Raw genomic sequence first — 115497 nt, 5'->3', positions numbered from 1 at the left:
TTTAGAAACTCACTTTGACTCCTGAGGGATGACTAAACCACAAAGTGTTTTAATGCTTTTGAGGCTGTCGACGTATTTGGGCTTATTTTGTTATGGGCAGATGATATGTGAAGGTGAAGCATTTGGGATGTACTGTCTTTTTAATAGAAGACATTTTGCTTTCATGTGAATTTTGTAATCAGTTCTGCAGAATTGCATCATGACTAAGTTTGTGTTTTGCATGAGCTTAAACTGAAATTTCCAAACAGCACTCATTTTGTAAGCTCTTGAATTTTGTATATCATCTTATCTGCTATGTCTATATATATATATATATATATATATATATATATATATATATATATCCATCCATCCATTTTCTTCCGCTTATCCGGGGCCGGGTCGCGGGGGCAGAAGCCTAAGCAGAGAAGCCCAGGCTTCCCTCTCCCCAGCCACCTCCTCCAGCTCATCCGGAGGGACCCCAAGGCGTTCCCAGGCCAGCCGAGATACATAATCTCTCCAGCGTGTCCTGGGTCTACCACGGGGCCTCTTCCCGGTGGGACATGCCCGGAACACCTCACCCAGGAGGCGGCCAGGAGGCATCCTAATCAGATGCCCGACCCACCTCAACTGGCTCCTTTCGATGTGGAGGAGCAGCGGCTCTACTCTGAGCCCCTCCCGGATGGCCGCACTCCTCACCTTATCTTTAAGGGAAAGGCCAGCCACCCTTCGAAGGAAACTCATTTCTGCCGCTTGTATTTGCGATCTTATTCTTTCGGTCACTACCCAAAGCTCGTGACCATAGGTGAGGGTAGGAACGTAGATCGACCGGTAAATCGAGAGCTTCGCTTTTACGCTAAGCTCCCTCTTCACCACGACGGACCGGTGCAGCGTCCGCATCACTGCAGAAGCAGCCCCGATCCGCCTGTCGATCTCCCGTTCCCTTCTCCCATCACTCGTGAACAAGACCCCGAGATACTTAAACTCCTCCACTTGAGGCAAGAACTCGTTCCTGAGCCGGAGATGGCACTCCACCCTTTTCCGGCTGAGGACCATGGCCTCAGACTTAGAGGTGCTGATTCTCATGCCAGCCGCTTCACACTCGGCTGCGAACCGTTCCACTGCGAGCTGGAGGCCCCCCCCTGATGAAGCCAACAGAACCGCATCATCTGCAAAAAGCAGAGATGAGACTCTGAGGCCACCAAGGAAGAAGCCTTCCGCCACCTGGCTACGCCTAGAAATTCTGTCCATAAAAATTATGAACAGAATCGGTGACAAAGGGCAGCCCTGACGGAGTCCAACACCCACAGGAAACAAATCCGACTTATTACCGGCTATACGGACCAAGCTCTCACTGTGGTTGTACAAGGACTGAATGGCCCGCAACAATGGGCCAGACACCCCATACTCCCGCAGAACCTCCCAAAGAACACCCCGAGGAACACGGTCGAATGCCTTCTCCAAGTCCACAAAGCACATGTAGACTGGTTGGGCAAACTCCCACGCACACTCGAATATCCTTGAGAGGATAAAGAGCTGGTCCAGCGTTCCACGACCAGGACGAAAACCGCATTGTTCCTCCTGAATCCGAGGTTCGACTAACGGACGCACCCTCCTTTCCAGCACCCTGGCATAGACCTTACCGGGGAGGCTGAGTAGTGTGATACCCCGAAAGTTGGAGCACACCCTCCGGTCTCCCTTCTTAAAGATGGGGCCCACCACCCCGGTCTGCCAATCCAATGGCACTGCCCCAGATCTCCACGCGATGTTGCAGAGGCGTGTCAACCAAGACAGTCCTACAACATCCAGAGCCTTCAGGAACTCAGGGTGAATCTCGTCCACCCCAGGGGCTCTGCCACCAAGGAGTTGTTTAACTACCTCAGTGACCTCACCCCCAGTGATGGTCAAGTCATCCCCCTCATCCCCAGACTCTGCTTCCACTACAGAAGGCGTGTCAGTGGGATTCAGAAGGTCCTCGAAGTATTCCTTCCACCGTCCGACTATAGCCTCAGTTGAAGTCAGCAGCACCCCCCCCCGCACTATAAACAGTGTGAGTGAAGCACTGCTTTCCCCTCCTGAGTCGCCTGACGGTTTGCCAGAATCGCTTCGATGCCGTCCGAAAGTCTTTTTCCATAGCCTCACCGAACTCCTCCCACACTCGAGTTTTTGCTTTGGCCACTACCCGAGCTGCATTCTGCTTGGCCTGTCGATACCTGTCAGCTGCCTCCGGAGTCCCACAGGCTAACCAAGCCCGATAAGACTCTTTCTTCAGCTTGATGGCTCCCTTCACCTCCGGTGACCACCATCTGGTTCGGGGGTTACCACCACGACAGGCACCAACCACCTTGCAGCCACAGCTCTGAGCAGCAGCCTCAACAATGGAGGTGCGGAACATGGTCCATTCGGACTCAATGTCCTCAGCCTCCCTCAGAATGCTGTCGAAGTTCTGCCGGAGGTGGGAGTTGAAGATCTCCCGGACTGGGGCTTCTGCCAGGCGTTCCCAGCGCACCCTCACAATACGTTTAGGTGTGCCAGGTCTGTCCAGCATCTTCCCCCGCCACCTGATCCAACTCACCACCAGGTGGTGATCAGTTGACAGCTCAGCTCCTCTCTTCACCCGAGTGTCCAGAACATACGGCCGCAGATCTGATGATACGATTACAAAATCGATCATCGACCTGCGACCTAGGGTGTCCTGGTGCCATGTGCACTTATGGACATCCTTGTGTTCGAACACGGTGTTTGTTATGGACAAACTGTGGTTTGCACAGAAGTCCAATAACAAAACACCATTCGGGTTCAGATCGGGCAGGCCGTTCCTCCCAATCACGCCCCTCCAGGTCTCACTGTCATTGCCCACGTGAGCGTTGAAGTCTCCCAGCAAGACTATGGAGTCACCAGATGGAGCACTCTCCAGCACCCCACCCAGCAACTCCAAAAACGGTGGGTACCCTGAACTGTCATTCGGCGCATAAGCGCAAACAACAGTCAGGACCCGTTCCCCAGCCCGAAGGCGCAGGGAAACTACCCTCTCGTCCACCGGTGAAAACTCCGACGTACAGGCAGCAAGCCGGGGGGATACAAGAATACCCACCCCAGCTCGCCGCCTCTCACCGAGGGCAACTCCAGACTGGAACAGAGTCCAGCCCTTCTCCAGGAGACTGGTTCCAGAGCCCAGGCCATGCGTTGAGGTGAGCCCAACTATATCTAGCTGGTATCTCTCAACCTCACGCACTAGCTCAGGCTCCTTCCCCACCAGAGAGGTGACATTCCATGTCCCAATAGCCAGTTTCGATAGCCGGGGATCGGTCCGCCAGGGCCTCCGCCCTCGGCCACCGCCCGACACACACTGCACCCGACCCCTACGACACCTCCTGCGGGTGGTGGGCCTGCAGGAGGGCGGGCCCATGTAACCTCTTCGGGCTGCGCCCGGCCAAGCACCACGGGCTAATGCCTGGCCACCAGACGCTCTCCCTCGAGCTCCCTCCCCAGGCCTGGCTCCAGGGTGTATAAATAAATTTAAATTTAAAAAAAAAAATATAAATATATATATATTTTTTTTTTTTTTAGCATGATTGCTTATAACTGATATCTGAATTTTTACAATTACAGTTTGTGTAGTTTATTTTTCATCCAGTAATTTTAATAGAAGCAAATAGACTAAAGAGTCAGTCAGCTAAATAAATTAATCTAATTGAAGGCTGCTGGTTCTTCGGAAAAAGTCAGTTAGTGTTTTTAATTCAGTGTGTAACCAATGGTAACAATCTTGCCAAAAATGTTTTCACTATTAACCTCAGTAACATGATGAGTTCACTCTTATCTTATCAGTGATCTTCAAGTGAACACTGGCTACTCTTTGGGTTTTCTTCAGTTTTGCCACTTCGGCTTGCGTGTGACGTTAGTTCGTGAGTGGGAATGGAGGCGTGCATTAATCATGCTGTCATCGCTTTCAGACCTGGTCCCTGATGGCCTCTACAGAATATGGACCTTGCATCATGGAAGAATTGTGAATGTATCATGCGCAGACAAAATCCAAGATTGCAAGTGTTTAGTGGTCTAACAGACTTCTGCCCAGACTGCTACCAAAGACTTACTATAATGATAATTGTTAGAAATGCTTGAAGACGCCTCACACATTTACTGCTGTGTTTCCAGCATGAGTCATACACAGAACATCATCTTGGGATATGATCTGATGTGAGACCTTGGCATGTAATACAATTGTAAAATGTCACCCTGTCATATGATAGTATTAAACATATCTCTTTCTGGATGAAGCACTTTTGCAAATGATTGCTATTATGTGTTGAACTAACACTGCCAAAACTGTGTTATGAATGGAAAAGACTTAGTTTAATGCTGTCTTTTCCACTAATGGCTTCAAAGAACTAAATATAAACTAGCAAACAGTTTTCAACAAAAAAAAAAGTCTCAAAGCAGAAAACCAAAATTTGACATGGCTAATTAAAATCTGACATTCACAGAAAAATATAGGTGTTATCGTATGGCTTTTACAATATTTTATAGTGAATAGGGAGGAAAAGTACCCTTTGGCACGTTGTTAAAAAAAGAAAACATGAAATGCAAGCAGGGGTCTTTTTAAAAGGAGGCTGAATAAAGCACACTCTGTGGAAAGCAGAGAGAGAGTGTAACTCGGGTGACATTTACAGCAGTGAAACAGAGTACGAACGGCCTGGGAGCGCAATGGGCCATGAGACGGCAGCTAGAGCTCAATGGGGGACAGAAAAGGAGTGGGGAGTACATCGGGACATAATGGATACTGGTGCTGAGGGATGCAGGGTGAGGAGGGCAGGGGTTGAGGAGTGTAGTTGTAAGAGTTTCCCTTGTGTGACACTGAAACTCAACACTCACCTCCTCTCCTGTAAAATGACTGTGTCCGCTTGGCCACCCCTGATGGGGATGGAAGGGAGACCCGTCCAGATCCATACAGCTCCACTGTGGGTCACACGCAGCTTGATCTGCCATACCTAGCTAACCCAGAAACTTTGAACTCATAACTGTCAAACAGGACTTTGGCTTAGACCAGCACATTAATCAGTACATTTGCTTTTAGACATGTTCATGAAAAACACCATCTTGAGACAACTCATTTGCAACTTTGTCCTGACAATGTGAAAATACAGCTCCAGTCAGTGCAATAAAGCATAAATGGATCAGGTTACTGTAACATCATTACTGGTACTGTGAGTGCACAGTATATTTCTAATGAATGTAAACAAGCAATTGCATGCATTAGGGATATATGTGACTGAAGACAGAATACTCTGAAGTGAAGATTTAAAGCAAACCAAATAGAATCTGATTTAAAGTTACAAAACTTGAACTGTATGAATTTCTCCCATGTTTTTTTTTTTTTTTTTTTTGGGGGGGGGGGGGGGGGGTATTATCAGTACAGTTTTTACAGTTTTATCATTCAAGGATGTAATTACAAAAGCTATTGTTTTCTTTAAACATAACTGAGTGGGAGATGATCAAATTCGGTCAGGTCATAACTTTTCAAAACGTTTCTGTTTCTATTAAAATCTGACCATAACAAAAATGTTGCAGTCTGTTCTACAATATGTTCTCTCAGTGGATCTTCAAGTCTCTGTCTTCACATGGAAGAACTACTACATTCATGCACTACACTATAGAACAGGAAAGCCTCCTGTTATTTTGACATAAAGACATATCATTAGCCACCTTTGCACAGAGATTAAAGATTCTCTGAGTATAATGCACATCCCCCAAAAATATTAGCGCCTGTTATCCGACGAAATAAAAGGGTTTCTGTGTAAATGATTTACATAAATATATTTTTGACAGCGGAGGAAAAGCGACAACTTCAACACCTCAGTAATTACTTCCACACAGAGAGAAGTTGAGCTCGAGTGCGGCTTTACTTTGGGTGTGTTTGTTTTGGCCTTCTGCTAATACAGGGTCACAGGTATCGCACCTGATTCATGACTGGCTCCTCTGTCCAAAGGGAACTTCATGTAGTCCTTGGCTGAACACTGAGTTCCCCTCACTATCTCACACTCTCTCACACACCAGCAGACATATTAATGCACACACACAAACCCCACCAACTTGTAAATACTATTTGGGGATTTTCTGTTCATGCCATCTTGGCTTTGGTTTATATAATCACATACACAGACATGCAAAAAGACAACACATGAGTGCTTTGGTTTAGCCACATATTAGGAATAATAAAAATACTTATGCATGCACACAAATCAATTCAAACATGTGCATACTATCTTTGGGCTTGGTCAACAAGATCACACACAGATGCAAAACACATGCACAGGCGTAAATATATAAATGGCTTTTATGAGTTTAGCGTCTGTCTCAGTCTCTCTCTGCACAGACAGGAAAACTACGCGCTTCTTAGTTTTGGTTGACACAAAGCATATCTGTGCGAGCATCACTGCCCTCCCTGTGTGCTTGCTGATCCTTAACTAAGTCAGCTTTAGGTCTCCTGTTTTATGGGTTAAATGGAGTCAGCTCCAGAGGGGGACTTAATGGGAGGTTCTCAAGACAACTTCAAAAAACGTCTTCTCCTGTTGCTTTGCTACACATCTTTGTCTCATCTTCTTTGCATCTCCTGCCAAGTCTCTCAGCTGGACCTCCATGCTCAACAAGGAAAAAACTCAGAGAAAGAGAATGAGAAAGACAGCATGGCGCATTTTATCTGGATCCTAATAACGGCATGGACCAAACTGGCTGGGGTTATGAAAAAGATTTAAGACAGTGAGTTCCTTCTGTACGCTAGACTTCAGTGCCAAGAAGATAGATGGTTTCATTATGCTTTCTCATTGTGTCCATGTGTTGGTTTACTACACAGTGTGCCAGAACTTTACACCCTGTGATCTGTTCAGGAAAACCATTTTTGCAATCGATGGATCACACTGAGAAAATTAAACCCTTCTTGTAACTGTTAGAACACGTTTTGATTGGTGGTGAACCTGCAATGATTTAGTTAAGTTTCTTGAGATAATCTGTCACTGTGTTTCAAAATACTGACATTCAGGTCTAAAGATAAAAATTAACAAACCAATCTCTGTCTCTCCATAACTGCCCTCTGTTGTTTAGTAGTTAGGGTAGGAACTTTTGGCTCTTTAAGTGCCAAGGCTAATGCTGCGACCCGAGGTCAGACATTGAGCGTAACAGTGCTTATATGGCTCTGATCCAAATCCGCTGCCGTTGTAGCAGCCACAGCATGGATCATTATAAGATTTGTTTTAAAGAGTGATGGTTAACCACAATGTGGCCCCGTTGTCTGAGAGCTGAATGGTCTCCTGGGTTTAGACAAACTTGGAAAGGTTTGTTGAGGCCTGGGAAGCCCCACCAGCAGAAGATCAGGGCTGGCTTGTTGATAAATCGCAGCCGCTGTAGCAGGAGCCCAAAAGGCCAGCTTCTAGTCAAACTTCAAACTGGTCTGCTATGAAAATCAATCTAAAACTTTGTGGGAACACAAACAGTACAAAGCACACTCACACAAACACAAATTCAACCCTGGAAATGCCACTAGGAGTCTATGGTAATATCATTAGCAGGTGTCCATTTTACAGCACCTCACCTTTAATAAGTTTGACTGAACATTAATTTCATTTGTGCCAAGACGAATTTAGTTTGCCCTGGTGGCAGATAAATTAACAGCTCACTCACAAACTTTGGGCTTGTGGAGACATTTTTGTAATTGTTAATCCCCCACAGTGCTTTCCGTGACACCTTGTTCCCACTAAACCCATTATGATGCAATCATAAGCCCTTGCCTGAACTCAGGCCTAACCAACAGCTATGTGTTGATGGAGCTGGGGTTACTCCTTTGCATAAAAATGATTTAGTGTGCAGTAATTTAAAACCACTGCATTGCTTTCATCAATAAAGATTACTTCTCTCTGAGGAAATACTGCAATCCAAAAAAATATCATGCTCTTAAAATGTAATATTTAATTCTTTTCAAATGCGTTCATTATTTACACAAAAATGTTGAAAATATTTAAACTAATGTAGTGACACAATTCATTCAAATTATTATTATTATTATTTTTTAAGGGAAACACTTCTTTAGGTATACAGGTATGTTTTCATGTTCTTTTCTGTTTTTTTTTTTAATCTTGATGAAAATTAAGATGAATATCTTCACAGAAAATGTTGGCTAACCTTTTCAACTGTATGACATCACAGAAGATGGACTAACTTGGCTGCTTTTTTTTTTTGTTTTGCAAAAATAGTGATTCCTTCCCTAAAAATTTGAAAGACACAAAAAAGGCCTTACCCTGTTGCTTTTTAACACCACATTTTCTTCCTTTCTTATATCAGAAACTGTCTCTGATCATCTCTCTCTCTCTCTCTCTCTCTCTCTGCCTTTTTTTTCCTTTCACATACTTCATAATCACATAGCAACCAACAAAGCCAAGACAAACAGGAACACAAGGATTATTCAGTCATTTTTATCAACATCTTCTTCACTTTCCTTCCCTGAATGATGTCTGGCTTTGTAAATATTTCCACTAAACAGTTGAGTCTCCATCAGGGCTTACGGTGGGATTACAGCTCAAATTACTGACTCTGTGGCTCATTTACTCTCCGAATCCACGGTTTTCAGAACAAAGTTGCATGTGGACATGTCCAGTGATATGATAATAGCATGAAATGAGAAACACATTTCTCTTTCCAGTGCTGCAGAAAGGCTTTTATGTGTAATGTTTGATGTTACAAGTTGCAACACATAGAGGATGTGAAAGGCAAGGGCAGAGACAAAAGTAAAGATTTTCAGTGGTATGAAACTGAGGATCTCAGGGGAAAAAAATCTACAAAAAACAAAAAGGATTCAAGTCAAAATTTGTAATTAGCAGTGTACAGTAGAAGTTGCAGTAGACCAGCTTGGCATACCTTTGTTTAATTATCCTTCGGTTATCATTACAGTTGTGACAGCACTCTTTACCCAACACTGACTCATCTTGCATCAGGTTCATATTTAGAAACCTGTCTTGTCAAAAACATGGTCAGTTTACTGTGGCAACAACATCAGTTTGACCCACAAACAACACCAGGCTTATTACATTTTTGGCAGTGTGAATGAGTTTCTAAAACCTGCATCATTCTATTATTGTTATCTTCCTATTCTCTCTGCAAAGAGGAATCAATGGCAACAAGCCATGCCTCATTTATCTTCTGACATGTTATCGCTGAATGCTGTTAGATAGGCACTGCTGGCTGACCTGCCTAACCGGCATTCAAACACAGTGTTTCACAATCTTACTCAGGAGTGAAGAACGAGTAGCAAAATTAATTGTGTGATCATGTGCTTGTTATGTGACATCTCAAACTTCCTTGTGGGCAGCCAAGCAGCATGAAATTAAACCAAACCACAAACAATATAAAATATGATTTAAAAGAAACCATTATTTCTGCCAGCATTTCTGCCAGTATAAGCAATAATGTCAAAAGGTTTACTGCCTCTCAGAAGTTTGTGGAGATTCTCATGTTTTATTTTTTTTTTTTAAATATAATGGCCTGGAATGGGAAAAGGCCATTTAGTAGGCTAGAAGTCATGATTTTGGCCTTTAACTTTGCTTTCTTTAAAGAATTATCAGTTCAATCAGTTCAACAATCACAGTTGGCTTGTAGCTGACAGTTTGTTGATGTGTGCGTAGAAATGTCATCTTATGCTTTCGGAAGCTCCTCCCACATGTTAGATTGGTTTGATGTGCACTTCTTGTGTACCATATGGTCAAGCTGTTCCCACAACGGCTCATTAAGATCCGGTGACGAGAATACCAGACAGCTGCTTTTTCTCCACAGTTCCTGTATAGTCTGGAGCTTTGCTGCTGAGCCTTCTCTGTAGGAGAAAATTAGCTCTAATTAAGATGTATCCAAAGCGAATGGCACAGCACTGCAAAAACACAGCAGTAGCCTTCAAGTTCAAGATCCCTGTGAGCTTGTACAAATCTCCCACTTTACCACCACCACCAAAGCACCTGCCAAACCATCACATTTCACAATGGTTGAAAGATGGAATCAAACGATCATAAAGCATTTCTGAATTTGCGTTACATCTCACAAATATTTAATTTAATTTTATTTAATTTTTGAACTGAGTATACAGTTTCTCTGTCCACAACCTATTAATGTTCTTTTTCCCCATCTAACCTTTTTTTCCCCTAATGGCCAGTCTCAGGTGTGACTTTTTTGTAATTCTGCTTAGCTTAGTCGTCAACATCCAGAAGTCCCCTCTTCACAGCTCACAGTGAGAACTTTAAGGCATCTGTTTCTCAAACTACAGATTTTGATATACTTGTCTTCGTGTTCAGGGGCTTCCCACTTCTGTTTCTGTTCAAGTTAGAGCCAGTTTGGCTGTTCTGTAGAGGAGATACAGAAGTGCATAGTAATATGAAATATTACTTTTTATTCCTTTTTTCCCCTCGGCAATTTCCTCCAAAGCTGCTAGCAGATTTGAACCCAGGTACTAACCACTGCACCACCATACCATATAATTCATTATCAGTTTTGTGTTCTTTTAAATAAATGTTTGAAATATGTGTTTCTTTAAAAAATGACCGCATTTCTCAGTGACCTCAAACTTTTGACCTGTAGTTTCCATCTACTGACCAGTCAAGACTTCTATCTTTAGACGATCATGCAAGAGGTAAACAAAATAAATACAGGCAGCTGGATTACCTCAATTTTTGTGCATCATTTGATTTTTTATGGCTGTAAAATTTCTAAGGAACAAATTCAATATGACATATGAATGGAGGGATATGACAATCACTGGATTGAGGGAGGAAAAGACACAATAGCAGCAAATAAAAGAAAGGAAGAGAAAGGGAGACTTACAAGCAACAGAATCCAAAAGCCTCTTCACCAGACCAGTGGACCACTGTTTCCTGTGTGCTCGAATTACTTTGTAAATGTTACCTTGTCAACTTCATTTTAAGAGCCTCCAATATCAAAACAGAACTCAGTCATATCTGGGCATGTGCAGTGTGGTGAGTGAGAGGGCAGGACATTGGCTTAGATGTGACTTTCAATCATGGTGATGTGCCTCGGCCCAGTAGACTATGCTAGGCTCAACTCTGGCTCATAAATCAACCGACTGTCTCGCTTCAACTGCAGAGCTCAGAACTCCCCAGAGTGTAATGCATGTTTTAACTCTCTGCAGTCAGACCAGGCTGCTATTGTCAGGCATCTCCTTATTCAGTGGTCAACAGGGTCATCACAGCAGTCTCCCTTTGTCATGAATCATACATGTTCACTGTACAGGACCGGTGTATTATACATGAATGATTTTCAAAGTTCATACTGCAAATTTTACTAGAAAGGGATCAAGTTCAATATCAAAGACAATGAGTGCACAAAATGCCCACAAAATGAATATTTTATAGCTCTAAAGATAGCAATGGTCTAGACTGAAATAGCTCAAATAACTGATCGAATTACCATGTAATTTTGAACAAATATTCATGGTGCACCAAGGATGAATCATACTTACTCTGTTGATCTGATTAGTTTTTCTAAGGACATGAACAGTGATGTCAGTAACGCGTTACTCTAATCTGACTACTTTTTTGGTAACGAGTAATCTAACACATTACTATTTACAATCCAGTAATCAGATTACAGTTACTTATCCAAGTCACTGTGCGTTACTATTTTTTTGCTTTCTTCTTGAGTCTCGGGGAGTGACGTCTGGCCGATGCGACAAGGTGAGGTTTGCTTTGCAGTTTTAAATGAAAAGCCTAAAATATCATGGAATGGATTGCCATGTTTGGTCTAGATCAAAAAACAGACGCTCTTCACCACTTCAAGGTTGAATTAGCAGCTAGCATATTAATGCATAACTACTTTCTCTTTTTAAATTTTGTAAATGTTACCAGTTAACATGCTAAGACGTTGGTGGTGATAATACCATCATGATACCAACCAAGCGTACGTATGATCGTATTAGGTTTGGACTCACTAGTCAATCACAACAAAGTTAGCTGATGCATCTAACATATGAGATCAACCTTCACTAACTCAGCCAAACCCAGCAGATGGCAGAGGCTGAATTTTTTTCGCAGTTCCCCCCGGCTGCTTTGCCTCACAAAAACAGAAAAAATACAGCATTTACATTTTTGTAGAGAGATTATGTAGCAAGTTCCTCCTACATTTTAAACTTAACAGTAGAATAGTAGAATTGAATACTGCAACAAAACACATCCACTGAATCGTATTCACATACAGGGAAAATACAAGTAAATGCTTATGTGTCTACTGATACAGTTTGCATTACACTTACTGTATTACTGACTTCCCTGTTGGGGCATTAAGGCTAGCGGTTTGCCCCCCACTGGGACCTAAGCATCAGAGCGCAGTCAGATTCAGAGTATAATTCATCTTCTGTGAGACCAGGTGGAGACTGGAAACTGTCATCACGATGTTATTGATGCGTTGCATTCAGGTTATATTCTCAGCTTGGACTGCTATATAAAAAAAGAACACATTCATGCCATAAAGAGTCTTTGCGCAATACAATGATCTTCCAAAAAACACGATGCTTGCCTGAAGTACAATTCTAGGACAATGTTTAATAATTATCTGCCTGACACACTGAAGTCATTTCTACAAAGGTAAGTGGTTAATGATATTATTATACACACCACAGGATAACAGACTCACATCCCCTGGAAGCCCAAACAGAGCTCCAGGCAAGACCATAAATAAATTTAGACATGAAAGTAGAGGCGAAGCTGGTGTATTTTCCTTTTTCAGTCTCATACAGTAGATTACAGTATAAACCATGACACATGTTCAGGATCAGCTGAAGAAGCAGAAAATTACCTCTCTGGGTTTTTCCTGAGAGAACTATTTGTGTATTTGCCTGTGCATGTGTCCATGTGTGTTTGTGTATTTAGCCATAAGGGTCATGCTGTTTAATGCGTTTCTGTTCTTTGTGTGTGTTCAGTTCAGTCATATGAGCAGCATTGCTTAATACGTTCCCTCTGACCTGGTGCATGTGTTTGTGTGTATTTTGTCATAGAAGCCGTGCTGTTTGACATATTTCAAAAGCATGTGCATGTATGGATCTGTGTTTATATCAGCGGCCGTGTGGGTGAATGTGTGCGTGTAGCTTAGTAGCGCAGCCTGCTTCTCAACAGGCTCTGGGCCTGTTGACAGCTCCACCGCTCCCTGTCAACCACAAGAACAGCTCTATGTGTGAGTGAAGAGTAGCAGTAGGAACATTGCCCAGAGAGCAGAAAGAAGTCTGGGGATTGTGTGAGCGTCTATGTGTGCGTACCTGCATCAGTGTCTATGCATGTCTGAGTCGGTGTATTTATCTGAGCCAGGTTGTTATTATGGAGACAGATCTTGAAAATGCCCTCCTACTTCTCATCCTCCACTGCTCTCTTTCCACAAACCATTAATTTTAGGCACTTGAAATATGGCCTTTAAGCAATAAATTATGTCTGTGTTGTATCAATACAGAGTCATCAGTCAGACCTAATCATCTCCCTCTGTAGCATTCCTGTGTCTCTTCACATCAATTGCTTTCCATCAACACCTTTTCTTTTTGTGTTTCTTTTCTTTTCTTCTTGCTCCTTGTGCACTAGCGCTCCCTCCTTCCTACATGTCTCATATTTAGATGAATGTGTATGCGTAGCCACACCGATACATGAACTTAAGTTTGGGGGCTAGCAGGACCCGATGAGCCAAGAGTTACAGAACCGTGCACCAATTTTGAAAATATACAGAGCTGAAATCCAAAGGATATGTCTGGGTGGGAAAAGCGGGGTTACAAAGATCCAGAAAAGAACAGATGACAGAGAGAAAGCATAAAATGTCATATTGTGTTACCAAAACAACAATGGAGGCTTTCACATTATTCAGCCCCTCTCTACCCCCAACCTTGCACTGGTTCTGAACTCATAGCTGAAGTCCAGTTTTATCAATCACAGCGGTCAAAGCACTTTTGTCTGTGATCACACGGTTCTTGAGGCAGCTGAGTCAAGATGTTATCATTCTATTTCTTCGCCTCTGACCCAAAGGAAGCCAAACTGTAGATCAGGCCACTGAAATGTTTTTATACTTTCAAACACATGTTCAAACCACATGTCTGTCCAAAGGAACCAGGTACACACTATGTAGTATTTTGGACACCTAGCTTCACAGATGTGGGTAAACAAAGCTCAAGACAGTCTATGACTAAGACTACCCCCTCAAGCACAGCAGCTGGCGTACAGTGCGACCACAGAGAGAGATGTGCAAGAGACCAAATAAACCTTGGATAAATACAGGATAAACACACAGAGTTTCACTGCCACCAAACTAAACTCCCTGCCAAAGGCTGACTCAGGCACAAGGCCATGCTTTGCTTTCTCTAGTCAGTGTAAACTCACAGAAGCTAGGAAAAGCTGTGTGTGGAAAAACAACATGAGCAGACAGTGTTTGAACCAATGCTTCCCCTTCTCTATTGAACTTTAAGCATAATATCTTCTTTTTTTTTTTTTTTTTAACCTTTAATGCCACAAACTTATTATACATGGGGCATTAAAGCACCTTTTGGACAATATGATAATCTTCAAAAGACCTTATTAGAGAAGATGACATCTTCAAAAGAAGGTCAAGTTCAAACTCAGATTCTTGTCGACTTAGAGAAGAGCTCATCTGATCCCTGCACACCAGTGTAGACCAGAGGCTTTGATTTAATGATATCATAACACATGCTGTTTGTGCTCTCCAGTCAATGAAAAATTCCTTATTTGGCATTGGTAGCCTGCTTTGAACCCTGCTTGAATAAACCATAAACAGGACACTGACAATGAACAACAACACTATAATGGAGATTAACACTGACAATATATAAATATCATATTACCATAATATTATGATATTAATGGTATCCATTGTTCAGTTCTGAGAGTTGTAGCAGTATGCATGTCTGTTGAAATGATAAGAGGGGAAATATCATTATTTGTCCATACTTTATTATTATTTTTTTACCATTCAAATACCCGAAACACAGATCTGCTTAACAGCAGGAGGAGCTTTTCACTCCTCCAACTCTTCAGCTTTGGCTTTCAGGGGTAAATGGGGGAGAAGAGGGAAGATAGCAGGAGGTGCTCCAGATATGGGTAATACAATTACTAACAATGCCAGTGATCAGTGGGAGAGAGTGCAGTGCATCATGGGGTGACTTTGCCAGCCAAGCCTTTGATGTGAGAGAATTATAGGCTTTAGAAAACAAATACAAGATATGGCTCTCTGTGAAAAGAGTCGGTGTATGTGCACGTATACAAAAGGAGCAAAAAATAAATATTATGATCAAAACTGCTGCTTTACCAAAACCTCAGCCTAGGAGCCATTTCCACAATGGCCTTAGAAGTACTTTGTTAATAATAAGATGGGCCTCCTTTATCCTTAAATGGAAAGTGATCAACAGGTGGCAGGTACATTAAAGAAAATTTCAACATGAAATAAGGTGTGTGGTCACCATCTGTTATCAAAACAGCTCTGGTTCGTGGAAATCTACTGAAAAGATCAACTCCATTCACCCAAAAATACTTCCTTATTTGGTGTTTTGATGATGACGGTGGAGAGTATGAGGATTCAGATCATTTTCAGGCAATCAAACTATTCAGTGACCCCAAGCAGAAATTGGAAGTATTTATTGTACATTTGCTTTGTTTTTCCACTCTTTCAGCGAGGCTCTTTCCTTTGAAGAAGCAGTTCAATATTTTGGGAAATGCACTAATCTGCCCATTCGATGAGAGCTTGATGGGGAGGTGGCTATAACTCTTATGTCTGCATAGTGAATGTGAAGCTAGAGCCAGCAACCAGTTAATTTAGTACAACTGGAAATAAGGAGTCTGTGTGCTTTTTTCGTTCCTCCAGTGTCGCAATAAACTGTCATTAATTTTTAGTAGTTTGTCTCTCTTTCTTTACTTCATCCCAAAATAATGCTACACGAGACACTACATCTGAAAAAACAACCCTGGCTGTGACCTCTGTCATTTTATCTTTTCCTCTCATCTTTCCCCTTCTGCTTTTGCTCATTCTGGATGAAGATAGACAGATAGCCATCCATTGCATGTGTTGACCTGCCACAGGAGACATCACTGTACTTACTAGGAAAAAACTATTTAACACAGACGTGCTGTCACCAAACAAATCACTGTGTGCATGACTCATCGATGGCAGCAGAAATTCTCAGAGACTAAACAAACATAGACACTAGATGTTAGACTTTGGTTAATGGTGGACTCCCTCTTATCTCTACCTGCCTCATCTGGATTAAACAGATACATTTTGGACCCCATCCCTGTCTTCTTTGATATATTCCACCCCATAACATTATCCTTCTTCTCTACCACCTCCTACTCTTTTTATTTTACCCCCACCACCCCTTCCCAGGACATCCGGAAAGCAAAACCACAATAACATTTCACCAGAGACTCCGTCAATATTATTCCTTGACTTCTTCAAAGGAGGACAGAGGATATTGGACCCTGAGCAAGAGATGGGCGGAGGTAGTGGAGGGAATGTGTGTGTAGTCCAGCTGAGACACCAGAAAGAGACAGAGAGAGAGTGTCCAGTGTGGCCTTCAAGTTTGACAGTGAGACTCTGAAGTATGGCAGCCTAAAGGTATAAGCCACTCCTTCATATCCATCACATGCACAATTTCTTTGAAGCACAAAGTTTCTGCCTCAGGGTACCCATCCCACCCTGTTCTTCTTGCCTTTGTCCACACTGTGCAGAAGCTTAATTCTTCTTCACACCACTAGGGGTCCCTGTGTACATAATAAACAAAATAGTTTGCATGCATTTCCAGACCCAGTTACAGTTACACTTCTCTGTACAGTTCACTCTGTACAGTTCACTATATATATATATATATATATATATATATATATATATATATATATATATATATATATATATAGATGTTCCCTTTTCATGTGGTGCAGAGCACTGGTGATATTTATGAAATAAGTAATACTTCTTGGATTATACCAAAAGGCAAATAATGAAGCTGAAGCAGAGGTGCAGAGTTAAAATTTGGGTTTTGTGACAGGACTTCTGCACAATATCAGACAGATGGGCAGCCACAAGGACAAGTAGACACAAGATCTTTAGAGCTGCAGGGCTACAGACACTAACAGGGTGCCTTCACTCTGATCTTTACTCCTTCACTCTCTGTATGCTTTTCCTCTGTATGTACTGGACACATTAAAGAAAAATATGCAAAGCCAGTAAAATTGCTAATAGCCCTATTGGCAGGGTTCAACTGCAGACTTGTTTAACATGTCAAAAATGCTTTTGCTCTGGAGTGGACTCTCTTTCTTTCCCTTTCCTGCCTCCTTTTCTCTCTAACACCTCCCCAGATGTGAGCTCTGTAAGTGGACGTTGCCGCGATCTGCTAACAGAACATTAACTTTTAAGTCTTCTTTCGTCCCCAGCTATATATGTGCACCATGCTGTAAGTGCTGGCCCCAGTCCAGGAATCTCCTGCAGTCTGCCGCTCATAAGCTCTCTTCTAACCAGCCAAGAATGTGGAAAGCACCTTCAAAGAGAAGCCCTCTACGAGGCGTGGTTAAAGCAAGTACCTGGGTCCACAGGTGTCCACATTAGACCAGATGAAACCGTTAACTGAAATCCCACACCTGTCTCAGCGCAAGAGCTGCAAAAGGGATAAAGAGTAGCAGGGATGCAGACATTAGAGTTGATCAGCATGGTTCTCTTGTGTTATTCCTTCTGCTTTAAGTATGTGAAAATATGAGGTGCCATTTTAGTGGACCATTGTGAAAATGCATAAAACAAAAACATGATCAATTTTCTACCTTTCAGATTCTCAAATCTTGATAAATGACTCCCAGTTAAAGCAGTCAGAGTCAAGAGTCAAAGGGCAGAAGTGTCACAGTTTTACAACGTGAAACTTGGTTAAAAGACAAGTTGATCAAAGACACTCAACACAAGCGACCAATCTGCTTCATCTGAATGGAAAATACAATAAGGGTGTAGACGGACTGAGCTGCCCAGTAACAGAAGTGAACATGGAGTGGTGAGAAGAGGAGTGGAGAGGAGGGGAGAACATGAAGGAGGACAAAGAGTTGCTTGTCCGAGGTCTGTCTGCCCGGCCTGCAGGGAGGGGCCCGGTGCCACTTGTTTGAGGGGTCCCCATGATAAATTTCCACTACTTGACTCTGTCACGCTGTCTGCCACTTGGACAATAACTGAGGTCACAGTAGAGTACTGGAGCGTTGACACTGGTGCCTGCACAGAGGGGCCACTATCTCTCAACACGAGCCTTGATTTCAAATCGCCTGCTCCTCATCATGACTTATACATCTTAAGAAGAGTGCTGGAATGAAGATAAATAAAACACTTCTCACAGTTGTCTTTACTTGGACCTGTTTATTTGCAACCATTAATCATGCATATTAGGTCCAAAATTATCCATACAGTTCAAATGCAGCCTATTGCTGCAGGCATGTCAAACAGAGAAGGACAGAGATAAATGTGGTCCTACAGAAGAGGAAGCACATTTACATCTTTGAAACGACTCTGCCGAAAAGCAAACCAAACAAACCTCTGGACTGCTAGTACTGAGCCCTTCAGGCTCTTGTATAGTGGCGACAGCTTCCCTCATAACAATGAGGTACATATACCCAATCATATTGTAGGGCTGTGGTATATAAACCACTATAGAAAAGCTTTATAATTTTATACAAGAAAATATAGTGAACATATAGACTCTGAAGATCTAGAATACCATGTGTAAATGAAGATGTGCTTTTCAATACCTTGAAGCTCCAAGAGATTAACAAATAATACCAGGGACACCTCTGCAGTAACAGAATATAAAATTTCACATCAAGCTCATCAGGATCACTAAAAATGAACTGACTTCGTTAGTTCGATTTCATTAAGATATGAGGAAGATCGAAGTATGATACCAACCTATCACAGTGATTGAATCTTTATAAGAACCTAATAAGAGGGGGTCTGCGTGCCTAGAGCTGCTTTACTCACGCAAACCTGTCACGTCTCTATGAACCTGCGCTCCCTCCTCTTGAACGAAGCTGGGTTGTGTGTATTTGGGTGGGATACTCACTCAGACCGTCCCACCTCCCTCTTTCCCAGTCAAGACGCTCCAAGTTCGTGGAGCGCAAAACTCTCCAAAGAGTTTATAGCTCCTGCTTCAGGACTCCGCTGGGTTGGAAGGAGCCAAGAAAAGTTTAGAATAGAAGCAGACACACTAAGAAGTGGAGTGCGTCAGGAATGGTGAAGAGGCGGAATGGTCCTCCCGCCGACCTGCACATGTGAGCCTAGAGGCCACCGGTAACTTATTTTTTTTTAAACTTCAGAAGAGACCGGGAACCGGGCACTAACGGGAGAACACAGGGTGGGAAAAAGAGAAAAGTCCACTGTGAAGTGACTTTTACAAGTGTCCTGTCACCTCTACACGATGGTCTTTCTCCCGGGAATGAGCTGGGTCTTTTTGAGCGCTCTGCTGCACGCTGTGGCACCCTGGGGCGCAGACCGACCGGGCAGACCGAGACAGTGCGACGCACCAAAATCGGTGAGTCGTTTTGGGACACTTTCTTAAGTCAGGTACTACTCATTTGACCAGGAATGAACGCGTATTCTAATATTAATAATAACTTAGGCTATACTAAGCAAAGATTTGACCCCGACAAACTGAATGGCACAATCACAGTTTTGTGACACTTGTCAGTTTATCCTAAACTGCCCCTTCTCTTTAGTAGCTCATTTTTGACTAATGTGGTGAAACTAAACGTAAGCATTTGGTAATTTTGGGGGCAGATGCTGTGACAGGAGGGCACAGTGAGTGTAGCCTAGTTTATCATTAGACTGTATTTCTGTCTTATACACTTGTCTACAATAAGCGCAAAGACTTTAACTGTTATGACTTTAAAGCAAACAGCCTACCATTTCTTATTATTTACAACATACTTGACGTTTTATTTAATAATAATAATAATAATAATAATAATAAGTCAACCAGCTTTGTGAAAATATCTTCTTGCGCGGTTTGTTTCTGTAAAAGTTCAGGTACATCTGAAATGCCTCACAAACCTTACACTGTAGTGTAGCTATGGATTGGGGACTTCAAATGAAGGAGACTGCCAAGAGAAACTGTTACTGTTTGCCAACTTTATGGCTGTTTATGTGACAAACGCAAGTGGGAACACCCACGGGTGACTTACTTCATTTAGGAAAGTTTCACTGACCTTTCAGAAGTGATCGTCTTTCAGCACTGTACACGGCTTATTAAAACACTTATCGGGCATATTGGTAAAATTATGGATGTGGCTTGAACTCGCAGACCATGAGGAAGCGCAGCGGTGCAGCCCAGACATACTCGAGCTCGGTTAATGTGCTTGTCCAGCCGGCTGTCTGGCTTCCACTTCTTGCTTTTTCGACATAAAAGGGGGAAAAAACTAAATGGCAATCATAACTTCAGGAATCACATCCAACACCCTTTCCTGTTGGAAAAAATACAGCACATGACAAAAAAAAAAAGAAAAAAAAAAGGCCCAAGTGCCCTGAAACAGACGGATTTTTAAAAGTTGTGACACTTCGCGGTTGGGTGCTTGAGTGTGCAAGTTGTTGTTGAGGATATCATTAAGTAGTAGTTTAGAGATCACAGACTTTGCTGTATTAGGCTATGTCCTATACGCGGATAAAAGTTCTGTTGTCAGATATGACTGAAGACTTGCTCCATGTGATTTCTAATGCATCAGTACAGTGGTCTCTGTTTTCTGTTAAGAGTAATTACCCCCATAAAAAAGGAACCCCGTGCGTAAAGGCTCGCCAGAAAAGTCAAAGCTGCCTTAGTAGACAGGCTCTCGCCTCTTTTCAGGAGTTAGACGAACACCACCTCACTTTCCGCGTCAAAAGGTCTTCGTTTACATGTAGGCCTAAGTGCACATCGTTAACGGTGGACAAACTCTGGACGTGCAAAAATGCTTTATTAGTTTCCGCCCTTCAAAAATATGATATTGAATGTACTAATGCATCTAATCCCTTCCAAACCTTTCCCGTTAGACTGCGGAGTCGGGTGGCCCTGGCCAAAGTGAAAATTAAGTTAGAAACCCAGAAACAAACTCAGTGTATCTGAGCTGAATGTTGCTCTGAAATTAAAAATGGCAATTTTGATTTATTTTTGTCTAGCGAGGTGGTGCCAGAAATTATGGTATGTTCATTGCAATTAATTATGATGATTAAAAAAAAGCATCCCACAAGAGGACTTCACACGCCTTTTGCTGCTATTTGAAAAGTTTAAATGACCAAGGCAGCGTTGGCAGTGTGCACTGGAGCACAGCTGAAGAAAATCTTGATTAAATTTTAGACGTAAACATTTTCTAAGAATAACTTTATTTTACAGTAATGGGTTTCATCCCTCAAATGCCTGATTACACCGTGTCTCAGAAGCCAGAAGTTTGATATTGTTTATAAAACCTATTTTTTGTCATATTTGAATAATGCCAACATCAAAGTCATAGCACATGCAAAGCACATTTCCAGATCCCCTAATAAGAAACATATTTTAAATGCAGTAGAGCCTTATACTCATTTAGAATGACTGTGATTATTTAATTTCAATTGTGCCGTTTTGTAAATAAAGATAACCACAGTAGTCAAACGCTGTAATGCAAACCACTGAAGACAAAAACAGTGCTATACTTAAGATTGTCAGCATTTCATCCCCCTGCCTGATGTAAAAAAAAAGAAAAAAAAAGAAAAAAAATCAGAAATGTAAGTATCACAGTGAGGTCACAATTGAGTGCAGGTTGCTTTCGTGACTTTTATGAGCTCCAGTGTAGTATATTTGCACCACAGCCCTGAAAATGCTTCCCAGGCCGAAAGAGGCTTTGGCAACCGAGGTATGCACCTCAACAATACACGGGGGTCTGTTTACAGCCCAGAAGGCCCCTCTATAAACTCCCTGACTGCAAGCCCTCTCAGCACAGTCCCAGACTGACTAGGCTTCATACTTCCCCTGTTGTCATTTTAAAATAGTATTTTAGTTTTTAACATGTTGACCTGAGTCCATGAGCCAGTAAACCACAACAGAGGAAAAACGTGTCAGCTTTAGTTTTAAGGCCAGCTCTAACATGATGGTTTTGGTATTTCTGTTTCTGTTTACTCTCAAAATCTTTGTCCTCTTCTTCTTCTTTGTGTGTTTTCTGTAGCAAAGTGACATGAACTCTTTCCTTTGGAGAGTAAAGCGGGCACCTCCTCACCCACCTTCTTACTTATTTGGTACCATCCACGTACCCTACACTCGAGTCTGGGACTTCATTCCCAACATCTCCAAGCAGGCTTTCCATAACAGCAATAACGTTTTCTTTGAGCTGGACCTGACTGATCCACTGACCATCTCCAAACTGACCAGCTGCCAGTTGCTCCCCCACGGAGAAAATCTGCAGACCCTGCTACCTCGAGACCTGTACCGCCGACTCAAACGGCATCTAGACTACGTCAAACACATGATGCCTTATTGGATGACAGCTGACCAGCGAGGCCGAGGCCTGTATGCTGATTACCTGTTCAATGCTATTGCAGGGAACTGGGAGAGGAAGAGGCCTGTGTGGGTAATGCTGATGGTAAACTCACTCACAGAATGGGACGTCCGGTCCAGGGGGACACCAGTGCTTGACCTGTTCTTAGCTCAAGAGGCAGAGCGGATGGGAAAGACCACAGGTGCAGTTGAGCAGGTGGAGGAGCAGTGTCACCCCCTCAATGGACTCAACTTTTCTCAGGTAGGAGGATGAAATTACTGGCTTTATAGTTGCTTTTTTTTTTTTTTTTTGTCTTTATTTCCTTGTGTGTGCACAGCTGGAATAGCTGAAGAAACTGCAAGAACAAGCCAGGCCAAGAGGGGGCATGTGCAAGCCCTAAGTGGGTGTATCTTTTATCCTCCTGCCTAGTCTGAATATACAAAAGTATAGATACATAGTTTGTACATTGCACCTTCTCTGAAAAGAAACAGAGAATGTGGGAGAAGACAATATACAGTAAGGAGAAAGACGCAACTAAAACCTGTCTGCTGTAGACAGTTTTATGGTTATGAACGTCCCTCCACCTCACTACACAAACATACTTAACAGCTGAATCTGGAAAAAGGGTGAGAGAGTGGGAGACTGTACAAAGACACATTAAAGAAGGTGAGAAGAGTGGAACGCTTGCTCTCATTTATTAATGCAGACTGTCTAGTTCTCTGTGGTAATCCCAGCCTCGTACTGCAATTTGAGAGGAGTGTAATGACATAATTACTTAATAAGCAAAACACAGGGAGTATATCCATTTTTAATTTATTGTATCATGTAAAAATGATGGAAATATACATCTATTTAAAGAATGAATCAGCTGGAGGTCACTTGAAATAGAGGCTGCAAACCATTTTTCAAGCTGTGTGAAATCCCAGACAAATCTTGCTTGAGTCTCAGAAGAAAGAGTAAGACGCTCTGATAACTTTTTACTCCCTAATGCAACCTTTTAACAACATTTAGAAAGAGAAATATGTATGTGTATTTGTGAAATACTCAGAACCAAACACATGTGCTTTGCACGCACAACACACCGCACACGAAGGCATGCTGCAGGCGTGCAAAGGTTCATACATGCACATTCACTGAGTAATGCAAGTTAATCTGTGAGGGCCTAAACCTCCATGTGAGAGGACAGAGGACTTGGGAGCTAATTTGAGACGCACTGGGCTTCTAGCCTCTCCTCTTTCATCAGCACCTCCTAACTACGCTGTCAAAGTCGCACTGCATGCCGTGCACATGCCTGAGAGCTTTACTAACCTAGAAATAAGTTTGGGAAGGCACACTATGTTTCTCAGTAATGAAGAGAATAATTGCTAAAGCTGTTGGGATTTGTTTTTTTTTTTTTTTTTTTTTTTTTGCAGTGTTTTTGTCTGTTATATGCTGTACAGATGACCCTTTCTCATTATCCTAAGGGGTCTATGTCTCCTGTCTTTAGTAACACAGTTTAATGTTGATCTGCATTTAGTGCGACAGTCACCGCCCCTAAAAACAACACTGGCTTAAGTTACATCCTAACATGGTTGAGAAGCAGCACAAGTCCAGTTTTAGAAAACAGCGTTTATGCTTCTAGAGAACTTTGACTTTACTTCAGTCTTCAACATTTGTTCTTCTGTGAAAAAGCAAAATGCAGCTAATTTAAAATTTACAAGACAGGTTTTCATTTTCAGAGTTTCAGCACTGCGAAAAATTCAATCAAAATTCAATCACGAATGATTTGATTTTCACCCAACCTGTACATAAGCACCACTGACTCCTGAGCTTCCAACCCCCTTACTTCCAGACATGTATGAGAACAATCCAGAGGTGAACTGAAACTGACATGGAAACCATTATTCTCAATTATAATAATTTGTGATTTAATCTGAACACTATGGTTGATTGGATCCCTCTACGCTTGACTATAACAGCGATGAGGTCAGAAGGCTGGATAGACCAACAGTTGAACAGAAAATGCGTGGGTGGGAATCAGAAGAAAGAGAAGTGAAACACCAGAGAGAGAGAGAAAGTCAGAGATATATGGAATAAGGTAGAAGAAATGGGGGAAAGACAGTGCAGAAGCTGCATGGAGAGTGGCCTGCATCTTTTTTGCTGCTAATGCTAATCTGCAACACAAGCAAAGGGAGAGCTAAAATGGGAAAGATTCTAAGCCTTCCTGGCCCACAGATTATTTGCTCCCAATAAAAGGTACCCTTTTTTTTTTTAAAGACTATCCCATAACTCTGACTTAACAGAGAAGCTTTTAAAAATGTGATCACTGATAATTTATAACCTGTCACACTGTAGGTTTCTTAGTGGGAGCCTGGTCCCACAGTTACCAATACAATGGAGCTCAGACTCCTGGGAGATGGGTGGTCTTGAGGCACTGGTTTGTGACTCATGAATTTAGAGGAAGCAGATTTTGGCTGAAAGGAGGTACAGCAAATATATCATCCTCTCTGGAATAGAAGGAGGACGAGGCATGTTTTAAAGCAGTAATCTTCTGTTTAGTGGTGGTGTTTGTGGTAGCGTGGGAGGGACAGAAAGATATCAAGTATAGCAGGGCTCTCTTTAGACAACTGTGGTCTAACAAGAGTGCAGCCTGTCTGAGACCACTCTCTGGTCTCTTTAGATGACAGAGAGGTGTGGATATCTCTGTGAGAGGCAGTTTAGAGGCCGTGGAAACAAAGGCAAGCAGGGTGCATGGTTCTTCTCCAGTTCTTTGAAGGCCAATGCAGGTTGACAGCTGGGCGGTACCAAATGTTTTCACCACAGATTGGAAAAGGCTGGAGACAGTTCAGTCAGCACGGAGAGTGTAGACTGCACAACCAAAACTCCTTGTATGTCTTCTGTTCCCTCAAAGGTGGATTAAATTTATTACATAATGACTTTTAAAGTAAATGTCACTCTCACCATGAAATAATAATGACTCAGAATGATAATAATAACTGTAGCATACATTACTAATGCACAACACCAAACTCTAATGGCTTATTTGCACCTAGATTCTGTTCATTTTTGGAGTTGGGACATGGAACAAAAATTGATTTAGTGCAACGTTTCTTTTGGCCACCTGATGGTGGCTCCAGCTTGTCAGCCTCTCTCATTTCTACCAAATAAACACCCATATTTATTTTACCTGGGTCACTTTGCAGCCATGGCCACTGGACCATGTCAAAGAGAAATTATATCATATCGGTGGCGCCTTTCTCATGGGCAGGGGTCATGGGTCATGGTGGGAGGTGGTAGTGGAGCCACAAGCAGCAGAGCAGTAAGGAGACTGGCAGTCTGCTGAGGTCAGCTTGGGCACTGCTGAACAGGCAGACAGCAACCAATCTGATGGAGTCCCTGGTTCAACCTCTGACCATGTTGAGTTTCCATCAGCTCAAGGTACTTACTGCAATGACTTGTGCAAATAGAGAGAGAGAGAGAGATGACTGATGGCAGATTCTGGTACTGTCACCTCAGGCCTGGAGAGGGGATAGAGTAATGCTATTACAAGATGTGAGGGTGGTTGGTGAATCCAGTTTCCTCTGAGTAAGAAGGCGTTCTTCTCCTGATTAGGAGGTGCCCTGTTTACAGATGCAGTGACAGTCTGATGTGTCTATTTCAATCAGTGCAACTCCTGCAGCATTCCTCTGCTCGAGCAGACATCAGCCTGAGGCTTTCTGCTGTGCTGACGCTGCAGCCTCACACATGCTGTGGTCACAGTGGGGCACTTTAAGGCCCGGAGAGATGGCCAAAGTATCACAACAATGTATTTCTTTATGGTAAAATAATGTGCAGTGTGATGACATTAAGATTTTCCAGCATGTGCTTGCAAATACATAATAAAAAAAATACACGATAGCAACCACTGAGTTTACACACAGTGACCATAAATTGAACACTTTTGTCTGTCTGGGAAAAAGACATTCCTTTTAACAGTGTTTAGATTTAGTCATTCTGCATTTTCCCATAAGTCACTTCTACTTTATATGATATTAAATTTGATTTGTGTTTGGTTTTTCTAGAATATATGGCCTTCAGATACAAAACAGCTATTTTGAAGATGATTTAAAAACAGTGAAATAGTAAAAATAAAATACAGCCTTTCTACAGGCAAAGTCTTTTTCTATGGAGAGCTTGAGGTTTTTGGCTGTGGATGGCAGTTACTTGATGAGCATTTATGGTAGGCAGTGAATATAATATTGAGAACCCAGGGTAATGAATGGCTCCAAAAGCTGTGCAAGGTTTGCAGAAGTAAAATCAAAATGAGATTCTCCTGCGTCATATCAAATGATGAATGATACTTTGCTTTGTGTTCCTTGGACTGTATTCACCTAAACAGGACATCTTTAAAGGGAGGAATTAACTAACATCCAACCTTAGCCATATCCAAATATTTACATTCACTGTGTAAGTTTGGGTTTAAAGGAATTGTGTTGGCCACAGAGGCTGACTGTCTATACTGTACTTTCAGATCTCCTTTCCCTTCTTCTTTGCTCCCTATCCTTCTCTCTGACATGTCCCGAGGCTCTGGCTGTCCCACTGTTAACCTATTGCTCATCCACACACACAAATCAAAACGCATACACCGAGTGGAAAAAGAGGTGGGAGAGGAGGAGGAGGAGAAGCAGAGATGGAGATTGTCTTTAAAGCGTGCTGGTGACGTGTATTCCCTCTTTAAACGTGACATCTGAGGGTGTTTCACATGTAAGCTATAATTACCTGCGCAAATATGTGGAAAACTGTAAGGCAACACATATCAGTCTGATCATCTGGTCTTGTCGGCAGGCAGACGGCAGTCCCTCTGCTGCACTAATGACTTAATAGGCCTCTAAATGACCAAATAGCCCACTGCCATCTAGAAGCACTTAGACAATTATGTGCTGGCCAGAACTCTGTAGGCTGACAGCGAGCTAGAGGGAGGTACAGAAGCAAGGATGTGGACATTGTGAAAACAGGAGCAGCACATTTGACAACAGAATAGATCACAATTCCTGTACTTGATTCATATTTTTACAGTCATTTTGTGAGAGAAAAATGTTTCTTCTGTGGTGTTCAGTAGCAGGCTGCAGTCAAGAATTAATGGGAGAATATTGTTACAAGTGTTTTTTGAAAAAGTTAAACCAACTTCTCTCTTTCTATTAATTAAATAAGAATACCTAAAAGTGCATGTGTTTTCAAGTTTGATTTTTTTCTTTGATCTGCAAAACTTGCACCTGAACAAGATTCATTAATAAACAGTGCACTATTAACTTCAGTCTAGCCAAAAAACCCTGTAAAACTGTACGCTCCTCTATTAACTCACAGCAGTGTCTCCATTCATTGAGTCCAAAAGAGTTCACGTCCCTTCTCGCTCTGAGTACCTGAGAGACCTGAGGTAATGATTCCACCACATTGTCACTAAGCTGAGGCAGTGAGTTAAGCACGGCAGGTTGGAGTGCTCTTCCATACTTTTGTGTTCATTGTGCCAAAGCTTTCCCTCCTTCCTTCGCCCACATTCTCCCTTTGGTGGAGAAATGAGGGTTTCTTTCAGCCTAAATTGCAAGGACCTCATGTCACATTGTGGATCCATCTTCACTCCACGCTCTATTTCTCTTTAAATAAAGAACAATGCAGCTGAGCACACGCCTACACACACACTATAGTCAGCTTCCGTATAATTATTTTGTCATCCTAATAGTGAAAATTGCAGTAAATCTCATGGTGGTTGAGAATATTTTCCTGCAGGCAGGTACTCTCAAATTCACATTCACACACACACACTATACTTTTATATTTTATGTTTGCTCATCACAACAAGGGAAAATTAAACTGCATAAGGCTGGAGGTTATTTTCTATGGGAAGGGCAGGTAGTTTCCAGGGTTGCTGAAGTTAATCTCAGGTCGTCTGGGCCAGAGGCTGATTGATCACAGACAGGAATGTGACCGACTGATTTCCTCAGAGACCCACATGGCCCCTCTGGAATGTTGTTGTCTTTTGGGACATTGTTGTTTTATAACCTTTGTTTAACCAGGTTAGCCCTTTCAGATCTTAGTATCAGGATGTGTGCGCTGAAAAAAGTTGTGTTTTTGCTGTAGCAATTTTTCTCATAATTACATTCTTTCCTAATACATATCCCTAAGTTTCAGACAGCATTTTATAATGATTTCTATGATAACTTAAGGGCTTGTGCACTCAATGTAAACACACAGACATATTAAAGAAAAAAAGTACAGTGTTGGGCAACCACCTGCTCCTGCTGCTTGAGTGTGCTACTCTGAGACTATGTGACAAATGGGACACTATTCTCTCAAAAGAGATTCCTTAGTTTGGTGTTTTGAAGATGGTGATACACAGCTATGTCTAACATCTTGGTCCAAAATCCCCCATAAATGTTTAACTGGACTGAGATCTGGGAACTGCAAAAGCAATAACACATGGCTCATATAATTTTTATATTCTTCAAACTGTTCAGTGACCCTCATGTGGCCTCAGATGTGAACAATGTCATCCTCAAAGAGGCCACCTCCTAATTTTAATGTCCATCTAGGACATTTATTGCTTAGGCAATAAATGTTGTGGTCTGTGGCATGGCAGATACATGCGTGTACAATACAGTATATACAAATAAAATAAAGTTTCAGTATAGCACAAAAGTAAAAAAACAAACAAACTGGATTCACCAACCCCACAAGAGAATCCCTCACAGAAGAAAAGGGGAGCTGCAAAGGACTTAAATCTAGTTGGATATTATTGAGTATAAAAATACCTTGCATGAGTGCATACACATGCAAAGCAAAACAGTAGCACCTGACACTAACTAACTAACCGGACATTGTGGCATATCAGTATCAGCCAGAGGAGGTGAACACGGAAAAAAAAGATTGCCAGTGTGCCGTGGCATGCAACTTTCCATGTCAGAAGCATGGTGGTCCAAGATGAATTCAGCTTCCCAGTCAGCCTGTGACATCAGACACACATACCTCACACACCTCTCACACACACCGGTGGCCAACAATCATAAATAAGTGCCAGTAGGGAGCAACTGTGTGTATGTATGTGTGTTGTGTGATCCAGGCTTGTCGGGATTAGGTAGCATTAGTGGAGCCCTCTCACTGAACTCAGTTTTAATGTGACCCATTCCTCCTTTCTACCCCCTATGCCCTGTCCCCATTATACACAACCCAGTGGAGCACTTCAGCTCTGCTTACACCCTGCACCTCTACCGCTCACCTTTCTATACCCCCTCTCAGAAAAACATGTTCAAGCTCATTTTCACTCTCACACCCTTTACCTGCATTATCCTACAAGTCAAATATTATTTTTGTAGTCCTAGTTTTTATGTGTTTATCCAGTCAGACTTGTGGGGCGCATGTACGTCATTTTTTGGCAATGCTGTGCGTCACACATGGCACGTATTCAAATTTGGGTCTGTAGAGTATGAGACATATTTCTTTCTACTAGAAGCAGTAAGTTGCATGCAGCAAAAATTCAATTTTCACAAGCAAACTATCCGGTTCAAGGGGAGTACATTACCTGTGAGAGTTAAGCTTGCCTCCATTCAACTACTATAAGCTAGAGGTTGAGCAGCGGCTTTCTGTGACAGCAGTATGTAGTGGCATTGTTGTAAGCTAAGCAGAGCAGCCTTCCAATGAATGTAAAAATAGGAAATAAGTCTTTTTGTAATAAATCAGCTGCTCAAAGGCACAGTCAGGCTCTCTAATTAGCATGAAGGAAGCAGGAGACATGACTACTACTTGCTTCTGTGAATTTAACAGATAGTTACCTGTGCTGGTCTTACATGAGACTTAAGAACAATGGGACATCTCATGGACTTTGTACTAGAGAGCTGGCAGGTTAAAGATTGTTCACTGTCTGATCTGACCGAGTCTGATCCATGTGTTATCATATGCAAATAATGTCTAGAAAAGTTTAGCTCTGCAGTGAGTTTTTGAAAATGGTGTTAGGTTTGTTGTTAATGAAACTCTAGTTGTGTGAATCAGTAACCATAATTGGTACACTGCATTTCCAAGGCAGAAATGCTCACATCCTGACATGTTAACAAGGTTGATCGCATGATTATCACTGATTTCACTGGCCTTTAAGACAGGTTCAGAAGAAATTTAAGTAGCCGGAGCTACATTAAGCTTCATCTTCATCGTGAAAATTGTAAGGTATCTAAGTGTTCTGTTTTTGTTAAGAAATATAGCAGAGCAATTTCATTCTAATGCTGCTTTTTTTTCCTGTCACAGACTGAGCATGTCTCTCAGCCAAGGTGAAATGACCAGCTGGATCTCTTGAAGCAAGGCTCCACTTATAAACTTTATTAGGTCGCACATAAATCTTGTAGTTCTATCTTCTCCTGAACAATTGGGTACAGTTACTCCCTTTGCACACCTCTGAAAGAGTACCTCTTAGCTGAAGCAGGAAACCAGAGAGAAAAGACATGCAAGAGGTAAGTTAGCACTGAGGACCACAGGGTAAATAAACAGACAAGACACAAAGCAGATAATCAGACACACAGGCGAGCAGGCAGGGGAAAAAGACAAGAGGAAGAGAAGCAGGAGAAAGGCTCCAGTGCCATTAACAAGACTGCAGATGCTCTGGTACTAGGACAAACAACATTTTGCAGGGATAGATTACTCTAGAGATAAGTGAAAGCACAAACACTGAGCTCCACAGGTCAAACTAAGCTTAGAGACTAATTTGAAAAATGTTACCTTCTGTCTAAACTTTCTTCTTCCCATTACAGATCTGTTCTCAGCCACTCACAGTACTGTGGCCAGTCTCCTTTCTGTAAGACATAACAGAAGGATCTAGACTGTGTATGTGAGTCTGTCTTGACTAAACACCCTTTTGTGTTTCATTGTTATTTGCAGTACACCTGGGTTGCGGGGTGTGAAGGTTGAGACACAGCTACAAACTTTATTTTACACACAGTCAGTTTGGAAACATGTAATTGTAAATGAACCTCTAAAATTGAGAGCTGTGTATAAAATATCCGTGATACCGCAACAGAATCAGGGGGCATTTTTGCACCCATAAATTAAACTGAGCGTCTGCGCTTTGCTTGCATCATTGCGGTGGTGTACAGATATAAAATTGTGTCACTATCCAAATAGTTTCCAGGCCAAACTGTATTCACCATGATGGATTCATTTCTGTTTTAAAACTCTGCATCTTCTTAGAATAGATTAAACCAGGAAAATACTGGGCTTCCATTTCAAAACTGATCCTAAATCAGCACCTGGATTAGCATAAGGGCTCATCTCATAGGAGGTTTCAACAAAGACCTTGAACACCTGATCACTACATTTATTTTATCCCAGTCTACTTATGAGAGTTCAGGCATTTGGGTCCCTGTTCCCCCTTTCCAGTTAGAGTTCCTGAGCCAGACTGACTGAAGGAGTCAGTTGCCCTTGCACTTGCTGTTGCCCTCTGGATGACCCCATTCCTTTGCCTTGGGCCCAGTAATCCCTTCTCTGTGCCCCTCACGCTGCAGTTGAACATGACATTTTCAGTTTCATGTAACGACACAGGCTGGAGTCAGTTAGCCTTTGCAAGTTTTTTTTTTAACAAGATAAGCTGTTTAATAAGTACACGAATGGATGAGGATTATTTCTCTTTTCTATCGGGTAAGTACAGCATCAGGACAATGATGAAAGTGAATGTAATCTCCAAATAATTTGTTGACCTCCTTGGCTCGCTTTCTATGAGCTTATAGAGAAATTCCTGTCCATATGGTGTGTAAAAAGTATATATATGTGTATATATATATGTGTGTGTGTGTGTGTGTGACCTGGTCAATCTTATCACGAGAGAAAGGGCAAAAAGAAAAAGAAAAGCAAGAAAAAGGTGATTATAAAGAAAGAGAAAGGGACACGCAGTTAGTGGGGAGACGAAGCAGTCCCTGTGCCACTCATGCAAAACTGGAGGGAGTGAAAAGGAAAATAAAATTATTCAATTTGGTGGTACTGGAGAGAGAAAAGAAACAGAAACACATAAAAAATTTCTACACTTAACAGTTTCTTCTGTGCCAAAATAAAAGACAACAATAGCAAAACTGGATGCTGCTGTGAACTAACTTTCTCTTCTCCACTTTTGGTTTTGATTTTTTTTTTTTCCTCAAGTATTCTCTCACATTACGGTTAATTTCACCTGTCATTCACTCGCACCGTTTTTTCCAGCAAAGTTCTTCTACCTTTCCCAAGGCACACACTTTCTTGGCGTCCACTGGAACAGTTTAAACATAATATCAAACATATGGCAGAGTTTATGGAACTTAAATGAGATGAGAAATCAAATTTACGTAGCAGGACTGTGGTCTCCAAGGGGTGCCCTTGTTTAGGGAGAGCCTAAATGATGGGCAGCTGTAATTACAGCCACAAACTGAGTGGGAGATCAGAGGATGGAGAGGATGGTATAAGTGATAGAACCAGGAGGACAGTGAGGATGGAGGCGAAAGCCCAGGAGAATATTTGGGGTGAGAGTGGGAAGGGGAATGAGTTGAGAAAGAGGGGCTCTTAGTGGGTGGCTCTTTTTCTCATTTTTCTTCCTCAGTCTCTCTTGTGGGTGTGCATCATGTGACGATGTGTAATTGGCCTGTGGTCACACTAGAGTTGTGCAAACAGATTAGCAGGGAAACATGTCAGCCTGAGGGGCTGCGGAGGTGAATGTGTGTTTTGTGTGAATCACAGATGTGGGATTGTGTGGGAAATGGTTTGATGGAGTAAAACCTATATTAATGGTGAACAGGTGGGGCAGTTGACTTTGTCACAGACAAATTTGTTGTCGTGGGCACTCGGGAACTGTCTAGAGCTCTCAGGCTGTCTGTATGCACAGTTACACACATATATTAATAGTGACACATGCATCCATACACAGACATTTAATGCTTCATTTGCATTCGCTAAATTGAATTATGTATGCACTGTACTCATATATTCCAGAGGTTCCGTGTGGTTTTAAGCACACTTGAGAATACAAGTCTTGCTCTCACTGCCATAAAGCCCACCACTGCAAAAACTCAACAGAAGTTCATTGTGTGATCAGCCGAGTATTTTTAAAAACTCTCATAGTAAGTCTGCAGCTCATGCACAATACCAGCTTATATCGCTTTGTATTATAAGGGATATTAGAGTTTTAAATCTAAACCCCATGCATCTTTGTACATGGAGCGAATTTTGTGTGGCCGTCCCATCAGAACCATTTCACAGCCAAATAAACTGTCATTCAAATGTGGTTGTAATAAAAATCAAAGACACATGCATCTGATTTCCTGCACTTCAATAATATGCTCAACATTTTCTGGTTCGTAAGAGAGGGTCTGATTGGACCAGTGTTAGTCACAGAAATAATGCCGTCTCTGGGATAACCACAGTGCAGTTTTTTGTCATCTGATCATAGTGATTTTTGGTAATGGCTCAGTCACACTACAGTAAAATTAGGATGGCAACCTCCTTACAACTAGTAAAAATCGATGTTTGCCCAGTGACTGCACTGAATTTGTTTTGTTGTTGGAGACAGATTGCAAGTAGTTGCGGCGATCAGCTAGTCGTTTGAGTTGAGCATGCAACACCCTCAACCTCTGGATGACCATATTTGATTGCAAGGCAGTTGCTCAGATCTCCTGGTTGGAGGCAACCTGTCTCCAAACAGTTGTGGCCTGACTTGGAGTGACTGCAGTCACTTTCAGACAGATTGGTGAAAGTTTGCAAATAACTACTGTCTAATTTATAAATGCAGGCAGATTGACAGCATGTTGCAACCTGTGCCTCCTGTTTAATCTTTATGCTATACTGAGCTGAGATTAAAGGTTGTTGGATGTAAATGATGTGGTGTTTAGTACTGCAGCCTCACAGCAAAAAGTACATGGGTTTGAATCCCCTGGCTGGGTGGGATCTTCCTATTTAGAGTTTGCACATTCTCCCTGTGATACGTGGGTTCTCTCCATGCAATCACTGATTTTTCATTGGCTGCAGGGGTGAATCTAAGTAAATACATATAGTATCAAAAAGGTCAACCTTTTTCTTCAAGGGAATTATAATTAACTTTGAAATACTGTATTGCCATCATCCATAGTAAAAGTTAATATGGAAAATAGCAACCATTCATTGTAAAAAAACGTAAAGAAACTACCCCATTAGACTGCAGCTCAGCACTGCTGTCAGCTAAAGTTGACTGTGGGAACAGAGAGATGATGCACAAGCAAGCATTCCTGGAGCTGAGCTGAGGAGACAGACAATCAAAGACTGTTGGGTAGAATAAGAGCGGCAAAGAAATCTCATGGACGCACTGTACAAACCCATTCAGATACACGAGTTTAACTTGGCTGAAGAAAGTCGGTATGTAAGCACATGCAGTTATTGGTTTCTGATGCCCCTGTCAACTCAATGCCAAACCACCTGCCTTCAGGTAGTAACAACATCACATAATGTACCACCAAATGTGGGTGGCCATAGTATTTTGCCCTTAAAAAAACAACCCCTTTGGATGTATATTCCCTTTCATAGCTAGAAAGAGTCTTTAATTTCCAGCAGGTGTCTAGTTCATGCAAATGCACATTTGTCTTATAGCATAGGATTGTGTTATTTTTTCTGAGACCACTTTATAATAAGCCAGTAGTTGCAGGCTGTAACTAATGGCTTTTTAACTTGTTCATGAATTATTTGCACATGCCCTAAATGTCTAATAAATTAACAGTGACTAGAATGAAAAATGTTCTACTTATTTCTTTTTTATTACAGTTCACCCAATTCCTCGTGATGCTTTATGTTGATATAAAACTTATTATTTTTATTATTAGAACTTGATGAACAAAGCATATAGTGATGATGTATTACAAATAAAATCTGCTAAACTGTCAGTTTATTAGAAAGTTCAGACTTTAATTTAACTGTTGTTAGTCAGTTAATAATTCAGCCATTTAAAGCTTTTTTATTTACATTTTTTTTAGATGAGTTTTTTTTTTTTTAATTAGTGCATATATCAAAAATCATTACAATTTTAAATATTTTTTGGAAATCTTTACAGAACCCTTACCCTCCAATAGAGATGACTGATGCAGAGCAGAGGTCTGTTTTTTGAAGTTTGGTTGACAGAGGTTTTCTGAGGTGCCCCTTCCTAGCAGTACACTGCTCAACATTTGTATCAGTGTTAAAAAGAGCATCAGTCAGTGATGTACAAATGGTTTTTGTTTTGTTTTGTTTTTCCTCTGGTTTTATCTGTTCGTATCCTCATAGTTCAAAGTGATGCTTTTTTTTTTTATGTGATGGTGTGTCTGCTGGTAAACCTTTTACTAGTGGAGGACACCCATCACAATAAATAATTTCTAAAGGATTAGGCCTTCATTGTCATGTTGCTATGAAACATAACAGACTCTGATAATGCAAAAAAATATGGTGTGAGCCAATTCTGGATTGACATGAACAAATCCCATGTTTTTGATAGGTTTTTCGGCTGTTGATTCTCGCAGGTAATAGTGTCAGTGCCTGGGGCAGCTGACAGAAAACTGACAGACATGGGGTGCAGGCATGCGTGCCATTGTTGACAGACAAATGCTCGATCTTTGTGAAAAACTCATGGAGAGCGAGTGAGTTTTGGAATGGAAACACAAGGCTATTTTATCAGCTTGCCAAAATGCAAAGGGGAGAGCACATGAGAAAGAGAGTTAGACAGAGACCGAGAGAGAGAGAGAGAGAGAGAGAGAGAGAGAGGCCAGGGCCCCTCAACGCCTCTGTAGTGAGTCGTGGTGACGGCCAACCCATGCACTTGAGAGCAGTGTGAATGACTTTTTAATGCCTGCTAACAGCCGGGGTATTTAGTGGGATGGGGGGATGGATGAAGGGATATGCTCAAGGATGGGAGGGATGGAGAAAGGATGAGTGACGACAATGTTTGGACAAGCGGTCCCAGCTGACCACTGCTGGAGCACTGCTGCCCAAACTACAGTCTCTGTACAGCTGCAGGACCAAGTTCACCCTGGGCTTTGTGTTATTAGTGATCACAGCTTTAATATCGAGTTCTTTTCTCTGACTCCAGACTCATTTATCTTGGTCATGTCTCAGTATTTTTCTTGAGGTCTTGGTATTTTGTTTGAGACTGACACAAATGACGTCTCAATTATCTGGAAAACACAGACATAATTGCCAGTGATGCTTTACTATCTATAGATCGACTGTACAGCTGCCTGGTTATGTACTCAGTCAAACTGAACTTGAGTCAATATACTGTTGAGAAGTGCTGTCCAATAAAAATATAACAGAAAGTCTGATGGTCAAAATGAGATCCACTGTCTTGCCTTTTTCTGAAGTTGAACTTAACTTTTGTTTGATCTGGTCTTTACCTTTTTGATCATGAGTCCACCATTGATTTTCCTACAGTAAGACAAAAATTATGTAATATTTGTCAAAGGGGACCTATTATACTAATTTCCAACTCCATGTTATTATAGGACTCCACTAAAGTAGTTTTTCATGATTCACATTTCAAAAGAATCCTTGTGTATTTAATACTAGGCCTTGGTACAGCCATTCACTGTCTAAAACATGTCGTATTAGGGCCCTTCCTCTCCCATTAAATCACCTTTTTTTCTGATTGGCTGCCCCTCATAAACAGAAGACGTTTGAACAGGAGGTCAGTGGGGCTTCTGTGCTCACAGCCATGTGCCTGAGATGACCATATTGGGAATATCCAACCTCAGTGGCCTCATACAGATCCAAGAGTACAAATAATTAAATCAGTAAATAAACCTTTTAAAACTGAGCACTTACAGCAGACTTAAGTCTGAGTTTTTGGCAAACATTAACTTCCTTGAGATCACTGATGTCATCTGGGTCAAAATGCCAACCCTAATCAATTTTCACTTTTTCCAACTGCCTCTCATGTGGAGATGGGAACCTCTATAAATATTATAAATTCCCATATTGGGAGCTCTTCCTTTTATAACAAAGAACCAACTATTTTTTATCCATTGAACTTCTCACAGTTTACAATTGCTAATACATCATTTTATAGCCTTCCCAAGTTCTCATATTAAGTTAATATTTAACAACAGACCAGACACTAACAACAAGACAGTAAGCAAACCTCGAAAACCTACTGCTCTTGTACACATTAAATCCACCCTGTCTCAATTGACTAATGCCATTATCACTCCCTGCACTTTAAAACTTGCACTTCTTAATGTTAGGTCTTTAGCAAATTATACTTTTATTATTAATGCCATCATTATTTGCAATAAACTGGATGTTATACTTCTAACTGAAACCTGGATTGATAATACTGGTAACACAGGTGATTGAAACATCACCCACTAATATTAGTTTTGAATAAAAACAGGAGGTTATACAGTTATACATAAAAACATTTTGAATTGTAAATCTGTGTCATTTGTCAATTATCTGAGCTTTGAATATTCAGGTTTAGTGATTAATTCCATATCTCCTGCTATATTTCTCCTTACCATATAGATCATCCTCCTAAAATGACACATGGTTGTCTGGAAGAACTTTTCTCTAAAATTTTAACAAAATTTGTCAGCATTACTATTTCTGGTCAATATTCACATTGACAACAGCAACAACTCTAACACACACACGCACACACACACACACACACCTCACACACACACACACACGCACACACACACACACACACACACACACACACACACACACACACACACACACACACACACACACACACACTTAAAATTCCCCACTCACCCTGTGGGCGGTCTTTGTCGGGTCCTCTACCAGAGGCCTGGGAGCTTGAGGATCCTGCAGGGTATCTTAACTGTTCCTAGGACTGCGCTCTTCTGGACACAGATCTTGGTCGCTGTTTCTGGAATCTGCTGGAGCCACTCTTCCAGTTTGGGGGTCACTGCCCCGAGTGTTCTGACTACTACGGGGACAACTGTTACCTTCACCTTCCACATCCTCTCTAGCTTTTTTTCTTAGCCGTAGGTATTTCTCAAGGTTCTCGTGCTCCTACTTCTTCTTTTTCTTTTTTTTTTTAACGTATATTTATTGAACATTTTTGCAAAGCAGGTAAGACAAAGTACAATACAGTACAAGTACAAGCAACAGTGTACAGAACACAGACAAACCTAGCAGCACAAAACAAAATAAAATATCATATATAAGTGAGTAAGCTGGCAGCTGCATTACCAAACAACAAAACAAAAAATAAACAAACAAAACAGACAAGAAAAACAAACAAAACAAAAAACCCAGCAGGGAGTGTAAAATAAATTATTTGGACAGAATAGCTCAGGGAGACTAGGAAAGAACAGCCATATATGCAAATATAGTAAAGTTTATATCAAACTATAGGTCTGCATATTTATCCCAGGCCAGGTCTATAAGACCTGAACTCATCCTGCGGGATGCAGTGGCACCTAGGTAAGGAATGGATCCCAGGTCCGATAAAAGAAAAAGGGCTTATCTTTCAATGCTGTAGAGAACGCTTCATATGGAATGATACCAACCACAGTCTGTTTCCACTGACTGAGGGTGGGGACTTTATTGCTGATCCAAACGGCCAGTATGCATTTCTGAGCACAGTGAAGTAGAATATATAAAAGCCTGTTGTTGTGAAGGTCAGCGGGAAGTTCCTCAGTTAGTCCCAACAAACAAGTCCTTGCGCTCAGAAGCAAATTGCGCTGAAAATTTTTTTCCAACTGTTGAGCTATTACACCCCAAAACTGTTGGATATCGGGGCAAGACTAGAAACAGTGAATAAATGATCCAACAGTAGACTGGCATTTAATACAGAGTTCCAACAGTGTTGGGTTCGTCCTGTGTCTGGCCTCAGGAGTAATATATAGCCTGTGCAAGATCTTAAATTGTCTCTCCCAAAAGGAATTAGAAACCAGAACCTTTGAGGGTCGGCTGCACAGGGCCTCCCAGTCCTCAGCCTCTATTATACCAACATCAGTTTCCCACTTGCCTTTTACTTTGACAGAATTATCTACATTGAGATCACTGAAGGCCCTATACACTTTCTGAGTGAAGGATTTAAGTTGCGTATTATTTGCTAGGAGAGATTCTATTGGAGAAATGGCCACACTGTCTATGAACTTTTTCAATTTACACTGAATAAAGTTTCTGACTTGCGGGAATTTAATGAAGTCTTTGTTGAGGATGCCATATTTAATTTTAATTTGTTGGAATGTGAGAATTGAGTCGTCCTGAATCATGTCTCCCACAACTTTTATACCTTTGCATTCCCAAGCCACAAACCACACCACCTATACATTTAATTTGTATAGATCATTCAAGTTTGGTGAAATTTTTATACCCAGATGTAAGAATCCTAATGGAGACCAATGGAAGGGGTGTGAAATGTTTGAATCCAGGGTTTGTGAACAGGAGAGAGGCATGGCCTCGTGTTCCTACTTCTTGATGTTACTTTCATTTCGTATTGCTACATCTATGACTGTGGCTTTCTTCCTCTGCTTGTGCACCACTACTATGTCCAGCTGGTTAACCATCACCAGTTTGTCCATCTCTATCTGGAAGTCCCACGGGATCTTAGCTCGGTCATTCTCGGCTATTGGTAGGATACCTCTTCAACCGGTTAGCCAAGGCTGTGAGACTTTGCTTAACAGCTTCCAAGGCCTCAGGTATGGACAGCTTGTTGTACTTCTTAGGCACCCCTTTCTTCATCACACTTGTCTGCAGTTCTGATAGCTGACTAACTTCCCTCTGTGCTTCCTTTACCTTAGCCTCTAGTCTAGTAACCAGCAAAAAGATGGTTATAAAGAGCAACTGAGTGCCTGGGCTACAAATAATACAGGACATAATTTGTGTATTTTCTGTCTGTAATGGGTTAATTTTGTGCTGCAGTGGCCAAGGAATAAAACTATCCAGGAGTCTGCTGTTGAAGTTTAATCAGTGAGTGCTCACTCTAAATGCACAACAAAGGATTTTGTAAACCATTTAATTGGCGTTTGTGTCATAAAATAGCAAATGTAAGAAACAGCATTTCACTATTTCATTCCAAATGTTAAAAAAAAAAAAAAAAAAAACTGACAGAGAGGCAGAATCCATTTTTATCATGTTTATCAGAAGAGGATTACTAATGAAAGAAACTGGTCAGGTCATATATACCGCATAAACCTCACTATCTTACCTCATCCCAGCTGGTGTTTACACAAAATGGCCCCTGACTCAAACAAAGGCTGGAAGGCTCCTTGGAAATCATGGGAAGAGAAGATGAGAATAATGAGGATGGGAAAGAAGATGGGAAAAAAAAATACACTGATAAATTTACAGAAGGCAGCCAACACGGAGAAAGAAAGCAAACTGAAAAAATTAAGAAGTTCTCTTTTTTGGTTTCTGATTTTGCACAGAGTAAAATAAAAACTTCTTAACTTTTTCTTAACTCCACTTCATTGCTTTTGATGTAATTCAGCTTTTATGTTTAGTTTCCAAAGACTTGTACACAGCCATTTCTAAAATATTTAGTTTCTGTAGTACTTGGGTATAGTAAGGAATGTTATCTAAAGCAGTTATTCTGGGAACTGATATGCACAGAGCTTTTTAAGAAAATTATCACTAATTTATCCTGATATTTTTTGGTAGGACTACACCACAAAATGGAATTAGTCCATTTTTTGAATGTTGCCAGTAGCCTTTTAATTCAATTTATATGGAAAAAAGAGACCAAATCCTGAATCCTCAAAGACCTTAAACACAGTGGCACCAAATGTGCCATTTAAGCTGCTTCTCTTTACACCTCACCTTATCCACAGAGAGATTCAGAAAGTGAGGTCTAATTTAAGTCTGCAAGTTGATTCAGGAATTCCAATTGTCTTCACTTGGTCTAACCTGTGATAGTGTATATTGTGGAAATGGGAGCTTTTTGTTTGGGAGGGTGCCAGGTTTTGGAAAGATTTTTGGGCGTGTCTGTGGGATGGTAGATGTTCCCTTCCCCTGAAACTGTTTTCTTGCAAATCAAATGCTTATCTTGGATCAGTTGCAGTCATCAGTGCACGAGGAATTGTGGATGAAATTATTTTGAAGAATGTCTGGTTTAGGTTCAGGTTTTTTAGGGTACCAATGCCCACCCAGGTGGACTTGCTGATCTGGCTCTTGTAAAAAGGAACTCTATTCCACTTTGTCTCCCAGAGAAACACAAATAAATTCTTTTTAATCAGCAGTGGATTCTTCAGGGGCTCATTTGGAAAGAATGTAATTGAAACTTAAGGTAACATTATTCATGAAGCAAATGTGCTTTGGTAAGCTTAATTTCTTTCTCCCAGAGCTGGCCTTTGATATACCCGAGGGTGAGCTTGCAGCAATTGAGGTGAAGACAGAACTATTTGAGCAGAAAATGGAGGTGGGCTTTGAGACTGTGACTGTACAACTCACGCAGAATGGAAGCTATTTCAACAAATGATTAAATACCAACTCTCCGATATCATGAGAGATCCTTGGCTCTCACTTCCTGTCTGTCCTCTTTCCTTCATGTTCGCTGCTTTTCTGCCAGCACTGGCGTCTAACGCTCTCTGGAAGTGGTGAGGGGAAAAGGTCCTGAGTTCAGCTCCTCTGAAAGGGGATCTAAACCGCGTGCTAACAAGAATGCCAAGCCTAACAGGGACTGACAGCTCATCGCACTGAGAACTGCTGTGTGCATGTGTGTGTGTGAGGGTTGGGGGTTGATGTCAGAGCGTGCCAAATATCTGTGTGCATTTATTATGAGAAGGCAAACATCCCTGGTGAAGCTTAATAACTCACTTATTTCTTCACACACATGCATGCAGGAATGCACCTACATAAACACACCCCAAGATGATGAGTAAATTGAACACACACAATCACACAGGCGTACTGTCTATAGGCATCAATCAGTCAGGAATAATAATATTTACGAATTTGATTGGAAATGCAAGGGATAAACCCCCCACTCCCTTCTATTTCCCTCCCTTACACACACACACACACACACACACACACACACACACACACACACCTACACACACACACACACACACACACACACACAAGTGTGTTTTGCTATCTTTGTGAGGAATTTCCATTGACTTCCATTCATTTCTACAGCCTAAACCTTACCTTTACCCTTTTCCTAACCCTAACCATCACATACCTAACCCTAACCCTAACCTAAACTCAATTCATACCTTAGCCCTAACTCTGACCCCTGACCCAAAAACAGGGTTTCCCCTTGTGGGGACAAGGTTCCAGTCCCCCCCAGGAGCAATTGGTCCCCACAAAGTAGTATATGTCAGGAAAATTGTCCCCACAAGGTATTATAAACATACGCACACACACACACACACACCTCCCACTTAACTGCATCATTGCCTTAACTATTAGCTTTCTCCTCTCACCACTCTGGCCCCCAGATAAAAAGCAGATGGATCAGAAGGTAGTGAAAGAGACACAAAATGAAATGAAATACATGAATAGGAATAAAACAGACGTAAAGTCAGATTTAGGTTAAAGGGTCAGAATTACACACAGGAGAGACAAAGAAAAAAATCAAAAAATAAGACCAAGTGAGAGAACGCTAAATAGAATGTAAGAAACAGAGAGCAGGAGAGCGCTAAAGAGAAAGTGAGAGAGAGACCCACAGACAGCAAGAGGAAGATAAAGGCAGCTGAGAGGTCAGGTCTGGAGCGAGGGAACAGGCAGCCATTTTCAGATGAAAGGAATCCAGCCAATCCCCTCAATGATAAACATGTGTCTGTGTCACCCATCCTGAGATCCCGTTCTATTTATGTATGTGTGTATTTAAGAGACAAAGTGAATTCTAACACTGATGGTGGCAGTGATCATATACACTTATAGTAGACACATACAGAAAAAAACACCCTCAAGGATACGTACTGTATGTGTGTTAATGGACAAAGGTTATTTTACCCTCAACACAATACCAGATAGCAAAGCATTACATTTTTTTTCTTCCCTCTACTCCTACTTAATCGTTTGGTCCTGTCCTCATCTACATATGAATTTGGTGGTCATGCAGTGCCTCGGGGATTAGATAACAATAATTTAAACATGTACTGAAAGCCTTGATGTATCTTACACTGGCACGAGCTCCATTGTGTTTAAAGGGCCCAGGCTTAGGCATTTTATCTGGATGCCTTCTTGGTGCTATCTGCCCAGTGGATTTCCAGTGGATGGATGGATGGATGGATGGATGGATATATGTCAGTTTTAAAATTCTGATTCCTGCAAATGCCAACAAAAATATATTTTTTTCCCCATCGATCAATTTTTCTTCCGTTTATCCACTTCAGGGTCACAGGGGGGCTAGCGCCTATCCCAGCTGCCATAGGGTGAGAGGCAGGGTACACCCTGGACAGGCTGCCAAACTGTCACAGGGCTAACATAGAGACGCAGACAACCATTCACACTCACATTCACAGCTATGCAATTTAGAATCGTCAATTAACCTAACTCCACTTACTGCATGTTTTTGAACCGTGGGAGGTACCCAGAGAGAACCCATGCAGACACGGGGAGAACATGCAAACTCTACAATGAAAGGCCATAGCTAGATTCAAACCAAGGACCTTATTGCTATGAGGCAACAGTGCTAATAAAAAAAATCTTTTATTTTCCCTCGACATGTTAAACATAGCTTGGGTCCTACAAAGTCTATTTGCGAGTAATGATAACTTGTGAAAAGGGAAACATCACAGTCTTGAGGTGAGCACTAACATGCACCACAAGCCACATTCTCTAATATGGAAATCCTAAATTTTTTGCCAGCAGCTTTAACCCTGATGATTTGGCGTTTTTGAGGTTGTTCAAATCACTTTAAAAGCAACATGAGCTAACGTTGCAAAAACAAAACATTTAGTTTTCCATATTTCTTTAAAATCTAACAAACACTTTCCCTGCTCTCACCCTTTCCTCTTGATTCATTCAGGGAGTTGAGGTTGCTTCACTCCACCATCTCACCCCCAAAGACTAAGGTTGAGAGAAGGGCCTCTGTGGCTCTCTGTTGACTCAGCCACCTTCTTGGAACGTTTCCATAGCCACTGCCAGCCTGGCCTGCAATGAACCAGGTGGGAGTGCTGATGAGAGTGGGGGAGGGTTTAGGGGGCAGAGAGGACAGAGAGTCCGGGGGTGAGTAGAAAAAAACATGGTGACCTGAAGTGGTGAGGGGGGAAAAAAAAAAGGGTGGGGGTGGGGGTGGAGGGTGTTATTTTGAAAGAGTACACGTTCTTCAATTTGTCCTTTTTGTTCTAAATGTAAACTTCAGTGTCTGTCAATGGGCTTTTTAAAAAGTCGTTGAGGTGCAACATGTGTTTGAATGTGCATGTATGTTTATACCAGTGTGTGCTGAATTGCCTGTTATGGTATTTTCACAACAATGGTGGCGGTGGGTAGGATACAATCATTCTTTTCTATTCTTCTGTTGTAACCCTGAACTGTGTAAAGTATCTGTCAACAAGCCCCTTGTGTGTATGTGTCTGTGTGGAGCCATTGAAACCACGGCTACTCACCCATAACCACACTAACGACTGGGTCACTGGCTCACACTCAGGCATGCAAGAGAACATATAAACACACACAGACTGTGCCACTGCTTGATGTGGCTCAGTTTCTATACAGCTGACCATGACAGATATTGCTTTCAGTTAACCTCGAGTCGATAACATCTTTTTTTTTTTAACACATTCTCATTTTAGTTAACACACTGGGGCCGCAGCCTCAGTTTCAACACTTAATTACTGTCAAAACCAGCGCATAGCTGGTACTAAACCAACAATTATCTAGTAAAATCCCAGTGTTAATTAAGATAGGCTTTGGCCCAGCAGGGTGTGCGGTAAGATGAGAGCTGAGAGCTTGGTGTGGAAAAAGAGACTTTTGTATGTTTAGACAATGCCAGTAATGCATATATACATATAAATAGATTATAATGCACAAAGATTAGGTTCAGATCAAACGTTTGGGAAAACACAGGGAGAGCAAATCATGTCTTATGATAAAATAAAGCAAATAAACAGTTCCAGAAAGTCACAGCAGCTTTGATAGGAAATTTAGCTTACTACCTGAAAGGTGTGTGTGTGGATACGAGGTTGTGGGAATGTGTTTGTGTATCTATGACTATAGTTCAGACAGTTGGCCCGAAGTCTGAGGTAGTGATCAGAGGTGAGATAGCACTAAGGCTAGGACAGGGTGGCATAGACGTAGTTTGTGTGTGTGTGTGTGTGTGCCTGTGTGTCATAATGCCTTTCTTACTGTGCAACACACAAGTTTCAGTTTAGAGATCAAATTGTGGACTTTACCTGTCCTCGTTTACATAGAGCACATCTAAAATGGCAACATCAGCATTTGTTTTCTTTGAATGTGGTGCTGTTAGTTGATTTACTTTTGAGAACTAAGTAAAACTGCGTTCACTTTCTACATCATATTAAATTTTTGTAAACTCTGATATGCTGATTAGCTTATTTCCACTCCCCTAAAAAGAAAAGGTCACCTTGATCCTTCACAGTTTACTGAAGAAAAACTAATTTTGTCATTTGAAAGAGATAACAATGCATCACACTGTTAACCCCATAAGAGTCCATGGTGTCACAGGTGTCACAAACCATTTAAATGCTTGGGAAAATGACTTTATCCTTTACTTTAAATCATTAAGTCCCTAAAGGTTATCTAGAGAACAACAAGACTTTATGCTCCCCTCACAGTGCTGTGGTGTGCATGAATATATAAAACAAATGCAAGCAAGACATAAAATGTTGTTGAAATTACTTAATTCATTATTAACAAAATACATTATTAAACAGTCTTCTCATAGACTGAAATGCACCTGGCTTTGGTAATTAAACTAAACAAGACTACTTTCTATTCTAATTTAGTGCAATTTTATTTATATACTCATTTATTCATGTGAAATGAGTTCAGTGATTTACTCAGCTGTGAATCACATGATTTAGATAAAGTACCACAACCAAATATAAACCCGTGGGCAGCATAATAAAACCTTCCAAAGAAAGAAAACAATTTTCTTGGAGAAGTAAATCTTTTGAGACCCGTAAGTGCATGTTCAGTGGACTGGGTGTCACACCTCCACCTGGTCTTCATACGCCCCTGGAATATTTCAAAAACTTCATAGCAGCAGACAGGCTTGAAGGAACAGACGGATTTATACACTGAATATGAAAGTCACAGTAGCAAATCTGAAAAATGATTTGTTATTAATTATGTCCAGCAAAGTTTTAACATTGATATATTTTACATAATACAGAAAGAGGCAAATCAGTCTTCTTATGCCAACCTGCCTTTTCAGTAACTTTAATGAATGTGTATGTATGGGTAAAAGGCACTAAAAAGGAAATTGAAGGATGGATGGATGGATGGATGGATGGATGGATGGATGGATGGATGGAATCTCCATTTGCTTTTGTGATTGACTAATATCAGCCCAATTGGCTTGTTAGCTTAGTGGTTTTAGTAGCTTGGCTTCCTGGTTTGAACAGACTTTAACACTGACAATAAACTTTTTTTTTTTACAGAATTTACAGAAATTGTTTTCTAAGCTAAACAATTAAACAATATTTAGTTGTTTTTCATTCATTACTACCAGAAAAAAGCAGCAAATATAATTGCGACATAATCCGTGGTTTCAACTCCACTCAAAGGTAGGGTTACAAATGATGTAGCACTATACATTGTACTAATCTCTGCTATGAGCCATTTCTTCCAAGAGTTTTATTATTTGCCTTTCAGTGAAGACAAAGTGCAGAAGTTGTAATCTTGTTTATCCAGTACTCCTCCCATCTGCTTTAACATTCCTCTCTATCGGTGTGGCCTCTTTGATGATTTGTGGCCCATTTAAAGCCACAGTCATGTGATCTGTTGGTTAAAGTGACCACAAACCCTCAGCATGGTTGACCAAGTCTGCTTTTAAGCCACTGTGGGCTTTGCAGATGCATACACCAACACGCACTCGCCGTTTCAAATACATGCAGAAAGTTGCAGGGGAGAGGGGGGAAGCACAGACACATGTAGACAGCTATATATGTGCCTACATATGTAGAACTCATACCTACTATATACACACACTGAATTATGGTTGCTTACCACAGACTGATCCTGTCTGTCAGAACCTTGTGCATGTCCAAACCCAATGTTTTCCTTAATAGAGGGTATGGGCGCTAAAACTATTAGAGGCAGCAATAATGGTCTTAATCATATTGGATTTCTTCATACCAAGCACTTTCCCTGGGAGGCCACAGGACTGAGAGCTCTAGGTGGTTGGATGAATACAGAAGTGTATGTAAGTATTTGTGCCTCACAATCACGCAAGACAGAAGGCAAGAAAAAATAAAGAAAAAATGTGATATATGTTGATTAACATTAAGTTTTTGCTTGTAAGGATGTGTAGCATTGTATAGTATAGTATATATATTTCATTTTTTTACACAAAAAACTGTATGCAGAGATTCTTTGTTTGGTATACTTTAGTATGTGTTTACATCTGTTTCTGATGTATATACATCCTTTTGACTATGATGATATTTTTAAGCAAAAGGGTGGTTTGCTTGTGGAGAGTCGGACGCTGATATATAACAAAGATAATTCTGAGATAAAGGGCCATCCAAGAATGTGACCTGGCAAAATTAAACTGGTAGTTGAAATATGTCTCAGTTTCATGAATGATTAATTTCATATGGGCAGCAGATGTGGTCATATTTAATTCCCTGTTGGCCCTGTGCAAGATTTATAATATTATAGCTCCTGTTTGATGGTGTGCACAAGTACACACAAGCAAAGCTGGTGAGATAAATCACTTTCACCTAGATCTCTCTCCATACACTATTAGTGTCTGATTTTTACACTCTCTCTCTCTCTCTTTCTCACACACACACACACACACACACACACACACACACACACACACACACACACACACACACACACACACACACACACACACACACACACACACACACAGAAAGAGAGAGAGAGAGAGAGAGAGAGAGAGAGAGAGAGAGAAACGAATCAAGGTTGTTAATAAATTAAGGAGATTGTAAAAACATACTCTAAGCCCTGGCTGAGGCTCAAATCAACAGCACTGAGTGCCTAAACATCAGATTTATGAAATAATGAGAGCCTCACGAGGGTAGTTAAATGCCCGGTCTCTGATGTGACAGCCAGCATCCCTCCAAGTCAAGGCCAGCTAGACGAGGAGCTACTAATCTATGGCCAGCATTACTGCAACCTCCTCCGCCACATGCTATCCAGACTCTGCCTTCCACCTCCAAACCACTGGCAGCATAGAGGAATTAATTCCCATATCCTATCACTGGGCTCTCTCCCCCCCTTTACCGCCTCCCACTTGGTGCTTCAGTAAGTTTTCCTGTCTGTTTGTTTGTCTGTTTTGCTCTGTCTCCATGCTGGCTCCCCTTTCTGATTTTCTGCCCTCCCTCTTCCACAAACACAAAATAAATTTTTTCTCCGTCCCTATTTTCTCTGTCCCACACAAACACACTTAAACACTCAATACAAATACATGCTTCCTCCAACACTGAATTGCTCTGACGATGCCGGCAGGAGCTTATTTATGGGCTGCTCGTAAACATGATTAATTCCTCTTCAGTCCAATTTTCAGCACAGGCCTTAAGTCTGATTTAGATGTCAGCATGAACAGACCCTGTTAATTAATTGTGGTGTGGAAAAGCTAAAGCTTCTTAAACTTAGCAATTAAAAGTAGCACTAGGAAAGACTGGCTAATGTACAAACTGCATAAATCACCCCCCCCCCCCCCCCCCCCCCCCCCCCCTCAAAATCCCAACTGTTAAACACATTCTGATCAAGGGAGAACAAAGAAAATGGACCTTTGCACCAAATACAAAAGCTGGAAGCCACATTACAAATTTGTTAAACTCCAATTTTTTTAATATCAGATCAAGGACCATTACAACAATACAGATTATCAAATACAGCTGTTTAATTCAAGTAACAATGAGACAAAATTGCTCAAGCGCAGTGAGAGCCATCTCTTTCTTTTCATTTTTTCTCATCAAGGCCATATTTTTAAAGCAGTAAGTAGGTGTTTTGAACTCTTTCAACAACAGACATTAAATGCTATATGTATTTTATATGTAAGTGAAAATGCTTTTGCAGCAACATCAGGAAATGTTGTTATACCACCTCATTTTCAGTTTAACACAACACGACCCCCCCTTCTTGTGTTGTGTTTCCTCATACTTTTTATTTGATCATCATCACCAGATTTTTCACTCCTCTGTGGAGGTTGCTGGCTGCCATTTAAAGGACTGTGTGAAGTTGGTTAAGGGCGTGTGTGGGTGTATATGTCTGTGTTTGTGCCATATCTTTCGTCATGTATTGTGGAAGTGGATTAAGTGGATTAGCTGTAACAAGATTTTCTCAGTCAACATGAAAAGTTACTGTTAGTCTGTGTTAGTCTGTTTTAAGTATATAACAACTATAAAGTTCCTTGAAGGCGCAGTCCTCTCAATGTGTCTTTATCCCAAAGTCACATAATGCTATTATGTGAGATTCTGCTGTAAAGTGTCCTTTCAAACTGGTGCCTTGATGCACCAGCTGGTTCGTATCACATTTGGATGTTTTTACACTTGGTTTAATTTTTTTAGGCACAACTGAAAAAAAAAAAAAAAACCTCCACACATTATCTTCTCGCTGAAAAATGACATGTTTGGAGTGACAGCCCCATCTAATGCTATAACCCACTGCCAAAGAACACCTTGTGCATAACTGGGACATTCCAGTGGCCTTGACAAAATGGTGTTATTCCCCTGGGAAGGAACACACACGCACACACAGACACACACACACCAAACACATAAAATTACAATGGACATAATGTGGTGGATAAGATGCAGCTAATACATTTTCCAACACTTTAAACACATGCTCTGTCTGTCAGACACATCAGAAATCTCTTTGGTGGTCCCACAGTTTTTAAGCACTGGCAAACCTTGGTTGGCAGTATTTGGGAAGGTTGTAAATATTTGTGTGTGTGTGTGTGTGTGTGTGTGTGTGTGTGTGTGTGTGTGTGTGTGTGTGTGTGTGTGTGTGTGTGTGTGACTGTCCATGCTTTATCTAAGTCAATTTTTTCTCATTGGAGAGATCATTTGAACTTCCTCCTGTATGGACTGACAGAAGTTTTGGAAATGATTGAGCACAAACTGACACACATACACCAGTTATTCACAGTCTGTGTCTCTTTTGGGCCTGTACGGTTCACATTACAGTCTCGCTCAGTCTCCCTCTGTTTTTCTGCAGAGTGAATACGCTTGCATGAAATTGAACATTTCTCCTGCTGATTTACCATGAAATGGTGTGCTTGTGTGGGATTATGCTGCGTTAGCTTCAGCAAGCCTAATAGAGGCGTGACTGAACGAAGGCGAGGGAGATGAAGTCTGGTCCACTTACTGCTGCTTCTGCTGCTCCAGTCTATTACACAGTCAGAGCATTGTGCAATTTGGACAAACTCTTTAGTGAAGACAGACGTTTATGGAAACACAAATACATAGCATCAATGCACACATCCACACACAAGCATCTAGTTACAAGTGCATGGTCCTTGAGAGAGAGCAAGTGTGTATGATGCGGAGCACAGGAAGGAAGAAGGACTTGAAAGCTAAATAAACATAGATCAGTGACAGTGGTGGAAGGAGAGCCAGCATCAAATGAAAGAAAAGAGAGAAAGAGTGTGAGTAGGATGTGTGGGGGAGAGATGAAGGATAGAACTATATAATCTAGAGATTTGTTGTTGCAAGCACATAACCTGAGTTGGGAAACAGAGGAAGGCTGGTGATTGAGGGTTTGAGAATTGATCCAAGATGAAGACACACGTGGAGGGCTGGAGGGACAGTTCTGAGGATGGAGGTGCTGTGGGAGGATTAAAAAAAGGTTGACAGCAGAGGACAACCAGCCATCTGTACTTCAAATATATCAGAAAAAGAGGAGGAGTTGAGGGGAAATAGGTCTGCTCCTTCCTTTCTTCTTTCTACCTCCCCTGGTTAACCGTAAACATCTGGCCTTTTGGCCTTTTTTTTTTTATCTTGCAGATTTTTTTACATTATACCTTATGCCATGTCTCCTGCTCTTTTTTCCTCTTTCTTACTGTTTTCTTCTCACTTTAATTCATCTCTTTGGCTTATTTTTTGCTCTCCTCCTCCATTCCCTCTTTCTTGTCTCTTGCAAGGCATCTAATCTGTCTGTGCACTAATGCAAATGAGGACAAGTAAGCCTAGAACGCCTGCTGACATGCACATACAAACCAAAACTGAACCAAAACTGTCATTTATTTCACAGAAAAAAAATCAAACAGACAAACCTGGCATGACATCATTTGAATATCATCAGAAAAGATTTGTGGCGATTGAGGGCTGCATGTGAGCACGCAACCACAGAAACCTCTGCAAGGATTCCTTTCTTGAAATGAATTCAGTCACATGCACCAGCTCTTGTGAGCTGTTCAGACACTTGCCATTTTTTTTAGTCTGGATGCATTGTTTCACCCAGTACACAATTTATGTTCATGCAGCAGATTATTTGCTGCTCTCGTGTTTCAGCCGGCCCTCAGATGTGGACTTTGCAAGGAACAAATCACTCTTAGAGAATTATACTGTCTAAAGCTATTAGTCCAACCAAAGCAGACTGGAGGAGATAAGAGAGAGTGGTCGGGTCCTGGTTTGGGGCCGGAGAGGCATGTTTTAAACATACACGGCTGTTTCTGTCTACTTTTTTCTCATGCTGTGGAGAAGACCCAGCTCATCTGGTTTGTATAGCATCACACATCATAATGGAGCCGGATAAATCCAATGGAATTCAATGAGAGTTTTTTCCCTTGGAAAAAATGTGAATGCAAAATGTGTTAGGATTAGAAAAGGCTGTGAAGTTTGAGGTGGACTATGAGTTTGAGACGAGATATGGTTACAGTGACTTGATCTAGTCTGTATCTTAGTAATACCGTATTTTTCGGACTATACGTCGCTCCGGAGTATAGGTCGCACCAGCCAAAAAATGCATAATAAAGAAGAAAAAAAACATATATAGGTCGCACTGGACTAGAATCCGAGACCCAGAGCAGAAATTCCATCTTGAACGGCAATTTAAAATAATAATGGATTAAAGAACAGGACGAACACGGTTACGCCTACGTTATGCTAACGTAGCACATTCAGCTACATGACGCACAACGAACACGTGTTCGGTATTGTTACGTTGTAAACACACTTCCAAAGTCGGCGATATTCACAACAAAGGTCGTCTTTATTAACAGAAAAACGGCTGCTGTAGGCCACAGCCACGCCAACCACAACTACAACAGCGGAACAGCAACACACACACAGGCAAGCTCTCGGTCTTTTTCTCTCTCTCCATGCTGCCTTCACGAACCTCCCGAACAGTCCGAAATCCCACAACATCAACACGCTCTCTAACTAAGAGAATCGCTACAGTATGTTAACGTAACATTAAGTTATTCAGATAACCATAGCATAAAGAACATACTAACAAGTTAACCAAACCATCAATCCATTGAATTCTTCATCCTCGGTGTCACTTCTAAACAATTCCGTACACTCCGTAGACGAAGCGCCGCTTCCTCTTCTGTGTCGCGTTAGTCAGACTCGTCGTCAGCTGCAGTTCCAATTATTCCAGCCTTTCTGAATCCCAACAGGATGGTTTGTCACTGAAGCCCATGTTTTCTTGATCCATCCAATGACTTCCAGGAAAGTTGGGTGGCGCATTCTCCCAGTTGCCGTTAAGCTGTGCTCTCCATCCATCATCCACTGCGCCCACAGGTTACGCAAGACTGCCTTAAAGCTGCAGTTCACGGAGATGTCAAGTGGCTGGAGTATTTTGGTTCATGTGTTATAAATGTCACATATACGTCGCTCCGGAGTATAGGTCGCACCCCCAGCCAAACTATGAAAAAAGTGCGACTTATACTCCGGAAAATACGGTACTTGTAATTTTATTTCTTTGCACCAAATGAAGAAATCTGATGTTGGGTGGATCATTTAATTTACTTGAGAAGGGAACTCTAGCAAGTTTAATTCTATCTGTCCATCCATTTTCCTGCCCAAATCAAGGCCACAGGGACAGGTTGTCCTATGACAGCTTATTCCAGCTGTCATTCCAGCTGATTCCAGCTATGACAGCTTATTCCTGCTGTCACAGGGTGAGGGCAGGGTACACTCTGGACAGATTGCCAGTCTATTGCAGGGCTAACACAGAGAAAAAGACAACCGTTCACACTCACATTTACACAAGTTTAAATACGGGACTTACAAGTTTTAAAATGAAAAAAAAAAAAGTGAATTAGTTAGTTAATTAATTTAGCTAGCTACCAGACCTCTTCAGCTCTCAGCTCATCCCTGATTGTACTAATAGCTTGAAGATAGCCTTAGCCACTATTAGCATGACCCTACATTCATGTGTTCCTTAGATAATCCAAAAGCCTGAGTTGGGAAGTTGTTCATTTGACTTCTAGGTCACTTTATATGAATCTGAACTAATTAATCAAAATGCTCTTACTATCATCTAAATAACTTTGATCCCTTATATTTTTGAATATCCCACCAACAACTCAGCAGCTGTACAAAAATGTTCTGACTTTTAGCATTGTTTATAGCATTGTTTATCCAATTTGAGTTTGTGTTCTTTTGATTATGCTGACACACCCAAAACACCAAACACACCCAAATTCAATGGTGGGTGGATCATTTAATTTGCTTCAAATATAGTTCATTTCCAAAATAAAATCAATTAGGTGACTTATGAAATTAGCAAATCCACTTGTCCCCTAATAAAGTTGGATTTAAAACATTTTTAAGGCCTTTTGTAGGCTTCATTAAAGTCACAGCTGTCAACACCTGTTTCTCCAGCACCTCATAAACACACAGAAGGTGTTTTTCTTCAGTACTCAGTGATTGTAAAGGGACTGGAATTCAAAGGAGATCATTTATGCACCCTAACAATTACAGAACAGCCCTCATTTTAGAAAGTTATGTAAGTTGCAATAAATATAACACCATTTTGAACACTTTTAATATACAAGAATATCAATTTTAATTTATTTTATTTACATAATAACAGCATGAACTGACTTTTAGCCACTTTGGTTGTAAGCACTGCCAAAACACTAACATTTAACCACCTTATAAAATTGTTTCACAAACAGGTGTTAATATTCAGTGCAGACAGAGCAGTTTGTTGCTTCTGACCCCCTGTAAATGGATGCATGCTGAGGCTTGGAATCCTACTATAATACACAAAATCTCTGTTTATTTAATTGGAAACTCCTTCTACAAGAGCAACCTTTGAGGAACCAAAAGTTGCACACAGGTACATGTTCGGCTCCTGAAGTTTCTTATCTATATCAAATATTATGATGTCATCATATTGCCTAGCAATCATCTCTGAACAGGCTAAAACGACCCATTTGTAATTTTTATGCACGTGTAACACATATAAAAGCATTACCGTATTTTCCGTAGTATAAGTCGCACTTTTTTTCATAGTTTGGCTGGGGGTGCGACCTATACTCCGGAGCGACGTATATGTGACATTTATAACACATGAACCAAAATTCTCCAGCCACTTGACATCTCCGTGAACTGCAGCTTTAAGGCAGTCTTGCGTAACCTGTGGGCGCAGTGGATGATGTATGGAGAGCACAGCTTAACGGCAACTGGGAGAATGCGCCACCCAACTTTCCTGGAAGTCATTGGATGGATCAAGAAAACATGGGCTTCAGTGACAAACCATCCTGTTGGGATTCAGAAAGGCTGGAATAATTGGAACTGCAGCTGACGACGAGTCTGACTAACGCGACACAGAAGAGGAAGCGGCGCTTCGTCTACGGAGTGTACGGAATTGTTTAGAAGTGACACCGAGGATGAAGACTTCAATGGATTGATGGTTTGGTTAACTTGTTAGTATGTTCTTTATGCTATGGTTATCTGAATAACTTAATGTTACATTACATACCGAACACGTGTTCGTTGTGCGTCATGTAGCTGAATGTGCTACGTTAGCATAACGTAGGCGTAACCGTGTTCGTCCTGTTCTTTAATCCATTATTATTTTAAATTGCCGTTCAAGATGGAATTTCTGCTCTGGGTCTCGGATTCTATCACCCCCCCCCCCCCCCCCCCCCCCCCCCCCAAAAAAAGTGCGACTTATAGTCCAGTGCGACCTATATATGTTTTTTTCTTCTTTATTATGCATTTTTTGGCTGGTGCGACCTATACTCCGGAGCGACGTATAGTCCGAAAAATACGGTATATCATTTTAATTTCACAGCAGTACACATAGCTTTACAGCAGTAATTTCACAGTGAAGAAAATAATTATTTCATCCCCTGCTGAGTTTGTGATTTTGCAGTCTCTAATTTGTATGGCGCATTCCTTTTAATGGTGAGAGACAGAATATCAATCAAAAATCAAGAAAAAAACAAATGACATACAATCTGTAAATTGATTTGCATGTCATTGAGAATAAGTATTTGAACCCCCAAGAAAAATATGACTTAATACTTGGTGGAGAAACCCTTGTTGGCAAGGGTTGGCAAGGCAATAATATGTTTCCTGGAGTTGGTCATCAGGTTTGCACACATCTCAGGAAGGATTCTGGCTCACTGCTCTTTACAGAAACTCTCTGTAAAATCCTTTAGGTTTCTTGGCTGCTGCTTGCCAACTCAAAATTTCAGCTTCCTCCACAGAGTTTCTATAAGACTGAGGTCTGGAGATTGGTTAGGCCACATGACCTTAATATGTTTCTTCTTTAGCCACTCTTTTGTTGTCTTGGCGGTAGTATGTCTTGGGCGATTTCATGCTGGAAGACCCATCCACAACCCATCTACAGTGAGATTTTGTGGCACATGACCCCGTCCATTGGACCATCATTGTGGTGAATTTGTCCTGAGCAGAAAAATGGCCCCAAAGCATAATGGTTTCCACCCCATGCTTGACTTTGGGGATGGTGTTCTTTGGGTCATTTCTCTTCCTCCAGACACGGTGGTTTGAGTTGTTGCCAAAGAGTTCAATTTTGGAATCATCTGACCACAGCACTTTCTCCCAAGCCTTCTCTGATCATGGACATTTAGATGTTCACTGGCAAACTTAAGACAGGCCTGTACATGTGCCTTTTTGAGCAAGGGGACCTTGTGGGCGCTGCAAGTTTCAATCCATTACGGTGTAGTGTGTTACTATTGGTGTTCTTGGTGACTGTCCCAGGTGCCTTCAGATCAAAGCTCTTCCCATGTAGTTTTGGGTTGATTCACCACCTTTCTCATGATTATCTTCACCACACGAGGCAAAATCTTGTAGCCCATTCCAGCCTTGTGCAGGTCTACAGTCTCATCCCTGACATCCTTTGACAGATCTTTGGTCTTACCAATGTGGTGGAGAGGTTGGTATGGAAGAAATTGATTCTGTGGACAGGTGTGCTTTATACACATAATAAGTTGAGATCAAGAGTATCTGTAATTGATTGACTGATTGATTGTAATCTGTGTGCCACATGGGTACACAGCCAATTTGTGGAAGCCAGAAATACTTATTTAAGTCAATGACATGCAAATCATGTTTTTTTTTTCTACATTCTTGGTTAATATTCTGCCTCTTCATTAAAATTATTCTACTATAAAGATTAGAGACTGTCCATTTCTTTGTAAATGAGCAAACTTCAGCAGGGCATCAAATAATTATTTCCCTCATATCCAAAAAAACTTTCATCATCCATTCACTTATCCAATTCAGGGTCACTGGAGCCTATTCCAGGTCGCCAATCTGTCGCAGGGCTTACAAACAAGCATTCAGACCTATGGCAAATTTAGAATCTCCAATTAACCTAACCCCATGCATGTCTTTGGTCTGTGGAAGGACGCCGGAGTGCCCAGAGAGAACCCACACAGACACGGAGAGAACATGCACTCCAAACAGAAATTCAAACCCAGGACATTCTTGCGCAAAACTTTCATTATGCATATTATGACACTATTACATTACTTGGAAACCACCTAAGAACAGACTAAAATCATAGACCAAACAATAATGTAGCATAGAGATGTTTTAGTGACATAAAAGAAAGTTGTGAGGGGTGAATATTTTAGAGTTCTGAGCTGCAAAACACAATTTGAACTAAAAGCAAAACGCTACTGAGTCACCAGTTCTCTTATTCATTTGATCCATTGCTAACATGTTGTATTATGTAATAGAGTAGCTTTTAACTTATAAGCATATTTCTACATGTATTAATTTCAGCCAGAAATCAGAAGGAAAGGGTGGACAGTTTTTCCCTTCTTCACCTGTCTTTAATTATTCTTGTAATGTTGTCGTGTGCTGTGCTCATATATTTGCACGCAAACTTATTCCTGTTCAACAGCACCTTGATGTTGATGGAAAACAAAAATTAACACAATTTTGCTCTGTAATTTTCCAACAGTCTTTGACACCCCGCATTACTTGCTAGTGGGCATTCACAGTGAGGGAACCAGCTGTCTGCTTTTTCAGTCAGGATCAAGTGATACTTTATTATTTTCTCTGTTTTCTGGGGAGGCAGGAAAGCTGGGATGACTGGTGCAGCTGCAGTGCTGCCAAGTCAAACAGCAGGGTTTATTTGTGGACAAGTGTAGGGGCGACACCCACCCCCCATTCACTGGAGACTCTTATTAAGAGGAGAGACAGGAGGTTCTGGAGACTGGAGGGGGGTATATACAATAAGTGCATGTATGGGTGGCTATAGGAAAAGATAAACAAGAGGAGAAGATCAAGCAAAGGAAGGACAGCAATGAAGTTGTAGAATGAACTTTAGAATTTGGAGGAAGGACAAGAAAAAGACAAGTTGTTAGTGGATGTCAAATACAGTTTTTTTTTTAACCAAACTTAAGAGACAGATATCTCCCATGAGTAAATCCCCACCCTCTGCCTCAGAAAGCAAATCAGATGGGATAGAATGAAGAAGGAGGGGAAAGCTGGGAAGCAGCAGGCCTCTGCCACTTGGATTGTCCCTCTGGTAATCCCTGGATTTCCTGGGCTGAGACAGGAGGTAGACCAGGCACGGTGAGAGACTTAGTGAGACAGAAAGAGAATGAGAGCAAAAGGAAGTGGGACTAGAAACGGAGACAAAGAAGAAGAAATATTCCTAACACTGGTGCTGTGTTGTGATTTCTGCAATGTGTGGTTTGTATACAGGTATTGCTCAAAGAGTAAAGTGGTGTGTATAATCATTAGCATCTGTGCTTATGGGTGGTTGTATATTTTTTTGGAGAGTTCATGCATGTGTCTCTGTTGTGGGTATTAACTGCAATAAAGATCTGGAAGAAAGCAGTGATCTGGCTTGCTGTAGCTCATGCCAGATGTGACAAGTTGAAAATACTGCTTACCTTCAAATATGCAAAAGATACATGCACAAAAAAAAGGTATTAAAATGATTTTGGTAATGCTCTGCCATTAGTGATTACATATGAGTTTTATGCTTGAATGTTGCCTTTACAGCGCCTGACAGGTTACATGATTCTCTAAGAATGAAAAAGAGGAAATCAGGTCTTGAGGCCCTCCTTGATAAAACTGTGAGAAACAACAATGAAGCTAACACACGAGACCATCCGGACAACTTTGATGTGGTCTTGTGTGACACTAGGTTTCTACCCTAATGTATTCAAGGTGCTTTTTGGATTTTGAGGGGAGTAACGATTCAGACAGCAGGAGGCTTTTGAAATAGCTTCACCACTTATACATGCACATTCAAGCATACAGTGCAGGCTAAAAGAAAATGGATGCAGGGTTGTTTTTATCTTTTTTGGGGGGCTTCTCTTTGGGGAACAGGGAAAAGATAGTGCACTTATCCTTGTTGGGATGTTATTTCAACTCACTTACTTTTTTTCTTCAGTCACCCTAGGGTGCTGTGAACCCAATCCCCTCTTGTATTCAGTAGCCAAAACCCATGGGGGAAACTGGCTCGGCCCAGAGGAACACAGCAGTGTGTGTCCTGAGTCAGGGGTCTAGCTCTTTTCTTTCAGGTAATGAAACACAAGCAGCTCTCAGGAAGATGAGAGCGGTCGAGGGGAACATACCACTCTGAAAGTATTGGAATTGTTTTCTCTTTAGGGGACTGTTTAAATGGCAGTAATAAAGGCAAGGCCAAAGAGCAGAATTTCTACCCTCTTTGGATGATTTGAGTTTACTACAAAAGTACAGCAAAGTTTTCAATTATTCACTAATAAATTAATCACAATGGAACTCCAGCAATTTTACAGAAGTTTAATTGCAGGAACTATGTGTAAAAAAATTGCAGCTCCACTGAGCTGTGTAAGATCTGATAGGCTCTATGTCCTAGAATAATGTGACTGATGTCAATTAACCAATAAAATCTTCTTATATTTCAGTTGATTGGTCATGTTTTTAATATGATGCCAAAAGCTTGTAAACCAAAATTTTCTGGCTTCTCAAGTTCATTTTTTTTCAACTTGAGATGGTTTTGATGCAGATTTTACATGACGGTTATACTGACATCACATCAATGTACAGTAATGCAGACGAACCTCAGACATAACTGCAAGCAGTGAAGTTGCACTGTGGGCACCATAGATATTTGATTTTGACAAGGAAGGATGTGTGATATAATAAACAATGAAGTATGCTACCATTTTAATTCAATTCAATTCAATTTTATTTATATAGCACCAAATCACAACAAACAGTCGCCTCAAGGCGCTTTGTATTGCGGGTAAAGACCCTACATTTTACTATTTCCCATTTTAATTGCCATACAGAAGTAACAGTTTTTTTTTATGTAATCTTTAACTCTGTTAGCTTCATACACAGAGATAATGTTGCAAGGATAATATTAAATCACATTATTTAACTTCAGATTGCCATAAACTGAAAAAAAGTTCTAAAAAAAGAACTCTTGAAATTCTGGTGTGGGTCCAGAATAAGGGGTGCATTAGCATCATTTTTTTCACTTGCATTGAGAGCTTTTCATCCATCAGAGAAAAAAACTTTTTACATTTTGGTGTTAATCAAAATGGTAACCTAAAGTATATACACTGTGGAGATATTTTTGCCTTTTCAGAGAGCTGATTTCCTAGTTCACAAGGCCAAAAACACAGAAATCTACATGAATGCGCAAAGTGAGAGAACTATAAGAGAAAAAAGGAGGAAAAGCGTGAAGGAACACATTATCTCAGATCTCTTTCTTGATGTTGGCAAACTTTTGCTACACTTTAATACACCTGACTGCCTGGTTATACCCAATATCGATGCCAGGCCTTACCCATGCATCTTAAACTCACTTGCCCAAACTCTCTGCTGCACAAATGGAAAAGAATCACCTCCATATGTGCAACACATGCACGTCACAGAGAACAAGGCTTTGTTTGTCTTATACAATTCTTTCACACTTTCAGCTCTCTCTAGCCTTTGTACTCTGCTCTCCTCTTGTCCTTTCTTCATTCTTTCACTGTCAGTTAGGAGGAACATGGAATACTGTGTCATTGCTTTACTGAAAGAAAATGGGAGGAGTTGAGGAGAATGGACAAGAAGGTGAAGGAAAGATTGAAGCAGATGAATGAACATGCGATTGTGTTGCTTGTTTTTAAACTGCTGCTCTGTGTTTTATTTGTTTTTAATGACTCCTGTGTACTTCTCAAGTAAATCATATTTTGCTTCTTTTCCAGTTTTTAGTGTTTGGCTTCCACACTTTAACACTTCCTTCTGCAGTCCTTTAGCTCTATGCATCACTCACATTCTTCAATTCAGATTAAAGGAAGGGTGTGATGTAGTTGACAAGACTGAGGTCTCTCGGTTCCAGTACCTTGTCATCGGCACCTACTCATTACGTGCTTCAGACCCGTAAAACCTTCAAACAAGCTAACAGTATTGCTAGCTAACAGCCAGGATTTAATAAACTTCAAGGTCAATTGCTGTAATGTATACACAAAATCTGATAAATGACATTTGCTTAAACTTAAAAAGATCTCTCTGATTTTTTTTTTTTCTTAAGCTTGTTCTCCTGCCCAACCCCTCCTCTCTGTTTTCCTTCCAAAGCTTACTAATGAATTTTTGGAGTGCTGTGCTCAGATTGCAGGTTCCAAGACCATCCATGTGCCCTTTTCCTTCCAGCTTTGTTCTTATAAAGCTTTTATTTAATTACAATTGGAGTTTCGCACGCATGTATTACTCAAGATTAGAAAAAAAATGAGAACTGAGACCTGCAGTAGTAGACTATGTTGTGAAAACGGTCAGTGTTGGTTACTTTGAAAAGGCCTGGCTGTAAAAAAGTTGGTCTGTCAGAGTGAGTCCATCACTTCAACGTAAGAACACCCACTCTGTCAGTCAACACATGGATGAATGCATGCACACATGCGCACGCACACACGTGCACGCACACACACACACACAGGGAATGTTTGCATTTTTCCTCTCACCGCCTCGTTCTCACTCTTTGCGTCTCCTGCAGTGATTGACGTGCTTTTTCATTCAGTCCAGCACAAACTAGAGCACCATGGTTACAGCTGCAGAGATGTTCCTTCGCCAGGGGACAATATTGAAATAACATCTCCTCTACCAACACAACCAGCCGTGGCCTCGACATCTTGCCAATCGTGTTCGGAGCAGTTTGCCATGTAAAGGAAAGTACTGAAGCTGGCTGCATTACAAAAATCCTGGCAGGTGTGCATGCTCTGCCAGCTTCTGACCATGAGTCTATCCAGGACCTACCCTTAAGACATGGCAAAGAGCCCTGTGGGTCAAGGGCCTGGGGCAGTGGCAACTCACTGGCACAGTCAGCTTCCACAGCAGCAAAATTAAGTCAGCCTTAGCTTCTCTGGGCCTGGCATCACACCTCAGCATTACCCAGAGTTTAGAACAATGAATCTGACTTCAGATGCCAACAGAAACTGAAATAAGGTAAAGAGTCGTTGCTACGGCAGCATGAGGGGGTGTCCGGGGGTGTGGGGTGGCTTTGAGAAGCCTGGTTTTGAAATGTAATCTCAAGAAAGGTCATATGTTTACAAAACTGAAATGGTCACAGGTTTGATCAAGACCCTTTTATGTGCCTCTGGCAGGGTGACAGCATGGTGTTGGATATAGCTGAAAAATATGCTGGATTAAACATGTCAAAAAGAATGTCTGACTCCTGTTATAAAGCAGGAAGAAAGGGGCAGAGATCAGGCTCTGGCAGAGGCATGAGACAAGGATGCAAAAAAGAAGAAAGCGTATATGAAGATAAAAGCAAAGACAAAAAAGAGTTATGTGTGCCGTTAGCCCATCAGTTGTCACTTTGCATTACGAAACAAAAGCAGATTAAAGTGGAAAGGAGCCCACAAAACCTGTTAGCAAACACAATGACCTCAGAGAGAGGGAGAGAAAGTCACAAGGTTGAGCTTAGAACTTGGTTGTGATTATCCCAACATAAAGGTTACTTGGAGTTTAAACATGCAGTATGCCCAATATGGGCATTTATGATTGCAAAAACATCTCTTAATTGCAGGAATTACGACCTAAAATTTTGACATGGGCCTCAATCAGTTGTGCAGCTGGATTGGCCTTAAGCTGCTCTACAAATCATCTGGGTCTGGATGCTGACGTTCTGCCTGCAGTATTTTCCAAAGCACTAGTCAGGTTTCTTGCCAATTAAGATCACAGGCATGGATCACTCTCGTTTGGGTTGAAGGTATGTTGATGCACGTCAGCTGAAATGTCTATCTTATTGGGTGCTATGTAGAACTATGTGAATTGCAGTACAATGCAGAAAATTTTCTCTTTCAAACACACCTCTTGTTCCTGTAGGAGAGATTAGCATTGACTGGCAGGTCGGTCTCGATTGCCTTGCCAGTCAGAAGTGGCGTGAGATTGTAGAAGGCGGGAGCAGGGAGATTAACCCCTGGTGTCTAGGACAGCTGTGGAGGTTTTGGGCTGGCTAGCGGCTGCACACTATAAATTCTCTCTAAAGAGGGTTTACTTTCGATTTTAATGGGTGCTATAAATTTTCTGCACCCTGGTCCTGGTGAAAGAAAAAGAAGGCTTATTTTTAAAGGGTCTCTCTCTCTCTCTCTCTTTCACTCTCCTTGGCTCTACCTTTCTTCCCCGTTCTTTCCTTTCTTCAGGAGAAAAACAGTGGCTCCTTGCCACGTATTTTGTGGTCTGCTTTTACCTGTAGTCAGCTTGTATGAAAAGTATATGAAAATTTCCTGAAAGAAATGAAAATGTTGCAAAAGAATGAGCATTTCTCAGACACTGAGTATAACAGCTTCATTGTATATTGAGGTCACAATATATTTTTAAAGAGGAACACTGGCTATGCCTCCACAGTTTCTACACCTTTGTGACAAACCCCTCTTGGGCACAGAGCAGAAAACACTGAGTTTGTGGAAGCAGAAAGTAACAGCACCCTTTGTGTCTTTCCATGTCTCTCCCTGTAGGTGCTGTTTGCCTTGAACCAGACGCTGCTGCAGCATGAGGGTGTTCGAGCAGGCAGCCTGCAAGGCTCCTACACTACAGAGGACCTCATTACACATTACAACTGTGGTGACCTCAGCGCCATCATCTTCAACCATGACACCTCACAGGTTGATTAACTTTAGGATTGCTCATTCTATTGTAAAAAAATACAATCACTTCCTGTTCACTTTTCTAGGATTGATTTAATCAGCTTTGTGTGAGTATTCTTCAAAACAATGGGAATCAGTTAAAACGCAAAACATATAATGGCATCAAGGCATACAGAATTTTACAATGTTTTCCCATATTTCCCAATTCCAAAGTTCTACGTGGTCCGACAGCAGTGTACCGGTGAGGTTGGAAACCAGTTGATATTAGTAGCATTTCCTCCACTATGTAACTAGAAACAAGGTTCCTAATTTCTCTCAGACAGTTTTAGGCAAACTAAAAGGCAGCTGTTTTGAAGATGTTGCACTGATATCAGTTTCCTTCTCAATGGGCCTTGCCATCATTTTTTTAGTTCACTTACTTGCATACTCAGTGCAGGAGTGTTTTACCAGATAAATCACACCTGTGTATGTAACATCACCCTCTGCACACTACACTATATTTATGCTGCAGACCCACACATTCATTCTTTTTCTACCAAGAGAACTGAAAAGAATGAGAACCTGCATTCACAGCCAAGCAGTGATGAATGGTACCAGGTTTGCTTTCAGTCATAAAATCATGTTGACACACATGATGATGTGTTTGAGGTCCTGTCAGGTGGAAATGCAAAAAATGCCTCACTGATTTTTTTATTTTTATTTAATTTTTTTAACCAGTGCAAAAAGGTTAGATATGATACCTTGGTGTAAAACTTTCAACCATCAAAGTCAGAAATATCTCATAAAATCTCTTTATTTATTTTATTTTCATTTTTTACAAGACTAACCAAATGTAAAATTTTAGACTGTGAGACACTTTTTTCTTTTACTTTGCCATTTAAAAAAAATCCTAAAGTGCATCTTTGTACTTCTGTGTTTTGCTGGAGAAGGAATAATCTACTTATTGTTTCTGATTCACTAAAAATTCTCACAGAAAATACTAGCTACTTGTAGCTGTAGTCCAAAAACATCTGTAACTGTGGTCAGAACTCGAATCTGTCAGATCCTCGATTTGAGTTGGCGAAACTCTCATACCCACTTCTCTGCCATTACACTATCGTCACCTCAAACTTTTGGGCTTACACGTCAATTCCACAAATCTGCACATTGCCATATTAATCCTTCTCAGCCTCAAGTTACTTGATAGTCTGACACTTTAATAGCTTTGGACTCCACCGTAAATACACCATCTAACCTCCTCCAACTTATTTCCTAACATAGCCTTTGCTCCTTTGGTGATGGCCTCTTAATCAGTCTTCATACCCAGCTGTCAAGAGGCCATTCGGTATTAAGTACCTACACACACGCACACATATATGGTAGACACAACATGCAGTAGCTCTCAATCCATCTCTGCTCCTGAATGCAGATTTACTCAAAAGCTCTCCTCAAAAGTCAATTATGCTGTGTCAACCTCCCTCACTGATCCTTAAGTCCCATTAAACCCAAAACACCATGTAACCTCAACTCACCGCTTGACTGCAGAGATTCCACATCATACCCACTAGAGACGCACACAGTATGAGAAAGTATGCACAACTTACTGTTCACACAAACTCATGATGCCTTTGCTATGAAGTGCTGATTAAATACACACAGTTCCCTTTTTTCTTGTTTCTTCATCTGCCTCTCTCATTGTCTGCTTTTATGCACCTTTTTCTCCCAGTAAGCCATGAAGAGCTTGTTAGCCACAGTTTCACCTGCAGTTGTCTCCTGTATTTTAAATCATACCAGTTTGCCCCTGCTCCTCATGTCATAATAACATGTATTAACATTCCCCGACATATGCTACAGCAATCAGACGCCTGACTTCAGAGCCCACTTGTGTAGCTTGATGATCTATAGCAGGTTTTTGTGTGTGTGTTTGTGTGTCTGTGTGGACATGAGCTTCCAGAGCTGTAAAAGAACAGGTGTTTTTTGATAGATAGGACTTAATCCAGAGGCCCCCCAACACCCCTGATGCTCTTCCAGCTCAATCTTCATCATATAAGAAAAAGGTCGATGACGGGTCCCAGACCACAGCCGAGTAGAATGGTGTAAGAGAGGTTAATGTGTTTCAGCATCCAACTGGTCCCAAATCCATCAAAAAAGCAAAGTACAAGTGAGACAGAAGAAAAACAGAAATGCAAAAGAAATAAGATAAATGCAGTCATTAAAGCATAGCATTAGATAAAGGAAAAAAAGAAGAAGAAAAATAACAGAGGCAAAAGTTACCTGCAAATATCTGGAGATTTAAACCATCAAAATGTAGAAAGTTGTGCCAAGATGAAAAATTATGTCTCATAGGTTTAGTTTTCCACATCTGCTATGTATCTGTAATTTATAAAGTAATATATAACTGAAAATGTTCTTAAATGTTGCATTACTCTGGATTGTCCTTACAAATTGTTACTACTCCAGTGCCATAATATCACCAGAAAAAAAGAAACAAAGAACAGAAGAGAAGAGAAAAGGGGATTTCAAAGAGCTGAATCAGAGAAAAAAGAAAAAAATAGAAGTAAAGCGCTGGCAGGACATGTATGAGAATGTGAGTGCAGAGCAGTACCAGTCATGGGGAAGGGAGAAAATCTCTCGCTGTCACTCTGTGTTTCCTGTGTACATTGGGATGGAGAGCAGCTAATGGCCTTTCATGTGATAGCTTATCTCCATTTACCGTTACACTCCTACCTTGACCCCTCTCTGACCGAACCCCCTTTTTTTTTTCTTGTCATGAAACACTCACACTATCCTCACTCATCAGTAACGATGAAGTCCTTCTGCACTTTTTTTCTCTCTTTAAACATTTCCATTACTTCCTTCCAAGTCTGCATTATTTTATTTAAGAATCGCGTAGTGCTGTCAATCTGGATAAACCTGGGTCACTCACCCTGAGAAAAAACAGAGAGAAAATACAAAGCCTTGGGCTACAAATAATTGTGTGACTGTGTTTTTCTTTCATTCTGCATTTCTTTCTACCACTGTGTTATAACAAAAAGCACATATTTTATTTCAGTGGCATACAAACCATATAAATTTGATCAGACCTTGAAATCAAAGAGATGGTTCTTTAAAAAAAAAAAAAAAAAATTCCAAAGTTGTATCCACACATAGGTTTAGCTGAGGTACCAGTCTGGATAGAGGATGTATAAAGTAGTACATATGACACCAGTATTATCTGCTTGGTTTACACATCAGTTCAAGCCAACATTATATGAATTCTGTAGAAGTGTGCTGGCAGGTTGAAAACAACAAATGTATGATTTCACTGCATGAGGCTTTTGAGTTCTCACATGTGCCTCTGTCGTGTGAGCCCTACACAAACTCAGGGCTGCAGTACATGTGTGGAAATGGCTTAAGTTTATGGCTAGCACTTAAAAAAATTTCATTTCAGCATCTGGATTTTATTTTTACAAATATTACAACCCACTATCACGGCAAAGCTTGCAATAGAGTCGCCAATCCACTAGAGGACATCATGTCATGCTTTGCCTGTCCTAGGCGTGAAATGGAAACGCTGAAGTTGCAGTACCACCAGGCTTGTGATATTTTATTTAAAGCCAACAAGCTAGATGGTTGATATGCATGTAAATTTATTTTATTTTTTGTTAAACAATATTCGTAATGTAGTATTGTTTAAATGCCTGATAATCAACAGGAAGGTGGTAGAAAATTGTTGGCTGCAAATTACTGCAACTTAATGCAAATTCAGCATGCATGTACATTTCACTCCTACGAAGCGTGAAATGGACACAGTGGGTGGGTGGCTTTATTACATACTTTGCCATGATACTGGGTTGAATATTACAGTGTAAGAATACATAAAGAAATATCACCACTGGAAGTGGCAGTAAATGATAAAGGTTATTGATGATGTAATTCTAAATTTTCGTCAGTATTTTGGCTGCTCAGCCAACACATTTGTAAAATATAGAAATTATATCCTAAAAGCAGAAAAAAATCTCCATAACTTCCTAAAGTTTAATGAAGCAGTAAAGTTTTGTTTTTGAGGGGATCAAAAATTCTCTTGCTTGTGAATATTATTTTAACATAATATGCGATATTAATTGAAAAGCAGAGTAATGTATACCCCAACTGTAGTGCTATGGAAACATGTCAAATCCCTAAGTCCTGTCATAAAAGAATGTTTATTAATTGGAATGCATATTAAGTAATTGTGTAACTCCCATAACATAAGAAAAAAAACCCTCCAACATAATGTTGTAAATCTGGACCCTTTAACTATTAAGCAAAACAGACTGTAGGAAGAGCAGATGAGGGAATGAGAGGAAGCGTCAGATACAGATTTTGGATGGTTCCTGAAGAGCACCTTGTTCACATGTGGTACATTAAATCCCCTCATGTATTCAGGACTGACACACAGATACACACACACACACACTCATTCACACTCACATTTGCAGCTGTTCTACTGTTGTGTAAACTTGTAGCTCGGTTCTAGACAGCAATAGTATGCTTGCTTGTTCTTGTCACACTTAAATACAAATCCAGATTAAACACATCTGCATATGTCTAGAGAGAGCATGAAAAACAACCTCTTTGTTTCTCCATTCCCACCATTGCTTAATTCTACTTGGGAAGGAAAATTGCACTATATAGACAATGACTTAGTACAAAACAGACTGTAAGATATAATAACCAATTCTTAGGTAATTTCATATTGGCATGACTGCTTAGTGATCTCTTTCTTCAGTAACTAAATCAGTCACTGAGTGGCTCAAACCACTAATTACTTTATTTTAAGTACTTACTAAGATCCTCACCACTTGATGTTTCTCTATTACTTACACTATGCCCCCTGTGAGTACAGCATAGCATCATCATAGATTTTTTAATGAGCACTTTATAATTAGGTAATTAGTAACAAACCAGGCAGAGCAGAAAATTATTTCCAAGGAACTCAAGTTTTCTTGAAACGTTAACAGCAAATTTTTATATATCATGGATTATAATGAAAGATATTATATTCAAAAATACACTGCAACATAAAAAAACAATCTGCCTCAATAGGACAATAGTACTTACATTAAGAAAAATATTTTTATTAGTCTCAATATACAATAAATCTATAGAGGGAACCAACTTAAACCAGTCCGGTGATAAAGGAGGGATAGAGACAGAGGGCTTAAGGAGTTGGACAGCTCAAATCCTGATGCCAAACCCCTGTTAGTTCACCTCCGACCCCTGCTCATTTTCACAGACTAACAATCTGTTGAATGCACTAATGGAGGCAAAAGTGGAAGAGAGCCAGGTCTCTCTATGCCTCTCTGGCTCCTAATAAATCATACAGTAATTAAACACACTCACACTTATGACTGTATTGAGGCATGCACACTTGTAGTGTATTTCTTGTAGTGCACATAGTCAGACACACACATATATATAAACACATTTGTGTAAACAGTATTCGTTACACACACATACAAAAATGTACAACCTGTATACATACACAGATGGTGCTGACATGTTTCCCTCTCACTCCTTATTGATGCTTTCTTCATGTAAAAACCAGCCTGCAGAGCAGGGCGTTGCGCTGGTCAATTTCTGTCAAGCTGTCACATCAGAAACACTTCTAGCTGCCAGGTGTCACACTCACACGGGCACCAACACCACCATTCAGCCCTCTTCTTTCTTTCCATCCCACTTTTCTTTAATGCCCTTTCTTTCTTTTTATGTTTTATTTATAATTTGAGTGATTCATTTACTTTTAATTCTGTCATGGCTTTTCACCACGAAGGCTTTGAAAGTTGTATTTTCTCACAGTCTTTTTCTTTCTTTCAGCTGCCTCACTTCATCAACAGCTCTTTGCCAGCACATGACCGCATGACGGCCCAGCAGATTGACAGCTACTTCCGCCAGGAGCTCATCTACAAACGCAATGAGCGAATGGCTCGACGTGTTTCTGCCATGCTGCAGAGAAATCCCAACCACACTTACTTTTTTGCTTTTGGTGCAGGTAAGACTCCTACAGACCAGACATGGGATGTGTAGGATGTGGAACAGAATCAGTTTAAGAAGAAGAAGAAGAAGAAACAGCCTTTATTGTCCCACAGAGGGGAAATTTGGGTGTAACAGCAGCCGCAGTTATTATAAATATAAGTAAAAATATAATAATTCACACTAAGAAAAGAATATAAATATATATAAAATCAACAAACAATATTAACCTTAATACTACTAATAATAACACTATATACAATGTACATGATGTGCCTGTGTGTTGAACCTTAACAGGCTGGACTATTTACAGTATATTATATATTATCCTACATTGTGTAGGTTATTGTGGTTTTTGTTGGGAGCAGTGATGATTATAAAGTCTTACAGCTGCTGGGAGGAAGGATCTACGGTAACGCTCCTTTGTGCATTAACAATGCTTTAATCAGTTTAATGTTATAAGGCCTCAGGAAATGACCTTTGACCTGCTGGTTATGAGATTCCTCTCTATTGTGCATGCTGAGAGCAACTCCAACCCGATTCTCTTTTTCACACGAAATGAAGTCTTTCCAAAAACATTGTTATTGGAGGTGGGAGTATGCGTTTGCATGTAGTTGTGAAGTGGAATAGATCAGGTTTACTTTGGTCTGGAACAGAGAATCTGTCAGTTCTAATGTGTGTTTATGGTGAACAAATTTGCTCTATTTCTTGTTTAAAAGCAAAACTGGAGAAAAAGCAGGACAATAATAGTGTACAATAGTTCCCAGATCCCTGGCATTCAAAAACTGTGTATCTGTCCCAAGTGTACACACATGTGCACACACATACACAGAAGTCTCAATTACAGCCAGCTCCCACCTCAGAAATGAAGAAACTGCGAGTTGTTTGTTTCAATTAGCATTCCTGGCTAATGCTGGTAATGTTTCCTTAATAGTGTAGCGCGTACTAAGGAAAGCTTGTGTGTGTGGGTGTGTATGTGCTTGGGTGTATGCGCGTGAGCATGCACAAACATGTGTGTTTGCCCACAAAAACAGGTGGTGGGTGGGTATCTGTGTGTTTGTTTACTATATGGCTGTGTCCCTGTGTGCTCTGAAAATGGGTGGTACTACCTCTAGGATGTGCGTGTGTGTGCATGCATGTGAGTATGTGTGCCACAGTGAATGATTAATGCTGAACGCCTGGTTCCTTCCTTTGAGCATTGTTACTCCCTCTGCTTTTTGTGCAATTTGGACAGGGCCACTGTTGCACCATCCAGCTGCTATGCGTGTGTCCGTGCAGATGTGGCTGCACGCTGTAAGTTAGCATATGTGCTCTGATTCTGTGGAGAAATTAATTTTTGCAATAGTACTAACTTAATAACTGTTCTACATAATGAGGAAATATACCAGTGGCGTGAGGTGACTTTTACAAAAACGCAAGCAAAGAACAAAAAGGCAAATCCAGTAATGGTTCATATTTTTGGTTTACTCGTTTAAATGAAACGGTTGCAGCTGTAACAACAGAAATTTCCCTCTGGGATCAATAAAGTATTCTGATTGATTCTGATTGATTGATTGATATTCTGTAACTAGGCTGTGAGTAGTAGGCTGCCCAGTGAGGACCATATATCTTTAAAAAAAACTAAGCTCAGAAAAACAGACTTACACTTTGGTTTTAAAAAGTATACAAAAATATATAAATGAAAAAAATCAAAGGCTTGAGCAGTGTGTGAAATAGGGGTATTAAAAAATTATGAAAAATTAAAAGATGAAAAATTAAGATGGTTAAACTTACTACATTCAGTCAACCAAATGATTTCTCATATATACTAATCTGAAAGTGCTGGCTGGGTCAGCACTTGCTCAGCATATCCATTTTATTACCCAAACATGGCAGAAATTAGCATCCCCCCTCCATCATCCAGGCTTTCCTTGCCAACATCCTAAATGAGTTATTAAAAGTTAGTAAGAGAAAATTCATCTACTAAGACAATAAATCACAGAGTGCTCATTTACTTGCTAATGCAAGTTCTGTTTCCACACAACACATAGACCATAATTGATCTCAGAGCAGTGAAAGCAGAGTCAGTGGCAGTTTGTCTACCATGCTAGTCTCCAATCAGTCACCCATCAAAGACCAGAGGTTTATCTATAATGGGCATGTGCAAACAACCAGAAGAAGATGCTGACATCTCAGCTCGCTCAGCTCAAGCCATTGGTAACTGGACACACCCATGAAATTGAGACACGCTACAGATTTCAATGGAATTGGAGGCAAGCCGAGGTAAGACTGCTTCCAGAGACAACAGCGGACTGCAACCACAAGATGGGAGTAATTTAAAGAATGTAAGCAAACAGGCAATGACAGAAGCTTATGGGACAGAATGCTGCTTGAGATGCAAGGAAAGAGACTGCTTTCATTTTTGTTTAAAAAAAAAAAAAAAAAAAAAAATATATATATATATATATATATATATATATATATATAGAGAGAGAGAGAGAGAGAGATTTTTTTAATTATTTCTTTTTTTTGGGGGGGGGGGGGGCACTGGCAAAGCATAACTGGTATATACACCAGTCAGTCATATCATGAAAACTGTCTGCCTAATATTGTGCAGGTCTCTTTGTGGTTCTAAAACAATTCTGAACCCTCAGGGCATGGACCAGGGACTTCTGAAAGCTGTCCTGTGGTGTCTGGCACTAGGATATTGGCAATGGAGTTCTTTGTCTCATTTCTTTAGCCATTTCTGAGCAGTTTGTCCTGTGCAGTGGGGTGCATTGTCCTGGCATAAAAAGTATTTAGTAGATGTTGCGTGTCAAAGTAACATCCACCTGAATGAGAGGACCCAAGAATTCCCAGCAGAACATTGCATTACAAGGGATGAACAACATTATTCACTTTGCCTGCCAGAGTTTGTAATGATGTGTATAGAACACACAGAAAAAGAGTGAAAGAATGTAAAAAACTGTTTTCCAAATTTTGAATGAACTTCTACTGAGGTACATATTTCTAAATCTACCATATAAAATGAATGTTTTTTTTCTCAAAGCAATTCCTGGACATGAGTTTGTATACAGGAACTGAATAAGCAGAGGGGCAGTGCTGAGAAAATGATGGTGTTCAGTAAAGAAGCCATCTGTAACTAAATATGTGTAAGCATGTGTGGCTGCGTGTCAGACTGAGCCAGTTTACATTAAACAGACTACCAGCACTTCATTGCAAGCATTCTGAATGAGTGTAAAACACTGGTTTGCAGCACATAAACCTGAAATCATTCATCCCTCACTGTTTTAATACTATATAATAATGCTATTTATTATATATGTGTCATTTCCAGCATGATGAGGAAAATCTAGGTCTTAAATTCTCTCAGGCAGTTGAAGTTACCAATTATCAGTTTGTATGTTTGGTATATTAAGACCATTAAAATCAATTTTAATGCAGCTCTATGTTCCAGGTTGGTCTCTATTAAACATTTTGGGTTAACTTTCCAGTGTGTTCAGCGTGGCCTGGATAGATGTGAAGTGAACATGTGTGTTGGGTCACCTGCTGGCTTCAGCCTTGTGTGCAACAAAGTGACAGCAAGTGTGAAGTGATAGGAACCATTGCAGTTAGGCTGCAGGGTGCGCACGCACACACACACACACACATGCATTCCACACACATGCATAAACCAAGATTCATACTCAAACAAGTATACCATACTTGTGGACATGTATATAAGTGCTTACTTTATAACTTGTACAAACAAGCATATTCGTTCACACATACAATAAACACTGACGTCTCAGTGTTTAGGGGGAAAAAAAAATCAGTCAGTGGAGACCAGATATATGTATGTGAAAAAGCAGGGAAAATTCCTGCTGCATGTTCAGTCAATTTAACGCTCTCAATCTGTATGTAATTACTGTTTGATTTACTACAGCAGCTAATTATGTGTTTGTTACTAGGGATTCTTTCTTTCTTTCTTTTTTCAAAAATACTGAATGATTACAATATGGAATTTTACAAGTAAAGCGGTTCTTTCACTTAAACTATTACAGAAAACTTTTGATCAATCAATACTGACTTTTAGAGAAATCTGTCAAACCTAGCATAGTGGAAGCCATAAAACATACATGCTATTTGAAACTGAGATCAGTATAGTATGTGCACAATAAAGGGGAGTTCAAATGGTCACACAGGTATACAGTACTGTGCAAATTTTCTGAGCCCAACTCTCATTCTTTTATATTTTGCTTCCAAGGAGTAAGATTTTCTTGTATTTTTAAAAGTGCTCTTGTGCAATAGGTCTCCAGACTTTCTAAAGGTCTTTCAAATTTTTTCTTTGGACATTGATGGCTTCTTCACTTATTTTCAGTTCAGTTTGTTTGTTTAGAAAACCACTTTACACTGACCAATGAATCAGTCAAGCATAAAAAAATGCCCAGCTCAAGGGATCAACCAGTGTTGTGTCTAAACATAACAGAAAACTTAGCAAAGAACCAGCTTTAAGTTGTATATTTAGGCACTTTATTATTGGCAGCAGATTGCAAAAACACACTTGTTCCCATTTCTTTAGTTAAATCTACAAACAAACAAAAAAATGGCAAAGGTAACAGAGTTTGACAGCCATAAAAATGTATTTTTGAGGACAAAATAAGTGTCAGGCCTAAAAATCTATGTAGTGGTGTAGGGGTTCTACTATGCAATACCACCTGGAAAGCGTCTGACTGGCAACAACTCAATTCAGATGATCAACAATCCCAAACTCACAGCCCATGCAGTAGAAGCATACCTGGATAGAAAAACACACAATGGAACACTATCAGTTATGGACTGGTCTCCCCAGAGCCTGGGCCTCACTATTATTGAAGCAGTGTGTGATCATCTTGACAGAGAACAGAACAAAAGGAAGCCAATATCCAGAGAAGAGCTTTAAATGCCCTTCAAGAAGTCTGAAGAAGTATTCCTGAAGTCTACTTAAAGAAATTACAAGAAAGCTGCCAAAGAGTTCAATAACATATGCACCTATTTCCCATTTTCCTAGCAAAATATAAAGAAATGAGGGATGGCTCAAGACTTTTACATAGTAGCTTTGGTTATTTGGTCAAGATGGTTATTAAAAGTAAATATTTTTCACCAAAATATTTCTCTATTATCAAATTTGCACTCTTATAGTGAAGGTCATAAATACAGATACTAGTGACTGCAACTAATGAGGCTCAAGTCCAGTTTTCAGACAACAAACCCGGCCGCCTCTCTCATGCACGAATCAGAAGGCTTCCATATTCTTAAATTTTATATCTGTGTTGAGAATGTTGAGTCATGTCTTTACAAACCAGTAACTGTCCCTTTAAGTCCCAATGTCCTACCAGTTATAACCAAACATGAAATTTGATCATTCAGTGATGCCAGAATGTACAATATTAACTGATGACACAGACTCCCAGAAATTTGTCCGTTCCCACATTTCCCTTAAAGATTTTCCAAACTTCTGGAGGTGAGCAGACCTGCTTTGTGAATGGTGTTCTGCCTATAGTCTAATGATAATCTAACCACAGAGCATAGTTTGAGTAATGAAGGGAAATGAAGAGGAAGGGTGTGAGGGTTAAGATTATCCAGGCATATTATAAAATAAAGACAGCCCAGGGAGATGAATTACAGCCACTTTCAGGCCAAACATGGGCGTGCAATAATGGGATCACATAAAAACCAATCTTTATGGTCAGATCTCAAAATTCACATTAACAGGACGTGTTTGAAACTGAAGCCAGTGGGCTACATACCTAACTACACAGCTTTTACTTGTGGATGACAAAATGGAATAATCTTAACACAGAACTGTGCGTGTGCTTGTGTCTGTTCATGTCAGATGAGTGTTTTTGTATTCATGCTTTACAGCAGATGAATATTAGGAGCCTTTCTAGCACCATTTGCCCTGGATTCCTTACTTCTAATATCAACCATGTCTAGAATACAGAAGTAAAAAGAACTTGTGTAACAACAGAGCCAGGGCAGGTCAAGACCCACTAAAGTTATAGTTGTCATAGTTATTTTAATTTTTTTTTTCACAGGGTAATTAAACTATATGATGTGTGTATTGAGTGGTTCAGGCAGGAAATCCATCTCTGCTCAGCTCAGCACCTTTCCTCTCAGCCTCCCCCTTGCCCTTCACTCTACACCTACATTTTACTTCATGAATAAAAGGTATAATTCTGTAATTGCAAAAGGCATTTCTCTCTCTTTTGCTCTGCTCTCAGTTGTGAATTCTGCACACACATCTGCGAGAACATGTTGTAACAGACATTCTTTATTTTCTTCACTTTCAGGAACAGGTTATTCATACAAATTGCAGAGGTAAAGTGTTCCAGCAGACATAATTGAATTATCCCAGGCCGCATAAAGAGACTGACTGAGGGGTTTTACTGTCTCACTGGAGCCTGTTGTTGAGCCAAGATTTTATGATATTGATGGTCGACAATGGCAACTAAGTCCCAAATCAGTAATTCACACTATATGGTGTGTACATTGTTTGATTCTTATTCATTGACTTTACAGTAGGTATACAACACACAAGTAAAACTCATCAGTAGCCTATTTTCAGTTGCTATACATATTACACATTATAAAATCTGTCTTTTTGATGCATGGGGTCTCAAGTTGTGTATCTCAAAATTTTGACTGACTAACCCAAACGTCAAAGAAAATAATTCAGCATTGAAAAAAAGAGGTTGAAATTTCAAATTATTAAGTTGAAATTTTGAGATAAATTAAAATTATGATTAATAGATGGCATTTTTTTCAGTGGCAGAAACAAGCTTCTAGAACTCAATAAATATTTGTTCATTAATTAGATATTTGGTTTTCAGTTTTGAGATTTGGAGCCAGAAAAGAAAAGACTGAAGCAGCTCTAAGCCAGGGTGGTTCTAGCTATGTGCAGGGGTGGGCTCAGCACACCGAAACAGCAGGGCTTGCAAGTAAAGAAAAATCATTTTTGTTTTTGGTTAGTCATTGGAAAAGGACAAAAAAAAATAAAAAAAAATTTGATTCTGACATATGATTGGTTGGGCAACCACTCTGTGATCAGAGACAAACAGTCTTCATGCCTGTAAAAACACGCATACACACACACACACACACACACACACACACACACACACACACACACACACACACACACACACACACACACACACACACACACAAGTGTGTTTTGCTATCTTTGTGGGGAATTTCCATTGACTTCCATTCATTTCTACAGCCTAAACCTTACCTTTACCCTTTTCCTAACCCTAACCATCACATACCTAACCCTAACCCTAACCTAAACTCAATTCATACCTTAGCCCTAACTCTGACCCCTGACCCAAAAACAGGGTTTCCCCTTGTGGGGACAAGGTTCCAGTCCCCACAAGGAGCAATTGGTCCCCACAACGTAGTGTATGTCAGGAAAATTGTCCCCACAAGGTATTATAAACATACGCACACACACACACACACACACACACACACACACACACTCATGTGGTGATGTGCTCTCCTCCCTCTCTGGCTGTCTTTCTCTCCTCCTCCTTATGGGCTCGACACACAGTGAGCGATAAACGACAGCGACGAATGGGTCGCATCGCCACTGGGGTGAAACCGAACACACGGGACGCGATAGCGACGGCAGCTTTGCGAATCGCGCTCTTACGTCACTCGTCTCCAAGAAATGTGATTGGTTATGAAACTGGAGGGATTTAGACATTTTCAAAGCAGTCCGTGTCAGACACGGCAATAAAGATGAGGAGTCTGAAGATTTTATTGGAACTGACAGAAATCTTGCTGTTAAGTCTCCTCTACAAAAGAAAAAGACAACCTCGCGTTCATCCTATATTAGCACAAAAGTCCTCTCTATCCGTCTGTTTAACGTTAGTCTTGCACCAACGCGTTCTCATATGGCTGCCTTTTATGTTTAACTCGATAATCACTGCGTGAAGTGTCATATAATATAGGAAAGTCAAACACAGCTAAAACGATGCTTTCCTTCCTGCTGAAAGTGGTTGCAGACTGCAGTGTGTAGCATACTCTTCGCTCATTGGTCAGTCAATGAAACTCTTGCTGATTGGTTTAGTGCCACGCGACAGCGACAAAAGTAGAACATTTTCCAACTTTGTTGTGTCGCGTCGCCTGGTCGCGTGTGCACGTCTACGTGTACGAGCTCGAAATTTCACATGCACGAACGTCGCCGGTCGCTTAGCTGGAGGAGGGCAAGCGATTGTCGCCTCATCGCACAAGCTCCATAGGAAATGAATGGAGAGCGAGCGACGTCGCTTCCCGTGTGTCGAGCCCCTTATACTGACATGTTTAATGTAACAATAGATAATTACTTATGTGTTACGGTCATCAAAAATATCTGTTATTTCTGTTAAAGCCAGTGGAGCATTTCCCTCATTTGCATTAAGTGTACTTTTATGGTAGCCTTATGAAAATAAGCTCTTTATCTAATTAACTGTTTTGTTTTGTTTTGTTTTTCCCCTGAATAGATAAGATTAACATGAGAACTGGAGAGTGACACATTTAGGTAACATATTGCTCACTGATTATTTTAATCTTCCTTTTACTGCTACTGTGACAGCATTCATTACAGTATTGTATAGTATATGCTGCTCTAACGGCTACGTCCAGAGGTACATGGGTATTTTTTTAAAACACTGATTTACCACTTTGATTTGAGAAATATCCCTGCCCACTTCAAATTGCAAATAATTATGTCGAGCACTGTTAAGACACTACTAAAACAGAAGACGGCGATCTAACCCTAACGTATAAAAATGTTGGCCAATCCGAAGCCCACAAACAATATCACAACATGCAGGCAGATCTCAAAAAAGGAGATAAAGGTGTACACCCTTGAGGTTGCAAGACTTGTCCACATGTACCAGAGTGACCTAAAGTTCTGTTAAAAGGCCAAAATGCAACAGAAAAGGCTATATTTTCAAAATATGTGTACGTGTGGACATGGCGTTAGCTGCCCACCAAAACAGAAGAGGCTATATTTGGCCCTCGCTCTGTAATGGCAGCGAAAACATTAACAGCACCATGCCACAGTCAGTGTGATAACTTACCTTGAGACTGAAAACAGAGAAATGCCATAGGCAGTATAAAAGATAGGTACAGTGATGTCACCCACTGGCCTCAGAGTCCAGCGATGAGGTCTAGGAGACATATAGGGACTCTAGTTGCCTGTTTTGGGACATCTCTAAATCAGTGCAACTATGCCCCTAAACTCCAGTATCCAGACAGATGCGTTATAAAAAAAATATATACACTATATTGCCAAAAGTCTTCACTCATCTGCCTTCACATGCATATAAACTAGAGTGACATCCCGTTATTAATCCATAGGGTTTAATATGATTTTGGCCCACCCTTTGCAGCTATAACAGCTTCAACTCTTCTGGGAAGTCTTTCCACAAGGTTTAGGAGTGTTTATGGAAATTTTTGACCATTCTTCCAGAAATGTATTTGTGAGGTTGGATGATGTTGGACGAGAAGGTCTGACTCACAGTCTCTGCTCTAATTCATCCCAAAGGTGTTCTGTCGGGTTGTGTTCAGGACTTGCAGGCCAGTCAAGTTCTTCCACACCAGACTTGCTCATCCATGTCTTTACGGACCTTGCTTTGTGCACTGGTGCGCGGTTATGTTGGAACAGGAAGGAGCCATCCCCAAACTGTTCCCACAAAGTTGGGAGCATGAAATTGTCCAAAATGTCTTGGTATGCTGAAGCATTAAGAGCTCCTTTCGCTGGAACTAAGGGGCAGAGCCCAGCTTCTGAAAAACAACCGCACACCATAATCCCCCCTCCACCAAACTTTACACTTGCCACAGTGCAGTCGGACAAGTACTGTTCTCCGGGCAACTGCCAAACCAAGACTCATACATCGGATTGCCAGATGGAGAAGTGTGATTTGTCACTCCAGAGAACACATCTCCACCGCTCTAGAGTCCAGTGGCGACATGCTTTACACCACTGTATCCTACACTTTGCATTGTGCTTGGTGATGTAAGGCTTAGGTGCAGCTGCTCAGCCATGGAAACCAATTCCACGAAGCTCTCTATGCGTAGCGACTGACTCTGCAGAAAGTTGTCAATGTCCGCACACTATCCGCTGACCCCATTCTGTGATTTTATGTGGCCTACCATTTCCTGGCTGAATTGTTGTCGTTCCCAATCACCTCCACTTTGTTATAATACCACTGACAGTTGACTGTGGAATATTTAGTAGCAAGGTCATTTCAGGACTGAATTTGTTGCACAGGTGGTATCCTACCCCTGTATAAATGTGTGTAGAAGCAGTCTGCATACCTAGGTGCTTGATTTTTTCATACCTGTGGCCATGGAAGTGATTGGAAAATTTGAAATCAATGATTTGGGTGAGTGAATACTTTTGGCAATTTATATATATAAATTACCCCACTCAGAGTTGTTATGAGGAGATCCACAGAGGCCAAAACCATATTTTGTACCAGGCTGTAAATAGGATATTTAATACTGTAAAGTTGGGCATTTTAACATGGGAGTCTATGAGGACTGACTTCCTTTTGGAGCCAGCCTCAAAGTAGCCTCTAGAGCAGGGATACTCAACTTGATCTAGCCGAGGGCCACATTTGGAAAATGAGAAGTGGCCGAGGGCCAGCCATTAAACTACATTCATATAAAATGAGCAAACTTTAAAAAAGACTGATAGCTTGTGCTCATATTTTGATGCATTTTATTAGCTCCACTGCAATTCAGCAAGATATATTTTGAACCATCTTGAACAGCATAGCTGGAACGTTTCCTATTATGCAGGCAAATATTGGACAAATTCAAAAATGAAAATGATTATTAACAGTTCTTAGGCATAGAATGAACATATTTCAGCTCTTTTGGTGTGAAAGCTGTTTATAAAATATATTAAACAAATAACTGCACAGTGCAAGCCACCAAATGTTGGAATAGTTCACAAATACAATTAAAAAAAAAAAAACTGCTTTACTATATTTCAGTTATTTTAAAGTTTGGAACAGACAGCACAGGTATGTAATCAGATGTTTATGTTTTAACCTCTTCATGCATCACATACTATTAGTTACTGACTACATGCTTAATGTGAGGTAACACATCTCATTTCCTTTGAGAGCTTACTGAAGTTTGGTTTCTGAGAGGTCAAGGCAATATGCAAGCACTGGTTGAGATGTGAGTCGGTGAGTCTATTGCGCTTTTTGTCCTTAATTAGATTCATCACTGAAAACCCCGACTCGCATATGTAAGTGGATCCGAACATTGTCAAAATGTATATAGCGAGTCTTTTAGAGTTCGGATACTGATGAACAGAGTGTGCCCAAAATTCACACAGTCTCTCCTCTCTGAACTTGGCTTTTAGGACATCATTAGCCTGCATCTGGACCAGTTCCAGCTGGAAAGCGCCCTCACTGATAGCAGGCACAGCGTTTTTTGCCTCTGCTGGGCAGCTCCCGGTGACAGCAACGGCGAACGGGTTGCGCACAAACAGTAGCAGTTGCTGTGGGATTTTGAAGTTGTGAAACCGCGATCTGAAGTTCTCTGACAGATTTTTTTTTTTTTTTTTTTTTTTTTTTTTTTTAAAAAAAGATTTTTTAACAGTGCTACCATTCGTGACAGCACAATCCCATTTGTAGGAACATCACGCAGGGTAGGGAAGTGAAGTTTTTTCCCCTCTATGTCCGTCACGAATACGCCCAAGGTTGTCTGAAAAGCGCTCACTTTTTCAAAGAGCTCTCCCACATTCGAATCCCCACCTTGGAGCTGCAGGTTAAGATGGTTCAAGTGATTAGTGATATCACACAGAAATGCAACCAGAGCCACAGATTCCTGATCTTGCATAAACTGAGAGAACTCATCTGCTTTCTTTGTTTTTTGACCGGAAAGAAATTCTGTGATTTCTTTGCGCAGTGCAAAGAAGCGCTGTAGGACTCGCCCCCTGCTCAGCCATCTGACATCATTGTGCTGTAGTAGGTCTGAATATTGAGCTTCTTGCTCCTGTAGTAGCATTTTGAAAAGCCGGTGCTGTAAACTTGAAGTTGAGCGAATGTGATTTACAATTTTGATCACTGTGTCCATCACTCCTTTCATTTCACCAGACAGTTTGGCACACAACACCGTCTGGTGAATGATGCAGTGTAGTGAACTAACTGCGGGGTGGTCCGCTATGAGACGTGATGCTAAGCCCCTCTCTCGTCCTATCATAGATGGCCCACCGTCAGTTACAAGGAGGTTGATTTTATCCAGCTCCAGAGAATTCTTATCAAAGAAACTTTTCATAGAATTGTACATGGCCTCACCTGTTGCACTGCTCTTGATGGGAAAAAGGCACAGCAGCTCCTCTTTGAAAAGCTCCCCGTTAAAATATCTCACAAACACGGACAGCTGTGCAGTGTCTGTTGCATCTGTAGACTCGTCCATAGCTATTGACATGTAATCCACACACTTCAGTTCAGCAAGTAAAGTAGAAAAACTGTCCTCATACAAAGTTTCTAGTCTCCGTGCCGCCGTTGAATCCGAAAGCTGAACCTGCTTCACGCGGTTAACGATGTCATCTTTCTGTTTGTCACCGGCAAACAACTCCTCCACGATTCCCAAAGTGCACACTTTCACAAGCTCAGCGTCCACAAATGGCTTGCCCTTTTTAGCCAGCTCCCAGGTTACACGCAGTGAAGCAGCGGTGGCTTTTTCAGCAGCAGTAGTGGAAGTCGTCAAGATTGTTGATGTGGTAGCATAAGACAACTTTAAGGCCTCAGTCTTGTCTTTTCGTGCAATGCTACCAACCGGGAAAGCTGCACTGAAGCTAGCATGTTTTGACTCGTAATGCCGCTTAATGTTAGCAACTTTGCATACAGCAACTGTCTTTTGGCAAATTAAACACAACGGTTTTGCGTTGGCATGAGGTGGCAAAATGAATGCAAAATCATCTGTCCATTTGTTATTAAACTGTCTGTTTTCGACGTCAACTTTTCTCCGCTTACTAACCTCACTCATTTTTTGCCAAGATATTCATTTAAGAACACGTCTTTTCCTCGCAGATCAGCAGTGATTCTTGACCTGCGCAAACTGTTCACTACCTTAAAGGCCCAAATCATTAGGACCTAAAGGGCCGTGTACAAACTAATGATTCTGTCTTACAGACAGTTCACTTTGTGAACACAAGGGGGAATTATTCAGCATTTGTTACACAATAAAAGGGAAAATTATTTTAATTTTGAGCAATTACAAGAAATGGCCGCGGGCCGGTCACCAGCCAATCACGGGCCGGATTTGGCCCGCGGGCCGTGAGATGAGTATGACTGCTCTAGAGGAACTGCTGTTATTCCCACTTCAGCGTTGGCTTCATTTTTCAGCCCTAGAAATTGCCCCTTGGGAAATGTCAGACAGATTTTTAGCTTTAGTTATTAACTGTGTAACTGAACTGATCATTATCAAACATTTCTATTCAGCTTTTCCATCTTTTGTCCCCTCTTCTTTCCCTCTGTCTCCTCACAGTCTCTCATCCTGTTTCCAAACGCTCCTATGGTCACTGCTGTTCACTATTACTATCAGTATTATGTAATAGGGACCAATCACAGGCACCCACTGTAACATGACGTAGCGTTCTTTGTGAAGCTCAGGGAAAGCATCACAGTTTCCCCCTTGGACAAAATGACAGCAAAGCCAGATGAAAGCAATAAAGGGAAAAGCATACCCACAGACAAGTCATATATACAGAATACTTGGTCTGTTGCTATTGCAAACAGATACAAACCTGAACTAGTTTCCATCACTCGCTCGACAAAATGCACTCTCTGTCGCCTTCCTCTCAGTCACACACAAACTAAAAACATACACATGAGTAGGCTACATGCAGAGTTATCATTTGTGCTGAGGACTGCTGTGAGAGAACGCCGTGTGTTGTTTGAGCTCTGTGGTGTGCTTCAGCAGGTTTTCATTTGCCAGTTCCCTGGCTGCTGCTGCCCGTTCTTATTAAAAACATCCCATGGAATTTCCTGACACTGCCATGGCCTAGACACCACTTCACACACGTACACACACTTACACGTATGTTTATGTTTTTGACACAAAGTCCTATGATCTGCAGATATTTATCACTAAAAAAGAGCGGTTACTGTCAAAAGTCCACATGTAGTACTGTTTGTTTTGGAGTCGGAGCCACTTTGAATCTGTTTGCTGAAAGTTGATTTTTGTGCGTATGTCCTGATGTGCAGGCCTATAATAGGCCATTGTGCAGGCAGAGTGAACTCATGTGTTTTGCAGTCACTTGTGGTGTTGTGGTGTTGAAGTGATGACTGAGGGAGAGAGCCTGCCTGGCGTGCATGTCATTTTGTCTCCGTGGCTCTTCCCTTCTTAGTCTGTATCTGTTTTTCTCAGCCTTTTCCCCTCATCTGCCTGTCTGCCTGCACTCCAGTCTGTCTCTACAGTATAGCTCTAATTCCATCTTTTTCTCCATCTCTCTGTTCTGCCTCTGTCGTTCTGTCTGCATTGTCGGGCAATTCCATCTGTTGCTCTTTTTCGTTTATTAAACTGACACCATTCCTTAATGCTGTCTATCCCCATCTTTCTTCATACTGTCTTCCGTTCCATATAGAGCGGATCTACTTTATGAAGTGACAGACATTCTCTGTTTGCGTGTTGTGCGTATATTTTTTACTCTGTGGCGAAGATAGATAGGGAGAAAGAGACAGAAAGATATTAGAAGTGCTTTCTTGCTGACAGTTTGGGCCTAGCACACATTTAAATGTATTTTTAGCATCTGTGTGGTTTGGCCCAGAAGTCAGCATTGTTTTCTGTAGAGTCATCTGGTGGATGAGCACAACAATGCTTTTGTTCTGCCTCCTTAAAACTGGATTTTACCTAACTGAGAATTTTGTGCAATTTAAATGCATAATTAAATGCATTTTGTGTGCAGTAATATTAAAATTAAGGTGTTTACTTCGCTATCATTTAAATACCTTATGCAAGCACACCTGAATGCATGCAAAAAGTGCCTGTTGTGTTTGAAAACAAATACTGTTACCTGTTTGTCTCATGCATCAGGTGCGTACATAGCATTTTCTTCCAGACCTAATCATTTATAATTTGACAGTGTTAGAAATTTCCCATTAGTTACACTCTCTATATAAATTATTTAGAAAAAAAAAATGAAATTGCCCCACTTTGTTTCTTCCCCATGTGAGCACAGACATGCAGCTACCGTACGAACAGAGTAGACTCTGTTGTTGTACCCATGTAAGGTTGTGCCGTCTTGTAAATTTTCAGGAATGTAACTCTGTGAGTTTGCGTGAAAACATCTTATGGTAACTCTTAGCTGCACCGGCTGGATTTCTCACTGTAATCAAATCAGTACAGCTCATTAGCTTGTTCAAAGATTACACACTTCATTAGCAGCTGGAAGAACATCCCAGTACCTAGTAAGAGCCAATGACTTTAATGCTAGGTTCCATAAACACGTGAATGGCTCTTTCTTTGATCTTTTAAGTATTAAAATTGGCCTAAATGCACACAATAGAAACTATGTAGTCTACTTGGTACCTAATTGTATTCACTGTCATCCTTGGTATATAACAGATCTGATTAAAACCTATAGGAATGAAGAACCAGCTAGCTTCTCCCATGTGGAAAAGAAATGGAAAAAAATTAATTTCCTGATGCCTCTGATAGGAAATATTTGTATTTTATATCTATTTTCTTCCATTTAATCTAAGTTGGGTGATTATATGTTATCCTAAATATTTTTTGGTTTGTTTTTAATAAATAGAAATAAAATGTAATATATGTAGCTGGGTGGTTAAAACCTATAACTGGAGTTTTCCATCTGGGCTAAATAAGTTTTTCTCTTGGGATATTAGGATGCCAGTAAACATGTTCTTTGTCAGTTTCATTAGAATGTGACATTTGTTGCTAATTTGTGCTTGTACGGTGCATTGCAAATGAACTGGCAAAGGTTCCCCTAATGTTACAAACTTCCCTAACAAGGTGGCAGTATCGCAAAGAGCAGTTGTTACCCCTTCGTGATTTTGCCAAGTGCATCTTTGTCTGTGGTATGTGTCACATTTGCTTTACGTTGGGGTTGTGTTTGGTCTGCACCAAGCTGGAAATGCATGGAGGACAGTGATGTGAAACTGCTTTGTAAAGTACTTAATAAACGTGTTAAAATATTTCTTGTGTCAATACTTTAAAGAAGTTATCAGTCAATATTTTAACAAGATGATGTATATGTTTGTTGGTGTTGGTGTTAGTGAATATCTGCCAAGCAAACTAGAGACTGCCATGTGAAGCGAGATGCTAGGTGTGCAGGCTCTAGACTGTCCAAACACAAAGTTAGCAAAACTTCTGTGAAATGTAGGTGCCTGCAGGCATTTTATTAATATTTGGTGGTTTTGGCTTGCATTAATTTGTTCCTCTGTTTGTTTCAGTGTGTAGCCAGACCCACTGCTGTATTTTTTCTGTGTATTTTTCTTTTTGTGTATATATTTTTGTGTGCATGTGTGTGTGTTTCACTCTTTGTACCTTTGTCTGCCATTAAAGCACTGCAAGAACCCATGTTGTTGTGTCCTACGTGGCAATTAATTTCCCTGGCTATATATACATAAATATGTCAGATACTGAAAGGAAATTTCCAATATTTACAGACTGGCAGTAATTGAAAAGTAAACCTAAATCCATGACCCATACAATAAAAGGATGGCTTGGGTCCACTTATTTTAGTGAAGTGTCATTGTACTGTAAATGAATACAAAGTTGTTCTGATGCAACATTTCTGTACTGATGGCAATAGTCTCTTGTGGGGTGATAATAGTCCAGCTTGTGTTTTGATTAGTGTAGAAAATTATATTCTATGGTCTTTGTAGCCACCAGACCGCAGCCTGATTGAACACATATGGCAGATTTTGGGCCAGAAGCCAGTGCCGGTTACAAGCCCAGGGTTGCATCAGAAAGGTCACAGGGTGTAAAATCTATGCCAAAATTAAATATGGGGACCATCAAGAATGAGATGGAGATAAAGTTAGAGGGGAAAGGTTGAGATGCTTTGGACATGTGCACAGGAGGGATAGTGGATATGTTGAACATGGAGCTGCCATGGAGGAGGAAGAAAGGAAGGCCACAGAGAAGGTTCACGGGGGTAGTAAAAGAGGACATGCAGAGGGCTGGTGTGACAGAAGAGGATGCTAGGGATATGGTGAGCTGCAGGCAGATGATCAACATAGGAAGATTTTTGGCAGACAGAACAGTACTCCCCACCACTGGCATTAAAACACCAAATGAAAATATACTTTTTGGAAGAATTGTGTTCGTGTCCTCGAGTTTCAGAGACCTGTAGAATTAATGCTAAGATGGAATGAAGCTGGTCTGGTGGTATGTGGTGATCCTTACTTGATGCTTTTTACTTTAATATGTCACCAGTTTGAGCCCTTCTCTTTTAGCAGCCTGAAAAGTGTTTACAATGTCTTTGTCTCATTTGCCTGTTCAAACACACACCAGTGTTGGTCCAGCTGCCATGCAATTTGCCTGTTTGAAAAGGTGAATAACTTTGGATTGTGGTGTCTTGCCCAAGCTTCACATTCAGATGTTTCAGTGACAAAACAATTGTTACAGATCTTGTATATGTGGCATTATTATTCTTTAAACATTATTTATTTTATTGTGAAAGATAATGAGTTCCCAACTATATGTTTGTTATTACACATATATTACCAAGGATCTTGCATCTGATTTGACTGTCATACTGACAAGTTTTCAGTAAAAGCTATAAATATTTATAAACATTCATCCAGACCTTTTCCATATTCACTGGATTCTGACACAAATGTGATGTGAAACTTTCTGCCAGTACAGACACAGATCTAACTGAAAAACGTACACTCGCATGCCGTAATCTGCAGCCACAATCACATACAAGCATGCTTACTTTTATCGCTAAGCTTACACATCTGTGTAAGTTATGCTAACAGCACACACACACATGCACTCCTTTAGATTATAATTTTATAGATTATAATTCCTTCTCACTGCAACTTTAATTGATGGATGAACAGGAAAAAAAAATCAATCAATGTGAAAGGTGAACGATAAAGAGAATACCAAAGCCTCTTCCAATTACATGTGTGTATGTTGAGATATCAGAGACCACATCTTACAGGAACAAAAACAATAGGGAGATTTTAATTTTCATTGTGCTTTGTTCACTTCATTGTGCCTTTGTCTTCTTCCTTTGACGCTATTTTTTTTTTTTTTTTACTCTCTGTGCTTTTCTACTTTTTCCTCACCACACCCAGCTTCTAACTTTCTGCCCACAAGGAGAACTTTACAAACTTAAGCAGCAAGCACAGGCAGTCTAAATATTTAAAAGCAAGGAATGACTTTTAAACACTGAGCCACTGAGCCCACCCTCCAACCTTTCTAGCATATACTGGTGTTAAGCCCACTGCATGCAGCAGTCAGCCTCTGGCTCAGATCCCCCAAACCTTCTTGATCTCTGTATTTGACCAGAACATCAACCTTGTACAGCCCTGTCAACAGCTGTCACTCACAACACCTCGGGGGTGTCTGTGTAGTCCAATGAGGCAGACAGACGTCTTACTGCATGCATAGGAAATGAATCATTATGGAGATGAGAAGTGGGTGAGAGGGGTGAGCTCCAGATTGTCATTACTTCCCCGTCTAGAAACCCAGAGCTGGGTGAGCAGAGACATGGAATTTACACATCAAGTAAAAACAAGGAAACTATTCCTACAGCAATGTGGGTTGTTTCTGTAGCTCTGCTCTGTTAATCCAAATTCTGCTATGTGATTTATAGAGGGATTCCATTCCTGTTAAATGGCAAATGGGAATTCACAGCGAGGCCCAGGGATGCCGGGCTTATTAAAATCTTTGTTGCATTACTCATATGTTGCTCAAGGAAACAGTCTTCGTGCTAACTACGGTAAGTGGAAAAAGAAACTTTCCCCTAAAACACAAACAGGTGCACACATATACATTATATGAGCACAACCTGTAGGGAGAATGGGAATGCACACAGGTTCACACACGAGCAGATGACACTGGCAGTGTGTGCATATACACACATGATAGCTGCATACAGAAAGATATGCACTGAGGCATAACCTGCATTTCCTTGATTTATGTACGAGATACTCCACCCATTTAAAAACAAAAGCAAAACAAACTTTTAGTTTAGTTTTTCTCCCCTTTAAGATCATATTCTCATGTACCTGTGAAACACTTCCAGCACAGCCTTTGCTCAGTACCCTCCCTGCTCCACCACCACCCCCAGATTTGGCTCTCCATAATTTTGTTTCCTAAGTCAACAAAAACAACCATGAGAGATGCTGTAATGTTTAGACAGTGCTTCATCAAAACACAGGAGGATGGAAAAGATGTCTTTTTTTTTTTTTTTTTTTAATGAAGGATTAGTATCCTTCAGTCCAGAAGACTTCATATACTTTATTATAGTACTGAGAGTCATGGTGGTCCAACACCTTACATATTTTCCTTTAATTTGTCACCTATTTAACACCTACACACATTTACAAACATGTGAAGATGAGAGTAACTTTTTCCAAATTATCTCTGTCTATGCTTGCCCTCACCGTGGAGCACATTTCCAAACAAATCTAACGAGGAACACACCCTTGCCAGCTAATATGTAGGGTTTTTTTTTTTCATCTGTTCACTGGGCTTGTCTCCTGGATCTTCTCTCTTTCTCTCCTTTTAATAATCTTCTCAATTCTTCTTCACCCCTTGTTAAAAAGGCTTAGAGGTAACTGTTTGTGTTTGTTTGGACCATAATGCAGCAACTGTGCCCAGCAGGCATTCTGGTTGATTTGAGTGCGTACATCAGTCCCTCTCACCCTCTGATCGTCCACCTCTCCTCTCCCTTGTTTTCTCTCTTCCTTTGTGCTCCATTTGTGCAATTTTCATATGAGGTGGTCTGCTTGCAAGACGTGGGATTTTTTAAACCACTAGTGCATATCAGTTGATGCATTGTGTACACAATGTAATTGCAAACACATTTGTTTGTGCAAAAACTGAAAAATAACATAATTCTCTTCCTGTGTGCATTCTGCATTCCTGAATCAATGTCAAATTTCTAACTGCTCACTATGTTTCCATTTCCCTTGCTCTTTCAACTTTAGTACTAGTGTCTCTTTGACTGATGTCCGGAAGCATGTAGAAAGAAAGGCTGGAGAGTCAGTGGATAGAATTGAGGAATCAGGCATAAAGGGAGGCTTGGTGAGGTTGAACTTGGAAGAGAAAATGGAGAAAGGTTCAAAAGAGACGGAAGGATGTGTGCAGACCAAGTGCTGACATGGCTTAAATTGAGCGTGGGTTCCTAGGCATGCTGCAATATTTCTTTTTTTAAAAACACACTGAAGGCCCCCCCCTACCCCACCCCCCCCAAAAAAAACTTGCATTGAGGGAAAAAAGACATGAAAAACTGACAGAAAAAGAAATACAGGATGGAAGACAGACATTCACACTGGTATTCAGACGTGGTAGCCAGACAAGCAAAGATGCAGATAAAGACATAGGCCTGTGTAGAGATGGAAATTGAAAACATAGAAAGGCAAATGTGGAAGTGGAGTAAATTAAGTTGTTTCTATTGCAAGTGGAAATCAGGATGGGAAGGTTATTAAACAGAGGAGTAGCTGGTTCGTTAACTTTGCTCTCAGCAGCCACAGGAGGGGAAACACCCTGCAAGGGGGTGTACACACTGCAAAAAGCCATGGTTGCTCATGCAAACTCACTTAAAATGGAATACTCCTTAAGCAAATAAATCATTCAAGAAACAGATATTTGCTGTGTTGGAGTAATGACAGCAGGTGGTTGGTTGATATATGAAAGTGGTTGTAAGTGGTTTGAAGCCACATTCCCACAAGTTATTCTGTTTTGTGATTTAGACAGCACCACTGGTCATCTGGTAGATTCAATATTGCCCATATGGAAAAGGATTAGAAAGAACTTTAAGTAAATGTTTATGTTTTTAGATGTATTTTGTGTACTTATGTCTTTTGCAAACCAAGTATTAATCAATAAACATTATGTTGTATGAGTAACATGAGAAAGAAGACACTTTCATGAGTAAATAATATGACATATACTGTATGTCTTACGGGCATTATGATATAGTACATTTACCATCGGAGGCAAATGGATTTTTTTCCTTACCTCTTGAATGCAATGAAACTGATGATGAAAACAGAAGCTGTCTTCCAGTTCTATATTAATGATGATCACTAACAGTTAGTAGACTGAGAAAAATCTACAAAGTGATGAAGATGGTAAATGGACTGGTACTTCTAAAGTACTTTTCTACTCTAATTGAGCACTCAAAGCGCTTTTTACTATGAACCATTCAGCCAATCACAAACACATTCACACAACCACTTTTTTCGATACCTACTGCTTTGTCTAACATTCACACACACTCATGCAACAGGGGCAAGTCGGAGTTCAGTATCTTGTCCAAGGATACTTTAACATGCAGACTGAAGTAGCTGATAATCCACTCTACCTCCAGAGCTACAGTACGCCCATATGTAAGATGTAAGTAGGTTGGTTGGGGTGAATGATGGGAATTCGTATGTATATACACAGACACTTTATTAGGTATACATGTTCTACTCTAATCAGCCAATCACATGGCAAACTTCAGAATGGGTAAGAAAGGTGATTTAAGTGACACTGAATGTGCTGTGGTTGTTGGTGCCAAATGGGATGGTCTGAGTATTTTGGACACTACTTATCTGCTGGGATTTTCCTGCACAGCCATGTCTAGGGTTTACAGAGAATGGTCCAAAAAATAGAAAATATTCAGTGAGCGGCAGTTCTCTGTACAAAAATGTCTCTTTGATGCCAGAGGTCAGAGAAAAATGGCCAGACTGCTTTGAGCTGATAGGAAAGGAAAAGTAGCTCAAATAACCACTCGTTACAATGAAGGTATGCACATGAAAATCTCTGTATGCACAACACATCAAATCTTAAAGCAGATGGACTACAGCAGCAGCAGTCCACATTGGTTGCCACTCCTGCCAGCTAAGAACAGGAAACTGGGAGTACAATTCACATGGGATCATCAGACTTGGACAGTAGAAGATTGGAAAAACACTGCTTGGTCTGATGAGTCTTTAACTCTGCTGCAACATTCAGATGGCAGGGTCAGAACTTGCTGTAAACAATATGAAAACATGGATCCACCCTGCCTATTAGCAACAGTTCTGGCCGCTGGTAGTAGAGTAACAGTGTGGAGGTATTTTCTTGGAACACTATGGACCCCTTAGTACCAACTGAGCATTGTCGTTGGTCATGTCCAATCCTTTGTGTGCGCACTTTATGTCTGCAGTGTACCCATTTTCTGATGGCTGCTTCCAGCAGGATAATGCACCATGTCACAAAGTTAAGATTATTTCAAACTGGTTTCTTGAGCATGTTAATGAGTTCACTGTGCATAAATAGTCTCCATAGTCACCAGATCTTAATGCAATGGAGCACCTTTGGGATGTGGAGGAACAGGAGGTTCAGATCATGGATGTGCAGCCAAGAAATCTGTAGCAACTGTATGATGCTATCATGTCATTATGGACCAAAAATCTCTGAGGAATGTTTCCAGCACCACAGTGAATCTATACTGTGAATAAGCTAGGTCTGACAGCAAAAAGGAGTCCAACCCAATACAAGCAATGTGTACCTAAGAAGGGGCCGGCGACTGTAGGTTTGGGCATCAAATATCCTTTGATTAGGGAAAATATTTTTATCCTGCATCATGAGGACATGTTTACTTGCCTTTACCAATTTTTAACCAAAGCCACGATCTTTCCCCAATATTAACCATAAAAATGTTAATTACGGAAAATGAGGAACTGTTCACAGATGTGTATCATCAAACAATGTGCAGATGTTGGTGAGACAGCTAAATGTAGACACGGGAGAAAAAAAATTATAATTTTGTTTTTTTCTTTGTTGCATTTCTTGTAAAGTGTTTTAGTAGAAAATTGAAAAGTATGCATTAATAACTGTCCAACAGTTCACTTTGATCATTGACATACTGTGACATGGTGCCTGTAAGTAACATTTAAACAGAGCAGCATGTTTTACAGTGTACAACCTGTGCGGTCAGCCCACGAGCACTACAAGCAGCAGGGGAGCAATTAGGAGTCAGCTGACCTCTCATTACATTTAAGCTAATTGATCTGTTTGTTAAGACTGCTCTCTGCTTCAGAAGCACCGCACTGTTTACTGTCTGAATACTCCACAAACAAACACACAAGCTCAGCCTCCCCCACACACCTTCATCTGCATGGAAAGAACTATTATTTCTGTACACAGTCACTCACCCACACACAGGCATGAACCACAAACCTACAAAAAAACTAACAATGTGCATGCCACTGTTGTCAGATGAAAAGCTTGTGAATTAACATTTTTCCCCCCCAAAAAAAAAAAAAAAATTGATTTGTAGGAACTTGGAAAACCGTTTTGTTTGCTCAACAAACGGTGCCAATTCATGAAGAAATGCACAGTCCCTCATTTGAAAGTTATCAACATTTCAGAAGTGGTGGTTCAGCTTCCTTGTTTGTTTGTTTGTGTATTCAGTAGGCTGTTTAAACAGTTGATGCAATTGTAGCATCCAAACCAACACTCCTCGGGACTCCTCAGAAAACTGAATGGCAGATTTACAGCAAGTATAAAAAATGGAAACCATATGGTTGTTTGCTAGCTATGAAGAAAATCTCATCATACAAACAGACAATGTCACACATAAATAAACACTACTTTGTCTGTGTTTGCCATGACTGATGGCAGAGTAGAGGAACCAGCCAACACATGAAACAGTCAGCTTGACCTCACACCCAGTGAACACACAACACCGGCTCTTCTCTGCCACCAGCCCACAGAAATTAATGAAATAGCTGCTTGACACAGACATGAGGGAGGTTAAATCTGTCAGCATGCAGTCACTGAATGAGCTGACTTTGGCCCTAAGATTGTTTGAAGGAAGAGGTGAAAAAAAGAAAGAACATTAGCGTCAAGAGCTGTTCTTGCTAATACATATGTAGATAATGCTACAGCTGGAACTTTCTAAACGTATAACTATTAGCAGCTGTCTATATAATTATCTTTTGACCTAATGATGGTACTACAGTACTGTGCAAAAGTCTCGTGCCATCCCTCTTTTCTTTACATTTTGCTAGGAAAACAGGAAACATGCAGCGATTTTTTTTTTTACAAACATTTATGGAAATACGGCGTATAAGGTAAAAACATTCTAACAAGTTTGAAAGTCAACATTGATGTTCTTTAGCACAGCATGAACTCTTAGGCAAATTTGTCATTCTTTTTTTTTTTTAATCAGTAGTTTTTATTTATTTATTTATTTTTTTTGCATTATTGGCCATGTGGCTTTTATTGGCAGTGGAGGGAGACAGATACAGGGGAAGACACGTGGGCAAATTGGGGACAGGCCAGGACTCAAACCCACGCCACAGCGCAGCATATGCATGGGGTTGCCTGCTCCACCCCTGAGCCACTTGAGCACCCAGCTTGCTTGTCATTCTTTAAGCAGTCTTCAAGAATAGTTCTCCAGGCTTCTTGAAGGACATCCAAAGCTCTTCTTTGGCCGCTGGCTGCCTTTTGTTCTGTTCTCTGTCGAGATGATCCCACTCTGCTTCAGTAATGTTGAGGTCCGGGCTCTGGGGAGGCCGATCCACAACTGATCATGTTCCATCGTGTTTTTCTATCCAAGTATGCTTTTACTACATTGTCCGTGTGTTTAAGATCATTGTCATGCTGAAAAATGAAGTTGCTGCTAAGCAGATGTTTTCCAGATGGCAATGCACGGTGGTTCAAAACATTTCTGCATTCATAATTCCATCGCTTTTGACAAGATATCCACCACCACTGGCTGAAATGCAGCTCCAAACTATGACAGAGCCTCCGCCGTGTTTTACAGACGGCTGTAGACACTCACCGTTCTACCTCTTTGTTGACCTCCTCCATGCATATTGACGACAATTTGAACCAAAATTCTCAAATTCATCACTCCATTAAACCTGTTACCACTGAGTTTCCGGCCAGTTCTCGTGTAATTTGTAATACATCAGCCTTGTCCCCCTGTGTCCCCTTCATTAAGAAAGGCTTTTTTAAAGCCCCCCCTTCCACTGAGACTGAGGCTTCAGCGAACAGAAGGTGGATCAGCTCAAGGGCCAGATGCATCTCTCAGGTCTTTGCTGGATTTTGACTTTCATTGTTCACCTGCTATAGATAGTTTTAGATAGTTTGCTAGGCCTGCCACTTTTTCTTTTGTCCACCACTTGTCCAGTTTCCTTAGTTTAATCAGGAAACGCTGTACAACATGTCAAGATATGTCAGGTTTTAAGCTAATAGCTCTTCTGGAATCACCTTATTGGTGCAAACAATACTATTTTATGCCTGTCAAACTGTGCTACCTTTGGCATTTTTCATAGATTCAGCTGAAGAAATGGGAAGAAATTGTGTGTTTTATACCAGGTTGGTAATAACAAACTGCTTAAATATACAATTTAAAATTGATTCTTTGCTAAATTTTCTGTTCTACGTAGACACAACATTGGTTCATCCCTTGAGTTGGGTGCCTTTTTTATGCTTGAATGATTCATAGGTCAGTGTTACTTTGCTTGACAAACATGAAAGTGTTCTCTTGAAAATAGGTTCAAGAACCAGATTGAAAAATGAGAGGAAAACGCAGCCAATGACAAAAGAAAAAATGTGAAAGATCTTCAGAAAGCCTGGAGAACCACTGCTCAAGAACACTAAAAAATTTACTATAAAGTCTGGCTCCTTGGAAGAAAAATATAAAGAAAGGAGGAGTGACTCAAGACTTTTTCACAGCACTATATATGAAAAATACAAGAATTGGTAAAGTTGAAATCAAATATGTATCAAATATAATAATTTACTCAAGACATACTTAAATAATACTGTAAATACCTTTATCTGCACAACAAAATCATATTTTATCTTCCATAAAAACTTTAAGGATATGAACATGAGAAAGTGTTCTCACTTCTCCCCTTATGAAGATATGTAAGTATAGCAAAAGAAGAACCCAAGCACACACACATAAACTCGCCTTCAACCATACAAAAACTCAAATTCGGCCCTCTGTGTAATCCCATCTGATCTTACCGACAGTCTGTTGTTAGAAGCCTCCTCTCACTCCGCAGCCTATCCCAGTGCTGCCTTTGAACTCAGCTGCCAAGAAAGTGTAACACCGCGTGCCTCTTTCTTTGACTTTCAGGAATGATCAGGAACATTATAATGATAAAATTGGCAGGGGGTGAGGAGTTGAGTGGGAGCAGAGAGCCCCAACAGAAAGCAAGAAAAAGGCTAGAATATTGTCAGCGTGTTGTTAATAAAAGAGCTGAGGTGTGTGAGTGTGTGAATTCCTGCGCGTGTGGGGGTATGTGTATACGTCTGTGCACAAATATGAATTCCTGCGTGTTGGTGAGGGTGATGTCAGGCTACATTACGGCTTATTGCTGGGCTGACTGACATGCAGGATTATCGGCTGATGGGATAAATTTAAAAAAGAAAAAAAAGCTTTCATCAGCATGCGGCTAGGGCCAGAATGTTTGATGTTAGACTGAAGGAGTCATATACAAGGTGATGGAAAGAGAGCGAGGGGCAGAAGGGAGGCAAAAGGTTGAGTGCCTAATAGATAGAGCAAGTTTTCATTTGAACAATTCCTGTTATCTTGCAGATTCTCCACTTCAGTCTATATTGGTAGTGTCACTATCACCAAAATCCATTAGTGTCTCTACACCTTGGATGATAAAAGATCATATTTAATGAGACAGTTCACAAGAGAAATTAAGAAATTTAAACTGACACAGTTTCTGTGCCATTTGCCAGATATGTATAAACAAACTTTTAATTGTTTTATATTTGTTTAAAGGATGCTGGTTTATGTTATTAAGGAATTTTCATAGTGGTTCACAGTCTTTTTAGCCATTAGTTACATAGGTTGACATTACATTTCTTGACACAAGCTGTATATGTCAATGTTAGAAAGACTTCTGACCTCTGGATTTTTGTTCACTGCTAGGTCACTTTCTGGGGAACCACAGTGTGCTGGACATCCTGAGGCAGGAGGGCTACGAGATTGTCCACATGCCCTCTGATCATCAAGCCACAGAGTGAGTAAGCTGACAAGAGCGTGCAGTAACAGATGACGGAGCATGTAATTTGATTTAAGTACTGTGGTTACAAAGAAACAAACATAAATAAGTTGCTAAAAAATAGGGGAAAAAAAGTGGTTGTTAGGGTTGCTCTTTAGAAACGCAATTGTTTGACATCATGGAGACCAAGTTTTTGGTAATGACACATAATATAATGTGCTAATCAAATTTGAGTATTGAATAACTCCAGTTTGGCTGAGTAATCGGGCACTTTAAAATTATTTATATGTTAAAACTATGACTTCTCCTAACCAGACAAGATAATTAATGGAAAAAAGAAAAGAAGAATGTGATTATCTACATCAGGGGTAGGGAACTCCAGGCCTCGAGAGCCGGTGTCCTGCAGGTTTTAGATGTGTCCCTGATCCAGCACACCTGACTCAAATGACTGCATTACCTCCTCAGTCTGCAGTCAAGTTCTCCAGAGTCCTGCTAATGACTTCTATATGTGATTCAGGTGTGCTGGATCAGGGACACATCTAAAACCTGCAGGACACCGGCTCTCGAGGCCTGGAGTTCCCTACCCCTGATCTACATGCATCAGACTGATAATATTATGCAGTGCAGACTGTGAAGCAGAATATTTGTGCACTTCTACTGTAGCTTTTGGCAGGCATTCAGATACATGTCCACATGTATCTGTATCTGCCCCCACCCCTCAACTTTGTCTGTCCACATCCGTCTAATTCTCTCGAGAGTTGAGGCACTTAACCTCACCAGATTTATTGAAGCGCAGATACCGTCCAAATTGTGTTCTGCAACAAATAAAGCTCAGCTATGCAAGAATCCTTTGATACCTCATCAACTCCCTCACCTGCCTCCCTTGTTCCATCCCTTCCTTCCTCCCTCATCTCCCCTCTCTCCAGTGACTACCAGGGCAAGTTGCCAGAGTGGTGGTTCTCCCTGTTCTCACCACAACACACAAACACATACATGCACACATGTATGCAGCATGAGTGGAGCGATGCACAAAGAGAAAGGGTGGCTGGGTTGCGCACACTCAAATTCACAACAGTACAGCACATTCGTGACCGACAAAGAGACTTGGCTTTGGCCCTGCGGCTTTCTACAGTTCCTCTTAATATCTGTTAGTGTGCAGTTGTTGGCACACAGCACCTCCTCTCTCACCTAAGGGCTTGATCCGTTGGCCTGTAAAATAATAACAACAGTCAATGGAATCAGGGTGAAAATGGAAAAACAAGGCACAACAAGAACAATCTTTTTTTTCTAGCCGTAAAAACATCCCCATCCCTCCAGCTGGAGCTTTTCACAAACTTCTCACTGCAAATTACAGTACAGCTGTAAATGTAACCTCCCTATCTCCCTCCATCCTGTTTCCAGACTTGTGGGCTTCAGCCAGTGGTTCATGGTTTAAAAGCTGACAAGTGGACTGACTTACTGTGGTCACAAAACACTTGTGTCTGCTGCGCACACACATGACCACACTTGCCTGCAAGCAGACACTTCTAGCTCCCTGATACAAGGTGATCTGACAGGCAAGGAAAAAATACCACAAGATGGCTGGATGAGAGGTGTTTATGAAAGCTGTTCGCCTCAGACCTGGAGTGTTTCGCACCCACTGGCACAATTATATGACTGACAGAGCAGCCCAGAGCTGGGTTTGGCTGTGCAGTAGCTTGACCGCAGACCTGGAGCTATCATCACACTGACCAAGCCATCAGGGCTTCGGTGAGAGAGGGTTGTTGAAATATGTGAAAACAGAAAGGCAAACCAACAAATTGATAATGACTGGTGAGACAAAACTACTTCTAAGTATTTCAACCTTGACAAAGATGTGTGATTTTTACTGCTGTTTGTTTCAGTTTAAAGGTCTTGAATGATGTGAAAAACACATTTTTGAAGTTCTACTGAAGCACAAAGTCACATGCGATCCATATTGACAGGAAAAGAACAAGAGAGAAGAAAGTATGAGTAATGGGTGGAAGAAAGAGAAGCATGGCAAAAGTTTTTGAAGACAGGAGATTCTGGGTGGTCTCTTTGGTCAAATGTCAGTGGTGATGCACAAAATATGGCCACGAGATTTACAACTTCCTCTTATGTTGTCTGCTGGGTGTTTCAACCATTGAGGACACCCTTATGGTGTTCATGTCCTTGACTGAAGTTACGGGGTGTAAGTGGAAAGCAATGGGGTGGTCAGAAACCACAAACAACAACACTGGCTGGTAGCACACTGGAAATCTTGGGAAAGTCAAAAGAAACACAAAAAGACCCATTTTTCATCTACTATATAGGAAAAAATGTTTCCATGAATATCCTATAACTGAATTCATACCCTGTCTGTCCTGTCTTCCCTTGCTCTAGGGCACCAGGTCCAGAGCTGATTGCAGCAGGGTCCAGCAAGGACAGTACAGACACTACACACACAGCACCTCCCACTAGCTGGCCAACCAGTCCAGAGATGGAGCTGGAGCTGGAGGACCCAGAACCTATGCCTGGTCTTGGAGAGGAGGAGCTGCCTCACATGCTGCTCCCGGACAGCTTGAGCCAGCTGGAGGAGTTTGGACGGCACAAACGGCCACGCAAAAATCACCGTGGCCAAGGGAGACCCCGTCTCTTCAGTGACCTGTGGGTTCGCATAGGCGATGGGTGAGATATTTATCATGATCGGTTTGCTGCAGAGTTTTAGCACTTTAAATAAAACATTTTTTTAGACACAGTTCTTTTTCAATCCAATTGAAATCCTCATACCCTAGTTTTCTGTCCTGTTCTTTTCTTCAGCACTACCCCACCACCTAACATGAGGATAATCAATGGCTACGTGACAGTGGAGCCTCCACTGACCTATCAAAAGCATCGCAGGCGGATGGAGATCTATGAGATAGATCGACACCCCAGTTCACCTTCCTCCACTTCACCAAGCCCCAGTTCAGCCCAGCTAGCTCACAGCACACTCGCATTGTCTTGTGTTTTAGCCTGGCTTTTATCACACATGTTGTTCACCTCCTGACCAACAGAAAGTGTTATCTCACTACAAACATTTAGACACTACTGCATCCACACCACAGCAGTGGAGTGTACCTGTTAAAGACAAACACGGAGTGACTGTCAGCATAACCCAGGGAGAAATATCTCAGTCAGGATAAGACGCCTTAAGGTAGGACAATCTGGTCTCCACAACAGAGCGAGATCGGCTTCAGCCTACCAAAATGCCAAGTCTTTAAAAACTCACCAAGTCTCATAATGTGTGGAATAAGCTCTTTGCTGTGTAAGAAGCAATAAATGGACTATGTTGGACTGCAAGGGGTCAAGTCCAAACTTTCTGAAAGTATTAAGAAAGAATAACAAACGCAGCACAATCAAGAATTGTAAATTTGAAGAGTCGGAGTCCGCTGCCTAATGAAAACTGTAATACTATGTAGAAAAATAAGACTGGCTTTAATAAAGAGAATAGATCATACTAACAGTTATAACTCTGTGAAAAAAAAAAGAGTTGAATAAATGCAGTACTGTGTATGAGAAGCACTCAGTTGCCACTTTGTAAATTGTGCATTTTGTTCATAAAGGAATATTGTATATTTATTATTTCTGGAAGAAAAGAGTATATTTTCTTGCTTTTTGAAAATAAATGGAAATAAATACTGTCTGAAAACTGAGTGCATCAGGAGTTCTTTCTTTCAGCAGATAGATAATGAGGACTAAACTGATTTAGGATCAATTCATAACAGCCTCCTAAACAGAGCCAAAAAAGAGGAAGAGAGCGGCACACCGACTATTTCTTATTTACTGTGTGAAATTATGGATATTTTTGTTATATTTGGATGAACCATATACTTTTGGATTGTTAAAAACATGCATCTATGACTACTAGCTGGGAAAAAAGGAGAGAAACTTAAAGTGGAACTGCAAGTTAATACTGTTTTTGAGTGAAAGGGGAAACATGAGACGTGAGTTGAGTCTGCCATCTGCTGGCTAATACTAGGAAAACCTTGTGAAACGATAAAGTCGCTGAGTCTTCTGCCAATTGTGTGTGAATCATAAAGCTCACAGACAGGACTGTGTAACAGTAAAAATGTAAATTTGGGAAATGTGGACAATAATATATGATCATACAGTCATAGACAGAAAGAAAAGGTTAAAAGGTTCAAAGAACAAAAATCTGAATATTAGTCATTAATCAAAGGCCACACTTCATTTAAAAATTAACAAAAGGCTGATTTGAGTCCAGTCAGCATTTTAAGGCTATGGCAGCTGAGCTCTGAGTGTTAAAAATTAACAGAAAACAGCCGACTTCATCACTTCCCTTTTTTACATTTCTTTTTGTAGCTGCTTGAATGATGGAACTTCACTTTGAAATATCTAAAAATTTTGATATTTACTTACTTTACGCTCCATAAAAATATTAGAGCTGAAATGAATGATTTCTCTTTCAGCTGAAAGCAAGTCAGTCATCACTAAAGGTAGTAACAGTGTAATGAGATTAAAACTTCTCTGAAAGGAGTCACTGGCAACAAACTGGGTGATCATTTATTTCAATTAATGGATGATGATGAAGTGTATTTTATTACAAACTCATGCTCATAGTACCAGTGAAGCACCTCATGTTAACTGTGATGTTGTTCAGAGGGTCCAAGGGATAATTCTCTTAGCAAACATTGTTCACTCCTGGTCAGCTTCCTCATCTGCTATCTCATAACGAATGTTATTACAGTAAGGCCATGTGATGTGCAACGACATTTACAATTACAATAAAAGCTGGAAAGCAGAAGAATTTTTTCTTTAATATTTAAAAATACCCTTTTCAGCAGAAACTTGAATACATTCTGACCTCTCACAGCAGCAGGACCACTGAGGCAAATTTCATGCATGATGCCCCAGTTATTATATTTGAGGACCAGTCTGCACAAAGGATATTTGAATGAGCTTGCTTATATGGAATTCAGTTCTTATTTTGACATGTTTAAAATACTGAAATATACTTGAAAATATTTAAAGAAATTATGCATTTTGAATGCCTCTGTGTCAATTTAAAAACACTGAACCTTTGCATTGCACTGCTGTAGTTAGCCCTTCTACCACTAGATGGCAGTAGAGTCACACATAAACTTGAGCAACAACGACAACAAAAAAACACCTAAAGCTGAAAGTCTGGTTAGAGGCCTCATAGAGTCTGAGCATAGATATATGCACAGAGGCATCCAGGCACTGGGTTACAGTGGCTTAAGAATGTTCATTTAGGCACATTTTAACAATAGTTTAAAATAAATTGCCAAGTTGTGAATTTTCTGCCAGTGGTTAAGAAATGTATTATTTTAATTCAAGGTTAATGATAATCACCAGGAAAAATATACCCAAATATATATTTTTATAAATACTATAATTCTACACATTTCAAAATGTATTTATAAAAAAAGATAGATTTAAACTGAACATAGTTATTGCATTGTTGACCACATTATCCTGTCATTGTCAGACAATATTCTAAAACTGTTACACTATGAGCATTACTTTAAAAAAATTAGTGATGTGAAACATTAACTTAAATGTTGTTCTAATTCACTTATGAACACTTTTAAAATAAGACATCCAGCTTCATTATGTGTAAAATAACACAATAAATAATGAAACATTTTGAGTGTAGGAATAAGTTATTATCAGCAGTCTGAAAATTCAACAACACATATAACATATTCGCAAGCTGAACAAACCTTTTTGGACATTTAGTCAAAAAGTGAATCACTAAAAACAGAATCTAATAAATCAAAAATATGTGTACTTTTTAGAGCTTTATATTTGTAATGATAAATCCTGTTGAAAAGTTTTAATTAAGAGATTCCAATAACATTAGCCGAACCATAGTTTAATTTTAACTTTATGCTTACCTTTCAGGTCAGCCTACACCTGCTCTTAGTCTTCGTTTAAGGAGTGAAACAAAAATTAAAAATGACAAAAGAGCAAGTTTTTTAGAACAAACAGCTTTTTCGCCCCTTAAGCCAAGGCAGGACAATATTTGCCTTAGCTAGAATACCATTTTCCCTGGGCTTTGGGGTGTTGTTTGAGGGAGTGGGGGCCTTGACAGGGTGCTCTGAGGGCTGACCCTCACTCTGCTGGGCACACGCCGCCAGCCGCATATAAATAAAAGATTACAGTGGAAAAATCAATTTCTGAGCAAACTCATTAAAAATGCCCCTCACCTTAAATGATTCCCATTTCCTTCCATTCAACCCGTTAACGCCTTGCTGTCCCTGAAACCAACCACCCTACCCCCACACTCCTCCACCACCACCACTGCCACATCCCACTCCTCCCTCCCACCCTTCTTCCATCCTTCGCCCTGTTGCTCTCCCCCGGTGGTAATTACTTGCACAAGTCGTTTTTTGCCCTTTGATTTGCACCGTTTCACAAATGAAGGTTAAGTTTGTTTAACCGTGGTGGATTTGCCAGTCATGTTAAAGCATATAATGTGGCAGGTCCTTGGTTTTTCCACACACCTCAGGCACCCCCTGGTCTGCCCCACTTCTCCTCTCCTCCCCATCTCTATCCCTGTTAGCCTAGGCGAGGTGGGAGGGCGGGTGGGGGCTCCAAGGTTAAGGCTTAGTGCGCCTGAGGAAGCCTGTAGTGTATCAGACTTCAGACCTATTGACTTGACTCAAAGGAAACCAGGAAGTTGTTAAAAATCACCTCTGGTAAAAGGATTAAGAATCAAACTGCCGCTTTTGCCCTGAGAGGACGTTAAAGCATTCACTGATAACTTGCAACTCACTGATATATAGGAAGGAAAAAAAAGCGCATAATAAGGGACCATTAGTTAACTTCTGTTCAAGGTCTTGGACATAGGTGCTACCTCCACTGACATATATTCTCCTTTGCAGTGTAAATTACACGTGTGGCGACGATAACTGCTGAAAGAAGAAAAGGCACAATAGCAGAAGACACAAGTGTCACAAGCCTCCTCTTTGATCGATACCTAATAAAGAGTAAAGTCACGGGAGCCAAGGAGAACATTGATCTCAGCTAGCTGGAGCTTCTAAAAGCATTTCAAGTCCTTGCTGCCTTCACTGTTGAGCTGCAGCTTGCACAGCAATAGCGCCTGGAGGACTTTGTTATCACAGAGTCAGGACAACAGATGCCTTTCACATTCGGCTCGCTGTCTCTCAGTCAATCAGGTCTATTGCAGTAACACATGGTGGGTCTGTGTGGTTGTTGCTGAAGGATGTTTTTTAATTTTTAACGCTAGATCTGTAATTATGAGTCGCAGGGAACGTCTGCCTACCCTAACCATGTCCTGTGTGGTGAGTGTGACCTCATATTTGACAGAGAGCTTTGAATCTCTGTCTAGCAGAGGGCGGCCATAAAGCTTTGGGGAAACAAAAGCGTGCTTAGCCCGAGGGCAGATAGCTCTTCTCCCTTTAGATAATCCTGCTGATAGTGGAGGCAAAGCAGTGCTGTTTAGACAGCTCAGCTAACTCACAGCTCATCTGTGTTTGTGCTGGTTGAGACATTATTTTCTTTCATTGTCCAAGTCCCCTTGAAGATGCGTAACTTTGAGCCGGAGGATTGAACCCATGGCCTTGTAAGGCCTTAAAACAGGTCAGGTGCAAGTCTTGAAAGCAAGACTGCATCTGGTGATGTTTATTTGAAGAAAAAAAAAAAGTAATATTATTATACTACATAGTTATGGTTTGACTTTATGTTTTAATTTTTACCAATCTCACAAAAAGATCCGAAGCCAGCTGAATTTTTATTAATAATTATAGTGACAGGTGATCGTCTCTGTATAGCTCATATAACTGATATAACTGTTAAAACCTTGGATGCATTAGGTTATTATTCTTTCCTTTGTTGAAACCAACCAACGTTGCTTATTCTGAAACAACTTTGTGACTTCATTCACAATCTCGGGCAGCTATTACTTGGTTGATGAAACTCATGCATATTTAACTTGATTTGCTTAGAAAAATAAACTTCATTTGCCACTGTCTCTGTGATAAAGGAAGATATCATTGCAGCAGTATAGCTTTTTAATTTATTTTTCTTTTTTTTAGTTTTCATACAACAGTTATTCAGCACAAAGGTGTAAACTAAATCAGACTTTAATCTGTTGGATTTATCTATTATAATTAAAACAATAAGACAACTGTGTTTTAATTAGATTTCCGATGTACATAAATATATATAATGCAAAAAATATAGACATTTTAAAAGAGAAGAAATTTGTAAAATTGTGTATTGTGTTGCATATAAATAAACTTGTAGTTTATGAGAATAATAAACTAATATGTTACACTACTCGAGCTCTATTGCAACACACAGTAAGACAAAATCGCTGTTTTTTAAGTGCTGAGGTAGAAGGAGTGAATGTGTACCAAGGAGAGTAAAGTAGTTGCAAAGGAAAGAGGAATACCATGTGTGCTCGTATGTCTGTGTATATGTACATGTGTGTCCTTGTGTGTGCATTGAAGGATGGTGGTGAGAGTGTTGTGTTTCACAGTTTTTTGCCATGATGCACTGCTTTATTATTCTGCACAAGGGGCACTTCACATGCGGAATGGGTTCTCTTTGATATCGACAGCAGCTTGAGGGAGAGAGTGCACTCAAAAACAGGCGAGGGCGAATTTATTCTGGGGAAAAAAACAGATAGTTGTGTACTTCCCTGGCAGTGGTTGGCGCACATAGGAAGAGCCAACCGCTTTGATGCTCCAGCGGTGACACTCCACACGCTAATGAAATATGGTAATTACAGCCACATGAAAGCCCTTCTAAACAGAACTGGAGAAAGGGTATAAAAAACAAATATGACTTTATCCAAAGATACCCACTGTGATTAATTCTCCTTTTCATAAACATATATTTTATGCCGTTCAATTGTTACAAAGCAGTGTGGGCCATCAGTTGACCCAGGAGCAGGCGAGGGGGGAAAGGTCCACTGATTAAGAACCCTATTGTTCGCTTTCAATAGAAGACGCTGTCTGCTACACAACACAGGATGGAGACGTGTCAAAAAGAAAAGGCCCCATAAGAGAGTGCTCTGTGCTGTTCTAACTTGGGCCATTTTCTTTGCACAAGCAGACTCTTTTTTTTTTTTTTTTTTGGGAGGGGGAGGATTCACCCCATCTAGACTGTAAAACTTGGCTCAATCAAACACCTTAGGAGACTGATTGGTGGAAAAACTGGTAGGTGTGTTGAGAGACGTAAGACATTTAAATGAAAGTATTATGTTTAAAGTTCACACAATAGAAATTTGAGCAATACGCTTGCATTTTTCACTCAGGCTCTAAGAGCCCCTGATTTCCAAACCGACCCCCCAGGGCTTGATAGAATGTCAGTTACTTATTTCAACAACACATCTTGCTTTATGGTTGTGCTGAAGGGAGTTGACTGTGGATGAATTGTAGGTTTGACAGTACGTCTGTCAGAGATGAATGAGGAACAACTTCTTTTTGGTCTCTCTGCATATAAAGCCAGATTGCATGAGAGTAATTTGACATATATGGAAAACTTTTATTAAACTTTTACTTTTAACAAATAGTTAAACAAATACGAATAGTGGATAGCAAGTGTAGGCAGAGTGTGCCACACTTGTAGGCATAAAGTGTCATAGCCCTGCAGCAAACTACTTTTCTACTCAAATGTTTTAAGGTCGTATTAGAGTGGAAATCGGTGAAGTGACCTGATGCAATGCATGTCACTGAAGAGGGGGAGCAGGAAGATGGTAGTGGATAAGAGAATTCAAGGGGTGGGGGGAGGCTGTGTGTTTGACCATCAGTGTTTGCTCACAGTCAGACGGTATAGCAGCCCCTCATCCCACAAACACTTTCGCCTTGCTGACTGGCTCTCCCAAGGGATGGCGCTAGAGGTCAGAGAGAATGTGGGGGGTCAAATGGGCTCTGATAAGTCCTGCTAATAGGACGTTGTGTGTTTTCGTGTGTGCATGCCTGTCTGTGTGGGTCTGACTAGCTAACTGGACCTAAAAGCTAGGGGAACAAACGCACAGCCATCCGCACACAAGAACACACGTACACACAGTCATGAACGCTGTATGCATGCATGCACAGTCTTTAAGGTCAGAACATGGGGTGAGAATGTTAAATGGCCAGGCTGGGGACATCAAATATTTTCCTTCCCATCACTATCAGCAAACCATCTGCCTCAAATCTTTAAGTGTGTGTGTGTGTGTGTGTGCGCATGTGCATGTGTGTGCGTGTATATGTGTGCATTCAGCAACATATACAGGTTTAACTGATCAAACTACTGGGACAAGTTGTCTTTATTAGAGCATACAGTGAGTCAGAATGACATACAGACAATGAAGGCAGACAGACAGATAGGCAGAGTAAGTGTGTGGGCGCCAGCAGTCGTGGCGCAGCAGACAAACAGATGGAGTTTTGGGTGCATACTGCTCAGATAGGCGCTCATTCCCACCCTGTGTTTTTAATACCCCCAGTTCCTTTTATCGCCCTCCTCCAGGTGTATCCAGGTAACTCCAAGGCCAAACTGCTCTTAAAACCTCAACAGTCAAGGTAACAGGTAATTGCAGAATGGTACTCGTAAAACAGCCTGTTTGTCTACAGCTGAACTCCGCCCTGCTTGTTTTAGATGCCAAACTTAGAGACATGAAGTAAAAGTGTATAAGACCATGGTTTGGTTAATGCTGCATGTTCTATATTTAATGTTTTATTCCACCTCAGTTTTTCCCAGCTTTTACTTTCATACCAGTACAGTTCCTCTGTCTGCTTCCCTTCTTCTTTTTCTCTTTTCATACTTTAATTCTAGTTCATCTATTTTTTTTTTTTTTTTAGTCTTTTCTACTGTCTTTATCTATCTCCCTCGAATTTATGAGTAGCACTGGCTCCCTCCCTCTTTTAATGTTTGATTCCAGGTGATAAGAGAAGACTGAGAGATGAGTCTGACTGCATCAGTTAATGTGGTCAAAGGTCAGAGGCTGTGCTGGGGAATGGGGAGGGTGTCTGCAGATAGTTCAAGCTAAAACTGGACCATGATCAGCTTTTGGACCATGAACTGTAGACGGTGGCTCCCGGCCAAGAAGTCTACACACAAGCCAAGAAAACATACATATTGAAGCAATTGTCCATATCTGTGTGAAGAGTCATTATCTGACAATCTATCAAGATACTGATCAAGAGTTTGTATATATCTACTGTCGCATGTACTTACCCTCTAGGCGGCGATAAGATTACTGCTTCTCTTTGCACACGGGCCAATAAATACACAAGTGTGCGCACCTGTACATGCACATACACTAATGCATGTGAACTGGTGCCTGTAGGTTCTACCATATACGTATATTTAAACAGAAACACTGCGTACAGACAAATATGTGCACATTTACTGTAGCGCAAAAATGACTGTAACCTCGCATACACTGTACAATTTACTGTCAAACAAAGTCACAGTTCATCTCCTCACCCCTCAACAATCACTTTTGTTGTTTCAGACCACAAACAAACAACATACTCCCCCACATAGTGGTCATTGACACAGACCAAAACTAAACCCTCCTCTGGCTCTTTGCTTTACCCTCCCTTACTCTCCATCTTTTCCTCTCTTGTCCTCCCCAACGTCTCTCCCTCTTTGTCCCTCTCTTTCTCTCTCTCTCAGCGTTCATCCGATTTCATTCCTCGTCCTGATCCAGCCATTATAAATTCATTGTATGCTGTCGTGGCTGATTGAAGTGATGGGCTGATTCCTCAGAGCTTCCTGCCTGATGGAGGGTGCTATAGCAAATAGCCCAATGGGTCTGTTTAGATAACACTGACCTCTCACAAACCATTGCCACATCTGCTGTGAGTGAGCTTTGTGGGACTCGCTGTCATCTCTGAGTGAAAGGATGGACAAAAAATGAAATGGATGAAGCAAAAATACAAAGAAAAAACAGGAACAGACTGAGTTAAAGAAAGATGTTAGAAAGAAATTTAAAGGAAGAAAGACAGAAGGTGAGGGTGGAGGGGGTTAGAGAGAAAGAGCAAAGGGGAGATCTCGGGTGGGCAATGATTTGAAGCGTATTGTCACTCCCACCTGCCCTCTCCATGAACAAAAGTGTTAGTCATCATCAGGGTGAATTGTGAGGGGAGACAAGGGGCCGCTTCGTTGGTCCCCCTGATCTGCATTCTGCCCATGGGGTTACCAGGGTAACGAGTACAGTAGACAGAGGGAGGAGGAGGGAGAGGGGGGCATGGAGAGGGCACTCACCCTTTTCCTTGGAAATGGATATTCATGCCTTTGTTCTGCTGAGGTTATGATCGTGTTGATTAGGGGAAAAAAAAAAATGTTTAAACAGCCCGCCCTCTCTCCTGGCCTCAGATATCATGTAGCCGACCGGACTTCACCTGGTGAACAGATCAGCATTCAAACACCAGTACTCATTAAAAACAGGGAGATAATGGAATGCATACTAATAAACAGCAGATACAGATCATACATTTTTTTGGCCACATGAAAGAGGAAGAGGGGTGGCTCTATTTTATTTATTTTTTTCCCCCCAATAGGCTTTTGACCATACATTCTCTGCAAATTTACCTGGTATTTGTACTCATGTCAGTCCAGAATGAACTGGAATGCACTCTTGTTGCTCAAAGATGGCCCAAATATTTCTGTAAATCTAGATTTGTTTTTCCCACTACATTCAACTTCATAGGTTTCTGTGTATACATAAAGACAGGTGGAAAATTAAAGGAAAAATAATGTTTAAAGTATTCTTGAAAGGTTTGAATAACTTTGATGCACTTTGGCCATGACCCCCATAAGTCCCTGCAACTCCAGTGTAGGGAGTGAACACCAAAAGCTTTTCCCTCGTGTGGTATTTTGATGATGGTGGTGGAGAGTGCTATATAACACACTGGTCCAAATTCCCCCGTAAGTGTTCAACTGGCCAGAGGTCCAGACACTGCAAAGGCCATGGCACATTTATACTCAACCCATTCATTGACCCCTCATGCCCTGTGGATGGGGGCACTGTCATCCTGGAAGAGGCCACTCCCATAAGGACTGAAATGTTGCGTTATAAGATAAAAGTTTCACTCAGAAAGACCTTGCATTGATTTGCAGTGTCTCTTCCTTATAAGCTTAAAAGTAGACCCAAACCATACCAGCAGAATGCACCCCACATAATGAGGGGGTGTCCAAAGGGACAGCACGGTTGCAGTATGCTGAATAATATACATATTATGACTCAATAATCTGAAAAGAGCCATTCTGCATAATAAATACTTTTATTTGAGCTACTTTAACTATATTTTGATGCCACAACTTTTGTACTATTAATTTAGCTGCGCCATCCCATTTAAAACCCTGTGGACAGAAACCCCACACTGTAGAAGTCAAGGCTCATGTTTTCCTTTAATTTGTCATCCATCTGGTATGTTCATGCTGGAAGTTACCCTGTGAGTTTGCTCAGTAGTATTTGTGTAGCATGTATTTAGGTCTGTATCTGTGGTCTTGTTTAAGTACCCACTTTATGATCCACATCAAAACACACATACTCTTTAAAAGTGAACATCTGAAAATAATGGTCCTGGGTGTTATGCAAGTCTTTGTACACACTGAGCATGTCTTAAAAGTTACAGGGGGCAATATTGCAGCTCATCTTTGAAAGCTGGGGGCTGTAAAACATCATTGTAACTCTCTCATGTGATTTACAATCACACCATTAAAAGACCATGGGCCACATAAGCTAGAGGAGTTTAAGCAGACAGTATGCACTCTTTCTCTTCTGACACAGCACAGAAAACAGGGCAAGGAGTGCAGCTGCCCTAAGATAATGTTTTTCTTTAATTAAACTATCTCTGCCATGCGGGGGGGGGGGGGGGGGGGCTTCGAAGCATGGTAATCTTCGGCACACAGATGAACATGGACAAAATGAAAACAATACATTGTGAGCTGTGAGGCATTTATTTTGAGCTAGAGGTGTTGGCCATTAATAATCTGGGTCTGTGCACACTTTCCACACTGACTGCCAATTAAAACAACCTGCCTTTTAGACAAAACAAGAACCTGATGCTCAGTTGTGCATCGACCATCAAACCATCAGAGATCATTACAGGAACAAGGAGATCAGCCTATTTCAATTTATAAGAATAAAAGTTGGAACATAATTTTATCTCTATTAAACATTGTGCACACCGAGGTCCCAATGCATTGCGAAATCACTAACAATCTGCAAAAGCAATATTACATTAAACCTGTACCTTTGCTACAGAAACTCAAGATAAGCTGCACCTGATGCAGTTTATGCAAATGTGGATATCTGAGCTATGGATGACCTAGTGTAAATAACTGCTCTGCAACAGTTTTACTTTAATTATCCTGATAAAATTGTTTTTATTGGTTGCTATCATTTGGAATATTATTGTTGTTCGGCTTATATGTAATCTGCCATCCTCTCAGAATTGATTTAATGCCTTTATGGATGAGGCATATGTTTCTCTGTCTAAGCTTACTATGCCAAATGTATGTGTGTGTGTGTTTATATATATATATATATATATATATATATATATATATATATATATATATATATATATATATATATATATATATATATATATAATTTTTTTTTAATGGGTAATAATAAATTAGATATCATACATAGGCTAAAAAAAATTCGGGGGTTATATTTCTGGCAGAATTATCTGCGTCTTTTACGACTGCCAGGATGATCGCTCATACTGCGCAGTACATTCTGCCATCTGTAATTTCTTTCGGCTCAAGAAGTGGCACATTAAACCGACAGGTCTATTGCTGAGATTTGAGAGGAATAATTCCGTTATCTCCGTGTTGATTCGTTGCCGGTTTCGTCAACCTGAAATCCGGCATCTGCTGCATGTTTGACAGAAAGTTGGCAGACAGACCACGGTCCGGTTTACAGTGACGAACAAAGGCGCAAATAAACAAGCCAATAAATAAATAAATATATAAATAAATCATCGCAAGTAAAGTGAGAATTTCTGTCGGTGCTCATACAACTTCTTATCAAGTGGCCTGTTAGTCCTATACTTTCCTGTTGTTAACACGTCGCTGTTCATTTGTTTGCCCCATGCAGTTCAGCTGCTGGGCTCTCTATTATCTTAATATAATTTATGGAGCGGCTCTTCTTGTACTTCATCCTGCAGACGCTAGGAGGAGGTATGCATGAAAAAGACTCCTGCAATTCCTCTGCAAAAGACCTCTCTGCAGAGGTCTGACAGAAAGCACAGGTGGAATTAATGATAGATCCTAAGTGTACCAGTAAGCCATGATAATGGCCCAGCATGCACAAAGGCTTTCTGCCAAGTGGAATGCAGATATCACGAATAACCTACACCTGCGCGTCTCCCACTGTTACAAGTCACAATGTCTGCCGTGAAAAAGCGTGCGTGATACACCAGATTAAAAGCTAAACACAGAGGGGGGAAAGAAGTTTACATAGGGTTATACCGATGACTGTGGTTGCGCTCAGTGGGGTTTGTCCACCGATAAACTTTAGGACTGGTCAAGATTTTAGGAAATACATTGAACATGGAATGGAATATATATATATATATATATATATATATATATATATATATATATATATATATATATATATATATATATATATATATATATATATATATATATATATATATATATATAATGTATCCCTTTTTAGGATAGAGCCTGTGTCAAAAACTTTGCTCAGAAAATAATAATGTAGAGTGGCTTCTAGAAAAATAGCCGAAGGGAAAAATGTCATTTAGGATTCGAGCTTTCCATTTGGCCGCCTGAAAGAGACTTAACGCCAATTGTCCTGCTGGTCATCTCACAGGATAGAATGCAAATGCAGGGGTCTATAGGGCCTGGTGCGGGAAAGCCATTGATTTGAGATGAATACAGTGGCTACTCTCAGGCCCTTCACAGTTATTAGGACTAATAGAGAAACATAAAATAGTGAGCGAGAGAAGCACAGATCCGTACAAATGCTCTAAATAGCTGGCTACTCCACAGGCCTCTCGGAGAGTTTGGCTTGCAATTTGCATTCCTTTGTGTGACAACTTGTAATCCTCCCCTCAGCATGCCAAGAAACACACAACAGATTTATTGTCCTAGTCAACAAATCGTTTAGGTCATCCCAAACCTATTACAGCCTAATGCAGTGGGATCCCGAACCCCCTCCACCTCACACCCCCAATGCACCGCCTTGCCTCAACCACCGGAGACTTGCAAACACAGACTCTGCACGGCCGGGGCCCCAAGGTTCTACCGCTTTGTTGGCCCCCGGTCTATTCAGAGTCGATGCACTTCTGGAGCTTTATACCTTCTCAGTGCAGCCTAGGAGGTTGAGAGGGACAGAAGCATGGTTGAGACTCAGACAGTTTGGTGTCGGGATAGCCGTGCTAAACGGACATGAGGTTTTCACCGCTGCAGGGCCACACAAGTTGTGCTCAGATTTCATACGTCTACAGTGTGGTTTAAAAAAAAAAAAAAAAGCATGTCTATTGCCACAGAAAAACTTCAAAACAGCGTCGGTGTCGCATCTAACCAAGAGCTTGGAATTTTAAAAAAGTTGCGTTTAGGGGTGTGTGACACAAAACAGGGTAATTTTCCTTTTTGGCAATATTTGCAAGATATCAGATAATATGTAAGATTCTTCCAGTTATAGTTAATTCTGTCTTCGTCAGTGTGTTTCTTCTTTTATTGTGTTCATCATTGTGCTCTATTTTCCATTTTCAAGCTTGGGCAGTGTATCTAAAGCAAATCATCACACGTCATACAGTTTTTGGATATTATGACCTAAGCATAATGACAGTTGTTTGGTCCTGTTATTGTGTTTGATGGAGCGAAACCACATCCTCACGTGTTTGCAGGAAAACACTGACAAGGCTGTATTTTTGCTTGTCTGGAACAGGCGTGACTGACTGACTAACTGCCGGTTGTTTGTTATGTGTGACAAAGAGAGGAGGATGTTTTTCAGATTTTCTGTCTTATAGATAGATAGATAGATAGATTTTTACGCAAATGTTTCATATAATTTAAGGCTAAAAGGACTTAAGAAAAGAAGTGAAATGAGTAAGTGAGGTGAATTAAATTGAACTGAATTCATATGAACTGAACTGAAAATAAAGCACAGTAAATAAAAGAATGTAGAGGCTGCACAGAAAGAGAGACCACAGCCCATCTGTGTGTCTCGGCCTCGCTCTGCAGGACTCAAACGCGGGGTCAGGCCGGAGAGAAAGAGAGACGGGGGAAGATCTCTCCCCCACCAGACATCTTCCCACAAACACAACGGGCCTTTGATTCGTTTGTTTGGACACACACACTCATGTCTAATTGTTGTTTTTCTTTTTTAGCGTGCCCCACAAGGCGCACATGCATCATGCAGGACAGGCAGCGCATATGGCATCGGTACTCCTCTGAAACCACACTAAACAGCTCTGCGCAGGGCCAGCGTTTCCCATTGCATGCAGAGCGCCAGGCTCGGGCTTGTGGCCCGACAAGCGTCATTCTTTCTCTATGGAGATCAACACAGCCATAATTATAACGGAAGTAATGTTCGTTTTGGCATCAATGAAGAAGAACACTGAAAAATACATCCTGCATCTTAACGAGCCACATAGTCACGCACGCATTCTTAAAAAAAATGTAATGTCGGTAAAAAATAAATAAATAAAAAATTGATAAAACTGATTTCTGTTCAAATTAGGGTTGTTTTTCTAAAGACATGTAATCAGCCAAATTTTAAATTTCTTCTGATAACGATGCCTTTTTTACTTGGGGGAAATTATCTTAAAAATTGGATCAAGTGTGAGAATTTGTGACACTTTAGGGCTTAACACAGGGCAAAATTACTCGTTTAAACGAGCAAGTCTAATGATCTGTTCATTATCCTGAAACACTAATGACACGAGAGGATCGGTGCGGTAAATTACAGCCGATTCTGGCTGCCTTTAATTGTCTGCCTGCTGCTAGGCTGCACAGATCAGCAGTCCCTCCTCGTTCGTCATAACTTCACTCCCGCATTCAGTATTTCTTTTTCTCCTGCCAACAAAGGCGGATCTAACTACATTTAGCACCCATTCTCAATGTCCGGCAGAGGCCGTACTCTTTTTTAAAAAACTAAAAAATTCTGTCCTAATCCGTCTTTATCCTTATTTAAACGTCATTTACTACAACACAGAAAAGCGACATTATGCAGGTGAATGAAGGGGTTAAGAAAATAATTTTCCCTCATTGTACCACGCGCACAGCGGCTGTATCATGCAGTCAAGATTGAAACACATGTTCTCCATTTCCATACAGACCACAAAAAAAAAAAAAAAAAAAA

The 115497-nt window shown here is 40.8% G+C and overlaps 1 protein-coding gene across 1 annotated transcript; it reads left to right on the top strand.

Annotated features, from left to right (window-relative positions):
- The first annotated feature begins 19120 nt into the window (after positions 1 to 19120).
- On the top strand, positions 19121 to 100785 carry trabd2b (TraB domain containing 2B). Its single transcript, XM_030727808.1, has 7 exons — positions 19121 to 19555; positions 22194 to 22763; positions 63913 to 64059; positions 69859 to 70033; positions 97109 to 97199; positions 99564 to 99848; positions 99981 to 100785. Exons 1-7 carry the CDS (start codon positions 19442 to 19444, stop codon positions 100207 to 100209), a joined length of 1611 nt encoding a protein of 536 aa, XP_030583668.1. The 5' UTR covers positions 19121 to 19441; the 3' UTR covers positions 100210 to 100785.
- The last annotated feature ends 14712 nt before the right edge of the window (positions 100786 to 115497 follow it).

This window comes from Archocentrus centrarchus, chromosome 4, assembly GCF_007364275.1.
Source record: "Archocentrus centrarchus isolate MPI-CPG fArcCen1 chromosome 4, fArcCen1, whole genome shotgun sequence".
NCBI classification, from domain to species: domain Eukaryota; kingdom Metazoa; phylum Chordata; class Actinopteri; order Cichliformes; family Cichlidae; genus Archocentrus; species Archocentrus centrarchus.
Note: the sequence above shows the minus strand (reverse complement) of the source record. Positions and strands in the feature narration are given on the sequence as shown.

What these genes read in the sequence shown, in the direction of transcription:
- trabd2b (XM_030727808.1), top strand. Translation starts at nt 19,442, where the DNA reads ATGGTCTTTCTCCCGGGAATGAGCTGGGTCTTTTTGAGCGCTCTGCTG. An exon ending in CTTTTTTGCTTTTGGTGCAG is followed by an intron (nt 70,034 to 97,108) that starts GTAAGACTCCTA and finishes GTTCACTGCTAG; the next exon opens with GTCACTTTCTGGGGAACCAC. An exon ending in TGGGTTCGCATAGGCGATGG is followed by an intron (nt 99,849 to 99,980) that starts GTGAGATATTTA and finishes TCTTTTCTTCAG; the next exon opens with CACTACCCCACCACCTAACA.